The 121896-nt window shown below is 50.9% G+C and overlaps 1 long non-coding RNA gene across 2 annotated transcripts; it reads right to left on the bottom strand.

The window, feature by feature from the left end:
• Positions 1-496: 496 nt before the first annotated feature.
• On the bottom strand, positions 497-70216 carry LOC135982461 (uncharacterized). 2 transcript variants are annotated; one of them, XR_010599836.1, is made up of 3 exons: positions 69799-70216; positions 68693-68860; positions 497-5134 (listed from the first exon to the last, which is right to left on the bottom strand). It is a non-coding gene; the product is annotated as an uncharacterized LOC135982461 (long non-coding RNA). The 2 variants fall into 2 exon arrangements; XR_010599835.1 differs by lacking the exon at positions 497-5134 and adding an exon at positions 23312-29112.
• Positions 70217-121896: the final 51680 nt, after the last annotated feature.

The raw sequence follows: 121896 nt of genomic DNA, 5'->3' as shown, positions 1-121896 counted from the left end.
ACAGGTCTCAGCTAAAGCTGACGCCCACCTCACAGGCCTGAGTGACAGGCATGATGGTGGTGCTGCCCACAGCAATCAAGAAAGGAGAGATCGGGAGGGGGAACTGAGAACTGTGTTTTACACACGTTGAGCTTGAGCTGATGGCTAGACATCCATGAGGAGATATCGAAGGGACAGGTCAAGATTTTAGCATGGACAGAAGGAGACATCTTTGGAGCAGAGGTAGATCTGAGAGTCGTCAGCAGGGAGCCGGCAGTTGAATTTGTGTTTGCAGATGAGATTACCCAGAGCTGAACAAGGAGCTCAGAGTGGTGTTATTTTGATCCCCTTTGTATGCTGCAGCCCTGCCAATGAGAGACAGCCATCCTGCCCCCAAACTGCAGCATCCCCATGCCACCAGTGCCAGGGAAGGGACGGGGCATGCCAGTCACTGCTGGCTCTGCCACTGGAGGCTGGGTTCTCTGGGGAGTGGTATTACAGCTCCAGGCAACTGAGATCTGTTCCTGGAAGCTTTCTTCTGCCTTTTTGGTGGCAGTGGTCGGAGGCTAAATCATGGGGTGGCACCAACTTCCCCAAGCAACCCAGCAGCCTTGCCCCCACTCCACATCCCTCCCTGAACCCCCTCTCCATGATTCCAATCCCTATCTGCACCACACTGTCACTGTTCTCTTCTTGGGTGCCCCAGGCATACAGCGCTCCTGGCCTCTCAGAAGCACAGAGCACGTTGCAGCTGGTAATCTGCATGTGCCGATAGGCCTGGAACTGCCAACCCTTGTAGTTTTACCTTTGTCCGATTGTTTTTTCATTCGCCCTGTTCAACCTTGGATGATGCTAAATAAATGAGCAAGACATTTGCAGAGAAACAAGTCCCACGGTGCTTTGGAAATTGCATTTTAACAGGACCCAATTTACGCTCCACAGTAATAGCCAGGAGATGGTGGTTAGCAGCAGGAAGCTGATAGCACCAATACACTCAGCAGCCCTGAGATGAGAGCAAGGGCCTTTGAGTGCCGCTGAGTTCCCCTTGAAGGGCGTGCAGTGAGTCGGCACCCAGCCATCAGAGTGGAAATGTGCCACAGCCAGTCCATCACCTTGTTTCTGTGCAATGGGATTCTGGGGGCCGTGAATGACAACTCAATGCCTGGCAGTGTTGCTTTAACCCAGCAGCAGCCAAGCGTGGCCCCAACGCCATATCTGGCCTCTGGAGGTATAGGGCAACCCTGAGCTGCCGTCCTCTTTAACTCAGCCGTGGGGCCTGCAGAAACCATGTTCCTGTAGGCCGTGTGCTCCGGCTGCTCAGGAAGGTAGCACGTTGGGAACCGTCGTCTCTGTGGGCCGTACCTCCATGCAAGAGCAGCAGCAATCTGCTCTGTTTCCGTCCAGTTAGGTGTGGCCCCTGAGGATCCCAGTACTTAGCAACGGAACCCTGGGTTGGGCGTAATCTGAAAGTGAACCCTGCTTTAACCTTTGGGTCCCTCCTAAACTGGGATGTTACATCCCTCCAGCTCTGATGGGCTGCAGCGTGGCAGGAAGTCAGAGCTCCCCCGTCCTCACTCCCTGAGGCTGAAGGCAGCCTGAGCATGCAGGTGCCTTTTCAGCAGAGATCCTTTATAGAAAAGAAGAGAAGCCAGAGAGGAAGAGCAGTTTAGCCAGCCGAGGGATTGCTTACCAGCCTTGCCGCAGGCTGTGTGGCTGAGTGAGCTTGCAACCACATACAGCGCGTGTTGTGCTCTGCGTTCATTTGGTGTGGGACCCCCATGTCAGGAAAGCTCTCCCTCTCACTCGCCTCCTAGCCCTGCCTTAGCCTGTTTTGGCCTGAGGGTGTCATTTAAACTACCTAATGATTGAGGATGGGGCTGGTGGCCAGGAACATCTCCGTTCAAATCTTGACCCCTGCTGTGGCCTTGGCCTAGTCACTTAATGGCTTGGTGCTTCAGTTTCCCCACTGGTAAAAGGGGGGATTGTAGCTGCCCCCATGGGTGTGCCCAGAGGAGGGAACATTGGTAAGGTGCTTTGTAATGGTGAAGCTCTAAGATTAGAGAGGCAATGGACAGCAAGGAAATCTGAACTTCCCAGCTGGCCCCCTCTCAGTAACATGGGCCAGCCCAAACTCCCAATTCCAAACTCCGCATCCTTGCAGGAGCTCTGAGCAAAGTCTGCAGCTCAGACCTAGCTGTTAAGTGCTAAGCTGGCTGCCAATCAAATCGCAGGCCTCACTTCAGTGAGTAGCAAGTGGGGCCCCGTGCCACCCATCTAGTCACACTCCCGGGGGTGGCAGTGCGCAGGAGGGAGCAGGGGATTATCTGCTGGATAAGCCACCCACTCCCTCCTCGAGCCCCACTCAGCCGGGTAGCGAGCCATGCAGCGTTTCCTTTGCAAGCGTGTGGCGCCAGCGTACTGCCTGTACAGACTAGTCCTCGGGGAAGGCTGTGCGACTGCAGAGGGAATTAGAGCTGAGCTCCCAGGCACAGGCGTGCTCTCGCTAACCCTGCTTCCTTTCATGGTGGGGATTTTGTGTGTGGGGGACAGAAGAGCGAGAGTCAGGGTCTGGCCAGGGCTGTTCGGAATGGAGAGCCTGGCAAAGATGGGGGGTTGGCTCTGAGGGAGAGCTGTGAAGGCCTAGGGCTTAGCCAGTTCTGCTAGGTTTGGGCTGGCTAAGGAGCCGCTTGCTCCCATGGGAGGAGGTGGAACCTCATTTCACCATAAGTTCTAGTCATAGGATAGAAGATTTCTCCCTGACAGCCAATGTACAGAATGATCCTTCCCCTAGGATGGCTGAGACACAGCATGGCCCATAGAAGGTAGCACAGGACAGGGAACTGGCCTGCAGCCCTTCGTATCATTTGCTTTAGCCGGCTGTGGCAACTGCCAGCTCTTTGGCTTAAGCAATGAGCAGAGGGCAGGGCTGCATCAGCTGTGGTTGTGTGTGTGTGAGATGTTACTCTCTCATGGCTGGGCCTTCCGAGAAGATAAAGGACCTCCTACTGCCGCCAGGAGTTCTGTAATTGACGGAACTGGGTTCTAGTCTGGCTCCCAGCTCCGGCTGTGATTGTGGCTGTTATTTGCAGAACAGTGATGTGTTACAGCGCTAGGTGATACACAAGGGAGTTTTCTGTAGGTGTCAGGAACTTAGAGCCCGGGACTCTTGCCATGGGGCTCAGCAAAGCTAGGGGACGCCCTTATCTTCTGTCCCTGTCTGGACACTTAGGGTGAGGGGTGCCTTCTGTGCTCTCAGAGGAAAAGATGAATGTCTAGTCAGGCTGACCAACCAGGTTTCAAAGGAGCCAGGAACAGCCCCTCTGCCACTTTCCTGTCCTGCATCTCAAACACTGCTCACCTTGATCAATCCTGGCTGGTTTTCTCTTGGGAACCCAGGCAGTGTCATACCTGCTGGATGCAGGTATTGCCATTGCCTCTGCTGGATGGGTAAAGGGATGGAAGAGTTGTTAACAGCCTGCGAGGACGTCAGGGTTGGGAACTGCCTGAGTGTGTCTCCGCATTCCTGGAGACAGCTGCTGCTAACACTGCACTGGGGAGGGACTGCAGGCAGGGGATTGAAAGGATGCATCCGAAGGCAGCATTGTCAGCAGCTATTCAGGGCCCCTGTGCCAATTTACCAGACAAGACTGCGTCTGAGGGCACTTAATACGTTGCATGACTGGGCACTAGGGTAGGGAACCAGTCACAGAAACCTGCCCTACCAACACTGGCACGTAGAGCGGTGGCAGGAAACCTCTATAGTGCCATGTCTGTTTGATATATACTGAGTACACTGAGACGCTACTCACTCACTAAACCAGGCGGTGCTGCGGAGTATTCTCGTCAGACTGTGCACACATTTTAGTGGGAGAGCACGATCAATTTCCGTATCTTTTAAACGCCGTGAACACGGGCCAGCTGTCATATCGTAAATCTTCTGCATACACCACCAAGGCGGAGATGATCAGAAAGCCAGAGATTTCCCTTGGGACATTCAGCTGCTGGAGTTAGAAGGACTTTCATGCCGGGGGAAATGTTCATACAGCAGGGAGTCCCAAAACCTTCTCATGCATTTTTGTGATTGTCCTTATGGGTACTTTGTTTGTTACTGAGCGGAGTAGTAGGAATCTCCAAACAATCACTGGGGATAATCCTGCCCCCCCCCACACCCAAACCTGGATGTTTTTTCTTACATCTCCTGGGTGTATCCTTATAGGTGGAACCGTAGCAACGCTGATATTAAGGTTGCCTAGCAGAAATGCTTTCAATTAGATTAGCTCGACCTATATTCCCTGCTCTTGGAACCCCTGGGGTTTGCAAAACCAAGGCGGAGCTCTCCCCAGTACATACTCGCACTCTCTCATGCCATTTGCAGTGCAGACTAGAAACGCTGCAGGAACGTGGCCTTTTTGTATGGTGAGTCCCGACCACACCCTAGCACGGCAGCAGCAGCAGCCAAAATGGAAAATGATCCTTAGACAACTTTAACCACCTGCTTTTGAATCTGAGAAATGTCTCCACTCAGGTGGGGAAGATCGGCCCTGTGGGGTTAGTTTTGTTTTTCCAGTCAGAACCGCCTTGCCCGTTTACCAAACACACCGAGCAGGGTGCATCGGAGAGCCGTCACCCCAACAAGCGATTGTCCCACGGGGAACTGACTGTGGCGGGGGTATGTTCCAGCCAGCGTTCCACATTCCTTCCTCCTGAATTTGTGTCACTAGCCCTTTCATTTCCAGTCCGGAGAGATCTGCTGCATCCCACAAAGGGGATCACACCAAAATCCTGTCCTCAACTGCAGGAGTGACGGACAGAATCAGCTCAGGCCAAACTGTGAGCCGCTTCAGTGGGATTCGGAGCAGGGAGACTCTGCCGCCCCCGCCCTTCTGCTTCAAGGTCATCATGGCCAGTAGAAAGAACACGTTGACCTGACCGAAGCATTAGAAACCCGTGACGATGCCACAAACAGACTCTGTGTATTTGGGGGTTTCCGTGGGCACCAGGGAGGTTCTTTGATGCCTGTTGTTTTTCCCATTGGCGTCCTGGGTGGATCCCAGGAAAACGGCCCCCTTCGCCGCCATTCGTCTCCTACCACATCAGACCATGCTCCTACTCTGCTCCTCGTGGGGTGGTGTCATGCAGAGCCTGTCGCCAGCACCTACCGCAACATCAAAGGTCACAATTCTAAAAGCACAAACTACAAAGGGACCAAAGGAGGAACCTTTGAAACAGGGTGAGATGTTTTATAAACAATCCCCCGCCCGCCCCCGCCCTTCTTCCCCTCCATGTAACCGATAGATTCTCAGCGTGGATTGTTTCATTCAAATAAAGCTGCAGTATTCAAATGAATGAGCATGTGTGTCAGTCTGTGCTGGGTGCGCGTGGAGGTTAATACCTCCAAACACATGGGAGCACTTGGCTCGGGGGACACAAAGGTTTGGGGGGAAGGGGGATTCTTAGCTCCGGGCCCACATTGCAATGTGTGGGGGTGTAGCTAATGGGGGATTGCTTAGCTCTGAGTCACCCCATTGAAATTTGGGGGGGGAGGGGCTCTGTTGTGCCCCATGCAGAGGCCTTTTCTTCACATCATTGACACTTTCGTCAGACACGGTGCTGACAGGATTTCTTTTCCAAAGCCCCACCTCCTGCCCCAGCTGCCCAGCCAGAGGCTGCGGAGGTTGCTGCTGTTGCTAAGCAGTAGCAGGTCTCTTTCTTTCTCGCACACAGACCTCTCCCACCAGGGACTGGGCAGCAGCTTGAAAACAATTCTAGTCTGTGAAATAAGCATGGGGCTGTCTGACTTTATAGCAGCGCTATCCTCAGCAGGGATGTTCCGCCAAGGGACCAGTTCACATATGCACTGGGCCTTGTTCTACCTGTATGGAACTGGTGCGACGCCCCCCCCATGGTCCAAGCACCCAAGAGGGATTCTCAGGGGAAGATGACTGTTCCCTGCCCAGGAAAAGTACAGGGCTATTCCAGCCTGTCTCTGTGTGCGTTGCTTTATTATGGCACTGTGGGCAGAGCTCCACTTTGCCACCCAAGAGACCTGGGCTTGATGCTTGTGCTCAGGTTCTCACGCCCTGGACTAGTGGGAGCTGGAAGCACTGGCCCAGGGCTTAGTAGATGGCAAAGCCCTAGCTGCTAATTGCAATGTGCCCACGCACAAGACTAATGGCAAACAATAGGGGCATCTCTGCTCCAATTGGGGACCAGCAGACTATTTAAGCAATAGCCATGCTGACTACCTTTGCTATTATTGATGCATTAACTCAATGCCAGCTAGGATGTTGCTCTAGTACACACCACAGCTACTGGCACCGATCGAGCTCAGACTCTCCTGCTTCAAAAGCACAGCCCCACTAGCACGTGTGCTATAGGAAAATCTTCATTAGCTCTTATCAGTACAGGACACATGATATGCAATTGAGCAGTTCTAATTCCATCCAGCAGAGGGCAGCAGGGTGTGTGTGCACATGCACACACAGACACACGCCAACTACTTACATCTTTAGAGGTGAAGCCGGTCACGAATCCTATAGTTAAGGTTGTCTAACACTTTCCATTTTTAGGCCCTGTTTTCAGTTGGCTATAACGTTACTAAATGTTAACTGTGCAGGCTGAAATTTCTTATGCGGGGTGTCTGCTTCGGGCAGACTTTTTTTTTAAGTTTCAACTCAAACAGTTCAGCTGTTTCTGAGACTGAAGCAAGGGGGTCGAAAAAAACATTGTTTTGTCCAGGTTAAAAATTCTTACAGCTGCTTAGTTGAGAAGCTCTAGTCCTTCCATGCTCCGGCATAGGGAGTTGAAATCTTTAATTACATGATCACATACTATTTTTTTCCCAGAGGACCACTTCTGCCTCATTCAGCGCACGGGCTGGACCTGCTCTGGGGATGAATCAGGGGTGGATAATGAAGGAAACAGTTGTAAGTAGGACCCCCCTTGCCTCCTTCACTGCAGCAGTTGGAAGTTGCGTAGTGAATGAGGCAGGGGATTGTAAGAAGAGAAAGGACGGTCTGATGGTGAAGGCAGTTGAATGCTGCCCTTGCAAACTGGATTCTCTACCTCTGCCACAGAGTTCCTCTGTGTTGCTGGTCAAGTCACTTAAACCAAAATTTTCACAGGTAGCCACTAATTGTTTGCTCCTCATTTGGTAGGCATCCAATTTGAGACACCTGGAACTCAATTTGCAGAAGTGCTGAGCCACCTGCAACCGAAGTCAGTGGGAGCTGTGCTTTGAACAGCTAACGTGCAATATAATGCTAAGAATTCCGAAACAGTAGGTCCAAGGCGTCTCATGTTGGGCATCTCACATTGACAGTTTTGGCCTTAATCTCGCTGTGCCGCAGGTCTGCGTGTGTAAAATGGAGGTGATACTAATAATATCACTTCCCCAGAACAGCTGCTGTGACGTTAATTTCATCAAAGTTTGTGAACAGTGTGAATGCACCAGAGAAGTGTCCATGATGATATTACTAAGCCTGTATTCCGGGCAGGGATTGGATGGTGTCTGTAAATAAAGCCTGGGGCCAGACACTGAACGATGAGGATAAAAAGAAATATTGACTAACTAGACATTAATTGAGTAACATCCATGCTGTGCACTGAATGAGAATGGAGGGGGTCCAGTAGAAAAAACATAGTAGGTGATTGTGTAATTACAGATTGTATCATAATGCATATGCACGCAGGGGCTGCTTTAAGGTTGGCCAGGCCCCCTTAATTCAGGCATGTCCTAACTTTCGAGTGCTTGATTTTGCCACTTTAATATAGCTTTGTTTGGCTGCAAGGGAGAGCTCCAGTGTCACAGATGCCCAGAGCACTTCTCAATAGGTAAAACAAGCTTTGGCCCCCACAGAATGGTGACTGAGTCCATTTCTGCAAAGCCAAGCCCAGCCCTGCAACCCCAGCTCCCCGAATCAGAGGAACGACCCATTCTTATTTGTAAGCAGCTTGGCATGTGCCTCTTTTACATCGGGGCCCCTCACACTCCCTGAATCTCTTCCCCAGAAAAGAGGGCCCCACTGGCAATGGAGAGGGTTGCAGGCAATGGTTGTCACACCAGCAACCAGGTGGGATGTTTCGAGAGGCCTCGTTCCTTCTGGGACATGAAATGCAGGAGGCTGCAGCGGGAGGCGAGTGGCAGACAAACCAGTTATAGGCATCAAATGGCGTGGCCAGCAAACAGGCCTGGCCCACAGAGGGTGCAGGTGCCGCAGGATGGGCACAGATTTTACAATGCTGCCACCCTGCTCAGCCAGCCTCACTCGAGCTCCGTGTGCCTGAGCCCTGATATAGGTGGAAGGAAAGTTGTGTGTGTGGGGGGGTGGAATTTAGGGTTACCATTCGTCCGGATTTACCCGGACATGTCCTCCTTTTTGTACTAAAAATAGCGTCCAGGGGGAATTTGTAAAGCACTCACAATGTCCGGGATTTCCCCCCCAGGCAGAGCAGACCGAGCGGCTGGGAGGGCTACAGGGAAGTCCCGGGCTGGACTCCGGAGCAGCTGTAGAGGAGCCGGATCCGCCCTGCATTCTGAGCAAGTGTATCAGCACAAAGTGCAGCCCTCCCCTTTTGCAACTGGGAGTGGTTTCTGCCATGCAGCGTAGCAAAACGGGAGCGAGAGCACTTTGTGCTGATACAAGGACAGCTCTCCCCTGCAGTCCGGTCCGGGCCAGGGACCGGGTTTTGTTGTGCAGGGCCAGGGACCCGGTTTTGTTGTGCTGGGGAGCTCAGCCACGTGTCCGGCTCGCACAGAGCCCAACACCCTGTTCTGAGCAGCAGGGTAAGGGGGCCAGGGGGAAGGAAGGTTCTGGAGGTGGCAGTCAAGAAACGGGGGGGGGCTTTTTGGGGGGAGTGGAGAAAGTTTTGGGCAGTCAGGGTACAGGTAGGGGGTAGGGTCCTGGGGGGCAGTTGGGGGGGTCTTAGGAGGGGGCAGTTAGGGGACAAGGAACAGGGAATCTTAGGTAGGGGGTGGGGTTCTGGAGGGCAGTTAGGAGCAGGGGTCCCAGGAGGGGGCAGTCAGGGGACAAGGAGCGGGGTGGGGGGCTGAGAGTTCTGGGTGGGAGCTGTCAGGGGGCAGGAGTGGGGAGAGGGATCGGAGCAGTCAGGGGACAGGGAGCAGAGGGGTTTAGATGGGTTGGGAGTTCTGGGGGGGGCTATCAGGGGGCAGGAGTGCGGAGAGGGATCGGAGCAGTCGGGACAGGGAGCAGAGGGGTTTAGATGGGTTGGGAGTTCTGGGGGGGGGCTGTCAGGGGGTGGGGAGTGGTTGGATGGGGCGTGGGAGTCCCAGGGGTCTGTCTGGGGGTGGGGGTGTGGATAAGGGTTGGGGCAGTCAGGGGACAAGAGGCAGGGAGGCTTAGATAGGGAGTGGAGTCCTGGGGGGCAGTTAGGGGCAGGGGTCCCAGGAGGGGGCAGTCAGGGGACAAGGAACGGGGGGAGGGTTGGGGGTTCTGGGGGGGCGGGAAGTGGGAGGGGCAGGGGCGGGGCTAGGGCGGGGCTCCTCCCGTCCTCTTTTTTGCTTGCTGAAATATGGTAACCCTAGTGGAATTCACCAGAGAAAATATCTCCAGCTGCTTCAAGCAAATCACTGCTGGATGCTGGCGGGGGAGGTATGGCATGTGCCTCACCTCTCACCCCTACAGTTGCCAGGTGTCTGGTTTTCAACTGAAACACCCGCTTGAAAAGGGACTTGGCGGCACCAGTCAGCATCGCTGACCGAGCCATTAAAATTCCGGTTGGCGCAGAGCTGGCAGGCTCCCGACCCAGCTCCGCGTGGCTCCGGGAAGCGGCTGGCCTGTCCCTCCAGCTCCTAGGTATAGGGGCAGGGCCGGCTTTAGGCCGATTCAACCGATTCGGCTGAAGTGGGCCCCGCACCACAGCTCACCACCCTACCCCCAGCTCACTTCCCCCTCCTCCCCTCCCCTGAACGCTCCGCACCCTGCTCCTCCCACGCCCCTGCGTCCCGCGAATCAGAGGTTTGCGGGAAGTCTGAAAAGAAGCAGGGGCGGGCAGGCAGCACCAGGTAAGCTGGGGTGGCGGGGGGAGCGAGAAGGGCTCTGGGGAGGCACGGCCCAGTCCGGCCCTGGTTCTGGCCAAGCGTGCCGGCCCCAGCGGCTACGGCCCAGCTCGGCTCCGGCCCGGCCCCCACGGCACGGCTTGGGTCCGGGCCGGCCCGGCCCGGCCCCCTCGGCTCGGGTCCGGGCCGGCCCAGCCCCCGCGGCGCAGCTCCGGCCCCCCCCAGCACGGCGTGGCTCCGGCTGCCGAACGGCTCCGGGCCGGACCCAAGCCCGGCGACCCCGGCCGGAGCGCGGCTTGATTCCTGGGGGCGGGGCTTGCCACAAGCCCCACCCCCAGGAATCGGGCCCCGCTCTTTCTAAAGCCAACCCTGCATAGGGGCAGCCATGGGGACACTGAGCATTGCCCCTGCCCTGAGCACCAGCTCTGCAGCTCCGGAGGGAAATGCCAGCCGCTTCCTGGGAGCCACCTGAGGTAAGTGCTGGCCAGACTGTGCACCCCAAACCTCCTCCTGCACCCCAAACCCCTCATCTCTGGCCCCACCCCAAAGCCCGCACCCCCAGCCAGACCCCTCACCCACTCCTGCACCTTAACCTAGAGCCCCACACACACACCTTGAACCCCTAATTTCTGGCTCCACCCCAGAGCCTGCACCACAAGCTGGAATCCTCACCCCCTCCTGCACCCCAACTCCCTGCCCCAGCCCAGAGCCCCCTCCTGCACCCCAACCCCCTGCCCCAGCCCAGAGCCCTCTCCTGCACCCCAAACCCCTCATCCCCAGAGCCTGCACACGCACCCCAGCCGGAACCCTCCCACACCCCAAACCTCTGCCCCAGCCCAGTGAAAATGAGCGAGTAAGAGAGGGTGGGGGAAAGCGAGCGATGGCGGGAAGGGGTAATGGAGAGAGCAGGGGCAGAGCCTCAGAAAAGGGACGGGGCAGAGGGCAGGGCAAGGGTGTTCCATTTTCTGCCATCAGAAAATTGGCAACCCTACTCCCCCTCCCCCCCTTCAGGTGCCCTGCCTTCCTCGGGTGGTGCATTGGACTAGAAGGGGTGGGGACTGAGCACAGGAGTAGAAACCAGGACACCTGGGTTCTCTACTCCAGACTCTGCCACCCATTCACTGCACGCCCTTAAGGGCAAGTCCCTGCCCCTCCCTGTGCCTCAGCTGTAACATGGGGATAATGCACGGGGGGGCTGCATCAGCTACTCTTAGTGCCTTGAAGCTGGACCATACAAGAGAAATACTGATTCTCTGCCAGGCTAGCAGGACCAGGCAGCAGCATCCCCCCACAGCAGCCAGACTTGGGTATGTGCCTATGGGGCCTGCAAGCTGCCACAGCAGAGACGCAGGTCAGGGCCCTGGTGGTGCAGAGACAACTTCTCTACTTGGGAGTTTCCCCAGGCAAAGCCTGTAGGTCTCAGGCAGGAGTCACTGTCATACAATGGGACCATGCTAGGTTTGGGGATAGGTGAGGACCTTGGGACTGGGAATGGGGGAGAGAAAGCAAGACACCAGCAGGGGCAGGGAGGAGCATGGGCAAGTGTACATTACAGAGGCTATGAGCTGTGACAGCCGACCGCCAGGGAGGACTGGTTCCTGAGCTCAAGCTAGAGCAGCTGTCACTTTTTTGGTCGGCAGGTCCCTGGTTCAGTCGCCGGTGTGAGGGCACGAGGGTGGTGGTCACACAGTCCCAGTGTGGAACAAACAGTGGGAGCAAAGAGTGCTCAGCCTGGTGATAAACAGATTCTTGCCTAACCTTATTTGCCTTGGGAAGCACAACAAAGGGCTCACCCAACCTCCTTCACATGCCTGGGGCTGAACGCCACAACCTCTGCTCCAGGTACACCCACACTGAAGCCATGTGCCCAAAGGAGCAGGGCACAGAAACTTAAGGGAGATTCATGTGTCCCACTCCAAGGCGCTGAGCCCAGCCAAGGGCAGCAGCATCTCATCTGATTGCAAGTGAGGCATGACAAGCTGGGCTGTGCCATGGGACACCAATGCACAGCCGCTGTGAGGGGGAATGGAGCGGTCTGTGTCCTCAGGCAGTGGGGCCAATCCGCGGTGCAGCAGGGGTTAGAGAGATTCCTGGCAGGGACTGTGCTGCCCAGGAGGGCTGTGCAGGTGCAGACTGGGGCTTCCTGTCCCTGCTCCAGGGGAACTCCCTGCCAGAGAGGACTTGGCTCCTTGCACTGACAAAGATCTATTAAGCCTCATCCATGAGCAAGCACCTGTGTGCAGTAATATCCTACACAGGGCAATGCCAATTCCAATCAGAGCGAGAAATTCACGCATCCTGGGTACACCCCGATCAGGCGATCTGCTATGTCTCACACAGCCGCTGGTAATACTTATGTTACCTCTGCGGCTCAACAGCAAATCCTGGCAGGTGGGCCACGGGGTGGGGAGAACATTAGCAAAAGCAAAAGCATCTGGCAATCCAGCATCTTAGAGTACTGGCAAGTTCAAAGGCTCCCACAGTGCTTCCTAGACTGATATGCAGATCCCTCAGTCCACCACTGCAATGCAGCCACGTCTGAGGCGGAGCATGCTGTAGAAGATTTGAAGGGGGCATAGCGATCCCACGTAACAGTAAGTAAAACAGCCTATTGTTTCGAATTGGAGCTATGGGATGCATTTAGCAATGCACTGTAATTTACCCAGGGCTAACTCCTTGACTCTTACAAAAGTCACCATGGAATCATTACTGATGACCCACCCACAGCTTTGGCTAGTCAAGGTTTAGTTGTTGCAAGCCATGGGGCTTCCACCACTTCCTTGGGGAGTGGATCCTAATGCAACTCATGGTTTCCTTTGCTCGGTTTCGTCCCATTCGTCTCAGCCTACGCCAGCCACTGCCTCTCCCTTCTTGGTGTCCATGCTTACTCACAAATACTCATACAAGATCATCCCACATCCTTATAGTCACTGGTTTGCCACACAGCAGAGCCTCTCTCTGCAGTACAATGCAGGGAATAACTGCATCCCTGAGCTCCAGCCGCATGCCCAGCCCCGGAGAGCTAGCAGGGGCACATAGCGCCATGAGTGCAACACTCCAGCGGTAGGACATGTTTTGCCTTGCTCTCTGGCGCTGGTTTCAGACTCCCAGCTGTGGCAAGCATGGGGCATCGGGGATAAGGCACCTGGCCAGCTGATTGTAGGACAGAAACCGGGTCCAATACACCCAGCCAGGAGACCAAAATTATGGCACCACCTTCCTTCCTTCTCACATATTCACTATCCTACACTTACACAGGTGCCTATGGATTATCAGAAAATGACCAGCACCACCTAAAACAGAGGGAGTTAGGTTAGTCCCCTAGTGTCTGAAAAGAGAACTGCCGGCCCTAGCTACACATGCCACTCTGCTCCAACTCTGTCCTTTCACCTACAGCCAGTGTGTTCCTCTGAATTTTAGGATGCAAAAGACACTCGCTTCTAAGGTGGACATATCCATCTATCACCCCCCTGTATGTTCTCTGCAGCCACACCTCTCCCTGCCTCCAAGGGGCCATGGCTGCCTTTGAAGAGAATAAAAAGGAGGAGGGAAACCATTCTCTCTGGCCTATTTTCAATCAGGCACTACAACTAACAGATGCAGCATCAGGAAAAGGAGCTGGCAAACTGCAGCTCCCCTAGGTTAGCTCCATCCTAAGGGGTGTGCACTGTTGTAACTGATTGGATCCAAACGCTCTTCCTCCATGCTGGGCCCAAAAGGGTTAAATTGCAATCTCAGGATGAACAGGAATGAGTCCCCATGAGCAGGACCCTAGCGTGCAGACAAGGGAGCAACAGAACGAGAGAGCTGCCAGAGTTCATGCTGCAAATCCAGTTCAGGTTCTTCGCCTGCTGGGTGCACAGTCTGCCCTCAAAGCCCAGGTGCGGAGTGTGACTCCCTTGCCAGTTGTTGCCTTTAGACAGTGCTAGTGGCCCCTGGCTGAGAGCGCTCTGCTGCCTCATGCATTACAGCAGGGGTCATTAGCACCCATGGTAGGTACCAATGGGGTGGTGCTGGGTGTGGTTCCCCTAGCGGGGCCTAAGCTCATTCCAGAGACCCAGGAAATATCAGACCAGCCATTACCCTCATACACAGGAGGAAAGAAGAGGATACACATGCCTGCAGTCCCAGGCAAGGAGTCCCATTTACCTCCCTGCAGCGTAGGGTCACTTCCCTGCCCTGCCCTGCTCTGCTCTGGCCTATGCCCTCATGCTGCGAGCCACCTCCCACCGAGGGAGAGAGTCTTCACGCCGCGGGCACTTATCTCAGAGTCAGAACACAGTGAACTACTGTGCCCTGCGCGGCCACACGGGGCACCAGACGGGGGCAGGGGGCAGGAGCAGCTGCCAGGGCCTCTCAGTCAGAGGCAGGCTTGAAGTGACAGCAAGCAAACCAAAACAGCTGGCCTCTGTCTGCTCGGAGTTCCCCATGACTCTCATCCAGCCCCTAGCCAGCAGCATTTCAGAGAGACACTGGCGTGTGATCGGACAGGGCTGCACAGGAGGCTCTAGCAGCCAGAATTGGGCAAGGATTGCCCCGTTTTTAGCCTCCACAGATTCAGATCCTCTGGGCTGCGCTCTTAATATCCATCTTTTCTTTGTTCTGTCAGTGAAAACTGCCTCTTGCTTTTGGGAACAATAACAAACACACACCAAAAAAAAAAAAAAAAAAAGCCTGAAAAGAGCAATTCCTATTATCAGCACTCCCCAGCTTTGCCAATACCCCAACTTCAACTCACAGACCCACCCCTGCTATTCCAGTGCCACACACACAGCTCTGCCAGTGCCCCACACCCCTGACCTGCAGCCCCCCCCTGCTATCCCAGCCCTGGGCTCCCCACACACAGCTCTGCCAGTGCCCCTCACCCCTGACCTGCAGCCCCCCTGCTATCCCAGCCCTGGGCTCCCCACACACAGCTCTGCCAGTGCCCCTCACCCCTGACCTGCAGCCCCCCTGCTATCCCAGCCCTGGGCTCCCCACACACAGCTCTGCCAGTGCCCCTCACCCCTGACCTGCAGCCCCCCTGCTATTCCAGCCCTGGGCTCCCCTCACAGCTCTACCAGTACCCCTCACCCCTGACCTGCAGCCCCCCTGCTATCCCAGTTCCACCCCAACCCCACCAGTTCGGCTAATGTCTCTCAATCTTCATCAAGATCTCTCAGCTAGGAATTCATGCCTTGGCCGTTAGGAAATCAAAGAGCCTGAAACCATTTGGTCCTGTTTTTCGAAGGAGCTGACAGCAAAGCCGTAAAAATGAAAGATTCTTAAAATAACATGCAGTACGGAGAAGTCATGCAACTCCAGTGCCCACCACCTCTCCCTCCCGATGTTCCTAGATGCCTGCACCAGCCTCATCAGCCTTCTTCATGACTGTCTCCATGATTTATGGTGTTAATAACCAAGCCTGAATCCAGCTGCACCCCCGGGGCTCAGAGCCAGCCACTCAAACACATCACATTGCGTGCTCCAGTGCAGCATAGACCATTGCTTCAGAATGACCCCGGCATTACTCCTCTGCCCAGGAGTGCTCACTGGACATACCGTCCCTCTTGCTGGGCTTGGACGATGGATCTTCCATGTCCTTCCTTGGTGGGAGTGGGCTTCTGCATCTTTCCTGGGGGCACCCATCATGGGCCCATGAGACACCAGCCACACCCTTCCCTCCATCCTCCCACAGGAGATCTCCGGGGTCCAGAAGAAGGTCCGCTGTCTCTTATGAGTCAGTCATGGACTCTCCTTACAGACACTGGGCGGGTACACTGTGTGTATGGGCAGGGGGAAGTGAGGAGCAGCTGAAGGGACCCAGGACCACCAGGCTCAGCTTGAGTTTGGGGGTTAATTTGACTACTGGCCCATCTGACTAGGTGACCCTTTGCTGTCAGAAGGGCCTTTAGGATGAGGAGAGAGTGGAAGCCAGGCAGACGGGGTCAGGAGGGGGTTTCAGGCATAAGGGGACCGGTGTGGAAGAAGTGAATGCGAGGAGCAGCCAGGCTCATGGCTTGGGTGGAGATGAGGGGGAGGGCCCTGAAACTGGAAGTGGAAGGTGCAGGGTTAGTCTGAGCCAATGAGTCCTTGCCCAGACTGCGACCTCTAGTTTGGAACCGCTTCGTGGCCTGGCTGACTGAATACATGGCTTCTCATCACACACCACCATGTATTTCTGGGTTGGCAACAAGTAGATAACACCAGATCCCTCACCAGCGGCCCAGGCTGGCGCATGGCTGGCAGGGTCTAAGGTTCCATATGTGCCCAGGCTGCCCCCAACACCATGCTCAGCAGGAAACAACCTACCACTGGCCTTTCCCCAGTAATGCAGAAATGGGGTATGGAAGGGAGGCTTTTGTCAGCAGTCTCCCTTCTCCTGTCCCTCCCCCACACCCGCTGCTCCTGTGTGCCCCTAAGCCCCAGCTGGCTCCCCACCTCCCTCGTGCCTCAGGCTTAGCCCCTCTGCTCCCATCTGCACTGTGAAGCAAGTCGCTTAGAAGCTGCAGCGAGGAGGTGACGGGCTCCAGTTAGTCTCTGAAGAGCCTGGCTGCTGCTTTCCGAGCTCTGCTCCTCAGCACAGAGGCAGAGCACTTTGCATGCTTGCCAGGGAAATGAGACGGTCAGCAGCTCCACACTAAGCGACTCCCTTTGCTGTCTATGACACGCCAGCCATCCCCACGCTGCAGCCCCAGGGCCCCATCTCAACTCCACTGCCACTTGACATCCTGGTCCTACGCGAGTCTCACCTTGTGCTGCCAGGAGCCCAAGGTGGATTGCAGGCCTTCGCTGAGCCCAGCAGGGGAGCGCAGGGGGGCTGGAACAATTTGTATAGTGTGGGTGCTGAGAGCCATTGAACCAAACTGTGAACCCTGTATAGAATGGAAACCATTTCAAGTCAGGGGGTGCTGCAGCCCCCCAGGACCCCTGGTTCCAGCACCCATGGGGCAGTGGGGAGGAAAGGAAACAGAGGGGAATGGGAAAGTCCCACAGGACCCTGTCCAGTCCCTGAGGAACAGGAGCTCATGAGCTGTTCGACTGGGGCCATTTGCTTTGCTTTGCTTTTAATGCCCTTTATTAGCTTCAACAAGGAGCCAAGGCCTTGGGAAGGGATCCCAGTGCCCGGGAAGGCAGCATCAGTGGGGTTAATGGTATGTGTGGGCAGGTTCCCCTACTCCCCTCCCCATCCCCATGGGGTTTGATGGAAGCAAGGATTATGTCTGGTCTGAGTGGGCCCAACTTTGAGCACCTTCAGCTGGACCTCAGCTGGACTTCTGGATCCTCAGTATCTTTGCCAATGAGACCTGTTCCTGTGCTGGGAGGTGCTGGGCCCCACCCGCCAGTGACGCCCAGGGCATCTTGGTGGAGGAAGCAGAAGCCTGGAACTGCCTCTCCATGCTGCCAAAAAAGGATTCAAGTGTGGAGGTGAAGCAGGCATCTGCCTAGTGCCGAGAGGGGACAAAACCCCACCTACCCTGTCACAACATCACTGGGCCTGCTGAGCCAGGTGCCTTTGGGGGTGGGGCTGGAACAACGGCTAGATGTGTAGTCTCCTGCCTGCCTGGCAATCAATGTGCACTCTCCACCCCCGCAGAGAAAGTGTTCCGCGGACACAGCCCAGCCCACGTGCATAAGTGCATCACAAGCACCAACTCAGACATGCCTGCAAGAGCAATGGGCAAACCTCCAAAGGCTGGGGTCTGAGTCCAGCTGAGAGCAGCACCCCAAGATGCAGCAGTTTACCTGCCCTCCCTGCTGCCATGAAGCTGGAACTGCTCCCGCGCAGACCTGCCCCGTGCCATTCCCAGAGGACCTTGCTCTCAGCTGGGCCTCACTCACGGGCACTGTTTGGGCATTCCCTCTTCAGGAGGGCCCAGGCTGGCACTCCTGGAGCGAGCACAAGCCAGGTGAGTGAGCCAGCAAACAACCCAGCAGGCTGTAAGCAGTTAACAGCTTGACTCAGTAACAGCATCAGCGGCGCTTTCATGATGAATGAGCCCTGCCCCGTGGAAATGTCACTGTCTGAACAGCGTGTGATCTCATTCTCCTTTGCCTCTGATCCCAACACAGCAGCCACGCCAGGCCGAGCAGCCGCCTACCCTTGCTGAGCTGGGGTGACGGGGGCAGCCCCAGCCTGGCATCCCTCCCCACATCGCCCCACGGTAGCGTGAAGATGCCCAGGCATTCCTGCAGAGGTGCTGGAAGATTTCGTTAACACAGCCTACCCGCTTCAGCCCTGCTAGTTAATGAGACAGGGGCTCCCCCTCCCCTGCCGGAGAGGGGGAAAGTCTAAGGATGAAGGATGGTTTAGTTGAGGATTCAACCTTGTTATCTAATTCAAAACGCGGGCAAATGAGATAATTACGGTGAGATATCGATTCGCAGCAACATGCCCCACGAATGCCAAAGCAATAACTCCCAGCGCAGTCGCAACAGCTGCCCCAGCTCCTCCCCCAGCCAGAGGAAGGAAGCGCAGGCTTCATTTTTTTAGCATGGATATAAGGTGCTGGATGGAGAGCCCTGGAGACTGAGCTACACTGAACAGGTACAGCCTAGGCCGGGGCAGAGCAAGCTTCCACCAGCACCGTTTCCTCTCCCCGCCCTCCCCCCGGTGTGCCTCCAAACCTTCTCCTAAAGGCAACACCTCTGGGTGCTCAGATGTCATGCTCAGGGCTCACAGCTGGGAGAAGAGAGATGGTCTTGTTGAGGCACTGGACTAGGACCCAGAAGATCTGGGTTCAATTCCCCGTTCTGCCATGGACTTCCTCGGTGGCCTAGGGGAAGTCATGAATTAGGTGCTGTCCGCTTAGGGCCTGCTCCCACTGAAATATAAATATGTGTCTCTTCTGCCTCAGTTCTCCAGCCGTACAATGGGGATAATATTCCTCACCAGTGTGTTGTGGGGACAACGCCATTAATCAATGTCTGGGAGGTGCTCAGATACTCTGGTGATGGGAGCCGTGACCCTTCAGTCCACGAACATGTCCGGTTCTTCAAAGGCTCCTAACTTCCATGGAAATTAATGAAAGTCAGGAGTCTAAATACTGCCAAGGATCTGGGCGTTAGTGCACAATGAGATGGGCGACGATAGCAATAGGGATATTGGACTGAGGCCCAAACAACTCATTTCACACTGGTCATTGAGCAGCCATCAGATTGAAGCGGTCACCACCAGTCTGGGTCAGATGTGAACCTGTGGCCTGGGGCAACTGGCCAGGCCAGTCCTTCTGGAGTACCATGGTAAAGGAAATAGAGTTTGCCATGTTCTCCCACAGCCTGCCCCCTCAGGCAGAAGCATGGTTGTACATTTGGACTGGCCAGCACTGGAGGAGGGTAATCCAGCCACCTGCTTTTCCTTGGCAGATTGATTGATAGTGATTTGTGCCTGAAAGGACTTCTCAGATCCCAGTTAAGCTTGACAGTGTGTTCTTAAAGGGCTCCTGCCCTATGGGCCCTTCACGAGAGGGTTTGAAATAGTGGCACCAAAGACATTGCTCTGTTTAATGGCTGATGAGTTTCACACAGAGAAGAGGTTAGGACACTTGTGAATATATGTCACAGCATAGAAAGAGCTACCAACCACCATGAATAGGTGCATGCCCTATTTAAACAGCATGCGATTTACAAAGATATAAGATGACAGATCCCCTTCCCCAGAGAACTTACAATCCAAAGGCACCTGTCTTGTAAGGTGCTGAACACCCTTCACCTTCCAGGACAGTGATGCAGTCAGGAAGTTGATGCTGTATAAGGAGAGGAGGGAAGGCTGTTCCCAGAACTGGGAGTCAGGAGATCTGGGATTTAGTCTGAGGTCTGTCACTTAACCTCAGTTTCTCCATCTGTAAAATGGGTGGCCATTATACTTCCCTACCTCCCCAGGGGTGTGGTGGTAACCCTTAATGTAGTCATGTCTTTAAAGTGCTTTGAGATCCTTGGCTAGAGAATGCTATAGAAATGCAAAGGTTTATTATTATGATTATCAGTGGCATCTACTCACTCTTATCGTCTGCTCCTAGTGTAACTTCAAGTCATATGATGATAATTTCCTGGACACATGAGACTTCACAGACAACTTATGACCTTTTGTTCTAAAAACACAAGCACCTGCTGCTCATGCTAAAGGAGACACTACCTTCTTCATAGACATTGCCTTAGGTTTCTCTCCTCCAGCTCCAGCTTGGATCCCGTCTGTCCTCTCCACTCCACCAAAACTGCTCTCACCAAGGTTTCTAATCATCTTTCTGGCCAGCTGTAAAGGCCTCTACTCCATCCTCATCCTCCCTGATTTCTCCATGGCATTTGACGCTCAGTCACATCCTCCTTCTCAACATATGGTGCTCCCTGGGCTGTCACAATGTCCTTTCTGGGTCTCTTGGCTTCTCTGGTCAGTCCTTCAGTATCTCTTTTGGCAGTTCCTCCTCTTTCCCCCTCCCTTCCCCTCTCTCTGTGGTGATCCCACAGGGCTCTGTCCTTGGCCCCCTCCTTTCCTCCTTCTACACCCTTTCTTTGGGCAATCTCACCTGCTCATACACCGTCGATCACAAGTATCAGACTTTACGTCTCATAAGTCTGCCTGTCCAGTCCCTTGCATCCAATCATGCCACTTGACCTTGTTGACATCTCTGCTTGAATGTCTCATTGTCAGCTGGACCTCAACCTGGCTGAAACTGAACAACCGATCTTTGCTACCAACCCTCCCCACTCCTCCCGTTCTCTCCTCCCTGTCACTCACTCAGACCTGTAACCTGGGAGTCACCTTTGACTCTTCAATCTCCCACAACACTCACACCCAGGCTGTGTCCAAATCCCGCCACTACTCCTGACTTCCTCCTCTCTAAGGCCTGGTCTACACTATGCGTTTAATTCGAATTTAGCAGCGTTAAAATCGAATTAACCCTGCACCCATCCACACAACAAAGCCATTTATTTCGAAATAAAGGGCTCTTAAAATTGATTTCTGTACTCCTCCCCGACGAGCGGAGTAGCGCCGAAATCGATATTGTCATTTTGAATTAGGGTTAGTGTAGCCGCAATTCGATGGTATTGGCCTCCAGGAGCTATTCCACAGTGCACCATTGTGACCGCTCTGGACAGCAATCTGAACTCGGATGCACTGGCCAGGTAGACAGGAAAAGCCCCGCGAACATTTGAATTTCATTTCCTGTTTGCCCAGCACAGGAGAGCACAGGTGACCACAGAGAGCTCATTAGCACAGGTAACCATGCAGGCCGATAATCGAAAAAGAGCACCAGCATGGACCCTAAGGGAGGTACTGGATCTGATCACTATATGGGGAGAGGATTCAGTGCTAGCAGAACTTCGTTCGAAAAGACGAAATGCCAAAACTTTTGAAAAAATATCCAAGGGCATGATGGAGAGAGGCCACAATAGGGACTCAGAGCAGTGCCGCGTGAAAGTCAAGGAGCTCAGACGAGCCTATCAGAAAACAAAGGAGGCAAACGGTCGCTCCGGGTCAGAGCCGCAGACATGCCGCTTCTACGCTGAGCTGCATGCAATTCTAGGGGGGGCCGCCACCACTACCCCACCACTGACCGTGGATTCCGAGGTGGGGGTAATCTCATCAGCCACACCTGAGGATTCTGCGGACGGGGAAGAGGAGGAGGAGGAGGACGAGCTTGTGGAGAGCACACAGCACTCCGTTCTCCCCAACAGCCAGGATCTTTTCTCAGCCTGACTGAAGTACCCTCCCAAGCCAGTACCCAAGACCATGACCCCATGGAAGGCACCTCAGGTGAATTTACCTTTTAAAATATAAAACATGGTTTAAAAGCAAGCGTTTTTTAATGATTAATTTGCCCTGAGGACTTGGGATGCATTCGCGGCCAGTACAGCTACTGGAAAAGTCTGTTAACGTGTCTGGGGATGGAGTGGAAATCCTCCAGGGACATCTCCATGAAGCTCTCCTCGAGGTACTCCAAAAGCCTTTGCAGAAGGTTTCTGGGCAGTGCAGCCTTATTCCGTCCTCCATGGTAGGACACTTGACCATGCCATGCTAGTAGCAAGTAATCTGGTATCATTGCATGACAAAGCCTGGCAGCGTATGGTCCCGGTGTTCGCTGGCATTCAAGCAACATCCGTTCTTTATCTCGCTGTGTAATCCTCAGGAGAGTGATATCGCTCATGGTAACCTGGTTGAAATACAGGAATTTAATTAAGGGGACAGAGGTGGCCCTTCCTACTGGGCTGTTTGCCTGTGGCTGAAAAGAAATCCTTCCCTGTAGTAAGCCAAGCGCCGGGGTGGGGGGATTGGCGCTGAGCTTTTCACGTGTGGCTAGTAGGGATCTTCCCTGATATCAGCCACGCGGTTGGGGGAGGGATAAAGCGATCATCCCAGAGAATTGGATGGGAGGGGCGGGGTTAGTTTGTTTTCTGCTGCTGAAGGTTAATAGGAAAACCGCAGCACTCAACGGGCTTTGCTTGGTATGTGGGAAAGGAGGATGCAGAAGCCGAAAGACAATGGCTTATCATGGCCGCATGCAAGCCGAATTCTGTTGCCCAGACCTGCGTCTGTGATCTCTAGCAGCAAAGCCACAGGCACTCAATATTAAGAGGCAAAATGCGACCTTGCACAGAAATCACATGTGCTATGTAATGTGAATAGTGTTGTTCACCATGAAAGAGTATAAGCATTGTTCTGTAAAATGTATCTTTTTAAAAAATTCTCTCCTTTTTTCCCTCCCTCCAGCAGCTGCAAATTTTTCAAGTCTCTCTCCTCCGTCCCGAAGGCTATCTCAGATAAGGCATCGGAAAAAGAGGACACAAGACGAGATGTTCGCGGAAATCATGGAATCCACCCGCAATGAAAGAGCTCATCTAAATGAGTGGAAGGACATGGTTTCAAAGTATAGGAAAGATGTCAGTGAACGTGAGGACATGAGGGACCAACATGAGGACAGAAGGGACCAATGTGAGGAGAGGAAAGACGCTCGAGATGAGAGGTAGCGGGATGCAACGCTGGGGCTGCTGCGTGAGCAAACAGACATGCTCTGGCATCTGGTGGAGCTTCAGGAACGGCATCAGGATCACAGACTGGCGCTACAGCCCCTGTATAACCCTCCTCCCCCCTCACCATGTTCCATAGCCTCCTCACCCAGACATGTAAGAACACGGGGGTGGGAGGCTCCGTGCACCCTCCCATTCCACCCCAGTGGACAGCCCAAGCAAAAGGCTGTCATTATTTTAACCTTTTTTTAGTGGGCTTTTCCTTCCCTTCGATCCTCCTCCCAAACCCCACCTGGGTTACCTTGTCAGTTCTCTCCCTATGTTTATAATCAATTAATAAAGAATACATGATTTTTAAACGACAGTGACTTTATTGCCTTTGAAAGCAAGCTGTGATCGAAGGGGGAGGGTGGGTTGCCTACAGAGAATGAGTCAATAAAGGGGGCAGGTTTTCATTAAGGAGAAACAAACAGAACTTTCAGACGATAGCCTGGCCAGTCATGAAACTGGTTTTCAAAGCTTCTCTGATGTGCCGCGCTTCCTGGTGTGCTCTTCTAATTGCCCTGGTGTCTGGCTGCGCATAATCAGCAGCCAGGTGATTTGCCTCAGCCTCCCACCCCGCCATAAAGGTCTCCTCCTTACTCTCACAGAGATTGTGGAGCACACAGCAAGCAGCAATAACAATGGTGATATTGGTTTGGCTGAGGTCTGAGCGAGTCAGTAAAGTGCACCAGCGACCTTTTAAATGGCCAAATGTACATTCCACCACCATTCTACACTTGCTCAGCCTGTAGTTGAACAGCTCCTGACTCCTGTCCAGGCTGCCTGTGTATGGTTTCATGAGCCATGGCATTAAGGGGTAGGCTGGGTCCCCAAGGATAACTATAGGCATTTCAACATCCCCAACGGTTATTTTCTGGTCCGGGAAGTAAGTCCCTTGCTGCAGCCATTTAAACAGAGTAGTGTTCCTGAAGACGCGAGCGTCATGAACCCTTCCCGGCCAGCCCATGTTGATGTTGGTGAAACATCCCCTGTGATCCACCAGTGCTTGCAGCACCACTGAAAAGTAACCCTTGCGGTTTATGTACTGGGTACCCTGGTGCTCCGGTGCCAAGATAGGGACATGGGTTCCATCTATCGCCCCACCACAGTTAGGGAATCCCATTGCAGCAAAGCCATCCACTATGGCCTGCACATTTCCCAGAGTCACTACCTTTCGTAGCAGCAGCTCAATGATTGCTTTGGCTACTTGCATGACAGCAGCCCACAGTAGATTTGCCCACTCCAAATTGATTCCCGACTGACTGGCATTGCAAGCTTCCACAGGGCTATCGCCACTCAACTGTGAGGGCTGCTCTCATCCTGGTATTCTGACGCTTCAGGGCAGGGGAAAGCAAGTCACAAAGTTCCATGAAAGTGCCCTTACGCATGCGAAAGTTTCGCAGCCACTGGGAATCGTCCCACACCTGCAACACTATGTGGTCCCACCAGTCTGTGCTTGTTTCCCGGGCCCAGAATTGGTGTTCCACGGATAGAACCTGCCCCATCAACAACATGATCTCCAAAGCGCCGGAACCCACGGTTTGAGAGAATTCTGTGTCCATGTCCATGTCCTCATCACTCTCGTCACCGCACTGCCGTCGCCGCCTCCTCCTTGCCTCGTTTTTCTGGTCCTGGTTCAGCATAAACTGCACGATAATGCGTGAGGTGTTTACAATGTTCATGACTGCTGTATTGAGCTGAGTGGGCTCCATGCTTGCTGTGGTATGGCATCTGCTGTGTTCACCCAGGAAAAAAAGGCACGAAACGGTTGTCTGCCATTGCTTTCATGGAGGGAGGGGTGAGGCTGTACCCAGAACCACCTGCGACAATGTTTTTTGCCCCATCAGGCACTGGAATCTCAACCCAGAAGTCCAATGGGCGGGGGAGACTGCGGGAACTATGGGATAGCTATGGGATAACTACCCACAGTGCAACGCTCCGGAAATCGACGCTAGCCCCGGTACATGGACGCACACTGCCAAATTAATGTGCTTAGTGTGGCCGCATACTTTCGACTTTATACAATCTGTTTCCAAAATTCGAATTCTGTAAATTCGGATTAATCCCGTAGTGTAGACATACCCTAAGAGGTGACCTCCTCTCTCTGTCCAGACAGCAAGAATTCTAATCTGGGCCCTCACCTCTCATCTCCCAGCCTCTGCAGCCTCCCCTTCACTGGGAGATGACCTTCTATGCTGACAGCTCAGAAATCGACCTCGTGCTGCTTCTCTGTGCAGGGGCAAATTTCACCTGTGGAGAACACAGCTGGATTTTCACATCCTAGGAGAAGTTTACCTGCTGTGTACTTGAGCTTGGTCCTGTTCCCATTGAAATCAATGGGAGTTTTCCAATAAAGACTGCAAAATAGCCTCACCCTCTAGCACAGTGGTTCCCAAACTTTAACAACCTGTGAACCCCTTTCACTAAAATGTCAAGTCTCACGAACCCCCTCCTAAAAATGCATATTTCCAGGGATTTTCTCCTTTACCTGAGTATAAATTATAAAAAGAAGTGATCTTGGAAATATAAAATGTGTTTTTATGACATGCTTATTACACACTATTTATTATTAATTATTATTTATCATTACAGTATTTTTATTACATTATGAAAACGGCAACATTCTTCCAAGATCTCACTTTTGTAGCTTGTATCACTTTGAATAAGCCTGTTATAAGACAAGGCTCCTATGTTTCATCAAGGAGTATCAGATGTGAAACAGCATGAAGGTATTTAAGAAGCCAACTCGAAGAGTTCCTCCTACACAAGCATTCAGGTCTTGAACAGTCCAGGAAAACAACACACATTACAACAAAGCTCATACTAGTTCTTCATAATAATTTTAAAAACAATACTAGCTGCTTATTTATTTTAAAAACAGCAAAAAAAAATCCACCTCCCTTTCCATTTCTTATAAGGAGTTTTGAAGTTTAAATTTCCTCAGTGTGATCGATATGCTTGCTTTGAGCTGCTTAGCTCTTGGAAGTCTAGAGGCTCCGGACTGTTTGCACTGTGCTGCTTGGGGTCCCTATGGACAGCTCTGTCCGCCATTAGGGAATTTTTTCCCAAGAACCCCCTGTAACACTTCATGAACCCCCAGGGGTTCACGAACCCCAGTTTGGGAACCACTGCTCTAGCACTAAAACATGCTTTACCAAGGAGTGAGGGGGGTGGACAGATTTCCTCCTTAGTACCCCACTAATGCCCTTAGGAGGGTGGTTTTTATTTTCAAATCTGTTTGATCCTAATAATTCCCAGGTACTTAATAGGCTACACTGAAATCATTCATCAACTCCTTCAGGACACTGGCTGATGATTGTTATTTGAAATTTAACGCCCCCAAACACTGATTAAAAACTATCCACTGATGGAGAAAATATTTGTTTAGTTTACTCCAAGTTTATTAGATGTTAGACCTAATTAAAAGTTCTAATGCGTGGTAAATGCTTCTTTAATTACAGAGAGAGGAGGAACATTAGAATTGTGTCTTTGTAGAGAAAGTACATCTAATTAGGCGGGTATATTTAGGGCATTATTTCTATCTGTGTGAAATACTCTGCACTTTCTAAGTGTTACTTATCCCCGTCAGAGCTTTAAAACAATTTGTTCCAATTTAAAAATATGTTTTTAATTTTTTCCCCAGCACCAAGGAAATTTATCCCGAATGAAAGGTGCTAGAATGACTGTCATAGATTTATCGACTCTAAGGCTGAAAGGGCCCACGGTGATCACCCCGCTAGTCTGACCTCCTGGATAGCACAGGCTAGAGAACTGCCCTAAAACAATTCCTAGAGCAGGTCTTTTAGAAAAACATCCAATTTTGATTTAAAAATTGTCAGTGATGGAGAATCCACCATGACCCTTGGTGCGTTGGCCCAGTGGTTAATTACCTTCCCTGTTAAAAATGTATGCCTAATTTCCCAGGAGAATGAAGTCCCGTTTATCTGCAGAGCTGGTAACAAGCTTTGCATAGATCTCTGGAGGGACCTTCCCCTTTAAGAATGAGAGGAGAGCTCAGTCTCCATAGCCCAATTCAGTCCTTCGTCTTATCACTTAGGCCAGCAATGGTGGTGGATGTTTGTGAAGGGAACACTTGTTCCCTGGGAACTGGATTGAGACCCCCCCACCCAAGTTGATGCCACCAAGCAGGGGCCACTGCTCTGCCACCAGATTTCCTAGGACAATATTGCAAAAGGCACACACGCACCCCCATGTGGAAAGCAAATAGTTGTCATAGGGTGAAACTCCTCCCTTCAGTCAGGGCTTAAGTGGTGCCCAGGCCTGCGGGGGCCGTCTGCACAGGGGGTAACCTTCACCACAAAGAGAAGCATCAACAGAAACTGTACAAAACCAATTCATTTGCTTCCCCCTCACTGACCTAACAGACAGTGTTTTGCAGTTTCCTCTGACTCTCTTGAAACAGACAATATCATCAGCGAGGCAGGCCTGAGACATTTGTTCCAGGAACAAAAGCTTTGCAGGCTCTCTCTGATAAGCCTCTCAAAGTTCAGTTACTCATCCCCAAGCAATCAGGGCATTTGGGGCCTGCAGCTCTGCTGGGAGATCTCCGGGAGGTCCTGTTTCTAGTGATGCTGGAAATACCTTGAGGTCGGCAACCATGCAAAATGGAAAAATGTAGGAAAGGGAAAGATTTACACCCCCTCTCCTCCCGGTCTTTTATAAAACAGTCAACTAGCATTTTCCAAACCTCAGGAAAGCCTGGGGGCCGGGGCTCTGGTTTGGGGCAAGGGTTCAGGACATCTCTTACTTGAGCAGGATTTGTTTGTGCCAGATGGAGACAGCAGTTTTTGTCCCAAGAACCCTGACATTGCAACTATTATTACAGGCCCAGGACAATGGGGGTTGCACCTTGCTCTGCAAGCAGGGGCCCATGCCTAGCTGTCCTGCCTGGAGCCCCTTTGATTCTCATTCCTTGCTCACTGCCACACCAGCTAGGCCTAGCAGGTTACCCACAGGAAACTAGCTAGATACACTTTTCTTCTCCACCCACTAGTTCTAGTCCTAAACTGGACTGACACCCTGGGTCCTTGGTACAGTTGCTCTAGCAAGGGCCTTACTCTGAAGGAAACCAAGAGGACCTTACTGGTGAAGTGACGCATTCTCATTCTGTGCCTGAAAAGGCACTTGGGAATATAAGCATGTATCACATCAGACATGTGCTGATCCAGCCCTCTCCCTCTTTGTGGGGAGAAGGGTATGTGGGGAAGTTGGTAGGAGCAGGTCTCTCAACATACAGCCTAGAGTTATTCCCAGTAAACATTTGCCATCCAGCCCTCTTCTGTGTGTTCGTTTTGGACAGTATCAAATGAGGTTTCACAACTCTCTGCATTCTGATTAGGCCTAACCATGCTACAAGCCTCTCTCTTTTGTTTGCAGTGGAGTTTTATTAACATTTTGTTATCTGTTATAATCCACTCAGCAGTCAGTTCTTTTTGTGAGATGCTGATCTATTTGCAGCACGCAGGGATTCGCACAGGGTGAGCTCTCTGCTACCCTGGCTCACAGCTCTGCATAGGTTTGCTGGGACCCTGAAATCTGGCCCTTGCTGGAGCAGGACATAAAAGTAACAGCTGCCTTTATTAGATGCAAAGCTGACAGGACAGTGAGTAAATTGTAACAGATCCATGCCCACCTAGGACCCAGGATTTTTATCTGTACAGGTATTTATGCCACCCTCTTCTCTATGCTACCGTATCTGTCATGCTGCACACAGGTACTGCGGCCTCTCATGACTCCACAGTGACAATAGAACTAGAGCTCAGCTCCTCCTGCCATGAAAGTATAGGCCCTTAGCGCTTGCCCCAAAGGAGAATCTGTTAGCAGTACAGCCCCTATGACACACAAATGAGTCTCACCCTCCTGACCTCAGTGTAGAATGATTCAGAATGAAAAGGGCCTAGCTGAGCCTGGAGAGTTCCACTAGTGAGAATTGTATTGGCAGCACCACCGCTGGAACACAACCGGCAAGAGCCCTCCATCCTCTGAGTTCCAAGTGTAAGCTGATCAGTGGGTGGGGTCTGGGAGAAGTTTCGCTCCAGGATAAATCATTGCACAGGTGGCCAGATGGATCTTTTTATACTTTTCTCTGCAGCATCAGACACAAGTTCCTGTTGGGGATGAGAGAAGGAGCTAGATGGACATTGGCCTTGTCTGGTACAACACTTCCCTCCCCCCATACCCTTCCTCTACTGCTTGTCTTCATAGACTGTGAGCTTCTAGGGCAGGTGCTGTCTCCCCCTATGTAGCTGTATAAGGCCTAGCACACTATAGGCACTGCTGTAATATCAACACCACCTAACCCCTCCACTGCAGCTCCTGGAACACCAACGGTCTCCCTACATACAAGTGTGGTCCTTTATGCCCCTGCACATGCCAGTGCTGCACCCCCTCCCGGTGACATGCTCCCCCAACTGGCTAATACAGACCCTTACCACCCCTCCTGCATACTGACTCAGGCTTTGTCTTCAGTGCAGAAAAGGTGTTTATTTGCAGTGTGAACCATCATGCGGTTTGGGGCAGCGAAGAGAGAGCCTCAATATCCCCCACATCGAGCCGACATCCTCATTTGTTGTGACGTTTGGCCGTACTGTCTCGAAATCCCTCAACCCTGCCAACTGGTGAGTCGCCTCTGGGCCATGAGCACCACTTTCCCATCCCTGCTCACACCATCCTGCCGAGGACCGAGCTCCGCCTCACCTATCTCCACCTCTTCGCCCCCACACACATTCCCCTGGCACCCCCGGCTAGTGCCTCACCGTAGCAGCTCTCCCGTAAGAGTTATTGTCTAGTAAAAGAGATATACAGAGCAGTGTCCAGAGTTTGCACAGGTCTTAAATACACCATAAAACATTCAGCAGCTTTTGTGGCTGGCTCCCTACTCAGCTGCATTACAGATACAGGGCCTCCAGCAACTCATTTGTGCTCTGCCTCATTCTGTCTCCGTACAGCTCTCTGGCTTGCGGGGCTGGCACAGCAGAGCGTGTGTGGGCTGTTCTAGTGCAGGTTTGGGAGGGGACCTGGACCTGGCGGCATAGGCAGGACATGGGACCCCTACCTGTATTTACCTGGCAGAACGTTACCAGAGACAAAAGACTGGTGAACCTCAAGAGACTCACCTCAGAGAGTCCCTGCTCCTGAGCTGAGGGAATTCTCCCCCCAACCCATCATGTCTCTGGAGCGACGGGCCCTTTTGCACAGGGCACCACCGTACGGCAAGTGCAGCACTGGGGCTATGCCAACTGACTAGCCTGGGATTTCAATCCTACATGGGCTCCACCACCTATCTGAGCCAGTCAGGTCTGTGTCTTGCAGCCAGGGCCCCTCCATTCAAGCTTCTCTCTCTCTGTCTCTCTCTCACACACACCCCTAGTGAAATAGTTACAGGCTGCAGAAAGAGGGAGGAGTGGGAGGAGAGCAAGCTGGTAGGGAAATCCATCTATGAAAGAAAGTGCAGGGGAAAGCAACATGGGGCATGGACAGGCTGCTTTCCCAGATGCTTGATCTACTTGGCTGAAGGATCAAAGGCCCCTACTCAGACCAGAGGGCTGGCATAAAAGGAAGCTTTCAGATAGTAAACTCTGAGCCCAAAGCATGATCCCAGCTGGAGAGAGCAAGACTTACAGCACAACCTGATTCACATGGCGCTTTGGCTCAGCCATGTGGAAGGAACTTTAAGGATCCCATTTCCTTCCCTGGTGCCAAAAGAGGCGAGGTTAATATCCACTGCTCCCCGTGGGATGGGTGAGGCCAACCTTGGTTTGCAGGCACCCAGCCATTTGAAGGAGAGATCTGCGATGCCCCGGTTAAAACAAAACCAGAATCAAAGTCTTCTCAGCCATTCCATGTGTGATCAGCTATAGCGCATCATCTGGGGTTGCAAACGGATTATTAATCATTTGTAATGCATAGTGACTAGACGCCCCAGCTGAGATCAGAGTCCCACTGGTGTTGTACAAACACACAGCCAGAGACGGTCCCTGCTAGAAAGAACTTACATTTTAAGTAGACAAGACAGAAAAGGGGTATGAGGGGAAACAAAGGTGTCCTGGGCAGTGGCAGAGCCAGGACTACAACCCAGCTCTCTTGATTCCCAGCCCAGTGCCCTTGCCAGTAGCCAGCGCCGCCTCTTTGAAAAGCTTCATGGACAGAGTGGTCCCTAGAACTGCAGACATGTCGCTGCAGGGAACGGAACTCCCAGCCCTCACCTCCAAAACACACTGACCTGCGAGGAAAGTCAGCTAGTTCCGCCGCTACGCGGAGTGGAGAGACACTCGAGCAGTTCTGGCGGGATCTACCCAGTAGCGGGCAGTGGGGCACACACCAGACAGCCAATCACAATTCATTGGAGTGCCATGGGGAGGACATATTCCACCCCACGCCTGTGATGACATCTTCTGAGGTTCTCAATAGAATGAAGTGAGGATTATTCGCTCATCTAAACCTAAGGGAACTGGGTAACTGACAAATGTAATCCGTAACTCCTCCGCCTGCTCCCGGAACAGGCTCCCAGAGCACTAGTCAGTTGTGTGCTGGCATAGGAATGTAAGGGCATTTGCACTGAGCTGCTGCTTTCTGTCACTGCTGTGGTTGGAGCTTACTATTTCTGAGTCCAGATACTAACTGGAATAAAAATGTAATTAAACTCCAGGAGCAAGATGGCAGGTGCTCTCTGAGCCAGAGAAACCAGCTCAAAGTACGGCAGAGGGACACTGTGTGACGACACAACCAGCCAACCCCCAGGAAAAAGCTTTACATCAGAAGAACTCTCCTTGACTGCAGATCCAGAGGGCAGAACCCTTGGTAGATGCTGTGACTGCCGAATCTGGAGTCTCCAAAGCCGGGGTGAAGACATCTTGCTCTGGCGCACATATTTCTGCCATTCACCCAGTCCTGCTCAATACCAAATGGCACGTCTGATGTCTGGTGATTCAATCATAAGGTGACCTCATGTCAGCCCTGTACTAACCGGCAGGCAGAGAACCAAAGAGCCTTATCCTGCACTCTCTGCTGAAGTCCTTCTGTCCCGGACACACCCAGCAGAGAGCCTTGAGATGGCATAAGCAGGGGACATTGCAGGTTTTACCCTTTCCTCAGAAGCATCCAGCCTGGACCCCGGCTGGAGACAGGATACCGGACTAGATGGGCCACAGTCATAGAATCAGAGAAGTTAAAGATGGTGCCCGTGGGCCATATTAGAAATGCTGAGGGTTAGGTAAGAGAGACCATCTATTGGGGCATCTGGCCCTTCCACACAGAGAGTGCAGGATTGTTCTCTGCACCTCCGCTCCTAATCCTAGGGGTTGATGAGTTCAGCTGTGGGCTGCTGGTAGTGGTATGTCAATATCAGAAAGCACACAGACTGACCATTACATGAATATTCAGAGGAGATTAAGCTGAGAATCTGACGAGATTAATTTTTCTACGTAATGAAAATGTTGTTTTTAATGTTGGCCACAAACTAAATCTGCTTCAGGATTTAAACATGATAAAAAAAAAAGTCATTTCTTCTTTCCTTGTTTCTGCATTTCTCATTTGGCGTCTTTTTATCTCACATGTCAGTGGGGAAAAATCAACAACAGCACCTGCTTCCATGAACAGAAGGAATATCTGTTGAGGAGTAGAAGGGCTTGGGAAGAGGATGATCAGAAAAGCGAAGCCAACCCCAGCCATTCTGTCAGAGCAGCCCCTTTCCTATCCTCCACTGAGTGGTGTTTGCAATCTGATCAGGCTGGTATCAGAAGCAGCAGCATCCCGAATTGGCAGCTTTGGCAGGATTATGCTAGCAGAAGCTTGCATCACTAATAGCTTTAGCTGCATCCAACTTCCCACAGAATAACGGAATCTGCTAACTGCGTTCCATTAAAAGCCCCTAGCTTTACATTATTTTATGCAATTGTATCAAACTGTGGCCGCACATTCATCATCAGCGGGTATCAAACCTCAGACCTTCGGCACAGGCACCTGCCACTTGAGCTGAAAGAGTAACTCCATTAAATGTGAATCGCTAGCAGGCTGCTATAATCACCGAGGCCAGCCAGCGTCTAGAGAGAGGCACGTGACTGCATGCATTAAGCTAGTGTGTTGCGTGATATTAGCACCAGGGACATCAAATTCTGTGCCTTGTGACTCTCTGGACTGCATCAAATGTACATCTAGATTTACATGATAGAAACATAAAAATCTGGACACTAATCCCTAGCATCCACTGGTACCAGTTGTATCTTCCCTGGTAAATTAATAGAAATTGCTTGGTGCTGGAGCCACTAGCTAGAGGAACCTGCAGCTGTCAGCTTGTGTGTTAGTACAGCCTCGCTTATACAGAATCCTCAGGGTCCGGGGCGGGGGGGGGGGGAGAGGGAAGGGCATTTTATGAACAGTTCCAGTCCCATGAGCTATCACACTGCAAAACTGAAAGGTTGGATCTTTGATGAGCCCATCTCCCCAGTGAAACCCTTAGGGGAACCTCTGCACTCTAAATCACAGAGAGCAATATGGGAAAGAGTGGATTTTGTTGCAGTGCAAGTCTTTTCGCCCTCCTCCATGCCCACAACCCTAAATTGGGACCATCCATAAATCAAGAGGGAGCCATTTCATTTGGCACCAGAGATAAGGTTCCCTCTTTTGGCAGGATTCTAGCATAAGAAAGGTTCAGACCAGTCAGAAAGCGGTTTGGTTCAATATCCCTGAACAAAAAACTGCCTGGTGGATGTTCTGAAGGCATGACAGTCATTCTACAGCTAAGTCTGTAGGTGGTTTCAATTATAAACCAAGATTTGCACACTCTCCCCTCCTGGAACTATCTTGAAAGCTCCTTTCCCTGTGCTCTCTCCTGTCCAGAAGACAGGTGGAGTGTGTGGGTGTCTAGAAAATTTGCGGTTAATGGGACAAGCCATTTTGAGAGCTCATCCAAAACTCCAAAGCAACTGCATAGACGACCTTCCCGTGTGGTTTATGCACTAGCCCTCACTGAGAGCTGCTGCTCAGGGTGATGGTTGACAAATTGAAGAGCAAATGTTTTCCGTTATTAGCAAAGATGGAGCTGACCCAACCCCCCAAACCAGAACCCCACTGAACTTTGGGAACTTTTGGCTCCCGATCTGACCTTTGTGACTTAGCTCTGTCCTTCTCCAATTTCTAGAAATGATCTCCGCATCCACTAATAACGTCTCTGAGAGGTCTGGCAAGTGCTACCAGGCCCATTCCAGCTAATTGACGTTTTTCTTTCAATAAAGCAAGTATCTGGTCCCTATTGTTGCAGAAATCCTGGAGCCTCCAGAATGTTGAGCAAATGCTGGGCTTTTAAGTCTATGTCACAAGGACTCTTCTGATAACTCAAAAAATTATTCAAGGTGAATTTAAAGGGAAAGGGGCCTGATTCAATGTTGTGTTACTCAGACGTAAAACTGGAGCAATGCAGTGGTGAATTAGGCCCAATGAGATTGTCTCACCTAGTCCAAACCTTGTCTGCCACAGCCCCTGCGCTGAGCTCTTATTCCTGGCAACCCGCCTCTCTCTGAAGATACAGAGACTACTTCAGTCTCATCTCCAGGAATAGGGTTGGTGCCAGCTTTGCTCTTATCACTTCTTGTGTTTCTTTTGATCCTAACTTCCTGGCTGGTTTCTGTGGTTATGGAATGAGAGGATGTGTTATGGGTGTGTGAGCCATGCCCATGCTGTGTGGCACCCTGTCTCTCCCTGACAGCGGTTAGGGTATGTCAACACTGCAAAGAAAAACCCGCAGCACCAAGTCTCAGAGCCCAGGTCAATTGATTCAGGCTCATGGGGCTAAAAATAGCAGTGCAGACGTTCCCCCTTGGGTTGGAGCCCAGGCTCTGAAATCTGGCAAGGGGGGAGGGTCCCGGAGCCCAGGCTCCAGCCTGACCAGGAACGTCTACACCCTATTTTTAGCCCCACCGCCCGAGGCCCACAAGCCGAGTCAATTGACCTAGGCTCTGGGACGCAGTGTGGCAGGCTTTCCTCTGCAGTATAGACGTACCCCTAGAGATTGATGAGCTTGCTACAACCTCGGCTGAGAGCTGGGTCTTTTAGCTCAGGCAGGAGAAGCTCTTGCAGTAAGATCCAGAAGTGCCAAGATTGATCCCCACTGCTGACAACCTACCTAGGGGTCATCGGCACTGCAGGGGCGTAATCCTCTTAAACGTATTCAACACCCTCTTGCAAACCCAATCCCCCACCTTCCTAAAAGGATTAGAGCTGGGAAGGGACCATCCCTGTCCCCAGGGCCGGCTCCAGGATTTTGGCCGCCCCAAGCAGCCAAAACCAAAAAAAAAAAAAAAAAAAGCCGCGGCCGCGATCCCGATTTGCGGTGGCAATTCGGCGGGAGGTCCTTCACTCCGAGCCGGAGTGAGGGACCATCCGCCGAATTGCCGCGGAATACCTGGACCTGCCGCCCCTCTCCGGAGCGGCCGCCCCAAGCACCTGCTTGAGAAGCTGGTGCCTAGAGCTGGCCCTGCCTGTCCCAGGGTAATGCACTCCACAGGCTTCAGCTAGTCTCTGATAGGACTCAGTGCTCAGCATCCTCCTCTGGTGAAAGCAGGAGCTGGTGCCTGCGCTGGTAGTGCCTGGGCACTGCCTACAGAAGGATTGGCCTGTACCCCTCAGAGCAAGCACCGTGCTCCAGGGCAGGGAAGCAGCATCAGTAGCAGCTTAATGGTCTCCAATCCCAGAACAGGGAGACTAGGCCTGTGTCATTCCATGCCCGTAGCAGCTCAGCTCACAGACAGCACGGGCCTCTTGGTGACTCCGCTGCCTGCCTCAGTGGGACACTACAGCACGGCAGCCCAGGCTGTGACAAGTACAGCAGCTTTGATTTGTTGCCAGGTGGCTGTTGACACACATTCAGACCAAGCCCTTAAGGGGCTGCACAGTCCAGCTCCTCCTGCCTGTCTTGGAAACTCCGCCAAGGATTTCATTTCTTTCTAGCAAGGTGACGTTACTTCTGCCCTCCCGTCTCCACGGGAATCTCTTCCCTTCCTGCCTGTTGCTAATGTGAGGGGCGAGGGGCATGGGATGGGCCAGGAGACCAAGCAGGCTCAGCCGCTCAATGCCACTAACATCTACAAGTGCTCAAGCCGCTCCAGGCCTTAGTGCCACGTGGGGGATGTTCATTGCCTAACAACACTCGACACCACACGACTGACCGAGCACCACATCGATATTCCCAAATCCATAGGGAGCAAAGTGTCACGGCCCCTTCTGGTGCAGCTCCCTGCAAAGCCCCCAATCTCCTTGCACAGGAATTGGGTAGCACCCTTTTAAATAGTTTGTGACCCCTCTAGTAGCCTTCAGAGCCTTCTGTGTTTGAGATGCCACCAGGACCCTGCCGCAGCAGTGGTGCCTATAGGTAGCTAGGTCTTGCATGTTGTGTATAGTTAGCAGACATGGTTATTTGGGCCCAGATGCTCAAGGTATTCAGGTACCTAACTCCCACTGATTTCAACTGGAGTTTTATTCTTGTATTTATTTATTTATTTAGACTCCACTGTGCCCTCTGGCTCCTTCCTGGGACTTTTGCTGTGCAAAAAGCAAAAGACACAATCCTTGGCGAGGAGGATGAGCTCCTGAGCCAGGAACACAGTGAATTAGACAGTGACGGTTGAAGCCAAGGGGACATGAAGAGGAAACTCTAGTCTGCAGCCTCTGGGACTGTGAGTAACCTGCTCATTTACAGAAAAATAATTTTAAAAAGGACTACAATTATCTGTTTTGGGGAGGGAAATGGCCTTGTTTGATAGCTCAGTAGAGGACTAGCCCAGCTCTATCGAGAGACTAGAACAGTATATAATAGCTAATAGTATAACTGATGAGAAAATGGTGGTGGTTTTACTGAGCGTAATGGGGGCTAAGATTTACAACCCGCCGCGTAGCCTAACAGCTCCTATTAAACCTGCAGACAAAACATTTGCTGAGATTGTTTGCTGGAAATTTTACAAAATCACCTCTCCCCAAAGCCACTGGTGATTGCAGAGCCCTTCTGCTTTTAGAAATGGAATCAATAAGAAAATGAAACAAGTTCTGAATATGTGGCTGGATTAAAGAAATTAACAGAGCATTGCCAGTGTGGAAAGCGTTTAAATGATGCATTAAGGAACCAGCTTGTGCGTGGTATTCAAAATGAAACAACCCAAAACTGTTATTGACTGAGGCTCATTTGACACCCAAACGTGCTCTAAAAATTGCTGTATCAATAGAAACAGCTACTAACGATGCCAGGGAACTGAAACAACATCATGTAATCTGTGCAACAAATTAACTGGGGGGGTCAAGCAGAAAGCACAGCACGGACAACCCTCAAAGACTAAATGCTTTTATTGTGAGGAAGAGTCGCACAATGCAAATAATAGTTGGTTCAAGGACAAGCCCTGTAGAAACTGCAAGAAATCAGGTCACACACAGAAATTTTCACATGCAGGTCACTGCAAAAAGCACAACCACCACCAGGCCACGGAAACATTTACTCTTGGCTACGCATCAACCACCTCTGGTTGCAATTTTTAACCCAAAGACAGTACAAGTAATGGCTGCAGCACAATTATGGGGATGGGCAATATTCCTGGGCACTCGCTGTTAATACTGAGTTCAAAAGCATCAACCAACAAGTGAATGCAGATTGCTCGTTACACTTGCCATTGGAAGCGGCAAGTAAGGCTAAGGAAGTGAAATCAGAGACAGTCACTAAATTCTACATTACGACGCATGGATGGATTTATGCACACAAACAACAGTTTCCAGCTTTCTCTGCCTGAAAAGCACAGTTGAGTATATATCAAGGTGTGACCCAAGCCTGGTTATTCGTATGGAGCTCAGGTCATGTGTACTCCAAGAATTACATGAAGGCCATCTGGGAATTGTAAAAATGAAAGTCTTTGCTAGGAGTTTTGTGTGGTGGCCACAGATTGTTACACAAATAGAGGAAATGACAAAACAATGTTAAGGTCATCAACGAAACACAACACGTGCCCACACATGTTCCTTGGAATCCTTGAGAGCAACCAACTGCTCTGTGCCAGCAAATCCACATAGACTACACTGGACCATTAATAGGACATATAGTTTTGATTGTAGTAGATGCCCATTCTAGATAGTTGAACTCATACTGAATACTTCAGGCTAATTCAGCGCAGACAGTGGAAGTGCTAAGACTATTATTTTCACAGATGGGAGTTCCTGAACAGATTGTAAGTGACAATGAAACTCAGTTCATGTCTGAAGAGTTTCAATTGTTTGTCAAAAGAAATGGTATCAAACGTCAAATCAGCACCTTCCTATCCAGCCACAAATGGATTAGCGGAAAGGTTTATCCACACATTCAAGCCAGCAATTCATGCTCTGGCTTCGGATCAAAGTAGTATACAACACAAGAGTACAGATTTTTATTTCACCTGTAGGAATGCGGCACATGCTACTGCAAATTATACCCCAGTTCTGTTGGTTATGGCTGTAATTTAAGGTCTCACCTGAACTTGTTAAAGGCTGATCTACAAGGGAACATTCACAGAAATAGCCTGATTGAATTGCCACAAATAGTCACATCCGAGAGTGCAGTTTTCATGTTGGAGAAAATGAAGATACTTTAGAGATAATTCATAGAAACCTGGAGCAATTACATCACAGACGAGACCCCTGTCTTAGCAGGTAGAAGTGGCACCAAATATGTCATGCAGAAGACATGCACGCCCTGTTGAATGCGTGCTTACAAGCTGATGTTCTATCCCAGGGAGACCTAGTGAAAATAAGATGATAATACAGCCGTAGCTGGAGCCTTGTGATAGCACCAGTGAGCCTCTGGTCCCTGTTTCTACTAAAAGGGACTCTGATACTACAGAGCAGGAAGACGCTGTTCATACAGCTACACCACAAAGTACAGACATGGCTCCAGAACCTGGTGTGATGCCGAAGAGACGTTTTCCAGAGAGAAGTCATAATCCAGCTCTCAGATTTAAAGTGGAGCACCTTATCTATTTAATGGCAGTAAGGCATTGGTACCTCTTTTTTAAAAATATGCCCTTACACATTAAGGGGGGAGGCACAACAATGGGTAGTACCCTTCAAATAGTTTGTGAGCCCTCAAATGGACCTCATTGTCTTTTATGTTCCAGAAGCCACCAGGACCCTGCCAGAGCAGCAGTGTGTGTATATAGCTAAGCTTTGCATGTTGTGTATAATCAGTAAACACCCCACTGTGCCTATGTTGTTTCTTCCTGTTAGGCAACGAGCAAAAGACACAACAAGAACATGGCTATTATTAGAGAAGGAGAGCTCTGTCAGGCCCTCCAGTCCGCCCATCTTGGTAAGAACAGCATTGCTCTCTTCCTTGCAGGTTTCCACATCCTTCATTGAGGAAGCAGTTACATAGCTCCAGTGTTATATATGATTTGGATAGATGGGGACTCGGGACTGATCATCCCATGTGAAGCATGAATGGAAATGCATGCAACTTTGAGATGGGGGTATGGCAAACTAACCGAGGAGAAGGAAGGGGGGGAACTGTGCTGGAGCCAGTCTCTATCCAGGAGCAGTCTCCTTTTTGGCTCACATAGAGAAGATGCTCAGAGCCAAACCTGACCTGCTATGGGGACTTAGCTGTCCCTTTGGATACTCACTGGAGTTTTCCCTCACTTGTAACGGATGGGTCGCCTGTTCGGGAATCAGCTGAGCATGAGCAATGTCAGACTGAACCATGTGAAACCCCACAACATGGGTGCCCTCCCTACTCCTCTCTGTGGGGGGCACCGAGCCATGCTGACACAGGGATATTGGGATAAGTGTCTTGCTGGTGGGAGTGGGATGGGAAAACCCAAGGGCTGCAGGAAGTAGCATTGTCTATGGTCTTCCTTCAGAATCAGTGCTGTGGGGGGCACTGTGGTGCAGGGAACAGACGTGGATGACTCAGTATCCTTCTGAATCACTATTGACACCAGGGGTCCAGTGCAGCATGAAGGGGTGCTTTGTCGCTGGAGGTGCCGAGCTGCTGTAGTTAGACCCTTGTTTCCTAGGCTCCCATATTACAAGGGTGGCATTTTAAGATGACTAAACATGTGACCCCCCAGTTACTTGGGGGTGGGGCATGCATGCTCCCCCACAGCATCTCTCCAAGATGTGCTGCCTCCCTGTCATCACAACTCTGGCCAGCAAAGGGTGCCAGGGACATCTCCTGGCCGACACCTGTTCAATTTCAGTTGAGTTCCCCCTTCCTTGGCACAATCCCCATCTGTCGTCCCATTCCCTCCCTCCCTCCCCACCCACATGGGGGGGTGGCTGTTAGTGTAGGAATAGATCCAATAAGGCATCACCACAGGCTAGTCAAAGCTCTGGCTCTTTGCACTTCAAACCTGCTGGCTCTGGGAGCATCCTCTCAATTAAAAAAAAATAAGTAAACAAAAGTACTTGAGAGGCGCTGGGGTTTAAGGAGCTGAAAGAAAAACAGAGGGAGAGGGCAGGCAGTTGCTGGCCTGCCTTTGGCATCCAGCCAGCATCAAAGCTTCATTCAATTAAATACATTTTTATTTAATAAAATGCCTCTGCACTCGAGTAGCGGAGTGCAGTGCCAGACATGGTACTGAATAGCTCACATGGGAGAGATGGCAGCCAGTCTCCATGAAACCCCTTCCCGATGTCCCCATCAGGCACTGCTACAGCACCTGCCATCCCAAAGGATTACCAAGTAACACTACCTAGCGCTTCTATGCACATTTCATCAGTGTGTCTCAGAGTGCTTTACAAAAGCCAAGCACCTTACAGGACATGTATACGGAATTACTTCCCCTGCCACGGAAATGCAGCCACCTTTGGGACGGGAGCACATTTACCCAACACACAGCAATGCTACAACCCTCTAGGGGAGGAAATGAAGAATACTGTATTCAGGTGAAATTTCCGGGCACATTTAGATCAACACAACATAGTCACCCACTTTGGAATATGATCAGGACACGAAGGCTAAAAACCGCAACAGGTTCTTTATTGGCCACAAGAGGTCAGAACCTGAGTTTTCGGCTTTAGCGGAAAGATGGTACAATCAGCAACACAGAGCCCCTTGCATCAAACTGAGGAACTGGGGTCAGTGCTGATTCAGAGGAAAGTCAGTCACCAACACCATGTGCTACAGCGCCTGTGGCTTTCCTTTGGGTCTTCCCATCCAAGTAACAATCAGGCAAGACTCTGTTTAGTACGTGAGCTCTGATGAAATCCCAGCTGCAGGGGACAATGGTTGGGGCTGATAGATTTCAGATTATTTTAAGGATCTACTAAACATTTTTAAACGATGACTCCCCCCTTTTTACACTATGACGTAATCCAAGAATAAGGGGACGATGGGTGAAATTGACAGACGACACATACCTCCTCACAAAACAGGTGGAACACTCTGCTGCAGCATACTATGGGACTGAGATTGTAAAGGGGTAGGAAATTGTATGGCCAACAGTAATGTATTTTGTTATGCATTAAAATAGGGAGAATCAGCTCTCATGCTTCAGAGCATCAGATAATCACCCAGAGAGGTCAAGAAGGAATTCCCTCCACCCCTTAATAATTCTCATCACTTTTCCTTCTGTAGATTTGAAAGTGCTTTCCAAAGATTGGTTAGGAATATTCATCCCTCTGACAGATGGGGACACTGAAACAGAGAGGCTAAGCTCCATGTCGCATAGACATGCTATGTCAGAGCTGGGAAAAGAACCCAGGAGTCCTGGCTCCCCACTCTGGTGTCTTTCTTCCAGTAGGCCATGCTGCCTATGTAGCATTGCAGAAGAGGTCAAATGCACTCCAGGTGTTCTTCTGAAGAAGTGAATATTAGCCTCTGGATACTGGGCTTGCTAAACCAGTAGTTTGAGTTGGCACAATCAAGTTGACACTTCCAAAGTTATACACCAAAAGGGTGATTTTTAAACCTTGCTACACAGTCTGAAATATGCTGGGGACTCCAGTGCACCCTGATTTTCAGAGGATCTCTCAGGACTCTGGTCGCCACTTACTTTTCCATCTTGCCTCATCCTCATTCTTTTAAAACCTTCCCGTAACATCAGAAATAAAAGTGCTTTCAAATCTCTTTTCCTGCTGTGGTGTTCCATTGCCTTCCACTCTCCATTGTTCCCTGTTGCCCTTGAAAAATGATTTAAGCCAACTGCGCGCTCCCATCTCTGAGTAGACTTTTTCGTTCCCTTTTAGCATGTCAATTTAAAACGAAAAAGCAAAAACAAACAAACAAAGAAGGCTACAAAGGCTCCATATGCGTCTTGCTACCTGCAAAGTAATTCAATCCATTCCATTTTCTCTAGCATCCTCAACACACAGCATCACAGAGCTCTGCACAGTGAGAGTTAGTCATAAGCTAATGAGAAAGAGAAAGGCTTAAATAATATCTTCCATTCATAGATCACCTTTCATTCTGAAGGGCCCCAATGTGCTGTACAGTTATATAATCTATGCAAGCACCACTGAAATACAGCCAGCTCTGAAGAGGGTGGCAATCAACTTGTTTGTGCGCTGCACAATTACTATGTAAAGTCGTACTCATAACTGGAGTGAAATGCCTTCCTAAGTCCTATGGAGATTGGCTTACAAGCTGGAGCACAAGTTTTTATTATCCTTAGTATTATTCTATCTTATTTAGCTACAAGTATAAGTAAGCATTAAATTATCCAGATCTGTGGTATTTTGCACAATAACTTCCTGTTGCGGGGAGTTCCACAGGTTAAGCACATACTGTGTAAAGCATTATTGCCTTTGATCAGTTCTAAATCAATTATTTAATTCCAGAATTTTTCTTGTTCTCAAGATATTTAGGGACAAGGTGAATGTGAGACACTGATCAGTTTCCTTGTCATATTGAACACCTCAGCTGGGTCCCCTTGAACCTGTCTCCTTTCTAACATTCATACAGCACAGCCAGCAAAGATACAACATGCCCATTAAGTCATCTTCTCTGACTGCCCTCTACATACCTCCAAACTAAAATGTTATTAAAGCTAATGTTAAAAAATTTTATAGTACACAGGTTAAGAAAAGAGTGTTTGTACATCTGAGTATAGTGCTTAGATTATCCACAAATACAAAGTTTGTTTTAAAAGTCATAAGATACATATAGTGAATCATCAGCGATAACCCAAATTAAGGGAATAGATTTAAGAATACAGTTTAGATATTAGCATCCAAATATTTGGGTACATCACTCATGAAAAGTTTATACAGAGAGTTGGTTGTGGAAAGCAAATATAGCAATGAGTGAAGATTGTCCCTCAGTAATTGAGAATTTAGGGTAGGTTGTTGTAACGGAGCGCTTCACTGCTCGTCCCAAAAATCAGTTGGAGACCGTTTAATATGCAAGCACCAGTGCCCTTTTATTCCTTGTGTCAGTTCCCACCACCATTTAGATACAGTCCATTCCAGCCAGCTCCCTGAGGGACAGCTAGCTTCTTCAGCCAGCTGGGAACTACAGCCACAGGCTCCTCCCTTTCCTGTTCCCCCCCCCCCCATGCTTCCTTCCTGCCAGCTTTATATAGCCTCCTGGCTAACAAGGCCCAAGGAGTTTTTCCTTAAGCCCTTTGGCAAGCCACACCCAGCCAGTACCAATTAATACCTCTTAATTGGAGCTGGGCTAACAGAGGCTTGGCCAGAACCTTTTTGGCCAGCACCCTGTTACACGCCTCCCCCCCCTTAAGAAGCAGAAGGTCCGGCCGACCTCAGCCCTTTGGCCCTTTGGCCCCCTAGCCGGGGCAGGCCCTTCCGGGGAAAGCTCCCCGCCCCAGCTGGGCAACCCCCAGCCACCTCTGTTGGTGAGTTCTCCATCCCCCTTCCGCAGAACGTACACTGTTCCGGGAGTGGCTGCCCCCATAGCTCCGCCTCTGCCCGCAGGTTGTCACACCAGTCACACCTGGGCAGGTGTCCGGTCCCCTGTTCCCCCTGCCCCTCGGATAGGGGTCAGGATTCATCCCATCCTCTGGCGGGACCTTCTGCACCTCAGTTTCCCCCGCTCGATTCCGCGGGTCCGGGGCCTTGTCCACAAGGAGCGGTGATATGGGGTGCTCTCCTTCACCCATCCCTTCTTCTGAAGGGCTCAGGCTGGCCAGCTCCCCCATATACCCTTCCCACAGGTCCACCCTCTCTGGGCTCCGTTATCTAAGAGTTTCTTCGCTACTGACGGGACTAGGCCTGTCCTTTCATCTGGGGACCCTCCGGCTTGGTATCTCCGCCCCCCGTCTCGGGGTACCCCACCGCTTCCTTCTAGGCAGCAGGCCCCAGTCCTGGCCTAACACTACCGGGTATGATAGCCCATCCAGCACCCCCACCCGTTTCCACCTAACGTGGCCCCTCACTTCCAGGAGTACCTGGGCCACCGGGCAGGACTTCTTGTCCCCATGGATGCACCCGAGGGCCATCCTTGCCCCTAGGAGCTGCCAGTGCAGCTTTACCAACGTCCTCTGTACTAGTGTACAGCCTGAGGCTGTGTCCACCAGGCCTGTTTGGGGTTTTCTCCCAATCTTCACAGGAATGGTGGACAGATTTGGCCCCTGTTTTTGCCCCTCAACTTGAGTCCATCCACAAAACTCCGCCCACCCGCACTCCATATCCGGGCAGTCCCGTTTCGTGTGACCCGGTTTCCCACACTGCCAACACGTTAGCCGGGCAGGCCTTTCGGGGGCTCCTCGGGGCTCCCCCTTCTTCTCTTGGCCTCTCCCGGGAAAAGGTTCTGTCTGTCTCCTCCCGGTCTTTCTGGGGTCGGTCCTCCCTCCGGGGTCCCTCAGCCTCTATGTACTCCTCTGTCAATCTGACGGCTGCCTCGACAGTGCCTGGCTGGTGACGTCTCACCCATATGCTTATGGTCTCAGGGAGGCTCTGTAGTAATTGCTCGAGGACCAGGGTATTCATGATTTCCCCCATAGTACATGCCTCAGGCCTCAGCCAGCGCGTGACCCAGTCCATCAGACTCTGGTATACGCCCAGGGCTGAACTGCTGACGTCCACAGGGCTGACTGAAACTTCTGTTGGTACCGCTCGGCCGACAGGCCCACCCCATCCAGAATGGCTGCTCTTACTGCCTCATAATCGCGGGCTTGTTCCTCGCTCAACGCCATATAGGTTGCTTGAGCCTCCCCTGTCAAATAGGGAGCGAGTCAGAGGGCCCATGTTGCCCTCTCCCACCCCAGAGCCCATGGTTACCCGCTCAAAGGTCCCCAAGGAAGGCATCCAGATCATCCGCCAGGCTCATCTTACACAGTCCCCAGCCCAGCGGATGGGTGCCCTCCCCTGTCACAGGACCCACCACGCATTGCAGGAGTTGTCCCTGTACGCTGGTTTGTTCCCGGATAAATTCCTGCAGGCTCCTCTGCTGTTCTGCCTGCCAGGCTAGGAAGGCCTGTCTCTCAGCCTGGTGGGACTGCTGGAAGTTTTGCTGGGTCTGCTGTGTCTGTTCCTGCTGCTTTACCAGCCATTACAGGATCTCCTCCATCTCCGAGTTGCCAACCACATTTGCTGGCTTCCAATCCCAGTAAAGCCCCCACATGTAACGGAGCGCTTCACTGCTCTTCCCAAAAATCAGTCGGAGACCGCTTAATATGCAAGCACGAGTGCCCTTTTATTCCTTGTGTCAGTTCCCACCACCATTTAGATACTGTCCATTCCAGCCAGCTCCCTGAGGGATAGCTAGCTTCTTCAGCCAGCTGGGAACTACAGCCACAGGCTCCTCCCTTTCCTGTCCCCCCCCGCTTCCTTCCTGCCAGCTTTATATAGCCTCCTGGCTAACAAGGCCCACAGGAGTTTTTCCTTAAGCCCTTTGGCGAGCCACACCCAGCCAGTACCAATTAATACCCCTTAATTGGAGCTGGGCTAACAGGGGCCTGGCCAGAACCTTTTTGGCCAACACCCTGTTACAGTTGTCCATTTAGAAAATACAATCCATGAGGAAAGTATTACAGTTACTTTCCCCAGTGCGCTTCTCATTGGCACTCCAGCTTATCCTTCCTGGTATTGCCGATGTCCAGTGATGTGTTCTGTGTAGCTACAGCCTCTGCTAATCTCATCAGCTAGCCAATATTTCCATTCACATCCGCAAAGCACCATTAGAGATTTAGGAACCAGTGGATTCTGACATGACTATTGCCCTTTAATCAAGTACAGCTGGCTCATTCATGATGCTGTGACAGGCAAAATCCCCTGTGCTAACCTTAGGAATAAATATTATTATGACAAGCCCTAAGAGAAACTAGACATATGGATTGAGAGTGCCTAGGAATTCTGGGGAACACCATCTGCAAAAGTGTCTTGAAATTCCTCTTTTCTAGAGGAGGGAGAAGTAGAGGCCACGCTTCGCCCATAACGCACTGGAAACCACCTATTCCTAAAGAGAAGGCATAGAAACCCAAGCCCAAAGAATGGGGTGATTGTGGTATGTTGACTTCTCTGTAGACCAGAGTTCTACCCACTAGGCCACACTGCCTTTCCTCTACAATATGAGAGGCCCTTCTCCCCAGACCAGGCCGGAAAAAAGTCCAGGTACATAAATATCCTTTCAGCACGGCCAGCCTGAGAATGTTTTGTCTCAGGCCTGGTCTACACTAGGAGGTTATGTCGAATTTAGCAGCGATAAATTGAATTAACCCTGCACCCATCCACACAACGAAGCTATTTAGTTCGACATAGAGGTCTCTTTAAATTGATTTCTGTACTCCTCCCCAACGAGGGGAGAAGCGCTAAATTCGACATGGCCATGTCGAATTAGGGTAGGTGTGGATAGAATTCGACGCTAATAGCTCCAGGAACTATCCCACAGTGCACCACTCTGTTGACGCTCTGGACAGCAGTCCGAGCTCGGATGCTCTGACCAGCCACACAGGAAAAGCCCCGGGAAAATTTGAATTCCTTTTCCTGTCTGGGCAGTTTGAATCTCATTTCCTGTTTGGACATCGTGGCGAGCTCAGCAGCACTGGCAACGATGCAGAGCTCTCCAGCAGAGGTGACCATGCAATCGCAGAATAGAAAGAGGGCCCCAGCATGGACTGATCAGGAAGTCTTGGATCTGATCGCTGTGCGGGGCGATGAGTCCGTGCTTTCGGAGCTGCGATCAAAAAAACGGAAGGCGAAGATCTACGAGAAGATCTCCAAAGCCATGACGGAGAGAGGATACAGCCGGGATGCAATGCAGTGCCACGTGAAAATCAAGGACCTGAGACAAGGCTACCAGAAGACCAAAGCGGCAAACGGACACTCCAGATCCCAGCCCCAGACATGCCGTTTCTACGAGGTACTGCATTCCATTCTAGGTGCGGCCGCCACCACTACCCCACCAGTGACCGTGGACTCTGACGATGGGGTATTGTCGATGGCCACTTCCTTGGAGCTGTTCGCGGACGAGGAAGATGAGGAAGGAGATGAGGAGGATGAGGCAGTCGACAGCGCATACAATGCTGATTTCCCCGACAGCCAGGATCTCTTCATCAGCCTCACAGAGATCCCTTACCAACCCTCCCAAGGCGTTAACCCTGACCCTGAATCAGGGGAAACATCAGTCGGTAAGTGTTTTAAACATGTAAACATTGATTTTGATCAGAACAGGAATGGAATATTAACAATGGGTTTTTCATGATTACTTTGCCCTAGGTGCTTTACTTTTTAGTCCTTGCCAGTGCAACTACTTCAAAAGTATCTCAAAATGTCCGGTTTTGCATGATTTCTTTGCCCTAGGCGCTCTACTTTTTAGTCCTTGCCAGTGCAGCTACTGGAAAATTCTGTCAATATGTCCGGGGATAGAGCAGAAATCCTCCTGGGACATCTCCACGAAGCTCTCCTGGAGGTAATTTGAAAGCCTTTGCATTAGGTTCCTGGGGAGAGCGGCCTTATTGCGTCCTCCATGGTAGGAAACTTTTCTGCACCAGGCTAGCAGCAAGTACTCCGGGATCAGTGCCTCACATAGCATGGCCGCATACGGCCCTGGTTTTTGCTGGCATTCACGCAGCATGCGGTCTTTCTCTGTGTCCGAAATCCTCATCAGAGTGATATCACTCATGGTGACCTGCTTTAAATTAGGGGAATGTTAGTATTGGGACTGATTGCCTGTTCTGTTACATAACTGTAACCGGCGTTTTACAGCCACGCGGTGGAGGCGGGACAGGGGCAGCATACAGGGATCTTTCCCGGGGACAGCCGCGAGGGGGGTGGGACAGGGGCAGAATTCATGCTGGCCAGATTGCCGGCAGCAGGAACTGGCCAACGCTAGGGGCATTGCTTTGAACGTGAAAGGAGGGCACTGCTGTAAATTAAGCTTTCAGCAGCCAAAAGTCTACGGCTTACCATGTCCACCTGCTACCTGAATTCCGCTGTCCTGCCCCGCTTGTGTGATCTGTACTCCAAGACCCCAGGCACTGAATGGGAAGGCCGAAAATTTGACCTTGTCCTTAGTGTGCATGGTCTTGTTCACAGAGAAAGACTATGTTCATTGTTCACAAAAATGTATCTTTGTGAGGAATTCACTCCCTTTTTCCCATCCCACAGCTGTGAGTGTCTCCCGACCTACCCCGGCATCCCCCTCCCAGAGGCTGGCACAGATTAGGCACCGAAAGAGAAGGACATGGGACGAGATGTTCTCCGAACTTATGGGCTGCTCCTGAGCCAAGGCGGCACAGCAGACCCAGTGGAGGGAGAACATGTCGCAATACCAGCGATCACACAGCGAACGGGAGGACAGGTGGCAGCAGGATGACCAGCAGGTGATTCAAACGCTGCTTGGACTAATGAGGGAGCAAACGAACATGCTCCGGCGCCTTGTAGATGTTCTGCAGGACCGGGGGCAGGAGGACAGAGCCCCGCTGCAGTATATCTCTAACCGCCCTCCCCCGCCACAAAGTCCCATCCCCCCCTCACCCAAAATCCCAAGAAGGAGGGGCGGCAGGGGCCATGAAAACAGTCACTCCACCCCTGCAGACTGCTCAAGTACCAGACGGCTCTCATTCCCAAAGTTTTGATAAGTCCTTTCCTTCACTCCAAAAGCACCTCACCCAAGCCCCTGTCCCAGTGTCATCCCCTAACCGTGTAGTTAATAAAAAATACGTTTCTGTTAATTACTGTTTCCGTCAGGTTCTTTTAGAGGAGAGTGTGTTTGAAGGGGGGGGAAGGGGGTTGGTAATTGTAGAGGACAGTCACCTTTACCAGGGTACAGACACGGGGCAGGTTCAGCAGCAGGTCACACACACATTGCAGTCACTAGGCACCCTGGTCAGTCTGGCAGGTGGTTTTCATGTTCTGTGTGGGGGGGCTATGTGAGTTTGTGGTGTGGGAGGGCGGTTACAGATCTTATGCAGCGGTCCTTAGCCTGGATGACAGAGCCATGCAGCAGGGGATCTGTAACCGTCCTCCCCCGCCACAAAGTCACATAGCCCCTACACACAGAGTCCCGAAAAGGAGGGGTGGCAGGCTCCGTTGAAACAACCAGTCCACCACTGTGGACCGCTCTAGGAGCAGGAACCTGTCATTCCTCGAGTTTAGAAACATCCTTTCCATCACTACACCCGCTCCCCACCACAGTCTGCGTCCCAGTTTCAACCCTTTACCACGAAACCCTTAATAAAGAAAATGGTGTTAATGAACAAAGTTCCATTTATTTTATTTTTAAAGGTGTGTTGGAAGGGGGGCAATGGGGTGAGGGGGGTATGTAACTGGAGAGGATAGTCAACACTAAGTGGGTAAAGAAACGGGGGCAGGTTCAGCTTCTCTTTAAACAAACTTAATAGTCACAGGTTGCCCTGCTCACTGTGGAACCTAGCTTTCAAAGCCTCCCGGATGCACAGCGCGTCCCGCTGGGCTCTTCTAATCGCCCGGCTGTCTGGCTGGGCGTAATCAGCAGCCAGGCGATGTGCCTCAACCTCCCACGCTGCCATAAACGTCTACCCCTTGCTCTCACAGAGATTGTGGAGCACACAGCAAGCTGCAATAACAATGGGGATATTGGTTTCGCTGAGATCAGAGCGAGTCAGTAAGCTTCTCCATCTCCCCTTGAGACGTTCAAAAGCACACTCCACCACCATTCTGCACTTGCTCAGCCGGTAGTTGAAGAGTTCTTTTTCACTGTCCAGGGCGCCAGTATAGGGCTTCATGAGCCAGGGCATTAGTGGGTAGGCTGGGTCCCCGAGGATCACTATAGGCATCTCCACATCCCCAACAGTTATTTTGTGGTCCGGGAAGTAAATACCTTCCTGCAGCCGTCTAAACAGACCAGAGTTCCTGAAAACACGAGCGTCATGAACCTTGCCTGGCCATCCAACATTGATGTTGGTAAAACGTCCCCTATGGTCCACCAGTGCTTACAGCACCATTGAAAAGTAGCCCTTTCTGTTAATGTACTGGCTGGCCTGGTGCTCCAGTCCCAGGATAGGGATGTGAGTTCCATCTATAGCCCCACCGCAGTTTGGGAATCCCATCGCGGTGAAGCCATCTATGATGACCTGCATGTTTCCCAGGGTCACTACCTTTGACAGCAGTAGCTCAACGATTGCGTTGGCTACTTGCATCACAGCAACCCCCGCGGTAGATTTGCCCACGCCAAAGTGATTCGTGACTGACCGGTAGCTGTCTGGCGTTGCAAGCTTCCAGAGGGCGATGGCCACTCGCTTCTGGACAGTCAGGGCTGCTCACATTCAGGTGTCCTTGCGCTTCAGGGCAGGGGACAGCAACTCACAAAGGTCCAGGAAAGTTCCCTTACACATGCGAAAGTTTCGCAGCCACTGTGATTCATCCCAGACCTGCAGCACTATGCAGTCCCACCAGTCCGTGCTTGTTTCCCGGGCCCAGAATCGCCGTTCCACAGCATCAACATGACCCATTGCTGCCATGATGTCCACGGCGCGGGGTCCCGTGCTTTGAGAGAGGTCTGTGCCCCTCTCAGACTTAATGTCCTCACCGCGCTGCCGTAGCCTCCTCGCCCAATTTCTCAGCATCTGCCTCTGAAAAAGGTGGATGATAAGGTGCGAGGTGTTGACAACGGCCATAACTGCAGCGATGGTCGCAGCGGGCTCCATGCTCGCAGTGCTGTGGCGTCCGCGCTGTCACTCACCAGAAAAGTGCGCGAACTGATTGCCCGCCAGTGCTTTCAGAGAGGGAGGGCGAGAGTGACGGTTGAATGACGACAGTTACCCAAAACCACCCTTGACACATTTTTTTCCCCAGCAGGCATTGGGGGCTCGACCCAGAATTCCAATGGGCAGCGGGGACTGCGGGAACTGTGGGATAGCTGCCCACAGTGCACCGCTTCCAATGTCGACGCTTGCCCCGTTAGTGTGGACTCACAAAGTCGAATTACTGTTCTTAGTGTGGATACACACGTTCGACTTTGTAATATCGGTTCCACTAATTCGCTTTAAGTAAAATCGAACTACTCTCGTAGTGTAGACATACCCTCAGTGATTTGGTTTGTAAATCTCCTTTCTGGGGAAGAGCAAGCTCTCGGTGTAACCATCCCAGTGCAACAGGCATCTTCCTTACAGTGTGTAGAAATGATATCATCTTTCCTCATTATCCTGCTGAGTGCCACCTGTAGACCATGTCCATCCCTCCCCATTACGGCAGCCCCTGGGGATTCAGGCTCTCTCTCTGCTTAATGGCAAAGTGGTATTAATATTTCAATATCCACATGATATATAATGGGCCATGTTAAAAATCAATCAATAGGCCTTCCCTCATTTCCCCATGTCTGCCGGCTTAATGGAGGAAATTGCTATTGCCCAAGACCTTGAATTCCGTTGGTTATTTTTTCCCCTCCGTGGATGCGTTTAACCTATCGTTTAAAAAAAAAAATGTTGAGAAGCCCATGGCTTTTTCTTGATGTACGTGAGGGGGCAGAGGAAGAGTTTGGTTCAGCTACTGGAGGTGGGAGGCAGAGCCTTTCAGTTCCTAGATCAGGAGCTCTGTGGGGCCCGGGGCAGCAAAGACAAAGGTGGGCCTGATTTTCCAGTGTGTGGGGGTGAGGCAGGCTCTGCAGGGAATGAGACAGGAAGGGCTCAGCTCCATTCCTAGTGTTTCACAAAACCCCACTGGAAGTGACACACACCCTCGCTGGAAGCCTCGGAAGAGAAGCCAAAGATCGCATGAGCCATGGAGACCCAACTCCCTTCTGCAGGGGGCAGGGTGTTGCTCCAGGGTAGGGCAGAGGCATTTTGCGGAGGGGAGGGAGATTGGAGGAGAAGAGAAGCTTGCCCTGTTGCTGCCCATGCAGCATCTGTTAGGTGAAGAAATGGGACTTCAGGCTCCAGGACTGCCAGCTAGATATCTTTCACCCACACCAACATTCTTCTTCTCCAAAAGAGGAACTGAAATGTACGAGCAGCTACTGCTGCCTGAGCAGGGGTTACAGCAGCAGTGGTCCAGCTGGGGAGGAATCATACGTGGGGAGTGCTGTGGTCAGGCTCCACCTACTCCATCTCGGACTAGCTGGACGATGAGCAGCGTAACAGCGATCGCTAGTCATCAGAGGTTGTGCCCCACTCAGATAAAGTGGGAAAGCTATGCCACACAGGGTTACTGTCTCAGGGTGCTGGTCTGCAAACTCAGGCTGACAGCATGATATCAGGGCATAGTTTGAAGGTTTCCTCTGCAGCCATAAAGGCTGGAAACTTCCTTTGTATAATGGAAGCTTAGATTATCCAGAGATCGCTGGGTCATTCGAGAGGTACAGGTACAGCAAACTGTTCCAGTGACTCACAACAGCTTGGCTTGCCACAGCTAATCTCAGCCAGGTGACTACACAGTAGGCCTCATTCCTTTTCTCCTGCAGCATTTCGGGGACAGGTTCACAGCCCAGTCCTGTCACCTTCAGGTTTCTCATCCCTCATGTCGCGTCTGCTAAGAACACAACTGGGACCCCACACACCGACACAACTCGTTTCACATGAGCCACCAAACTGGGGAGGGAGAGGACGAGAGAACAAACACCTGACAGATTTTAGTCACCGCAGGAAGGTGCTCAGAAACTACAGTGATGCACTTATAAGAGCTTATATAGAAGAGAACAGCTGTCAGATCAGGGACCACAGCTGAGTTGCCAAATACTGTGGAAGTTCAGAGGAGACTCAGAATTCCAATGATTAGACAAATTTCCTGAGCTGTTCAGTCAGGCAAAACTGGGCTGGTTATTTCAGAGTCCCCTCTTCCAGACGGGACCCACCAGCTCAAAAACAGCCTGGAAACCTAAAGAAGTTAATGTTTTTTCTCCAGCATCAGCAAGAGGGGAGGGGAGCAATTCGTGTTTCAGTAGGGCAACCACTGGTGTTGGAGGGAAATAAGGGAAAGCCATATGAAAAATGAAGGACATATTTTAAGGGACATTTTAGGGAAATACCAGTTCCCTTAGCATATCAAGTATACTTTTCTACTGCCCTCAAATATACAATGCAATTACCACAAGCTTCAATTTAATGTTTAAAATAGTCAAAGGATGTCCCTTAAAATAAGGGACGGGTTGTCACCCTATAGTTCAGCCACCTCTGTGTCATTGGGTTATAACTTTTCATCACTAGCCATTACTGATCTGGGACTGGATTGGAACCAGTGACTAAGGGGGGAAGTCTCCATTTCCCATGCAGCCAGTCTCTGCTAAGGTGCAGTGTTTTGCTTCCACTCCAGCCACTGGCCCCTTTTCTGTCATGTCTGTTCAGGAGCCATTCTGGCCCCACCTCAGGTTCAAGGGAATCTTCAAGTGATCCCATTAAGGGGGGGTATATCAGGTGCGGGGGGGGGAGGAGGAAGAGGGCTGAGGGTAGCAGGAGGTGAACTCCGTGTTCCAGAGTCCTGGAGGAGATGCAAAAAAATGCTGCTGAGAAAGAATAGAACAGAGAGGGGAGGGGAAAAAAACATGCTCCCGCCTATTGCAAAGGCACCAGACCCAAACATGTGCTGGAGCTGTGTCCACCAACGTCCCCAGAGCTCTGCACTCCTACTGTCTCTTTCCTGCCTGCCCCCACTGTCCTGCAGCACCAGTGATGAATCCCAGAAAGCATTGCTCCAGCCAGTCAAAACCTGTAAAGCGCACAAAGCCTGCTGGGGCCGGCATCCATACTGCAGCGGTGAATAGGATCAAGGGAACACCTGCTGGAGCTCCACACTCAGAGACTCCAAAGGGAACAGACCGCCTTGGCTAGCCAGTCCCTCTCACTGGTTACCAATAACCCCTTGAATGACATAGGGGGAATGTCTGACCTCCCAGAACATTCGCCCAGCACCTGCAGCCACACCATTCTGCCTCCACACTTCTTAGCCAACCCACCACAGGAGCAAACCCTTTCACAGGCACTTTTCAGGGCCAACTGATGCACAAGGTCAACGAGCGATCCCGCCTCTTTGTTCATATCATACATGCAGTTCATCCTGTTTCCTTTCGTTTCCCCCCCACACACCTCCTGCTTTCCATGAACAGAGGTAACTTAGAAGCAGTGTAGCCGCTTCACCAGATTGTTTACTACAGAGAGTCTCTGAAGTCAGAGAAACTGCAGCTCCACTGTCAATTTCCATTTTAACTATACAATAAGTATCAGCCTATTATCCTAATAAGGAGATTAAGCTGTGCACCACTCAGCACTTTTACTCCTGGCTGGGAACTTCGCTGCTGTCTTTGCTAGACCCCGAGGTTCTGCAGGGAGGTACTTTGCTTTGCTGATCCTTTTCCTCTGAGCTCCCCAGCGTGGCAGCTGGTTGGCAGGTCACGTTCCACAGGAGGTGCTGGCAGTGCATCCCATACATCCACAGCTCCAGCAGCCTAGTCTTTCACAGGGCCCAAACCACTGCAGGGCTCCCAAGAAAGGCATCTGGGCCAAAGCCGCCTTCCTCCCTTGCTCTCCCAAGGGGCTCTGCTGTTCTTTGACAGAACGGGTTGCAAACTTCATGCTTCCAAGTTCGGTTTGTGGCTTCAAAAATTCTGACCCAGCCCTATGGCCAAGGTGAGCGTTAAGTCTTTTGTATGTGATGCTAGTAGCCAGCTGCCTCTCGCTGCAGGGCTTGGTGCTCAACCACGTCAAATGCAGAGGGTGTGACTGTCCTCTCGCCACCTCCACTGAGGCCGGGTCTACACTATAAACTTACATTGGTAGAACTACATCACTCAGGGGTGTAAAAAACCCACAGCCCTGAGCAACAAAGTTACACTGACCTAACCCCCAGTGTGAACAGTACTATGTCAACAGGAGAGCTCCTCCTACCGCTATAACTACTGCCACTCGGGAGGTGGATTAATGACACCAGCTCTCCAGTCGGCTTAGTAGCCTCTTCACTGAAGCACTGGTGCAGTGTTTTAAGTGTAGCCTTGCCTTAAGTTCAGTGCAGATACTCCGGGTTTATACCAGAATAAGTGAGACAACAGTCAGGCCCATGCATTTTAAGAGCTCTTGCTAGACTTTTCCTGGTTTTTCTCTTGGTAATCTGTTCTGTTATGATTTTCTGGGACCACACAATGCACAGTCAATCTGTGGAACTCCTTGCCAGAGGATGTTGTGAAGGCCAAGACTATAACAGGGTTCAAAAAAGACCTAGATAAATTCATGGAAGAGATGTCCATCAATGGCTATTAGCCAGGATAGGCAGGGGTGGCGTCCTTAGCCTCGGTTTTGCCAGAAGCTGGGAATGGGCGACCGAGGATGGATCAGTTGACGATTACCTGTTCTGTTCATTCTCTCTGGGGCACCTGGCATTGGCCACTGTTGGAAGACAGGATACTGGGCTAGATGGACCTTTGATCTGACACAGTATAGCCGTTCTTATGTTCACACTGGGAATCATCTCACCCATCCAGACCAATCATAGCTGGATCCTAGCCCAGTCCAATCCTTGTCACCAATCTTCCCCTGTTGTGGGTTGTAGAATCACAAAGCGCCCACCTGGATTTTCTTAACAAAACACACTTCTTTCTATTTAATTCAGAACGAGACATCCAAGGAACTTTTAGAAAGCAATGGACGTGCTCAGATACTATAGAGGTGAGAGAGAGGCAGATAACAGAGCTCTCACTGATCCTTGCAGCCAGCACTGCTTCAAGCCACTCTCAAGCTGCTCTTTTTCACAGACATCCAGACATCATTCATTAAGCACAGGTGCAGACCGGAGCATTGGCTGCAACAGTGACTCACCTGTCACTATTCCTAAGTACGTTTAGGCAAAAGGAGAACAGCAACTTGTGGGCTCCAAATTAGTTCACATGGGTTCACTGTGAAACACTTTGTCCTTTGAATTAACAGCTAACATTGTGCAAAGCAACAGCTAACAATGCTCCTGCTCAGATTTTATGTCTATAAAACAGCTTTCAGCCTGAAGGATCCCAAAGCACGTCAGAAGCTGTATACACACAGCTCCAGGGGAATGCAGCCATCTCTAACATGAAGCACTCAGCATACCATGCAGCAGGGAGGGGGAAGAGGACATTTAAGCTAAGGCAACACTACTAGCCTTCCCATAAATGCCGTGGGATCTTTGACATGGGCTCAGAGCGACCATGACTTTGAATTGTAAGATCTCATCTAAAAGACCCACCCGGTACCCAATTTATCACCCCTCCAGGAGGAAAGACAGTGCTGCCCCTGGCAGGATTTGAACCTAGGGCTCTAGGAATTTTATGTGTTTAAAACCTGACAGGCCATTAAACTGTCCCATTTAGCTAGGGACAGAGATGCACTGGAGGAAGGTGGACCCCAATGGGCCACATTCATCCCTAATGCAATGTCACTGAGTCACACCAGGGATGATTGTGGCCTAATCTCCAGGCAGGAGCCAAAGACAAGGTTAAGGATGGAGGGGTGGGTAGCTCTCCTGCTTGGCTGCCAGCAGAGCCAGTCAGCCCACCTGGGCCACTACACCAACATGGGCAAGCAAGGGGAACTGCCACCAGAGGCTCCGCAACCCACACCAAAAGCACAACTGGTCCAGGAGCGCCCTGGCCCTGCCCCCTTTGACCACAGAAGCAGGTGAGTGTGAACATATACCTGGGGAATGTGTGTGGGGTGGGGAGGCAGGTACCCCCCCCCGAGTGTCTAGGGGCGATTTTAGGACTCCTGGCTATTCTAGCCGACCCCCACCCCTCAGAGCAGTGACTGCTGTTAACCACGCTAAATGATGCCAGATCACGTGGTAGTTTTGTGATGTGGACAAGTACCCACTGTGGTTTAAACTGAGTCCCTCCCAAACTCATTTCACTTGTGGCCTAGGGGGACGGTGGGGGGTTATCTTGCAGACCCAGACAACTGTAACTATAGCAAGAGGAATGGTATTGTTAGGATACAAGGAAACGGGCTCTCAGCATTTACCTCATGCATTTTCTTCCCTGTGGCCCGGGAACATTTTTGTGAGCTGATGAGAGGGGAGAAAGGCGGACAATTGTACTGGGGCTACCATCTTAAGCAGGCCCCCAAAACATCTGTAACTGGGATGAAATGGGAGGGAGTGGGGCCCCAGTGAACATGATGTACTGGGGGCCCAATTTCTCTCGACGGGTCTGCCGTACAGCTGTTAGAGACATGAGAAGGGCGACTCTCTCTGTGAGAGCTCATGACCTTGGAGAGTCTGGGTCAGACTAGTGCCTGGATGGGAGATTCATGAAAACCCAGGTGCCACAGGAAGCAGTGTTGGTTACGCATTAGGGAGCGCTCTTGCCTCTGAGTCAGCACAGGGGGCACTGTGCTTCTGGTTTCAGTCAGACACAACCCCAAAGCTCTAACTGCTTGTGATCATTACATGTCCTATGGTGCTTTCATAAGAGTTGGGTTGTTACCCCCAGTGTCCTAACCAAATTCCAGCCTGTGTAATTCCCTTCTACCTCCCTATGGGCCCTACCCAGTGCTCCATTTGTGCCAGGGCTGTGCCCCAGCACGTCTGGGCTTCTCAGTTCATAGCCCTGGCACCTCTGGGTTTGCTGCATCAGTTAGGAGTGTAAAAAAATTGCTTGAGCCCCGGCAACTCTTTCATTACAAATTAAGTACCGGTCCTACCTCCCCTCTGCAGTATCAGTTGCACACAGCATTTCTCTTCACTTCCTGTCCTAAACCTCTGTGTGCTATTTAATCAACTGCCATGTTCCAACTGAAAGTCAGCTGCATCTCAAGAGTTAAAAAAGGGATCCTTTTATACACACACACTATTTTGTGATGTACTCATCTAAAGACTCCTAGTATAGGTTGGCAGCAGAGTTTGAACCCAGGACTTTTATCATTACCAGACACATCTCTCCCAGTTGAGCTAAAGGAATAACTCCAACAGTGGCCAGCAGTAGTAGGTTATCATGCTGTAAGTGCACCAAAAACACTAGTGAGGACATTAGTGTCATATTTCCAAAAAACACTGTACTTAGTGAGGCAGTGTGGTTCAGTCAACGGGACAATGGCTAGGAATCAACTGGTTTCTATTCGTGGCTCTGCTACAGACCTGCTGTGTGAGCATGGGCTTTGTCATGTTACTCTGTGCCTCAGTTTCCCTTCCCCACCCTTGGTCTGTCTTGTCTATCTCAATGATAAGCTCTTTGGGCCCGCGATTGTCTTTCGCTCCGCATGCGTATGTACAGCACCTTGGGCAAAGATCTCAATGGGGGCCTTTGGACACTACTGTAATACAAATAGTAATTGAAAATAAAACCCAAACCAAAGGGAAATTCAAACAGAAAACCCCAGTTTTTGCTGGAGACAGACAATGGGGCCTGATCCTGCACAGTTCTGTGGTCAATGAGACCTCACAGGATCAGGCTCTGCATGTGTGTTAGATGTTTATTGCTTCATGCATCGTTGAGAGAAAGCGATTCCTTTCAACAGGTCTCAGGGAGGGAAAGAGCCCCGTGACATCCCTGAAGAAAGCAACATCTGCTGTGTGTTCCTTTCAGTCTGGATTAACTGCCATCTCGTCCCTGCCCCGCCTGTCGCAGCTTCAGATCTGGTGGGTTTCCGTTTGCTGTTTGCTATTTTTTTCCTACTTTACCTCTCTAGTTAAGACATCAGAAGTGAGATTTGTCACTTAACCATCTGGAATAGGCAACCACTGGAGGCTGCAGCTTCTCTGCCTGACACACTCTTAAACAGTGCTAATATAATTCAGATGTTTTACAAACCAGCAACAACAACCAGGCATGAAATTAAAATGTTTGTGGAGCTTGCCGAGTGGAAAATCACGGCTGGGCTAGGGAAAGGCAGGTGCTGGGATGAATTCTGGGGCAGGAAAAGGCAGCCCGGGGGTGCTTGGCTTCCCGACAGCGAATGGAGCTGATACGTTGGCTTTGCTTTCACAAAGAAGCAGTAGTGTACACGTCTCCACCGACTCGAGAGGAAACGCCGGAGGGAGAGACGACATTGACTTGGCAGGAACACGGAAAGTGAATAAGATTTACCCCTCTTTCCCCCGCCCCTTTGACATGTCTTATGTTTAACCAGTACAGCCTCAAGCCATTAGTCCTTTGCCCCTCCCCACCCCACCCCACCTCGGCACAGACTCAACTCAGCTCCAAAGTGCCCACTCACACTCCCCCACTCTGCCCCTTTGGCCTCCTCCCCTGAACACCCAGAGTCTGCCCTTTCCTAGCTTACTGCATTCACTAGTGATCTGCAAAACAGGCCACTATTGCCTGCTCCAGGGAGGGCAAGCGGGTGGCTGCCTCCTCACGCGTGGTAATCTCAGAGCCGGCTGCTCGGGGAGCCGGTGGGGGTAACAGTCAGACAGATGGGTGAGCAGGCTTCCAAGGAGGGTAGCAGGGTTGTTTCTAGCAGTGGAGGTGGGTTGTTGGCTCTCCCCACATCTGCTTCCCCTTTCCCTGAAGGGCAAGCAGGCCTCAAAACCTGGCTGGGTGTCCCCTGGACTCCTGCTTTCCCCAGCCTGCGCAGAGGCTGCCGAGCTGGATTTCTGCTCTGCACTCCAGCCCAGGCAGTGCTGGGCTGTGATCCTAGGCCGCAATGCCTGCTGTACGCACATGCCTGTGCTCACAGGACAAGTTGGTCCCAGTGCGTGCCTGTCACCCCTTCGAATGGGAGGCAGGCGTACGATGGCTGGGCACCCATCCATGTGACCCTGCCGCAAGGCTGAGTGTCAGTGAGGAGCCCAGGCTGTTCATTTTTGTCTGCCATGGGCCAGGCAGCCATTGACACAGGCATGCGCCTTACCCCAAGTTGCTTAGAACCCAGCTCAGACCCAGAAACCTCCCCCAGCCACCTCCTCCCATGAGAGCTGGACCCACTGCTGTTTCCCAACCGATCCAAAACAGATAACAGTGAATGGGGCTGGTATGGGGACTGGATACCAGGGAGCGGGAGGGCTTCAAGCAGCAAAGAGTTGGGGGGGTAGGGGAGGGCCACACGGGGTGCACGTATCTGGGGGGAACAGGAGCAATACTGGCAGCCAGGAGGTAGGGCCACCCAGCACCTCCACACTAAACCACTACCCAGCACCCCTGCACTAAACCCAGCAACCAAAAGGAGACCCAAGTATTACAGCCCGCAGGAAGTGCATGTCCCAGAGAGGAGAGGGTTGTGACAGCAGGGCGAAGGGAGGAAAGGGAATCATTCTAGCCAAGAATCCTGTCCTGCCCTCCTGTTCCCAGCAGCCCTCCCCGGTTCCACCCCCGTCCCCAAATTCAGCCAGCCTCTCAACCCTACAAACATCTTGTTTTCAGCTGCCACCTGTTTGGCTTGAAGGGTTAAACTATGAATGGCAGGGTGACCAGAAGTGCAAAGAAGAGACCCCCACCAAAACAGGGGCAGCTCCAGGCACCAGCGCAGCAAGCGTGTGCCTGGGGCGGCAAGCCGCGGGGGCGGCGTGCTGGTCGCTGTGAGGGTGGCAGTCAGGCTGCCTTTGGCGGCATGCCTGCGGGAGGTCCGCCGGTCCTGCGGCTCCAGCAGCAATTCAACGGCAGGTACGCCGAAGCCGCGGGACCGGCAGATCACCCACAGAAACACCGCCGAATCCGCGTGACCGCGGACCACCCCAGCCCGCCTGACTGCCATGCTTGGGGCGGCAAAAAACATAGAGCTGCCCCTGCACCAAAAATGCTGTCGATTTGGGGTAACCTCCTCACTCCTCCAGACTCTGGAGAAGTCTATTGTTCCAGGCTATACAGCATCCTAAAAGAGTCAGAGAGAAGAACATGGACTCGATGCAAAGGGAGAGGGATACTCTGTGTATATAGAACAAGGCGCTGAAGATGGCTATTGTCTATTTCCTACTACAGGGTGTTTTTATCAGCAGGGAGTGGAGTGGGGGCGGGTTCAAATGTTTTCTAATTAAGGAACAAGCCTGCCCAGGAGAGCAATTAAGCTGAAAACTTTCCTCATTTGATAAGGTTCACGTTACAAGCTCTGGAAACCTTTCCGAGTTCCAGCAATTAAACCACATTTTTCACCCAGTTACAGACATTTCCTTTCATCTTTGCTCTTATCCAGTCTCCCAAGCACCCCCTAGTGCAAGAAGTGATTAGGACAAGGATGAAATGCCAGCCAAGGGGTGAGAACGAGAGTAGGGTGTCTGAGGAAGGGACAGGAGACAGTCATGGAAATAGTATCTTGTATTTCTACAGCACCAGAATGATCCACAGATTCAACTGACTCATTACAAACCACAGACAAGGGTCTCTGCACCAACCACTGAAATGCAGCCACTTCCGGGGTGGAACATGAGAGCCATTTAACAGCCACACAGCAATTTAGGATGAGAAGGGAATACTGTATCTAGCTGAAAAACAGCAACAGGGAATTTAGATTGGAAGAATGTAACTACCCAAATCAGACTTCGTCACAACACCCAGGCTAGCACGACCAACTCTTTGATCACAAGTGGTTCTATCTCAACAAAGAACAACACACCCTAGCAACATGCTTAGGCACTGGTTTAGAGAGAGAAGAGCCAGGCCTACTGCTGACCAGCACCACTGACCAGGCCCCACCCTGCTGAGCTAGTGAGACCTGAGTGAACCACTGGGCACGAGGCAAAACTACAGTGGGCAGGTCACCTCCTGTCTTCCCAATTTGTGGCTGTAGATTTGATAGCACTCCTGCCCCAGTGCAGGGGATTGAACTCGATGCCCTTTGGTGGTCCCTCCCAGGCCTGAATTTCTATGATTCTATGTTCCATGTATCTCCGAGATACATGGGTGATTTCCCACCCACGTGCCAGCACTTCATTTAGCTGGCAGGCTATGAAGATCTTGTCACTATCAAAGAGGAATGGTCAAAATTAAAATGGCAGATATTAAATTGATTAAACACTGGCTAACTGATGAGATCTCAAAATGTAATTGTAAACAGGGAATCGTCTTCAAGCGAGTGCGTTTCCAGTGGGGTCCCACAGGATCGGTTCTTGGCCTTACACTATTTAACATTATTATCAGTGACTTAGAGGAGAACATAAAATCATCACTGATAAAGTTTGCAGATGATTGGTAAATTGGGGGAGTGGTAAATAATGAAGAGGACAGGTCACTGATACAGAGCAATCTGGATCAATTGGCAAACTGTGCACAAGCAAACAATATATGCTTTAATACTGCTAAATGTAAACATATGCATTAGTAACAAAGAATATATCTACAGGATGAGGGACTCTATCCAGGGAAGCAGGGACTCAAACAGATTTGGGGGTCATGATGGATAATCAGCTGAAGATGAGCTCCCAATGCTGTGGCCAAAAGAGCTAAAATGATCCTAGGATATATAAACAAGGGAATCTCTAATAGGAGGAGAGAGGTTATTTTACTGCTGTATTTGGCACTGGTGTGACCCTGCTGGAATAGTGTGTCCAATTCTTGTGCTCACAATTCAAAGAAGGATGTTGATAAATTGGAGAGGGATCAGAGAAGAACCATGAGAATGATTAAAGGATTAAAACATGCCTTATAGAGATAAACTAAACAGATTGAGCTCCTTGAGTCTAAGAAAGAGAAGGGTTGGGGGTGACGATCACTCTGAAAGTATCTACAAGGGGACCAAACATTTAATAATGGGCTCTTCGAGCTAGCGGAGAAAGGTACAACACAATCCAATGGCTGGAAGTCAAAGCGAGGCAAGTTCAGACTGGAAATAAGGTGCAAATTTTTTGACAGCGAGAGTAATTAACCATTGGACCAATTTACCAAGGGCCATGGTGGATTCTCCATCACTGGCAATAGATGTTTTTCTGAAAGATCTGCTTTTTATATTATTCTGGAGCAGTTCTCTGGCCTGTGCTATATGTGGGGGGGAGGGGAGGTGTCACACCAGATGATCACAATGGTCCCTTCTGGCCTGGGAATCTATGAAGTGATTAAGACAGTGGCCTGGCTTCAGTTCCCAGCTCTGCTGTAGGTTCGCTGTGTGACCTGGTGCAAATCACTTAATCTTTCGCCTCAGTCTCTGCTTCTGTAAAAGAGACATAATAGTACTTCCTTTCTCCTGCGCTTTGCCTATGTCATCCATTTAGATTGTTAGTAGAGTTGGCCAAGAGACAGTAATCATTTTTTTTTGCTGAAAACTGCAAAAAGAAATGCATTTTCTTCCAAATTTTCTCTGTAAACTTTTCAGTTTTTCAACAAAGAGAGAAAGCAAAATATTTCTCAGTCTTTCCCTGTCTCTCCTTTATTCCCCCTTCCATAAGAAAATAGAAAATGGGGGCAGAGGGAGGGAAGACAAGAAGAAAAAAAGAGAGGACTAAAAATGTTTGGGTTTTTTTTTTCCATCAAAACCCAGAAAATTTGACTGAAATGAAAATTTTCTGCAAGGCTTTTGCTTTGGGGGGGAAAAAGGCCATTTTTCATCCCAAAAAAATGTTTTCAAACAAAAAATTTCAACTGCTTCCAATTATAAGAACTTCAGGGAAAAATCTGAACAACAAAGAAAATAACAGAACACCACTAGCTGTCACCTTCAGCCCCCAACTAAAACCTCTCCAGCGCATCATCAGAGATCTACAACCTATCCTGAAAGATGATCCCTCACTCTCACAGATCTTGGGAGACAGACCTGTCCTCGCTTACAGACAACCCCCCAACCTAAAGCAAATACTCACCAGCAACCACACATCACTGAACAAAAACACTGACCCAGGAACCTATCTTTGTAACAAAGCCCAATGCCAACTCTGTCCACATATCTATTCAAGTGACATCATCATAGGACTTAATCACATCAGCCATACCATCAGGGGCTCGTTCACCTGCACATCTACCAATGTGATATTTGCCATCATGTGCCAGCAATGCCCCTCTGTCATGTACATTGGCCAAACCGGACAGTCTCTACGCAAAAGAATGAATGGACACAAAGCTGACATCAGGAATCATAATACTCAAAAACCAGTGGGAGAACACTTTAACCTGTCTGGCCATTCAATGACAGACCTGCGGGTGGCTATCTTACAACAGAAAAACTTCAAAAACAGACTCCAACGAGAGACCGCTGAGCTGGAATTGATATGCAAACTAGATGCAATCAACTCAGGATTGAATAAGGACTGGGAATGGCTGAGCCATTACAAACATTGAATCTATCTCCCCTTCTAAATATTCTCACACTTCTTATCAAACTGTCTGTACTGGGCTATCATGATTATCACTTCAAAAGTTTTTTTCTCTTACTTAATTGGCCTCTCTGAGTTGGTAAGACAACTCCCACCAGTTCATGCTCTCTGTATGTGTGTATATATATCTCCTCAATATATGTTCCACTCTATATGCATCCGAAGAAGTGGGCTGTAGCCCACGAAAGCTTATGCTCTAATAAATTTGTTAGTCTCTAAGGTGCCACAAGTCCTCCTGTTCTTTTTGCGGATACAGACTAACAAGGCTGCTACTCTGAAACAGGGAAAAATCTGTTTCTTACTATGTGAACGTGCAGTCCCTAGCACAATTATTAGCATTATTATTATTATTTAACCTTTATATTGCAGTAGTGCCTAAAGGCCAAAGTAAGTTGGGACCCAGTGTACTAGGTGCTGTACAAACACATAATAAATTTCAGACCCTGTCCCAAAGAGCTAATGGTGCTGTGATCTACAATATAAATAATTACAACTCCCTTCGCGCATTTGCAAGAGGAGGGTGTTAGCCTTGAATCCTGGCTATTCTAGTTTGGGTCATTTCGCTATTAAACAGCTTCCACACTCTACCCCAGAATTAGCTGCACATTGGTGAAGTCAACGAAAGAGTTTCGATGTAGTTAGTACACAAATCAAGAGGAAGTAGGGGACCGATACACTCCCGGCCCAAGGCAAGACAGCAAACTAATGCTATCCGCCCTGGGAGCAATGTTGGTGCTGGAATTTGCAAGGAATATGTGAATGACTCAATTTATCGTGGGAGAGTCCTTCACAGCCTGGGTCTCCATACTCCGAATCCCCAGGGCTGGTTCTACCTAAGCATGACTTCTCTCTTGCTATCCCCTTCTCTTCTCCCCATCCCCCTCTCCCTGCTCCTTGGAAAGCTGTCAGCTCCCCTCCCTTGGCCTGAGGAGAGGGAAGCAGACTGAAGGTAAGAATGGCTGAGGGTGAGGAGTTTAAGTGCACAAAGGAGAGGGCTCCAGCCAGCCCAGGAAGCCAGCTGCCGAGGGAGAAGAAGAAGGGGCAGTGACTTGCCTGCTTGGGGAAAGTTCAGCTGCTCAACTGAGCTAAACATAAGGGCAGCGGCTTTGAGACAAGAGCAGGCCTGACCCTGAGCAGAGCTGAGTACCCACAACTTCCCCTGGAGTCAATGGGATTCTCAGGATGAGGCCAAGAGCACATGACAACAAGATCACAACCCAGAATGGTCTTTGCTACCAGGGGTCCTGTTGCACCCACTGGACAAGCCCACACACAGCTCTGTTAACTGCTGTGGGGTTCATGTATGCACAGGACAGGGCCCCGGGTGATTTGGGCTACTGATTCCCAGACCACACACTCCCTGGATCTGCAGTGCAGGGCTTAAGGCTGAATCTAATGAGAACAGGGGGAAATAGAGACACCCAATCAGTATGGATAGGGAGAGATAGAGAGCAACATGCACACACAGCAAGAGTGACAGTAATGCAAGAGAGACACACAGAGACAAAGCAAGGAGATAAAAACCTGAGCAGGAGAGCAAGGAGAAAGAGAGAAAGGGACAGAGGGGAGCAGAAAAGAAAGAGAGGAGGGAGGCAGAGAGAAGCGAGTAGAGGAAAAGAAGGTGGCAGGTAGGGGAGGCTGATCTGCTGCTGGCAACGAGGTCAAAATTGAAATAAAACACATGTCAAACGGTGCATTTGGCAGCTAAGCTGGTTTAGCCGAGACAGCGGTGGGCGATAGCACTGCGGGGGTGGGGTGGGCACAGACTCCTTCCTGCTGCTGCACCACTCCTAAGGGAAGCTGGCTTCCTTCTGCTGATGGGAAAGGACATTCATCTTATTGCACAAGTTGAACAATGGTCTGATGCTGCCTAAGCCCTCTGCCACAGAGAGAGAGACAAAGATGGAAGGGGCTGGTGGAGAGAGAGACAGACACACACAGTCTTTAGAGTCCTGGTGCACTAGAATCCCCCCTGCAGAAAGGAACACTAAACCATTTCAGCAATGTTCTCTGCTATTTCATCTAATCCGCGCAGGATCTTTTCGCTAATCCCCCTAATCTGCTGACATTTCCATTGGCAGCAGCTGTACCTGTATCGTCTGGCTCTGGGACACCCCTCAGAAGCAGTCTCTGGGTTTGGACACAAATCAGTGGTGTCATGAGGGGTCTGAATGTTTACTCTGAAGCAGCACAGGGAGCATGGGGGCGAGCTGTGGAACTCACCGCCACAGGAGGCTGGAGAGTCAGTGGCTGTGGAGCTGGGTATGGCGAAAGGGCTGAACAGGGTTGTGCACTAAGGTGGGGTCATCAAACCTCATGGTTCAGGGCACAAACTGATTTCCCCCAGGGGGCAGGGAGGAGTCCCTTCTCTCCACCCTGCATCAGACCACTGCACACTGGCCAGCTGCACTATGGGAGGGATTCCTCCCACTGGGGAAATGAGTTACTGGCCTCTGCAAGAGACAGGATACCAGATCCAGGCCCAAACCAGAACCTCAACCTCATGCACTGGGGGACAAATCTGAGTCTCTGAATCAGAACCCCCCCTCTCCCAACAATGGGTTCCAAACTGGAAAGGAGAATCTCTTCCAGGTAAGGGAAAGCTCAGGAGAGCAGCTGGCTTTGGGAGATCCTCACCATTCCGTCATGTCTTGCATGAACAGCTCAAGAGGTTTCAGTGCCCTAATATCCCAGCTTGTGAACAGAGGGTCCTGAGCCTCTCGACTTGAGGGGCCAATGCTCTGCCCTCTGCAACCTGGGCATCTTGCTGCCACATTAATTTGTCTTGCTGCAGTAACAGAGACTCACAAGAAAATCGGAGTCCCCTTGCTATTCTTAGCAGGGGGGCAGGCTGAGGGGCAGGCAAAAGAGCCCACAATAGGAGCTGGCGGGGAGCCGGCCTGAGGCAGGAGCCCATGATGACTTCCCTAGGATGGCAGGATGGCTGCAGAATGCACAGGCAGCACACACTGGTCCCTAGGGTGGGGAGGTGGAACCATGCGCCCAGCAAAGACCCCCGCTCCCACCCCGTCACATCCTCCATCTCCTCTCTCACACTTCCCTCTCTCATCTTCTTTCCCTCACCCATTTCCACTCTATTCCGGTCTTTCGCTGGCTCCTTCCCTCACTCCCCTTTTCTTCGCACTCTCCTTCACTTCACTCCCCTCCCCTCTTGCTCTCTCTCTCTCTCTCTCTCTCCCCCCCTCCCCCACATCTCTTCTCCCCAAGGAGCTTTCTAATGACTTAAATGAAACGCCAGCCCTCTTTCTATTCAATCGCCCACCCTGCTGGAGCCCCAGAAGAACCCAGCCGCGCACAGCAATTAGAAAGCCAGTGCCTGGGGCGGCTGCAGTTGCAGTAGCGCTGCAGAGATCCTATCTGCCCTCTCAGAGTGAGGGAAGGACTTTCCAGAAAGTCAGGAGCACCACCGGATCCTCCAAGCAAGGCCCCTGGGTTAACAAAGACCCTCTCCTATGGAATAGCTGCCGTTCCTCAACCTGGAGGCAGCTAACTCAGAACAGGGGGGATTGTTCTATATAAGTAAAGCAAGCTGGTACCAGGGACACAGACTAAGCAGGGCCCAGCCTCCAGCAACTCCTTCATCCTTGAAAGGCCTGGCCCCTGTTACGGATAGCGAGGGAGCTTCCAGGCAGTTGTGGCGAGGCCTTCGACAGCGATTCAGAGAGCAATTGGGGCACAGCCAATTACATTAACAAAGCCGGGGTAATTAAGAACAAAGCAGGAGAGATGAAGGAGATAGGAGCGGATGCAAATCAGGCTGCGTGGAGCTCCCCCATCACAGTCATTACAGGGAATTAAGGTTCATTGACATTCCTCCAGAAGTCTGTTCAAAGCCAGCCTGTGTCCCAGCAGACAGAGCACCCCAGCGGGCCCTCTCCCTCCCTGATCACACTCCCTCTCCTGCCTCCGCTCCTCTTGGCACCCCTTGACATCAATGAGAGTTAGGCACCTCGGTGCTTTTTGAAAACCCCACTAGGCGCCCATCTGCATCTTTACGTGCCTACAGTTTAAATAACTTTGAAAATCTGGCCCCAAGTGGCTACAGTGGGAGGAGGGCGAGGGAAACTGATGGATTTCCCAGCATGCACTTCACCACAGGAGGCTCATGGGACAAGGCAGGGTTTGTTACTAGGGCTGGCTGAACCAGTTTGGAAAAAAATAAAGACTGACCTGAATCTCGACCCAAAACTTGAACCAGCACCGTCAGAACCATCTATGTATCCAAGCACTGAGCGAGGCTCTGGGCTTCTCTCATTGTGTTGGAGTGATACAGGGCAACTCACAACCCTCAAGCTCCGTGGGACTGCACCCCCTTAGGACAGGTTTACACCAGGGAACCTGTTTGTAGGGCATTAAAATATTACAATAATAAATTAAAACATAAAACCGCTTTGTTGCCTTTTGAATTTGCATATACGCCCCCTCCCACCACCTCCACCCAGCAAATCTGTCTGAGGAGTGGGCGGCTACCCGTTATTTAGCTCTTTTAATCTCCTCTTTTAAACTGGGTCCCTCCAGCCCCCTGACAGCGTTTCCTCCATTTTGTCAATATCTTTGTGGGGCCCAGAGCTGAGCATGGGATCCCAGGCAGAGGCTTCAGAGCTGTATAGACGGGGTCTCTCCTGTCCCTGCTCCTAGGATATGAAGTCATTGAGATTGAGGTGCCCAGAGCTGAGCTCTGTATCCCAGGTGGGATCTCCTCAGAGTCATAGAGATGGCCCATCTCCTCTCTCTTTTGGGACTGGGGGGCCCAGTTTCCCTCCTTGCTGATCCCCTTGTGTTTCCCTCCCTTCAGTCTGTGGGGATGTTTCTCTCCCATCATGTCACAGCTGCAGGCTGACATGCTCAGATTTGCCCTGATCCCAGTACTCTTTACTGCCAAGCTTAGGGTTACCACCAATAACCGTGGATCAGTATCCACAGAGCTGCCCCAAATGACACAGCTTCAGTGGAGCCAAGGAGCATTAGATCCTCAGTGTTAATTAATGTCTCAGTAGCTCATCCCCGCATGATCCAGTCTGCTGTTGGAGTCTCCAAATTCTTAACCCCTTAGCAACCTTGTTCCCCACAGCAGAGTACTGCACTTTCCTTTGTCAGTTGCTTTGCCCTGGTCTCATGAAAGAGCCTCTGGAGAAACTGTTTCCATTGCAAGCAATTCTGTTTCTCTGACATTTTCTGCCTCTCCCTTCCCCTTTGTCTGTGTTCCCCAGGAGCGTTTGCATGAAAACAGACACATGGCCTGTTCAGTCACCCCCAGCCTAGGGCTTATTCCCCACCTGTGCTCAGGATTCTCCATTCTGGGAGTTTGTGGTCACTTGCAGTGGAGATGAGTAGGCTGTTGCAAACAGGGAGACAAGTACTTCCTGAGAGAATAAACAGCCTATCAGGTTATCTCTAAAGTTTCCTTGGCTTTCTGGCTGCTTCACTGTAGCCCTTCTGCCTACAACCTTGCCCAACTCCCCTGTTGCATGGCTTCCTGCTACACAGTTAAAGAAACAGGACACGTAATTTCACTGCCAAGGAGCAAATGTCACAGAGTGACAAACTACATGGGACCAGGCCAAAAAATCAGGCAGTCTCTGAGGTAGCTCTATTTGGGGGTGGGGTCGAAGCTGTTCTCTAGTGATTAGCGCAGGAGATGGGGAATTGCATTCCTAGGTTCCTTACCCAGCTGTGGAAGAGAGTGTGGTTAGTCTAGTGGGTTGAAGCAGGTGACGTGGGTTCCAGACTCCTAAATTCTATTCCCATTCTGCCACTGACTCTCAGTATAATTTTAGGCTGTTACTTAATCGCTGTCTGCCTCAGTTTCCCCATCTGTAAAATAGGGAGATAATGAGCCTATCTCACTAGGTTCATTAAAGTGCATATCTCATTGGGGGGTAAATACCAAAGACAGAGAAGCGCTATTTAAGCTATTTAAGCTAAAAAACAATGTTGGCACAAGAACAAATGGGTATAAACTGGCCATCAGCAAATTCAGGCTGGAGATTAGAAAAAGGTTTCTAACCCTCAGAGGGGTGAGGTTCCAGAAAAGCCTTCCAACAGGAGTTGGGGGGTGGGGACAATTAATTTTAAGAGAGTGCTGGACAAATGTATGCATGAGACTGTATGACGGGGTTGCTTGTGATGGCAGGGAGCAGGGCTCAGCAGCTCTGGGGCTCACGTCTGGTTTATGTCTTATTTTGACTCTAGCAACAGAGGTAGAAAGGTTTCCACAAGCATCTAATCTAATCTATCTATCTATTTGTATTATGGCAGTGCCTAGGAGACCTAGTCATGACCTAGGCCCTCACTCTGATAGATGCTGTGCAAACAAGCTCTTTCTTCCTTAGGGGTCATTTCTGATGGATTTAAGTCACAGTATGTCCTCCCTAAACTGTTTAACATTGGATGGATGGATGGATGGATGGATGGATGATAATTAATCAAACTGCTGTGAAAAAGACTGGCATCAGCAACGTTCCCTAAGGCCTTTTGGATTGTTTCTTCCTAGGGCTTCTTATCCTGACCCAAATCTCTAGAAACAAATCCTTGGCTCCTCCAAGAGGCTTTGGGCAGCTCTCTTTCCCCTTTTTTCCCTTCACTTCACCTCCTTTCAGCATCCCAGCCAAGTTCCCAGGCCGCCGACTGCGGCTCAGATGTGCTTGAAGCACAGCAAGGCGACTGCCCCTTCTCCGCTTCAGCTCAGAGCGGCTGCCACCCCGCTGGGCCTCAGAGGAACCTGTTAGACACAGTGTCACTGCTGCCAGGTGTCACTCACGGGGCCCTTCATCAGCAATTTTCCTAGGCTGGCATTTGGCTGCTCTGGAACGTCAGCTCTAATACATGCCGAAAGAGGAAGACAAAATAAAGGTGGGGAGAATGAAAACCAGCCGGCACTGGCTTCTGCCAGGGAAGGGCAGAAAAAAAAACCCATCCTCATTTCAGAATCTCATTGCAGTGTAATTATCAAACGGCGACAGTAGGCTGCAATGCTTGCTAATTAGGCCACATTCCTTCTGACTAGTTATTCTAAGATGCCGTTTGACAGACTAAAGGTGGGGGGAGCGTGCACACGACGTTGTTTTCTAATTACATTTGGTATGCTAATTTCTGATATAAAATAAATATTTACCGGGAGCAATATTTCTTCATTTCACGCTGGCTGCACTGGGGCATTTATCGAGGGTTCCAAACAGGCTGCTATCACTTGGCCCTCCCCACCAGCACCTGCCCCTCCTACAACTTTTGGGAGCGTGTGACACACTCCTCGAGAGATCGGGGTGCAGTGCAATGTATCAGGGAAGGACAGACCCAGCTGTGAACTGGAAAGGAAAAAGCAAGGTGGAAGGAAGCGGTCCTGCTCTCAGCTCTCTTTCCCTGCCCATGGTTGCCTCTTCCGATCTTCTTTCTCCCAGTGTGCTTTCTTCCCAGCAAACGGCATCTGAGGCAGTGGGAAAGCTCTGCCCGGCTCAGCCTCTCATGGAGGCTACGTCCCCGGATCCTGCCTCAGCGCTCGTTAGAGGAGCTGGAAAAGAATTGTCTCACCACGTCAGGGGCTGACTCCTCTACAGTGACCGTGCCATATTGACTGCCCTGGAGACTACAGTCTTCTAGTCACAGAGCAAGTCTACAGTGCGTGGCCAGCAGCAGGGCACAGGGTTTCCCCTCACGGGCCTCAACCCGGACTCAGAGGGGCTGCTGTAACCTACTGGTCAGTATTAGAGTGACCAAACATCCCGTGTTGGCCGGGACAGTCCGTTTATTAGGCCGTATCCTGGCTGTTACAAATTTTTTGATGTGTCCTATTTGCTTTTGCCAATTGATCATCAGTTGGCAAGAGCAAACTGGACAGATGCACAGTTTTGCCAGAAAGGTGGGGTGAGACCCCTAGTGGGATGCGGAGGAACATGCGGGGCAGTGGGGTGTGCTGGAGAGAGGGCTGGGGAGAGCAACTCACGCCGGCAGGCTCACCCTGCTTGCAGAGGAGAGAGGAGGGACTCGGGTAGCCCCACATGTGGAGGGGAGAGGGGGGTGCTTGGGCCAGCACCACGGGCAGGTTGGTGGCGGGAAGGCTCAAAGGACCAGCCCCACACATGGGGTGGAAGGGGGCTATGAGGGGAAGGGGGGGTTGTGGGCAGGTGGCAGGAGGGCTCAGGCTGGCCCCGCACACTGGGGAGCAGTGGGGCAGCTTGGGCTAGCCCCAGGCTCTGGGGTGGGGGTGGGAGAGGGCCTTAGGCTGGCCCAGGGGTGTTCTGTCTTCCATTTGGGAAACTATGGTCACCCTAGTCAGTGTGCGTGCTGGGTCCCCGATCCACGGAAGATGTAAGTCTGCTCCAACTGCCACCTACAGAGTGTAACTAGTTCAAGCGCTAACGATTCCTGGTTTTCACTCAGAAAGTCCCTGGTCTGGTCCTGGATGGCAGCTGCCACGCTACTGCTGCAGGGGAATAAAGGGAGTTCGGCCTGCCCGGCCCAGTCAATCCTAGCACTCTCTACTGAGACAGCCACCAAGGAGGCCAGTCAATGCCAGCTCCAAGGGGCATCTTGTGATGTGGACACCTCTAAGCTGTCCCACTGGATTAAGAGTCATTTAACACGGGTCACCAGGCAGCCATGACTTTCCATCACTACCAAGCTAGGGTTAGTTAGGGACCGGTAACCGACAGATGAAAGGTTCTGTATTCCTCTACCATTTTCTGAGCCAGCCATTCCACCCCCCCCCCCCACACACACACACACCCATCCCCGAGATTAGTTGTGATAATGAGGCAGGCTGTATAGCAGTAATGATGGGCACACAGCTCCTCTGGTCTGGGGGGCTGTTGGAAGTGGGGGTTGAATCTACATGGCAGGCACATCAATATCGCAAAATCAGAGACTTGGTGACTGGGAGTGCGAGCAGCCAAGGGTGTAATAACAACTTCCATGTCCTCCATAAGCAGATGGTACCCAAGTGGGAGTGCATCCCATTACCCCATCTGGGCCTTGCTCCAGGAGACAATACGTTCTGAGACTCTGGATTTATATTTAAAGAGGAGGGCAAGATTCCCCATTCCCCTCAGTCCCACTGCCCCTGGTACTCCCACTGAACATTCCCTGGCATCTGGGAACTGATCGGACGAGGCACTCAAAAGTTATCGCACTAGATGGACAGACAAATGCCATTGAGCTGAGTGTGAAACCTCGGCTGCTCGCAGCCACAAAAAATGCAGAGCCGCCTTGGACCCTGTCACACGCCCCCACCCCCCCACCCCCGGCAACATGACCATGAGCTTCCCAACAGTGTCCTCCACTTGACTGGAGGGGGAGATTCTGTTTTTAAAATAATATTATGCTCAGTAATGCCCAAAGAGCTAACTATCAGTGGCTGTTTGATGCTAGGCATGATGGCTAGGAGTGGCGGGCTTCAGTCCGCTTGATTCCCTTCCCTCCTCTCCATTCAACAGCAGCTTCCCAGAATGCAGCTCAGGCTCCTCGCTGCTCTCTCTGCTAACACTACCCTCCCTAAAGAAGCCTGCTCTCCCTTTTCTCCCCCCAGCAGGCCTCTCGGGCCAATATTGCAGAACTATGAACCTTAGAGATGGAGAGGGGCCATCTGATCCCAGCTGGTCCATCCCTGGGAGCCACGGCACCACTGTTCCTTACAGTCTATTCCTCAGGGCTCTCTCCAGGCTAGTTCTAAACATCCCCAGAGATGGGACCCCAACCTCTGCCCTGGGTGGGGGAGGGGGAAGAATGATTCCAGAGTTTAATAAATGACAGGGTTAGCAAGTTATTTTCAATTGCTTGGTTTCACCCCCGTCACTTCTAGTCCTCCCTCCTTTGCTCTCTCTTTCCTGGGTGAGCTGCACAGTGTTGGGTAACACGTCTCACTTAGCCAGGTGCCATCACACCCCAACGGTGCTGCACGTTCCCCACAACAATCGGAACCACCACTGGCTACTCCACCTGCGGGCCCAGCCCCTTGACCTCGCTCCAGCCCCACGGTTTGGTTTGGCTGTACGATGCAGCGCCTCTAAGCGCAGTGGTTGCCTGGGAAAGCAGAGCTCTTTGTGTCTGCGAGTGGCGTTGACAGGGCCCCAATTTTATAAATCAGAAGGTAAATAGAAAAATTAGCAGCTGCCATGTGAGCACGAAGCAATCGCCTCTCGAGCGGAAAGAGGAATTTGATACTCCTATTTGCTATTGATTTTGAGCTCTGTTGCTCCATGCAAGTTCCCCATTGGCATGCAGAAGGGAGCAGCTGCCCCAGCCTTGGAAGGGATGATTTCCATTTGCTCCAGGAGGAATAACTGCTCCTGGGTCTGTGATCCTTGCTGGGCGAGCTGTGCACCAGGGGCTACAAACTACTTAGGTTTCAGAGCACTCTCTGATGCAAACAGCTGGGCTGGGCAATTACACAGCCTGTGCCCCAGAACAGATTGTCATTGCGAAGGCTGTGCACAAACACAAGCAGCCGCAGGCGTGCACACATACAGGAGTCACTCTGACGTGACATGCGCGAGGCAGAGCGCAGGTAGCAAGCCGTAGGTGGGCTCAGAGGAAGCCGTGTACAGGAGTACTCAGGCTGGACTTACATGCGGATGGGGGTGCCGATGCTGTGCACACAGCTCACCACTACTGCTAGTAGGAACCACAAGCTGAACTCATTGCAAAAGTAATAATTCATCTCCAAAATATATTACCCTGGGGAGCCTTGGAGGCAGAATGGGCTGTGGTTAAAGCCAGTGGGATCCAGGGCTGGCGTTCAGATGCCTATGCTAAGGACTCCCACTTTCCTTTCATTTAACCTGGGTCATGAAAGGGACCGAGGCACTTTCCAAAACACCCAAGGCTCTTTGTAACTTACCATGCTCACCCCACAGCTGTCAGCTGGGCTGGGGGATCTCCAACATCAGCCCCTATTGCTTGGGCTAAAAGCATAGCTCTATTCACTGTAAGTAGCAAGCTTTTATCCTCCCTGTGGCTGGACACTAGGGGGCACTATAACTCCATGCACTAAGCTAATTAATTATAATAGGAGAGGTAGTGGGAGCGTCTTCTAAGTTGCCAGTGCTCAGCCCATCATGAGTCTAACAACATCAGTATTACAAGATCATTACAGCCAGTAAAACTACATTCAAAGAACATTATTAAGGTTGCAAAATCAAGCACTCACAAGTTAGTAAATGCCAGAATTACGGCTGCACTGGCACTTCAATTCACCCCCTTGTGCGTATGCGTTACGACACAGTCTTTAATTAATGATCACACACTATTTTTTCCCCCCAGGACTTCTCTGGCCTCATTCAAGTATGTAGGATGGACAACGCTCTGGGGATGAATCAGGGTTTTGTAGTAAAGGAGCTGTTGTCTGTAGGATTCCTTTGTTGCAGAAGTTGGAAGGTGCGTAGTTAATGAGGCAGGGGATTGCAGGAAGAGAAAGGCTGGTTTCATGGTTACAGCAATTGAATGCTGCCCTGGAGAACTGGATTCTATCCCTGCCTCAGCCAGAGAATTCTGGTGTGATGCTGGTTAATTTCTTGTAGGCCTAATAAAAAGAGTGGCTACTGGTTCAGAGTATGGAGAGGGTTAGTGGGGCCGCCCTGTGGTAGGCATGGAAGATAGTACAGAGATGCTTATGGGAGAGAGCAGGCTTTGAGGCTGGCATCGCTGGCAGAGCAAAGGGAGGGAAGAGGCAGGGCCGGCTCCAGGCACCAGCTTGTCAAGCAGGTGCTTGGGGCGGCTAGTCCGGAGAGGGGCGGCACGTCCAGCTATTCGGCGGGAGACGGTCCCTCACTTCAGCTCGGAGCGAAGGACCTCCCGCCGAATTGCCGCCACAGATCGTGATAGCAGCTTTTTTTTTTTTTTTTGCTTGGGGCGGCCAAAACCCTGGAGCCGGCCCTGGGAAAAGGGGATGGATGCAATAAGAGACAAGCTCAGATAAGCAGGGAAGGAAGAGCACTGCAGGGTCTTGGAGATAAGGACAAGAAACTTGAACTTGATGCAGCAGGAAAGGTGGAGCCGGTGGATAGATTTAAAGAAAGGGTGGCATGGTCAGAGTGATGGCTGAGGGAAGATAATCCTGGTGGCTGTATTGTAAGGCCACAGTGAGGGCCACATGGGTGTCAGGAAGGCCAGGGGGAGGAGCGTACATCAAAGCAGGAGATGCCGTGTTGCAGCAATCAGCTCCGCAGTTAGTGTTCATGGAATCTAGCGATGCAAAAGAACTATTAGGTCATACACTCCCTGTCCCAGGACCAGGGCAGCATTGATCCCTATTGCACATTTACTAGTATTTGCACTGGTCTAATTTTAACTGTCTTCCATCATGAGATGACTCATAAGCCTGATAAATCTTGCTGTCAGGAAGATTTTCCTGCTCTTCCATTTCTAATTTCATCCCATTACTCCTAGTTATACTCTTTTCACAAGGCCTCTGCTCCGAAGGTAGTTAATCTGCTATATTCTTTTTAAGGCTCCCCTGGAGCATTACCTTCCAGCCGCAAGTCTCTAGGGTACTACCCCCTCTGAAGGGTTAAACCTTCCCCTGCGATATTTGAAGCTCAGCGCAGTGAAACTCTAGGTCAGTGGCTCTCAACCTTTCCAGACTACTGGACCCCTTGTAGGAGGCTGATTTGTCTTGCGTACCCCAAGTTCCACCTCATTTAAAAACTACTTGCTTATGGAATCACACATAAAAATACAAAAGTGTCACAGTACACTGGTACTGAAAAATCGCTTACTTTCTCATTTTTACCATATAATTACAAAATAAATCAATTGGAATATAAATATTGTACTTACATTTCAGGGTACAGTATATAGCGCAGTATAAACAAATCATTGTCTCTATAAAATTTTAGTTTTTACTGACTTCGCCAGTGTTTTTTATGTAGCCTGTTGTAAAACTAGGCAAATATCTAGATGAGCTGATGTACCTCCTGGAAGATCTCTGCGTACCCCACTGGGGTATGCTACCACTGGTTGAGAACCACTGCTCTAGGTCAGTGCTTGGGAACCAGAAGGTGAAACTGACAAGGCTAGTTTCATTGTCCCAGGTGAGCGAAATGCAAAAAGCAAAACAGGTGACACAGAGGGGGAGATGTATATTTGATTGGTAAAAATCTTTCCTCTTTAACAGCCTCAGGTGGGTTCAGACTCCCAGGATCACATTCTTTATCAAATGTATTTGGTAACACAGGAGCATCTGGGTTTTGGTTTGAGGGTTTTTTTTAACTAAAACCCTCTTTCCCAAGCTGGTGCTGAAATTATTGACAATGCTGGGACGCAAACAGGAAATAAATGGAGTGGAGCCATGCTAGCTTTTCACTCCCCCTGCACCTCTATTAAAAACCCAGCAGAGCAGAGGTGAGAACCAGTCAGAAAAAGGACAAATATGTGATGGGAAGCAAGAGTATTTTCCATCTCCTAAGAGGATATTACAGAGGCAAAAAAAGAAATACATAGATTCATAGATTCTAGGACTGGAAGGGACCTCGAGAGGTCATTGAGTCCAGTCCCCTGCCCGCATGGCAGGACCAAATACTGTCTAGACCGTCCCTGATAGACATTTATCTAACCTACTCTTAAATATCTCCAGAGATGGAGATTCCACAACCTCCCTAGGCAATTTATTCCAGTGTTTAACCACCCTGACAGTTAGGAACTTTTTCCTAATGTCCAACCTAGACCTCCCTTGCTGCAGTTTAAGCCCATTGCTTCTTGTTCTATCCTTAGAGGCTAAGGTGAACAAGTTTTCTCCCTCCTCCTTATGACACCCTTTTAGATACCTGAAAACTGCTATCATGTCCCCTCTCAGTCTTCTCTTTTCCAAACTAAACAAACCCAGTTCTTTCAGCCTTCCTTCATAGGTCATGTTCTCAAAACCTTTAATCATTCTTGTTGCTCTTCTCTGGACCCTTTCCAATTTCTCCACATCTTTCTTGAAATGCGGTGCCCAGAACTGGACACAATACTCCAGCTGAGGCCTAACCAGAGCAGAGTAGAAGAATGACTTCACATGTCTTGCTCACAACACACCTGTTAATACATCCCAGAATCATGTTTGCTTTTTTTGCAACAGCATCACACTGTTGACTCACATTTAGCTTGTGGTCCACTATAACCCCTAGATCCCTTTCTGCCGTACTCCTTCCTAGACAGTCTCTTCCCATTCTGTATGTGTGAAACTGATTTTTTCTTCCTAAGTGGAGTACTTTGCATTTGTCTTTGTTAAACTTCATCCTGTTTACCTCAGACCATTTCTCCAATTTGTCCAGATCATTTTGAATTATGACCCTGTCCTCCAAAGCAATTGCAATCCCTCCCAGTTTGGTATCATCCGCAAACTTAATAAGCGTACTTGGGAATGTTACCAAGAGGGCCCGATCCTAATCTCGTCAAAATCAGTGGGAAAACTGTCACTGATTTCCGTGGTGCAGGATCAGGCCCCAAGTGCTTGCCTGGAACAAAGTCAGATCCAAACAACGGCATCAGGGGCCCCCCTGTGTGTGGTCACACCAGGCAGCTTGCAATAAGTGGGTAGCGAGTGACTCCTGCGAACGCAGGCACAAGCCATGGCCACTGGCTCCCTGCTGAACTGGAACATCAAGGACCATGGTGGGAGTGGGCACAGACCCCCTCATAGCGCCTTGAGATGTGCTGTGAGACTTGCCACCTGCTTTGGGAGCTGGAAGCGGATGAGAGGAGCACACGCACGTCTAATAACGTAAACGGCTTTCTCATTACTCCAAAAATGATCTGTGTTGCTTTGAGGTTCCCTCCCACCCCACACTCCAGCCCTGCCAAATCACACTCCGGTCGGTGCCATTTTAAAGCCACTTTTGAAAGCCTCTCGCGAACGGTTTTGTAGTGTGTTCCACCAGGAGCCGTTTAGAAACCTCCCTTCTTTATTATCCCAGCTGGAGAGTGCTCTGTTTCAGTGCTCTATAAAATGAATGCGTCTCATGCCCCGAGGGTCTGTGTTGTGCGTTACAGCTCAGGGAAGGTAGGGTATCAGTTACAGTTCATCCACCAGAGAACCCCCTCAGCTTTGCACTTCAGTCTGCAGGTCACTACATGGCCCCGTGTAATAGGTATAAAAGGGATCCTTGGGGCACCAAATGATGCACCATAGACACTGTGTACCAGGAGAGCTATGACGTGCTCATCCCTCACTCACCTGGTGCATCATTGCTCCAAGGGTATTACAGACAGGCCGGAAAACCAGCTACCAGGGCCAAAGCTCCCAATAAGCTCCTGCAGGGGATGTGAAGAGGGATCGTGCCAGTGTGTCCAGCTAGGGCAATTTATAATGGCTACCCTAGAGCCCCTTCTATCAGGGATCTCAAAGAGCTTTACAGACACAAACTAAATAAACCTAAAAGCCTGGGAGGGTGGCAAGTGTCATCTTCCCATTGTTACAGACCACAGAAACCAGAGATGGAAACGATGTACGAGAGCATTGAATCTCTGCAAACACAGGATTGTTCCCTAGAGTACAAATTGGGAAACTGAGGCACAGCAAGGGCTCACGGCAAATCCACAGCTGGGTACAGAATCTAGGAGTCCTGATTCCCACCAGAACACACTCCACTCTGGAGATGGGAACAGAACCCAGGAGGTTCCAATCCCCATTACCTTGCTGGGACTCCACCCAATTTGAAGCTTTCCCCTGTTTTTTGCCCCTTTGTGTCGACATGGACTGGTGACTGGTTAATGGATCGGGCTCCAATGTCCCCTGCAGCCATCTGACTAAGGGAAACAGACGTGAGGATGCAACTCACATGGCTAATCCTCTACCTGTCATGTGAACAAAAAGCTCCGTCAACAACACTCAAACAAAAGGAAAAATAAAAGGATTGTTTATATTTAGCTAGCAGCATGGAATGTCGGTGCTGCGTGCCAATTAGCTGGGGGAAGTAATGTGCTGAATGAGAGGCATGGGAGAAATGCGGGGGGTGGGAGGGTAGATCTAAACATGAAGATTTGATACTAACTGTTCAGATTGCAGAAAATTATTTCTGCTGGGGTGTTTGTTTGCTTGTTTTTTATGGGGAAAATGAGAAGAGACTTGACTGGATAGTGGCAGCATGGTAAACACCAGTCTCTGGGGAGCTCAATTCTCCAGTTTGGGATTGTCCTTGCTTTGTGTTTAGAGTACTAAGGTCATGAATTGGTGCTTCTGGCTGTGATTCAGAAGTCTCAAGATTAGGGTCCATTAAAATTAGTCATTCTCCTCTACCAGAGAGGACGGGAGGTCACCAAGCTAGCTGGCTCCATTCAAGATCAGTGTACGTTGCTGACAGACGTTATCCAACAGGACAGGAAATTGGCATTTTGGCCCATGGCCCTTCCCAAAATGTCACTCAAGTTCCAGTATTTAGTTTTCTCTTCACAGCTTGAGCCTATAAATTGTTTCCCCAATGCATGGCTGATCTTCATCACTCCCTCCTCAGCCTCCCCCAGAGGATGATCTTCACTGGTCCTTCCTCCTCTTCAGCCTCCCCTGACACATGCCTGGTAGTGCTGTTCTTCCTCTTCCACCCCCTTCGCCCATGAAGCAAGGTCTCTCTCTCTTCTTGTTGGGCCAGCTACCTGAGGGACACATGGTCAACATGCCACCTGGGCCTGTATTACACATGCCTCCTGGAGTTACTGGAGAGCTCAAGGTTGATCAAGAACTGGACAAGGTTTGGGTATCTTTAGATGCCACCTCAAAACATTGTTCTGGCAGGCAAGCTGGACAGTAATTAGGGATGGGTTCCAGTGACTCAGTACTCTTATTTGGGTCTCACATTAGTGGCATTTACCACCTACACAAAATCTCACTTCATCCCACCCCTAGAGCTGCAGCTCTGCAGTGATGAGCTCTCCAAGGACCTGGCTGACCAGGCTGGGGCTTCCCAACTCAACAAGTGGCAGACAAAGAGTCAGGCATGGCATGTGATAGAATCAGAGTGTGGGGATGTATCATCCCTACACCAACCTAATGAAAAGTTCCATGAGGAGGTAAGGGTCACGATGGGACACTTGCAAGGTAATAAATCATGGCCTTATGTAAGGCCCCCTGGTGGTCTAGGATTATATAAGATGATCATGGCCTTATGTAAGGCCCCCTGGTGGTCTAGGATTATATAAAATGAGGTAAACAAATCATGGCCTTATGTAAGGAACGGTTGAACCAATCGGTGTGGGGTTATACATGTGATAAACACATGATTCTCCTTCTTGTCCAATCCGTAGATGTGTTATTATAGCCTAATTGTGTTATGTAATGTTGAGAAAAAACTATAAAAGAAAGCTTGCAATAAACAGAATTCGGATTCAGCTTGCAACCACATTGGTCGTGTGCTTTATCCGCTCCGCATGGAACCCCACAAATGGTGACCCCGACGTGATTCGGCTTGAACATCAAGGCAGCCAGGACTTTGCCCAGAGTGAGCTAGCAGAGATCATACTAGACACAGCCGCCAGTGGAGCAGGGATCAATGTTCTCAGACAGTAGACCCAACAGGTGTTGTCTCAAAAGCTGAGCAAAGAGAAAGCAGATCCAACCAGAAAAAGGATCTGAGTGGTCAGACTCTATGTCATCTCTCATGAAGAAACTGGAACAATTGAATTTAGATATTGAAGAGGCTCTCAGTGCTGGCTCTTCTCCTTCCAGCACTCCTTCTACCAAAAAGCGCAAACAGCCATGCCCTGTTAAGGTGGAGACAGACCTTCTTCACAAAGATCATCAGAGAAAGGGAATCTGTGGGAATAAGAGGGCAGGCTACCAAAATTTAGATGGTTTGCCAAGCTCAGTGTCAACTGGAGCACAGCCGACTGAAGCGTTCGGTGAGAAAAGGCGGAGGTGGCAGCCGCGGCAGGAGGTACCGGAGGATACCGGCTCCTGGTCGTCCGAGAGAGATGTTCGTGAGCTCACAGCCGACTGAAGCGTTTGGTGAGAAAAGGCGGAGGTGGCAGCTGCAGCAGGAGGTACCGGAGGATACCGGCTCCTGGTCGTCCGAGAGAGACGTTCGTGAGCTCACAGCCGACTGAAGCGTTCGGTGAGAAAAGGCGGAGGTGGCAGCCGAGGCAGGAGGTACCGGAGGATACCGGCTCCTGGTCGTCCGAGAGAGACGTTCGTGAGCTCACAGCCGACTGAAGCGTTCGGTGAGAAAAGGCGGAGGTGGCAGCCGCGGCAGGAGGTACCGGAGGATACCGGCTCCTGGTCGTCCGAGAGAGACGTTCGTGAGCTCACAGGTGAGCGGCTGCATTTAATAAAATGGGCTCTGCTTTGTCTGCAGAGGAGGAGACGGTGCATGATTTTTTATTACGCATCGCTAAAAAGCGGGGAGAGAAGCTTCCCTCTGACGCGTTGTCCCGTTTGTTGAAATGGGGGCAGAAACGCGGGAATGTACAAACAGGGCCTTCAGCTACAGGACATGCTGAATCAGTTGTCCCATTTGGCCGGTGAGAGCCATCCCCCGCAGTCCCACACATTGCGAGCCCTAAACCAGCCCGGCTTTCCTGTCACCAATGATGTTTGTACCCCAAAGTTCCGGGCGGAGTTCCCGGGGCAGGGTGAGCAGTTGCGGAATAGGTTGAAAAGAATGGCGGAGCTAGGCTTATCTAACTTTGAAAGGACATATAGGAAAAAACCACCGGATAAGATCCCTCCGGCTGTGGCTCAAGACACAAATTGCTAAAAAGCCCGACGCCGCCACGCAGAAGCCGGAGGACGACCCTGCGGCACCGGACCTGCACTTGTTGTTTGTCACAGCCTAAACACCTAATAACGCTGTACTTCTATTTGTTCGGACTCCTTATTATAGGAGCAGGGGTCTTTGTATGTCCAAACTCTGTACCTTTTGTTAACCCACGACAAAATGTTTGGGTCACCTGGGCAAACCAGACTGGCCAAGAAGCCCCTTTTTGCTTGTCCATGGCCACCCCATCGGATCCCTTTAAAAAAACATGTCTTATTGGCTATCCTTATTTACAACCCAATGGTTTTCAAAAAAGTAGTCAGGTGGCTAGTAATTGTCCTAATGTTAGTTGGACCCTCCTATAGGCCTTATTTAAAAAAAAGGGGGGAGGTGTGGGGATGTATCATCCCTACACCAACTTAATGAAAAGTTCCATGAGGAGGTAAGGGTCACGATGGGACACTTGCAAGGTAATAAATCATGGCCTTATGTAAGGCCCCCTGGTGGTCTAGGATTATATAAGATGATCATGGCCTTATGTAAGACCCCCTGGTGGCCTAGGATTATATAAGATGATCATGGCCTTATGTAAGGCCCCCTGGTGGTCTAGGATTATATAAAATGAGGTAAACAAATCATGGCCTTATGTAAGGAACGGTTGAACCAATCGGTGTGGGGCTATACATGTGATAAACACATGATTCTCCTTCTTGTCCAATCCGTAGATGTGTTATTATAGCCTAATTGTGTTATGTAATGTTGAGAAAAAACTATAAAAGAAAGCTTGCAATAAACAGAATTCGGATTCAGCTTGCAACCACATTGGTCGTGTGCTTTATCCGCTCCGCATGGAACCCCACATCAGAGCATGTCAATAAATAACTGGAATAAATGGAATCAGCGAAGAAACCCCCCCATGTGCCCCCAGCCCTCCCCAGCTTACCTGTTTATCCCCCTGTTCTGTATTGTCATAGTCCTAGGTCGGGAGCCTTCTGGGGCAGGGACTGTCTTTATTATACTTGTTTGTACAGTGCCCTGAACAGTGGGGCCTTGAGCCCGACCTGGAGCCCCTGGGCACTAACACAGAACAAATAATCACAAAACCTGGCCCATCATGTACGGAAGCAACATGGAACAGCGAGAAGGCCCCACCCAAATAGGCACTTCACTGGAGCCCCCCCCCAACTCTGCCCCGCTGGATAGTAAAGGAATGCGGCTCAGCAGACAGCCCCAGTCGGCACAGTGGCAAAAGTCAGGGCTCCGTTGGGACTAGCTAGCTAGGGGTCCTTCCGATACAAAGTGAAGCGAAACAAACGGCAGAGCTTCAGAGCTGTGCTGCTAAACACACGCGGTTTTGGTTTGGTTCAGCTAATTTGTGTGAGGGATTTGGTAACTCATGGCCAAATGCTCATTGCCAAGGTAGCGTTTTTCTCCACATGAAGCCCCACTGAACACACAGCTAGAGACCAGCCTTTTCTAAATGGGCTCAGATCCTTAAGAAAAACCCATTAGGATACACTCAGCTCATGTCAATCAGCCAAGCGAACAGCGGCCTCGGCGCCAGCCTTGGGAACCCGGGCATGGCTATGTTCAAAATGACAATAAGTTCGGCTGCTGCTTTAATCAACAGATTGAACACAGTAGGGAGGCGCTTCCAATTTGCTAGATACTGGCAGCTTTCGCAGCATTTCATCCAGGTGGTGCCAGATGAAATCTAATCCCATCACCCCCTCCTGCCAAATTCATCAGCATGCTCCAGAGGGGGGCCCATGTGGGATTATCTGGTGGGGGAGCAGGGAGAATCACCCTTAGTCCCAAGAGCAGAATTCATTACCCCGGTGGATGCTGCTGATATTCAGAGGGGCTGAGCTCCCCACCCTGATGTTTTTGGGAGCTCACCTCTCCCCCTCCTTACAGGTTCTGGTGTGTTGCCAGGACTGCATCTGGTGCAGCATTAGGTGGGACAAGATGACTTCCTCAGCTCCGATCAGGATGACCTGTACCCAGGTGAGATCTCCACGTGGGGTAAAGAGGTTCATGTTCTATCACTGATCATAAACCTGGGCCAATTTGACCCTAGACACCTCCACCTCATGCTCTAGGGGGGCACTTCCTGAGCTCATGCCTCTCCTTGCTCTGTTACTTCACCTTGCCCCTCCCTCCTCTTGCCATCTGCACCAGGGGTCAGGTAAGCCAGGCACTCCTGGGTCAACCAGCACATGACAGTCTGATGAAGCAAATGCCTCAAAGGTGTTAACCCTCCATCTGCCAGGGCAAACTCGTTATGTCCCAAGTGGACACTCAAACACAGCAGGTTAAGGAATTGGCCCAGCTCTAAATGCTACAAGGCTGTAACAAAGGCAAGGACAACCCGATTCATATCGCACCTACACCCAAGAACTATCTTACTGGCTGCTTCCAATGCCTTCGCCGTTCCAGCTCCTCGGCGGTCAGTCTCGAGGCAATCACTGTGTGCGTGGAATAATCAGATGTGGTTTCCATGGCCGGCGTCAGGGAGGAGCAAAGCAGACAGAGAAAGCTCTGTTATGACAAGAGACTAAATGGCAGTGAAGTGAAAGCTGCACGGACCTGATGCCTCCCCAGATAACAGGGGAGAAAGAAAATGGAAATGAAGGAACACAGGGCGCACAAGCGAAGCAATGGAAAGGAAAGGTTAATGTAGGCAAGATAATGAATTGAATGGATGGAACAGTGAAAACCAGGCAATTATCTAATCCTGGCTGGAAATCCCAGGACAGGGGCATCTCCACAGCGCGGAGATCTGAATAAACCACGGCGCGGTGCAAAGGAGGCTCCTGGGAATTCTGGGTCATGTCTTTTGTCTTAAACACAAAAAAGATGCTTACAAGAAGTGGAAGATCGGACAAATGACCAGGGAGGAGTATAAAAATATTGCTCAGGCATGCAGGAGTGAAATCAGGAAGGCCAAATCACACTTGGAGTTGCAGCTAGAAAGAGATGTTAAGAGTAACAAGAAGGGTTTCTTTAGGTACGTTAGCCAAGGTCAAGGAAAGTGTGGGCCCCTTACAGAATGAGGGAGGCAACCTAGTGACCGAGGATGTGGAAAAAGCTAATGTACTCAATGCTTTTTTTGCCTCTGTCTTCACGAACAAGGTCAGCTCCCAGACTACTGCACTGGGCAGCACAGTATGGGGAGGAGGTGACCAGCCTTCTGTGGAGAAAGATGTGGTTCAGGACTATTTAGAAAAGCTGGACAAGCACAAGTCCATGGGGCCGGATGCTCTGCATCCGAGGGTGCTAAAGGAGTTGGCGGATGTGATTACAGAGCCATTGGCCATTATCTTTGAAAACTCATGGCGATCGGGGGAGGTCCCGGATGACTAATGTAGTGCCCATCTTTAAAAAAGGGAAGAAGGAGGATCCGGGGAACTACAGGCCAGTCAGCCTCACCTCAGTTCCTGGAAAAATCATGGAGCAGGTCCTCAAGGAATCAATTCTGAAGCACTTAGAGGAGAGGAAAGTGATCAGGAACAGTCAGCATGGATTCACCAAAGGCAAGTCATGCCAGACTAACCTAATGGCCTTCTATGACGATATAACTGGCTCTGTGGATGAGGGGAAAGCAGTGGATGTGTTATTCCTTGACTTTAGCAAAGCTTTTGATACGGTCTCCCACAGTACTCTTGCTGGCAAGTTAAAGAAGTATGGGCTGGATGAATGGACTATAAGGTGGATAGAAAGCTGGCTAGATCATCGGGCTCAACGGGTAGTGATCAATGGCTCCATGTCTAGTTGGCAGCTGGTATCAAGTGGGTGCCCCAAGGGTCGGTGCTGGGGCCGGTTTTGTTTAATATCTTCATTAATGATTTGGAGGATGGCATGGACTGCACCCTCAGCAAGTTTGCAGATTACACTAAACTGGGAGAAGTGTTAGATACGCTGGAGGGTAGGGATAGGATACAGAGGGACCTAGACAAATTAGAGGATTGGGCCAAAAGAAATCTGATGAGGTTCAACAAGGACAAGTGCAGAGTCCTGCACTTAGGACGGAAGAATCCCATGCACTGCTACAGACTAGGGACTGAATGGCTAGGCAGCAGTTCTGCAGAAAAGGACCTAGAGGTTACAGTAGATGAGAAGCTGGATATGAGTCGACAGTGTGCCCTTGTTGCCAAGAAGGCTAACGGCATTTTGGCCTGTATAAGTAGGGGGCATTGCTGGCACATCAAGGGACGTGATCATTCCCCTCTATTCGACATTGGTGAGGCCTCATCTGGAGTACTGTGTCCAGTTTTGGGCCCCACACTACAAGAAAGATGTGGAAAAATTGGAAAGAGTCCAGCGGAGGGCAACAAAAATGATTAAGGGCCTGGAGCACATGACTTATGAGGAGAGGCTGAGGGAACTGGGATTGTTTAGTCTGCAGAAGAGAAGAATGAGGGGGGATTTGATAGCTGCTTTCAATTACCTGAAAGGGGGTTCCAAAGAGGATGAATCTAGACTGTTCTCAGTGGTAGCAGATGACAGAACAAGGAGTAATGGTCTCAGTTGCAGTGGGGGAGGTCTAGGTTGGATATTAGGAAAAACTATTTCACTAGGAGGGTGGTTAAGCACTGGAATGGGTTACCTAGGGAGACGGTGGAATCTCCTTCCTCAGAGGTTTTTAAGGTTAGGCTTGACAAAGCCCTGGCTGGGATGATTAGTTGGGGTTGGTTCTGCTTTGAGCAGGGGGTTGGACTAGATGACCTCCTGAGGTCCCTTCCAACCCTGATATTCTATGAGTCTATATTCTATGTGCTGAAAACTGAAGCCAGTCGAGCTGGAACAGGTCAGAGCCTGATGGGAGAATTCACAGCAGGCCCAAGATAAGCATCCCGTTGCTGAGCACCCGATTTAGCCAGATTACACTCCTGTTAGCACCAATATTTTGCCTGGGAAAACAACATCAACCTGATGCTCTGCAGCCGTGGGAAGGGGTTTCTATGCACGGTGAATCTCCAGGGGCCAGGGACAGCGTAAGCCATGAAAACAGACAGGCCTTGGCAAACAGGCCATAGGATGGTGGGCTAATCTTCCCTGCAAGATCACTGAATCCATGCACATCCTCTTGCCAGCCTTACACTGCAGGGCAAGGGCTGGGGTGCAGTGAGGATGGGGCATTTGCAGGTGAAGGAGACAGGAGTATGGAAGAGGTGGGGGTAATTGCAAGCTAAGAGGGGCATATACTGAATCCACAATTTGATAAAGGTGTGGGGGAGTTGTGCAGAGGTGGATCTAGTCATATTAGGGTCGGGGGGTGTAGGGGAGGGGGTGGGGCTGGGATGTTTTCAGGGTACGTAGATAGCCCTCCATTAATGACTGTGAAGTAAGCATCTGATTCTGTTGCCTAGTGCTCATCCCCTGGGGTTCCAGCCAAGGGTGATCCAGAGAGGACTGTCAATATTTACCGGGAAGAATATGGCTGTTCTGAAGAGTGTCCAGCCAAGGAACCCCCATCACCATTCAAACTCGCTCCTGGCTCCTTTCCTGAGCAAATCATTTCTTGAGCAAACACAATCTGCAGGCGGGGGGAGGGGACAGAAAGGAAACCTATTACTGTTCTCTCCGAGCAAAGTGCTCCTTATTACAAGCTCTCTCCATAGCTGGTCAATACCAATTCCCAGGGGGCTGATGGACATTTCAATATTCCTCCCGGTCTCTCCATGTTCCGGGGGGTAACTATTGAACATTCTGCATACGTGACAGAAAGCGTCTTCAGAGCAGAGCAGCAAAGCAGAAAGCAGGGAGATAACATAACGCCCCTGAAATCATCCTCAGCTGGTGTGGCCAGCTCAGTCTGTGGGACCCCAGCTGCTGGCAGCCCCAGGCACAGGGGCGGCTATAGTCTGGATGGGCTGCTGAAGAGCCTCGATTTCATAATAAAAATACCTAGCTCTTCTATAGCGCTTTAAATCAGTAGATCTCAAAGCACTTTATAAAGGAGATTAGTATCATTACCCCCATTTTACAGGTGGGGAAACTGAGGCACAGGGAGGCAAAGTCACTTGCCTACGTTCACCCAGCAGACCCAGGACCAATCAAGAAACAGAGCGTAGGTCTCCTGAGTCCCAGGCCAGCGCTCTATACACTAGACCAGCAGTTTTCAACTGGGGATCCATGACCCCCTGGGGATCCGCGAGTCCTTTCAGGGAGGCTGCAGAGCCCCATGGCTGAAAACGGGTGTCCCAAGCTCCAGCGCTGAAGTTGGGAGCAGCGCGAGGCTGAAGCCAGAGGCCCCCCTCCTGCCCCGAAGCTGGGAGCAGCGCGAGGCTGAAGGTGGTGCCCTTCCCCCCCACCCCCCGGCCCCAAACCGGGAGCGGCGTGGGACTGAAGCTAACGAACCTCCTTCCCCAAGCCAGGAGCAGTGGGGGGCTGAAGCCAGGAGCTCCAGTGCCCCCTCCCCTCCACTGAAGCTGGAAGTTCCACTGGGAGCCCCTAGCTACCCCCTGCCTGCACCCTGAGCTACTCCCCTGCCTGCACACAGCCCCTAGTTACCCCCTGCACCCTGAGCTACTCCCCTCACTTCACAGAGCCTTAGCTACTTCCGCTCTGCACCCTGGAGCCCCTAGCTACCCCTTCCCTGCACCCTCAGCTACTTCCCTGCCTGTCCCCAGCCCCTAGCTACTTCCCTGCCTGCCCCCAGCCCCTAGCTATCCCCTCCCTGCACCCTGAGCAGTTTTCAAACTTTTTAACTGAGTCCCCCGTTTGAGTTATATTATTTTGGTTGCGTCTCCCCACAGCCCAGATAGGCTGGGTGGCCTCCTGAGTGAGTCAAGGGGTGGAGGTGGGGCTCCCTCCCTGGACCCCGCTGTGCAGAGCTGGCTCGAGCCCCACCAGCCCTTGCTCCCCAAACAGAAGTAAAACGATGCCTATGCCCAAGGGTCCCCCGACCTGGAACCCCGAGTCCCCACCCCTGCTGGGCCCTGGCATTTTTATAGCATGTTGGGGTGGGGGCCTCAGCAAGAAAAAGGTTGAGAGCCCCTGCGCTAGACCACACCAGCCTTACTGTGCTGCTCTTTCCCTGAGTGTTTGGGGAGGAATGTGGGGCCTGGCCACCAGAGGGAGCCATAGGTGGGGAGCAAGGGGGCTCTGATTGCTAGATTAAGCATCCCAGCCCTGGATAAGACACTCAGAGGTACGCTGTAGTCAGTGCATTAGAAACCCCAAGACTGGGCCTGACATAAACCCATAGAAAACTTCTGTTCAAACACGTTAACCAGCTGCTCACCAGGATTTTTCCCCAGCTATGTTTCAGTTCAGCTCAGTTACTGTCCCATCGCTGTTCAATGATTCTTTTCTCAGTTGAAGTACCAGGAATACCCCCTTCTGCCGTGTGTTACTCTCCAAGGGGCGGCTGAGCTGAGCTCCCCAGAGCACCAAGCAGGAGCCTGGGACAAGCAAGGGAGAGAAAGCAAGAGAAAAAGGCAAAACCTATGGCTCCACCTGTGCGCCTCTGAGGCCATGTCTACACTAGGGATGCTGCAGCAGGATAGCTACAGGGCCAGGGCTATGCCACTGTAACCCCGTAGTTTAGACGCAGCTTACAGTGACAGAAGGGGGTTTTCTGTCACTGTAGGAACAGCATCACCCCAAGCAATGGCAGCAAGGTCGAGGGAGGGATTGTTCCCTCAGCCTGGCTGCATCTACACCAGGGGTTAGGTCCTCACAGCTACAGTGCTCAGAGGCGAGGATTTTCCACACCCGAGTGCTGTAGCTCTGTCAATCTACATTTAAGTGGAGACTAGACACACACACATGCACGCCTCCTACCCACACTTCCACCACACCCACTGCAAACACACTCCTACACACCCAGTCACATCCACACCCCTATCAGTACCTAACCACCCCATTACACCCACATACACACCCCCTCACACTTCCCCACCACATATCCATGCAGTCATACCCCATGTCCCTGTTACCCCTTTTGGCTTGAGGGGCCAGCCAAAAATTCAGGGTCTAGTAGGTTGTTCCAGTGAAGAGGAGAAATTGGCGATAGGCTGATCTCTCTTTAATGCAGTTTTGTTTATTTGTAAAGAATGTAGAGTCCTGTGTCTGTGAAGGCAAAGGGAACTGAACAGCAGAAAACAGCTTCTTTGGTTCACAGCACCAAGATTAGTCTTTTCACCTGCACCCCGGACCCAAAGACCTCTCCCCAGGTTTCTCCCAGGATTGACCATCTTGCTTTCAGCTTCTCCTTCCACCTGTCTCTCCCAGATTTTTGTCTGTTCTGTCTTCCCCCTCCCCAGACCCTACCTAAAACAATGCTCAGCAAAAGCTCCTGGGCAGGGTTCACATCACCATTATGTTAACTGAAAGGTGGCTTCACACCTATAAATCTCCAGGAGGTTTTAGCTCAACCTATAACAAGGCTTCACCCAGCTCACAACACTACATTCCTGTTGACCAGAGAGCAGTGCACTTGGTCTCTGATCACAGAGAGGAGCAAACCTGTGAATTTCGCTGCAACATCAAGGATTACATAAATAGTTCTTTGCTATAATATACAAAACTGTGTGAACTCTCTGCGGCTTTTGGCAAAGCCCCACTTTACAGATCGAACTAGCCACCCTACTCTTGGCAACAGAGCAGCACAGAGGCAAGGAGAGCTCTAGGGGGCAGCATTCACTCTCTCCACCATCGCTGCTAGATTTGCCCACCCTACCCTACAATCTCCCCAGCCTCTCTTCTGTGACATGCCAACTAGTGCCAAGTGTGGGGCTGCTTTGGGTGATGCAGACACCTGCCCACTGAGACCCTCCAGACTTATTGCCCACTTCACATACACACGCACCTACTGTCCCCTCTTCTCAGCTGCTTGTTGGTTGGCAAGTTCTCTGAATTCCCCACTCCTTCAAGCCCAGCAAAATCACGACACTCGCCTTTGGCCTGAGGCAGACACCCAGGCACACCCAAGCCTCTCGCTGCATGTTTGTTCCTTTGTTTCCGTGGGGATGTCGCTGTTGGGGGTGACATTCCCCCATCCAGGAGAAGGATTCCCTATCCAGCAACACTGGCCTGCCCAGCGTAGGGGGGTATCCAAGGAAACAGACTCCTGTTGTGCTAGCTGCAAATTCTGATGGCTCCCAGAAGGAATGAAAATGGCAACTCTCCTGCTCCAACCACTAAACAATCCTCTCTCGCTGAAAGACAGAGAGAGCAACCACCAGGAGGGGATAAAAGTCTCTCAGGCCTGGAGCCTGTCAGCTCTTTGCAGAATCTGGGAGCCACAGGAGAAGTTGGGGTACCTCTTTTGCTCTCTCTCAGAGAATGAGAAGATTATATTATATACATACATAAGCAAAAGAAGCACTCTATCACACAATGCACAATGGGCCTGTGGAACTCATCGCCACAAGACACCATCGAGCAGGATTCAGAAAAGGTTTATTTGCAGAGTGAGAACTTCCTGTTACATTGGAGATGATTTTAAACCAATTTAGGAGGGAAATAAACCCTCATGTTTCAGGGTGTAAAGCAACCACTACCTGCCATGGGTTAGGAAGGAACTTCAGGTGGGCAATTTATTCCATGCTTATCCACTGCAGGGTCTCTTGCACCTTTCTCTGAAGCATCTGGTGCTGGCCACTGTCAGAGACAGGATACTGGGCTACATGGAATCTGGACTGTCCCTTTAGGATAGTGGTTCTCACCCAGAGTTACACGTACCCCTGGGGGTACGCAGAGGTCTTCCAGGGGGTACGTCAACTCATCTAGATCAGTGTTTCTCAGCCTGGGGACTAGGAGTCACAGGAAGGGTTTGGGGGCGGGGGTCACAAGTGCAGGGCCGGCATTAGGGGGTGCCAAGCAGGGCAATTGCCTTGGGCCCCATGCCATAGGGCCCCCTGCAAAGCTAAGTTACATGCTTCAGCCCCAGACGGCGGGGCTCAGGCTTCAGACTCCTGAAGGAGATACAGTAGTCTGGAAAGGTGGAGAACCACTGCTTTAGGAGACCGTTCCTGAAAACAAGTCTGAGCCATGACAACCTACCTGGGCTCCCAGTTCAGCCCATCTCAAGCCACTCTCCTCATCCAAACACACACCACACAGCAACCGACAGGTTCCAGGCTGACAGCAGAGGCGCACTCTGCCTCAGCAGCTGCCTCAAGGGGCATGTCTCCACTGCAGTTTTCCTATCCAGATGTGAAGAGAAACAAGCTTCTGAACTGACAGCATGAAACTCAAGCAGCGCCTTGCTCACCGAGTTCACGAGGGCTGGTGAGCCATTGGAAAGTGGCCATTTTTAGGTGTTAACTAGTGTGTCAGGAAGGGGGTACTAACTGGGCCGAACAGAAACTGCAGTAGGAGCCATAGGGAGGCTCAGCAGATTCCCCGCAGCCAACCCAGAGATGCCACTTCCCCTCTAGCTCCATGGAGAAACCACACACAAATGTCTTTCTCTGGCTGGGTCCAGGGGGCAGGATTTGACTCACAGCAGGTAGAACCAGAAAAGACCTACTTGTCCACCCATTGAGCAATGGTCCTCCAGCCTGTTCTCCAAGGACCTGCTATAGCCATCCCAATCAATGGGGCACCTACCCCTTCCCTTGGGAGACACCCCCTGTCTCCCCACAGCCCAGGAGATCTTGCTGGCAAGCCCATCTTTCTCGTTTGTTTAATTTCATCCCCAATTGTTTGATCCCTTGTACTTGCCTTTCCACAGCATCAGTTGACATGGGTGTCTCCATTTGTTTTGGGCTCACCCCCATCCAGCCGGTTAATTAGGGAATGGATGCATTACTGTGGCCCTCCTTCTGCTTACTGGGGAGGGGCTTAATTGTTATGGTAGTAACATTAATTGGTGTGACTCGCGTTCATGAGCTGAATGTACAGTGCTTGGTAGAATGGATGATTTGGGACATATGAGTTACAATTACTTCTCCCTCTTGACTCATCCGGGCTTAGATAAGACCCTGTGTGATACTGGGAACCTAATCATATTTAATGGCATGAAGGTATAGTAGCTAATATTTACGTGTCTCCTTAAAGCTTTGGGATATTACAAAGGCCGTGGACTAACACGCTAGGGAGTGAAGTCCTGTCTGTCCATGGGACAAGTGCAGCACAGGCAATATAAGCTAACCCCCAACAACGCCTCAAGCCTGGGTGGCCCACAGCCAGGTCTGTTGCACACATACACCCCCACTTTGGCTTGAGACATAGTCGGAGCAAAGGAACCTAACAGAAAATTCTACTGCCCGTGCATGATAAGAAATTCCTATGCTTAGAACACAGTTCACTGTGTTCCTTCAGACATAGCTTATTCTTGCCTCTGATGTCTCAATAAGATCTACAAAACCAGCCAAATTTGAACAAAAGCTGCCTGGCCATTGTTGAGTTGTGCCTGTGCAAATTTTCTAATTTGAACATACAATATGGGGAAAGTTTCGTTAAAGAGAAACCCACTGCTGTACAGATTTCACTGAAACTCCCCTTCACCTCCTCGCAAAAAAGATCTCCAGGCAGACAACAAACATGGAAAATTTAAGCCCCACAAGAATTTGTATGAGAAAATTATGAGCAATTGAAAAATTGTAGTCCTATTTGAAGGCACATTTCAACTTTACAATACCAGTGGGTGACCCTCTTATTATAATAATTTGATATTCTGAATAGATGAATGGTTGGAACCAAGAGAGTATTTCCAATAGGTTGCTGGACAGCCCATTTTCCCTGGACCTGCACCAAGATTTCAGATTTGTCCTGTAAATTTCAATGATCTCCATAGAAGTGAACAAAAAATGCCCATTTTGGACGGCATGTTTGCCTAGAACTGTATTAAATTTACAATAAACTCGATTAGTAGAACACATTAATTTCAAAAAAATGTACTTATTTACACTGAATAAACACATCAAAGAAGCACCTCTGTGGAAATTATACACACATGCTTGGCAACAGGAATGCACTCCCTGATGCATATGAAATATAGTGAAGGCATATTGAATAACTTTTGTGAAATAATAATTGTTTTGCATTTATAGCAAACATGACATCTGATGATCTCAAAGCACTTTAACAAACCAAGCGTCACACAGCACTGCTTTTCTGTCTATCTTAAGTACTTATTTCTATGACCCCAGTCACCATAGCACCTGAGCACTTTGCAGTCTTTAATGGATTTCTCCTCACAACAGCCCGGTGAAGTAGGGAAGTGCCATTATCCCCACCTAAGAGATGGGGAACTGAAGCACAGAAAAGCTAAGGCCCAGATCCTTAATGATACTTGAACTTGATGAAAATTAGGCACCTAAATACCTCTAAGAATCGGGGCAGAAGTCTATGCCAGGTCTCCCATGGCCCAGGTTAACACCCTAGCCCAGGGCTTCTCAAACTTCATTGAACCATGATCCCCTTCTGACAACAAAAATTACTACGTGACCCCAAGAGGGGAGGCCGAAGCCTGAGCCCACCCGCCACCCCCAATGGGGGGAGGGGGGGGGCAAAGCCCAAACTCAAGCCAGGCAGGGGGGCCAAAGCCCGAGCCCCACAGCCCCAGGCTGGGGGACCAAAGTGAAAGCCCAAGGGCTACAGCCCCAGGTGCGGGGCCTGTAGCCTGAGCCCCGTCATACAGGGCTGAAGCCGAAGCCTGAGTCCTAGGCAGAGGGGCTTAGCCTTCAGTCCTGGGCCCCAGCAAGTCTAATGCCAGCCCTGGTGACCCCATTAAAACAGGGTTGCGACCCACCTTCTTGGGGTCCCGACCTACAGTTCGAGAACCGCTGCCCTAGCCGCAGTACTAAGAACCTTAACCACTGGACCATCCTTCCTCTCTGCTGTGAGGCAGATAAGTGCTGCTATTAGCATACTACCGATAAGGAAGTTGAGTCACAGAGCAGTTATATGCTCAGAGCCACACAATGAGTCACTGACAGAGTTAGGATAGAGTCCTGTTTCCCAGCCTTGTTCGCTGTCCAAGAGACCACACAGTCCTTCACAGAGACAAGGTGAGAATCCAGGAGTCCTGGTTCCCAGCCCCTGCTGTCACTACAAGGAAACCTTCTTCTTGTGAAAGTATTCTAGCTCATTTCCTAACAGCCTGAAGCCTCCAATTCCACAGCCACTGAAGTCACCTTCATCTGCCACTACGGTTTCATCCTCATGCCCCCCCAAACAAGAGCCCTTCTCCAGCCATGCTTGTGCTCTTTGTCTTTTTCAGCACAGCTGTTCCAAAAGGGGGTGAAGGGAATGCGGGGGGGCACAGCTGAGGCTCTGTGAGTTGCTGTCTTCATTAGGAATGTAAATGGGGCTGCTTGAACTTATTTCACAAATGACTGTCTCAGCGTGGCTGATTGATGGGCACTGGGGGGGGGACGTACTGTGCCACGATAAAGAGCTACTTAATATAAATCTGCTCTTCACTCACCGCTGCAGCTCCCTTTGTTTTCAACATCACAGGCCCCTGCTTTGCTTCCAACTAAATGGTTCCTTTGGCAAGTTCCCCTCAGCAAGCTGCTTTAAAGCCTCGGCTAAGAGCTAAGATTAAAGACAAGGGGGAGACAGAGAGAGAGAGACAGAAGGAGAGATGGGCGGAGGGTGGGGGAGACAGACAGACAAGAAGAAAGGAATGGGGTAGAGAAACAGGCAGCCAGAGAAGAGCAAGAAGGGGAAAGGCTGATGGAAAGGTGAGACAAAGGCTATGTTTACAGTGGCAATTGAGCAACAAAACTTTTGTCATTCAAAGGTGCTAAACCCCACGCACACACACCCCGAAAGACAAAAGTTTTGCCGCGGCAAGTGTCAGTGTGAACAGTGCGTTGTCAGCAGGAGCGCTCTCCTGTCGACAACACAAACACTGCTCGTTGGGGGTGGAAGTATTTTGTCAGCAAACAGCGGCTACACTGCCCGACTTTTAGCAACACGACTGTGTCGACCCGGCCGTGTCGCTAAAAGTTGTGTAGTGTAGACACAGCCAAAGTGAAGGAAGGGTTGCAGGGATTATTTTCAGCTCATTAGTCTGCACCAAGTGAATCAGTTTGTGATCCCAATGGCCAGCTCACCAGTGCCATGCTGCTGGGGCACTTCAAAAATCATCAAAGGCTCCCAGTTAGCAGCCTCAGGCCAGGTCTACACCACAAAACATCTGGTTCCCGCCGCCTGCCTCCTCCCCAGGGTGAGCTCAGTGGCAGCCATACAGAGAGGTGTTCCCATTCTCCCCCCCCAGCTGCAGCCCCCAGGCAGCATTGCCAGAAATGAAGGTGCCTTTTTCGCTTGCCTCATGGCTGAGGCCTGGTTTACACTATGCAGTTAGGTTGATGTTAGCTGCCTTGCATCGACCTAGCTGTGGAAGTGCCTTCACTTCAATTTGGCTGCCCCGGATGTAAGTGCCTCTCTACGCTGCTTTAGTAACCCCACCTCCCCGAGCGGCGTAGAGTCATGGTCGATGTAGTTAAGTTGACGGCGTGTCAGTGTAGACACTGCGTTGCTCACGTCAACTGTTACTGGCCTCCAGGAGCCATCCCACAATGCCCCACCCTGACAATACAATCGATACAAGCGCTGCTGGGGGGACAGGCACCGCCGACACAAGGAGCTAAGCGTGCGCGCACAGAAGCGATTTAATAACTGTGCTGCTGTATGCCGATGTAAGTTAGATTGATAGAATTTTGTGGTGTAGACACAAGCATCCACACACGCCCAGTGGCTTTGGAACAATTTGTATAGTGGGGGTGCTGAGAGCCAATGAACCAAACTGTAATCCCTGTATAGAATGGAAACCACTTCAAGTCAGGGGTGCTGCAGCACTCCCAGTATCCCTACTTCCAGCACTCCTGCACCCACCCTTCACACAGACACCCACACCCAAACATGGGTGTCTATGCTCATCCCCATCCACACACGCAGCCCTGCCTGTACACACATCCATGTTTCTCACGCACAACCACACCTGCTCACTCTCTCAGCCACTCAACATAAACCCAAGAAAACTGCCCTGCCAATGGAGGGTTTGTCCAAGGAAGCTTCATTCCGCAGGGAGAGAACGGAACCCCTGGCCTTTCCTCTTCTCCGTCTGCATGTTAATTTGCTCTATCAGGCCCAGCCAGGGCCCAACAAGGACGCCCAGGGTCAGTCTATTTCCACTGATTATTTGGGCGGGCAGCCAGTGGCAGAACTGTTGTTTGTTGCCAAATTAAATTTGATTTGAACTCATTCCTGGATCTGCACCAAACAAGCCATTGCCCCCAGGACTTCCTATACCATGAGAACTTCTCCCGGCCCAGACACTGCCAGCCTGCCCCTTGGAGATTAGCTTAGCCTCTTTGAATAGCCCACAGCAGGAATCTGACCTGGCTGCTGGTCAGAAAGGCAGCTGAGGGTCTCCCTCTCCTCCTGTGGGCAGCAGGAGGCTGGTTGTGCAATATTCACACCTGCTCACACTCATGCACATTCCCTCTTCTGATGCACACACACTCTCAGGCCCTAGCCCTAGAGACATCCAGCTTCCAGAGAGGACTTAGATGCTCTCCCCAGTTTGTTGAACCTGACCACCTTTCACTCTCCCGGGTCCAGGAATGTGGAGGTCTCCTTGCTTCTCCCCATGGGGAAACACAGGCTCAACTGCGAATCCTGGAATGTGGGACTCTTCTGGTGGAAGAGCAGATGCTCCAGGGATGGGCTCCAGGAGTGCGGGAGTCTCCCAGGCAGGCTGCACAGGGAAACTGATGCCAGGAGGTGGAGCCACTGGGCTCTTTGCCCTTGAGGCGTGGGCTCAGGAGTTGCATTTCTTAACCCACTACTTCTCTCCCCTGCTGACCTTCCCCTCCACTAATCAGCCAGTTGTGGCTGCCAGAATACAACACAAGGTGGGTGAGATCATATATTTTATTGGCCAACTTCTGTTGGTGAGAGAGACAACTTTCGAGACACACAGACCTGAAGAAGAGCTCTGGGTGCTCAAAAGCTTGTCTCTCTCACCAGCAGAAGTTGGTCCAGTAAAAGATATTACCTCACCCACCTTGTCTTGCTGATATCCTGGGACCGACACAGCTACAACTACACTGCATCCAGAATACAACACAGGCAGCACACTAAGGCCAGATGCCTGAGTGTGCTTTGACCCTGGTTCACGATGTGCAGGTCAAGCTAGGTAGGCTGGAAAACACCCAGTTTGGGCAAAGCGGGGCACTGATTTCCACTCGGGACAGTTCAGCAAGCCCTGCAGGTGCAGAATGCTCAGGCGGCCTTGCAGCACAGACATAGAATCATAGAATCATAGAAGATTAGGGTTGGAGGAGACCTCAGGAGGTCATCGAGTCCAACCCCCTGCTCAAAGCAGGACCAACCCCAACCAAATCATCCCAGCCAGGGCTTTGTCAAGCCAGGCCTTGGTGCAAATAGCTTCTGATTGAATGCTATTTCCCCTGCTCTGGTACTCAGAGCTCTCACCAGAACCATGTCTGCAAGATTACCGTGTGGGCTGATTGACTGGAGGAAAGGTCCTCTTCCAGGCTCTGGTGCCCAGTGTCAGCAGAGGGGCACCAAGTGCCGTTCAATCTCCGGGGGTGCTGAGAAAATCCAAGATTGCCAAACCAGCCCATTGTGCCTGGCTCAGCCACTGGCAGGGAAAGGATTCAGCTTCTCCAGCTCCCTCCCTGACAGGAGCCATCGCTCCTCCCTCCAGACAGAGAGCTGCACGGGGGTCAGGATTAAAGAACCCCTGACCTAAGCCATCGCTCCCTTCCCCCAGCTCACAGCCCAGCTGCAACAGTTTCAGAAGGCTGAGGAAAAAACCCTCCTCTCTTTTCATTGTTTTAATTCTCATTGTTTCCCCTGCATTTTCTGGTTCTGACGGGATGGGAAGCAACAAAACAGAGAGGGAAGCTGCTCCTCTAAGACCCCAGCCTGGCCGAGAAGAGACCGTACGAGTGCTGGAAAGTCTGACTGATCCCATGCAAAATGGAGCCCCAAGAGATATACACAGACAGACTGTGAGCCTGACACCTTGTAGTAGCACACAGGCTGCACCACCTCGGGCTTCCCCCGTCTTTGTGAGAATGACACCTCTCCCTGCTGGGGGAGAAGAGAGGCTCAGCGTGGAAGCAGGTGACCCCCTCCATAGCAGTGCAGAACCAGCTCAAGGATGGACACACAGCTCCCACCACCATCTCCAGGCAGCAAGAAGCTGCTGCTTACTGTCTCTCAAGGGGTCTTGCTATTGCACCACCTTCCCCTGTTTAAGCTGTCCCCTGGTGGCAACCTCTGTGTATAGCAAGTGAACCCAAAGTAACCAGCTGACAGCCACATTGGCACTGTAGAGAGAGATGGTGGGTGAGGTAGGGACCCACACGGCTACAACTACATGGCATACAGCATCGACTGCTTGTCCAGCAGACAAGAGCTGCACTAAACATGCCTACAACAGACTGACAGCAGCCCCACCTTTCAATCTGGAGATGCAGCCAGTGGCGATTATGGATCCCAGTGTGCAGTGCTCCATCCTGGCACTGGGCTGTAATGTCTATGTGTCAGCCCCTCTGCGGTAAAGATTGGGACAGCCGGAGGCTGCACTGTAGAACTCTGTGGGCTGCCCTTGGCTTACAGCTGTACTGCGCTCACCCCGACCATACAAGGAGGTCAAGCACCATCACCTTGAAGGACTGACTTAAGGAGAAGCACCTGCTCCAGCAGGGAATCCCAGCAATCCCATGCCAGGTAACCAGAGCTGCTGCAGGCTGAAGAAGGTGTTCCCCACTCCAGCAAAGCCCAAACAACAGTTCTGTGGGCACTTGGGATCCAAGGGCCCTTCCTTGCAATGACATTTCCATGCCCTAGTCTGAAGCCTCACAAAGTAAGAGGGAACTGGAGAGCTCCTCATTAAGGAAGAATCAAGGCTGTGTCTATGCTAATGGGAGGATTAGGTGACTGAAGACAGCGTCCCAGACAGGCAGGACTGTCCCTTCCACACAGTCCCTTGGGTCGTCATTATATGCTGGTATTTATGAAGTGGCACAGCCATCTGATCAGGCATCACGGCTCCTCATATTGACAGATCCCCTCCCACGAGAGCCGAGTTAATTTGCTTCCCTTCTATTGATCCCGTGGCGAGTCATCATTAGTTGCAACCCCTCCTTCTCCTCCTCCTCCTCCTCCTCTTCACGGGGGAAGGAAAGCGGGGGAGGTGGGGGGGAAGCAGGCTCATTACAAGAGAGCCGTGCTTACAGTGCCCAGAGATTAAAGGTGCTGAATTGCTCCCTGGTCCCAGCCATTCCATCCCCACCGGCAAGGGGCCCAGTGCTATGTATAAGACTGACAACGTGTCTGTGATTAGCAAATGCTCGCAGCTCCCTCTCCCCACGCTGAGATATCGATTAGCCTTTGTTCACTGCTTTATGAACCCATTTGTTAATGGGCTGGGAGCTTGTAAATGCTCATTGGATTTCCTCTCAAAGCAGCCTGAATGAACCAGCGCGAGCGTGTTTACGAGGAGGAGAGTTAGAGACCTGCTGACACCTGCTAGGAAACTTCGATAAGCACTGGCTCTGCCTAGCGGCCTTGGCCCAGTCCCCTCACACTCTCCATCTCACTCATCCCAGGCCAGGGCCGGCTCCAGCATTTCTGCCGCCCCCAAGCAAAAAAAAAAAAAAAAAAAGCTGTGATCGGCGGCGGCAATTGGGAAAAAAAAACAAAAGCCGCCATCGGCAGTTCAGCGGCAGGTCCTTCGCTCGTAGAGGGAGTGAGGGACCTGCCGCCCCCGAATTGCCGCAGGTGCCGCCCCTCTCCCTTGGCCGCCCCAAGCACCTGCTTGTTAAGCTGGTGCCTGGAGCCGGCCCTGTCCCAGGCTCTCAATTACGGAGCCACATTTGCATGGGAACGGGATCATTGCTCCATGGGAGGCTGAGCAGCTGCTGCGGCTTGTTCCCCCCGCTCTGACCATGAGCTCACGTTGGCAACAGCACAACTGGTTGCTGTGGAAATGATTACAGGGGCCTCGCGGTTTTCTGCTCCTTAAATTGGTAAAGTCTCCTCCTCTGTTTGAAGGCACCCAGCCCCATGGCAGCACCACGCCCCTCACTCTGATGGCTCTGCCCGGAGCTTGGGCAGCTACGCATATTGGCTGTAGCCAGGCTCACACCCATGTTGTGTCTGATGTTTGGAAACAATCATATCAGCCGGGCACTCATACACTATGGTGATGGAGGCTGTATAAATGCCTAGAGGTAGATGAAGCGTTCCTGAAGGGACTATATTGAAAGCAAAATTTCAAAGCTGCCTGCCCAAACATCCCCAGGAAACTGAATGTTAAATTCGCCCACAGGTGTGTCATTAATGGAGGTGCTCGCATGCTCAATGCAATCTGGAACAGGAACGACACCATGCAAACTTTTTGACCAATCACAATGAGCCATCGCAGATCAGCTACTTGCAGATAAGAATTGGTGATCAGTTAAAAAGTATAACTATTCCCACAAATGGTCCATATTGGTTGGAATGGACTCAAAGAAATGGTGAGCTGTCTGCAGATAGTCCCGAGCAGAAAAAGAAGCTGAATTGGTTGTATGTAATGTACAGGGCATATTGTTTGCTCAGGTCTAGATCTATCTGTCTCAGGCCTGATCTACACTGGAAAATTAGGTCAGTTTAACTATGTTGGTCAGGAGTGTGAATGGCATTCTTAAGCCAATCCCTGTGTGGACAGCGCTAGGTTGACAGAAGAATTCTTCCGTCAACCTAGCTATCGCCTCTCAGGGAGATGGATTACCTACGCTGAAGGGCGAACCCCTCCTGTCAGTGTAAGTAGTGTCTACCTAGGATTGTCAGGTGTCCAGTCGAAAAGGGGACTTGGCAGTGTCCAGTCAGTACTGCTGACCTGACACTAAAAGTCCAATTACCAGAGTAACCACAATCAGCCTCCCTGCCAGGAGGGTAGGAAGAGAAGCTTCTGCTGGAGGAACTGCTCAGCTGATAGAGAGAACTGGCTCCCAGACCCGGCTCCAGCCTCCGGCAGAGAGGTAGGTACTGGTACTGCCCGGGGGGATCCTGGCTTCCTGCCGCCGTCCCATGCCCTGATTGCCACCGCTCGGGCCCCTCGCTCCGGGGACTGATTCCCCACTCCGCCCCAGCCCTCAGCATACTGTGCTATTGTGTGGGGGAGGGTCTGAGGGACTCTCCTGGACCCTCGTGGGCCCTTGTACTAATCAAGGGTTTGTCCCTTCCCCAAGAGAAGCGTTGGGTTGTAGCTGAGTGCAGCAGTTATTTCTGGGGTGAATTCCTGCCTCCTCCAGGGCTCTGGGAGGGAGCCAAGGGCCTTGAGCCTAGCGGGAGGTAGGCAGTGTTCTCTAAGGCCTGGGGCTTAGGGCCCACACCACAAGCACTCTGACCCGGGAGCTGCAAAGTAATAGCAGTAGAGAACAGCCTAAGGAACCTCGGCTCTATGCTGGGGACAACATCATGCTGTAAGGACCACTTGAGATCAGACAATGTTTGCAGAGAAGCCAAGCTCCAAACTTGTTGCCTTGCAGCTTAGAAAGCGACTGTTGCACTGAGTTCCTCCAGACAGACTAAGGCTTGTCACCACAAATACAAAATGCAGAGACATCCCTAATGTTACAGCGAGCCTATGCACAAGCCTTCTGGCAGTAACCCTCTGCAGTGCACAAACCAGCGTGTAACAGCTGAGGTCCACGTGGCACAAAAAAGTTATTATGATCCATCAGTATAGCAGCCCTTCCTCAGGGGACCCCCTGGGATTGCTTAGGGACCAATCCCGCTATTAGATCTGTGCAGGTGAATCCTTGAGGCCAGGTGGTGCCCCATTGACTTTAATGGGATTCTGTGCAGATGTAAGGCTGCCCCCAAGCACATCCAGTTGCAGGATCAGGGCTTTATATTATAATCTCTTCAGGGCAGGGATCTGCTGGGTTTGCATTTTTGTGCAGCATGTAGCACAGCTATTGGAGTGTAACTAAGGTTGTCACAGGAGTGCCGGAACCTCTCCTTCCCCACCTCTTCACCCTGAGGACCCGCCCATGCCCCGCCCCTTCCCCCCAGGCCTCACTCCTGCTCTGCCTCTTCCCCCTGAGGCCCCGCCCCATATGCTCTTCTTTCCCCCTTCCCGCGTCACTCACTGCTCTTCCCCTCTCTCCCCCACCTCTTCCTGGATCAGGAGGGACTCACCTACATTTATAAAGTTTGTGGATGATGCCGAACTGAGGGGATTGCAAGTGCTTTGGAGGACAGGATTAGAATTCAAAATTATCACGACAAACTGGAGAAATGGTCTGAAATAAATAGGATGAAATTCAATAAGGACAAATGCAAAGTACTACACCTAGGAAGGAACAAACAATTGCACAAATACAAAATGGGAAATGACTGCCTAGGAAGGCGTACTGCAGAAAAGAATATGGGGATTATAGTGGATCACAAGCTAAATATGAGTCAACAATGTAATGCTGTTGCAAAAAAAAGCGATCATTCTGGAATGTATTAGCAGGAGTGTTGTAAGCAAGATACAAGAAATAATTCTTCCGCTCTACTCTGCGCTGATAAGGTCTCAACTGGAGTACTGTCTCCAGTTCTGGGCACCATGCTTCGGCAAAGATGTGGACAAATTGGACAAAGTCCAGCGGTAAGAGAAACAAAAGTGATCAAAGGTCTAGAAAACATGACCTATGAGGAAAGGTTGAAAAAATTGAGTTTGTTTAGTCTGGAGAAGACTGAGGGAGGCCGTGATAATGGTATACAAGTATGTAAAAGATTGTTATAAAGAAGAGGGTGATAAATGTTTCTCCTTATTCACGGAGGACAGGATAAGAAACAATGGACTTAAATTGCAGCAAGAGAGATTTAGCATAGACATTAGGAAAAACTTCTTCCTGTCAGGGTAGTTAAGCACTGGAACAAATTACTTAGGGCGGCTGTGGAATCTCCATCACTGGAGGTTTTTAAGGATGGTCTAGATAACCTGCCTCAGTGCAGAGGACTGGACTAGATAACGTATCAAGGGCCTTTCCAGTCCTACCTTATTCCTAAAAGTTTTATAGATATGACACCTATCTTAAAGGGCCCACACCCTGTTCCTGAGGGTTACAGGCACAGCCCACTCTCTGTAAGGATACGTCTATACTTACCCGCTGGTTCGGCGGCCAGCAATCGATCTTCTGGGATCGATTTATCGTGTCTTGTCTAGACGCAATAAATCGATCCCGGAAGTGCTCGCCGTCGACGCCGGTAATCCTGCTCTGCAAGAGGAGTAGGCGGAGTCGACGGGGGAGCCTGCCTGCCGTGTGTGGACCCGCGGTAAGTACCTTTAAGTTCGAACTAAGATACTTCGACTTCAGCTACGTTATTCACGTAGCTGAAGTTGCGTATCTTACTTAGAACTGGGGGCTTAGTGTGGACCATGCCTTAGTTCCTTGACCTTTCCCTGATAACAGATGTGGTTTGAGTCAGGCTGCTGCAGTGTTTTTTCAGGGGCAATTTAGACCCCCAAAAGCAGAGGTTGACATTTCAGGTTCAGTTTGTTACAAACTGGCTACATTAGGAGTCTGTTATAGTTGTTGGGACCAGCCACTAGATGCCACATTATTTCTCCCTCCCTCCCTCTCTCTCTCTCTCTCTCTCTCTCACACACACACACACACACACACACACACTAAGCCAGTGAAGAGTCTCACAGAGATCAACAGAAGTGGGGTGAGAATCTGTTCTCATTCTGTGTCATGGACAAAACCCAGACACAAAGCCTAGATCCAGAGCCATTTCACTCTGCTCCCAGAGTAGGTTTTTCCAGCCAGGGACTCATTGGCATATGGAACAGGCAACCTAACAGGGGCTCCCAGTGCTAATGAATTTAAATCTGGGATAGAGAAGGTGCCAGCTGTCAGCAATAGATCTAGTTAAAAGGCCTCTAGGGGTCCTCTGCCAGGAGGACAAAGAGTGGACTTGTGACTCTATCCAGCCAAGTTTGTCTATGTTTCTGTGACCTGATTTGACTCTTGAAGGAACCTGAATTCCCAAAATCTCAGCTGCACTTAAAGAAATGCAGAAGAAAGCCCGGTTTGGCTTTCTGCCTTTGGATGCCTGAGAGAAGTGTAGGATCCAATTGGAAAACGGAAATTCAGAGCCCAAACCCTACTGAGGGGCTCAGAACAGGCATAACCCTTTGAGCCCAAACCCTTTTCCCTCGGACACAGTTCTGCCTCCTGAGAATTTAAAAATGTGTCATATTCCTTGGCTGCTTCCTCAAGGGCAACTCCTTGGCTGACAGCTGCAGCAAAGTGTCTGGAATAGACTGTGCTGAGGAAACATTGTTATTAATCAAAGTCTTCATTCCCGTCAGCAGACAGTCTTGGTGCAGCTTCCCAATCCATCCACCCCCATATCTGGTCACACAGAGGCAGAGGAGAGAAAGATAACACAGGGCTGGGTGACCTCCTGAGCTGACTTTCCAAGAAGACAAGTGGTTTGTTCTTTTTATAAATGTATTTTCCTCCATCCGTCTTAGTTCCTCTTTCTCCTCCTGTGACAAAGCTGTCTGTCTGCAGTACTGAGGTCTATGTACTGCACTCATGGCCAGAGTGTCAGATCCACAGCTGAGATGGCAAGAATGGGGTTAGTGTGCAGGACCTGGTGAGAGCACTGTAGGATCAGAGAATGCCAGGAAAAGCCCGGGATCAGAAATTGGTGATACAAGAGAAAGGGGAGCTGAGCTACAGTTGGGAGTTCTACAAGAAAAATAGCTGAGAAACAGCATTTACTAACTGGGAACCATCACTACTCCTGTTCTCAGAAGTCTCATTCCGAGAGATCCAGGTGTTCCTGTTCAAACCCTTGGAGGAATTCTCAGTGCTCTGCACTCTCTCAAGGTGTGGCTCCAGATTCCAAACTATATCAGGCTTTTCTGGAATGTCCCAGTGTAACCCAGCCACTCCTTCCATTGCCCCAATGAGACAAAGAAGCCACTTGCCCTCACTGTCCAGCCTCCGGCTGAAACCTGGGAGCAGCTTGTCCCGAAGTAAACAACGCATGGCATGTGCATCCTTGTGTGACCATGGAGATGCCATGCAAACTTCTCTTCACCAGCACCTGGCTGGCACTCTTTCTGCCTAATGTACACTGTCAGGGATGGAAATGTGCCAGGGCCAGAATCCTAGAACCTCCAGAGGGAGCCAGAACCGCAGATAAGCAAGAACCATGCTGTCAATGTAGTCACCAGGGTTGGGGTAGCACAATTATACTGTAAACACCATAAAAATAGCACACGTAGACAGAAACAGACAAATAGTAGTGACGGTGTTAGATCCAGAGTTTGGAGCACATAGTCATTATATTTTACAGATATTGATTGATCTATTGGCCCCTTCTGGCCTTAAAACTCTGAATTTGTTACAAGGGTTATAAGAGTCTGTGTTCCTGGGGAATTTACTGTTGTGCAGTGGAAGTTATAACTGTAGTGAATAACTCATATTATTGAGAGCTACAGCAGTTGAAGTACTGGGGATGGTCCAGTTATCAAGGAAATGTCTCCCCTCACTATGGTATTACTGAGGTGTACGTGGGTATGAGTTCATTCTGCAAACTTGCCCCCTGAATATTCTCCAGCAGTGCCATTTTGAGGTGCAGGAAACCCCAGCAAGGCCAATGACTTGTTATTATTGGTGCTATGGTGGCACTTAAAGATTGGGGCCCCACTGTACAGTCACCAGTGAGTTAACTTCTAAACAAACAAGGCAGACAGGCAAATAGACTCACCCAAAGTCACACAGCAGGCCAATGGAAGAGCTGAGAACAGAACTCAGATCTCCTAAATCACTGTCTACTGCCCTAGGCAGTAGGTAACACTGCCATTTTCTAGCTCAGCTGACGGATTTGGTCCATAGGCATGGGACCTGTGAAGGGGAGCTTCCCCTTGCGACAAATGCGCTCATCCAGATGTCAAATTATTGACCAGCATTATACGTCCTCTTTTTGTTCACTAGCTCAGCCCCTACGAAGAAATTATTGTATTTCTCTTCCTCTCTCACTGAAGACGCCTGGAATTTTTTTCCCTTCTGTGTCTGGTCCAATTCATAATGTTAATTAGTGATGAATTAGCAGCGTAAATCCCATCCAAAGCCACAGACCCCCTGTGATGAATTCCTACGAGGAACCTGACAAATCTTATGTTAATATCTTTTTTTTCCTCATCAAGCAATTACTCCTCACATCGTTTGTCAGCAAAGGCCTCAGCCCTGGCGCTGGAATCAGGAGTTCAACTTTGTCAATTAATTATTGAATGGCTTATTTCACACTGTTAGACCATTTCAAAAATACACACGTGAAAGCAGCTCCTTTATTATTCCATTTCAACAGTGCCAAGTTAAAGCTCTGAAAGGGGAGGGCTACACCACCCTTTTCACCCTAAGATTTGGCACCGTTGCTACCAGTGGTTCAGCTTCACTGAGGGGAGCATTCATGGAGCCCAGCCATTGCATTTTAACCACGGCACTGTCTAAACCTGCTCAAAACAGCTCTAGGTAACATGGAGCACCCATGGAAAACAAATAGTGGGTGCTTAGCATTCACCGGCAGCCTCCCTGATCAGCTCCTCTCCCTTCCCGTCCCAGCGCCTCCTGCCCGCCAGTGATCAGCTGTTCAGCCGCATGCAGAAGGCTCTGGGAGGTATGGGGAGGAGCGAGGGCAGGGTGCGCTCGGGGGGGGGGGAGGAATGGGGTGGAAAAAGGCAGGGCGGGAAGAGGCGGGGCAAGGGCTTGGGGAAGGGATGGAGTGGGGGCGGGGCCTGGGGCGGAACGGAGGTCGAGCACCCCCCAGCAACTCAGAAAGACGGCGCCTCTGCACTGAAGTCAACCGAAAGACTTCCATTGTGTGTAATGGGATCTGGATCAGGCCCATTGAGGCTATAAGGCCCACAGTCACAGGTGCCTTATCTATACCAGAGCCACCATCATTGCTATGGTGGGAAGTGTTAGGAAAATAAATCTATTGTAGACAAGACCAAAAGCCCAGTTGCCACTGGAATAATTCATAGATGTTAAGGCCAAAAGGAACCAGGATGATCTCGTCTGACCTGCTGCATATCACAGGCCACAGAATGCCACCTAGTAATCCCTGTGTCAAGGCCAATAACTTGTACCCAGTTGTTTCTTGGTGGCCAATGGCTGTACTTTAACCTCAGTGCTAAATATTGAATAGGTTCCAAACTGGCGAAGGAATATGCTCAGTAAACCTCTACACATGGGGTCTGCACAACAACCCACTTTGCCAATGCAGTCTTCATCCATCAGTGGCGCAGGCTGCCGACCAGTGTCAATTGACAAGATTTCGTGGTGGCCTTAGGACCCTTCGTTCTGCTGATGAAGCTGCTGTCGGGTGGCTCAGCAAGCACTGCAAACACTAGAAGAAGTGCCAAATATTGTTTCCATCTGACTGCTCCAAATGGGGACAACTCTCCCCAAGCTGCCAGAGAGCAGGTTCAGGCCATGAATAACCTTCCACTCCAGTGCTGCTGCTAAAAGGGTGAGGGTCCGATGGTGAGCTGGCAACTCTGCCTCGTGATTCTGCTGCCAGATGGAGACCAGACCTCAGCCTATGGCTTGCTCAGCTTGCAAGAGACGCAGGGCTCCAAGCTGTCACTTGCTTTGCTTGCACTGAATGCCCAGCCTGTGCAGGTGGGAGTTGTGGGCCAGGCTTTGAGTCAGTTTTTAGTGGGTCCAAATCATTTGCCTGTCTTGATAGTCAGAGGTTTCTCCCGAAAGTGCAACAGTGTCTTGAAGCTGCGAACAACTGGCTGCCCCGGAGGCTCAGTGGTGGCCCTCCACGCTGCCCTGCAAGAAGCCTGGGTTTGGTTCTTCCCTCCATATCGCTGGCCTTATCTTGCTACCCCTGGGGCCAGCAGGAAAGAAGGACCAAGTGGAGGTTGCATTTGGTGCTAAGGCGGGGCGCATGCTGCGTCCACCTCCAGTGGCACATGCTCTTTGGCACCTCTCCTCTCCTCCGGACCATGTAGCAAAGGGGAGCACGTGGCCCTATCCCAGGACCCCGCACTGTCATCCTGCCCTGCCCATCTAGCATTGGTATTTCCCACCCCTGTTAGCAGCACCAAGGACTGAACTGAGCCTCACAACAGCAGGGAGCTGTTCTCATCCTGTCCCTTGTTAAGTCGCATCCCAGCTGGTGTGACTGGCTTCTTCACAGCATCCACTTTTAATAGGGAGCCAGGCAATGCAAGCAGGCATGGGATGTAGCCGAGGCCCACCCAGCTAGAATCCCAGTGCAGAAGCAGCGATGGGAAGCTACTATGCACTTAGTCCAAGCTGGGGGAGGTGGGAGTCCCCCATCTGGCTGCTCAACTCAGGAAGTCAGAGAGTTCAATTCAGGAGGAAAGAATTAAGCATGTATTGAGCCTGGTCCTGCTGCCCTTACATTTGTGAGTAGCCCTATTGAAGTCAATGGGCCATTGTACTCAGAGGCCCAATGTGAGCAAAGGCTGCAGGATCAGGCCCAGATGATGAATAAGGAAAGATGGGAACAAGATGCTAATTATCTGTACCCACCGGAAGGAGATGGGAGGATGAAAGACGAAGAGGGATTATCCAGTGGCATCCAAAGTGGGTAGAACTAGGGGGAATGGGATGAATTGGAGCAAAGGAAAATATAGACCTCCCCCCGAGATCAATTACACTCTGGGGTCCTCTCCCCCAGGGAAGGAGTGGGGGCACTGAAAACTAGGCTAGCCAATAGACTGTAGGGAGTAATCCTGGGCCCCGGAGGGTGGACTTGCTAGGCCTTTCCCATCTCTAACTTCTGTTCTGCAACAAAAAAAGAGCCACTCTGTTCTCTGCAGCTGACTTGCGAGCCACAGCCTGGCATGTCAGAGAAAGGTGAACAATTAAAGCGACAGAGTGCTGAAAAATACATAACAAAAGCCCTGCAAATGGGCACCAGGAGCTTCAAGAGCCACGAGGCTGCATGTTAATGATGAACACAGTTTGGTTAATTTTTAATAGCCTGCAGCGAAAGTGATGGATTGGAGATGTGGGGTGGTGTTAGCCGGGGAGCTCTCGCCTCATCTGAGATGACAGCCCACACCCTCCCTACACGCCGGGCTAGGAGTTCATCTCGACAAGCTTTCAAGGGACATACTCCAAATGGAATTCTATGGTTTATGTCACTCCTGATCTGAGCGCCTCGCAGTTAGAAACGCAGCTGAGAAGCCCCAAAGAAACGTTGCCAGAGGACAGGAAGATTCTTTCAGGAACTTCAGTTCTAACTCAAAACACCCGGACCATCTGAATGTAACGGGGACTTCTCAGGCCACTCCGTAACATCTGCATGCCCTGTCTTGTGGATGTGCACTCTCGCCATGCTTTGCTCGGTGGTCACACATACAGCTGTATATGCACACGCAGACTGGCCGCTGCAATCACGCTGCTGGTATGTCTACACTGCAAATGGAGGTGTGATGGTAGCTTGGGTAGGCACAGTCCTGCTCGCTTTAATCTAGCTAGTGCACCTAAAAACAGCAGTGACAGCACAACGGCACCAACCCAGCACACAGGTCTGCCCGGAAAGTCAAGTACTCACGTCTCTAGCCAGTGCCGGGGTGCATGCAGCCACGTCTTCACTGCTATTTTTAGTCCTGCTAGAATAAAGCTACCCAAGCTGTGATCACACTTCTGATCGCACTGTAGATATATTGCCTGGATAAGAGGGTTCAAGTAAGCAAGCCATCACCCATCTCTTCCACCTTGCTGCTCACTGAAATTCATTTGAACGTAGTTTCCTTGAATAGACAGTACAGAGATGTGTATGTGTGATTATGGAGTGGGGCAAGATGAACCCAAACCTGGTCCATAGAAAGGGGCTCATTCCCAGTCAGCCAGAGAAGCCCTCGCCCCCTGGTTATGTTATAGCCTAGGAGCCTGCAGGCTGAGCTCACTTCTCACAGCACTATAGGATCAGTGTGTGCTAACAGTGCTTCGATAAAGCCCAGAGAGAGCTTCACAGTGACCGTGGGGCTGCTGTCACAACAAATAGCTTTGCTGCACACCTCCTCCTCCGCCCTACGATCCTTTGCCTTCAGGATTCACAGCTGCCTGGGAGTCGGATCCCTGCTCTCTCCAGCCCGGATAGCTGAACCGGCAATCCTTTCACAGCAATTCCAGGGAAAACCAAGCTGCCAGCAGTTCCCAGCCTGCTATCCACTGCATTGCATGCACACACGCCACACCCCACCCCCTGTGGATGTCACGCCCTCTCCCTTGCACCCACCCCCTGATACGCCCTTCGAATGCCTGTGTCACCCCCCTACTCAAACCTCCTTCACTGACTTCCTGCTCTTCCTTCAAAATGCTCTGCTCACTCCTCTGCCCTTAGTGCTCCTATTTTTCTCCTGCCCCAGCTCTGCACCTTCTTCTCCCAGCGTCCCCTGCACTGGAACGGCTTCTCTGCCCCATGCACCAAACAGTTCACTGGCCCCTTCAAAGCCCCCCTGAATCTCCTTTCCTTCAGTTCCCCTCCCCACCCCCCGTCGCTTTCCCACTGAAGCCTTGGTGTCTACTCCTGCTCCCTGCCTGACTTTTTAATCTGAAAATTTAACTCACCCAAACTAGACCAACTAAACAAAATGCCCAGGACAAGCTCCCCGGATTTCTCCCTGCTGATGCCCTCCTCTGTTCCCCGCCTCTGTCCCATCTGCTTGAGACTGCACACTCCTTAGGGCAGGGGCCTTGCCAATGGTACTGTATACATAGTCACTTACCCACCCTCCCCGTACCAGAGTTTTGCCTCTTGTGGGGTGAGGGAGGTGCTTACAGTGAGAGTACATGGCATCGGGGGGGAAAGTGGCGGGGTGAACCGCAAAGGGACAAGGATGCTCCAGGGATCCCCTTGAAAGTCAGTTTCCTTAACAAGCAGATTTACTGTATCCAGACAGCATGTCTGGATGCCTACCTGAAACGAACTAACTATAACACCATGGGCATGGGCATACCAACACCACAGCCAAAGGCAGGAAACACAGGCCCTTCAGCACTAGCCTCCTCCCCATGACTTGATCCACAGGACTGAGCTGTGGAGAAGTAGCAGGCTGTCAGAGTTGCTGCAGCCAGCCACTAGGGGGAGACATGCACGAAGAAAGGAAGCACACTAACTAAACACCACCCAACACATGCTGCCCCAGCTTGGACTCTGACTCGTGTCCCACCTGGCACAGATCATTCTCGGAGCAGTTTCTCCTTCCCTAGCGCTGGTCAGGCACAGAGGAGATATTCCTGCGATCCCTTTGGAAATGCCAGTCCTAGATGCGACTGGTTGATGAAGGGGCTGCAGACCCTCCCAGGGGCTTGGAGAAGGAGGCCTGGCACTGGCTAGTAAGATACTCGCACACCCCTAGGACTTAGCTCACTCGCTGGGCCTTTGTCTGTCAGACTCTTTGGAGAAATTAGCAGTTCTGTGAGGCACTGGGCACCCTCTGCTCACATCACAGGCTTTTGGCAGGATCGATCCCACATACAGCCCACGCTGCTCTGCCCTGCCCGAGGAATCTGTCCTGCTCCCGCTATCCCCACCCCGATCGCAGCAGCACGATAAATTGGCAAAAGAAACCCAGGGGGCACGTGGGAGGGGGCGAAATCTCCCAGGAGCTGAAGATTAGAGAGAGACGCCAGTGAGAGGACGGCGGAAAAACTAATTTAAAAAATGTTACGTTTCACTCGATTTCAGGTCTCAACATGTCGCTTTGCAGCAATTTAGTCATTTTTCCCCTTTCCCCAACACTCCGCCTTCTTTCTCTATATATAAAAACATAGAGAAGTTGCAGGCACTTTGATTAACTCCACAGCGAGGGTCCAAGCATCCCTGTCTCAGCCCAGCTCGTTCTCTACGGAATGAGAGTGCCCACAATGCCAGGGGGCCAGCAAAGCCCCTTCCCCTTCCCCCCTGCCTTATTAATGAGCTGACCTCTGCGCGTATGCTTGGATTCCTACAGGACCCAGGTATTTAGCTGGCGTCCTGGGGCGCGCAGGTGAAAGGCACTGAGAAAATCCGACCCTCCCAGGGGCTCCAATTTCGATATAATTATTAGAATTTCTAATCTTTTTTTTAAACTGGACCCCAAGCCATTTTGATACGCAGAACCTGCTGCTGCCATAGTTACAGTTCCCAGCCAGCCAACACCAGCAGCTCAGCTGCAGCCTCCGGAGAGCATTGAGCCCCCGTGAGCCAGCCCACCATGCTGTCCTCCCCATAGCCCAGCATTGGCACAACACAGCTAGCACTGTGCCCAGCAGGGCAGCTCTGGCTCATATCTCTGCTACCATAAAGGGCAAGAGCACTCGGTTCCCCCAAGCTTTTTGGCTTAGAGTCGAATGAGGACATGATGGAGCAATGATCCATCCTGTCCATGTCTGTGTAACGCACCACGGCCACATGCATATGGACATCACTGTCAACGGTAAGGATCAAACCTAGGACCTGTCGCACAAGCGCCTGCTATCTGAGCTGCAGGAGTAACTCCGCTTGTTGTAACAGGCTTTTCGAGTTGCAGGGACTGCTCACTAAAGGGAGACATGAGCCCACACACAAAGCCAGTGTGTTGCAGACGCATATCAGGGCACCAGAGCTGGACAAGTCACCTCTCAGGCTGCTCTTTTGGACTCTCTCACACACAGGTGTCTCTCACCTAGTTATTGCTCCTCCCGAGAGGTAAAAGCCCTGTCGCGCGACACTACTGCTAGTCAATGGAACATGTCCGCATGGAGACTCGGCATCCCAGCACCTGACATTAACGTCGCCCTCTTTCATTGCGTGGGGGAAAGTCACAGCCCTCATACCACGGTCAGTCAGCAGGACAGGCCCCCTCAAGATCCCAGCAGGCTTTCTTGCAGCTCAGCCCTGTGTGCACACCAAGGACAGGCAAGCTGGGCCCCAAGGGAGCTTCAGACCTTGGCTCAACACTGGGCACAACACCCCAAAGCACTGAGGGTTGATAAGCAGGGTTAACGCTGTCAAGTTTGAGCTGAGTCCAGATTTGGGCCAGAAGCAGCAAATTCTCATGGGAGTCCTGACCCAGCCTGAAGGTGCCTGGAGGTACCAGGAATCTCAGGAGAAATCTTGTTCCCACAAGACTCCCTGCCCAAATCCACATTACAGCAGCCTGGCTAAGTTTGGCGCAGGCCGCACCCACCTCGTGAATGCACATGGTGACAGAATTGACTCTCAAAACCCTTGGCGCTTTGCCGATCACATGCAAAATCCTTTGCCCTGCTGGGGTAGAAAACAGGCTGGGTGCTAATGAGGCTTGGCTTCACCTACGTGGCAAGGGGGGACAAGCTGTCTCTCAGGCCTGGTGATGGGAGATTGAGCTTTTCAGCTCTAGGTCACTGGTGTGAATTTGGCTCTCAACAGTAGTGACTAGGTTGTTACCGCCTGATGGCTAGTTAGTGATCTCTGGGAAATAGCTTAGTGGTCTTAATCCAGACCACAGCCACAGCTAAGTCTTTGGCTCCAGACAGGCACTGGGGAATCCCAGGAAGCATAAAGCAAGCATAGCCAATTTATGCTACCCACTCCCCCAACTCTGGCAGGTGGGGTAGATTGGGAGCAGGCCAGTTTTATGGCCCTTAGCCTTCTCTAACTTGTGCCAGGTACTGATTCAGCCCTGACTGGCCCTGGGATTGGAGGAGGTGGCGTAAGTACCTTTGCCTCTCTCAGCTTTGAGGCACAGGGCACCAGGGCTGATGTGCCCCCATGGGGCCACACCTTCATCCAGCACTGCTGGACCCCAGGAGACGACTTCTCTCTCCACACTATGTACACTAGGCCGTTCTTTTGAGCCTGCTTCTTTGCACTGATATTAAGTAACTATGGTAACTGTTTCAGACCTTACCCCAGCTCCATGTTTACCTTTCCTCAGCACTGCTCCCCTTTATCCTCATTGCTTCTAGTGTTGTTCATTCCTCTCTCTCTCTCTCTCTGGGGTGGTGACAGTCTGTTCCAGACCGCTGCAGGCAACATTAGCCGTAGACTAATTGAGATCCAGAGGCCAGGCATTACAAGTCCCTTGTTCAAAGCCTTATCAGCAATTCCCTTCCCTCATCTATGCAGCAAGAGCTTGAGCTGTCACCGGTTAACAGGGTCAGTTAAGCATTGACCTACAAAAAGAGGTGGGGGTTACTGGGACCTGCTTGGAGTGAGTCTGACCTGAGTGTTCAGCCACATGCCATGTGCACCATCGGACCAACAATGCAGCCCACATATTGCTCTGCCACAATCTGGTCCTCTGTTTTTTATCCATATGTTCAAGACTGTAGGTTTGTTATGGCCGTTAATTGCTGCGACAAAATCATTATAGATGATTTCCCTTTAAAAAAATTCCAAGTCTTGGTCATTTCTCCTCTATACAAAGAGGTGTTTAGCCAGGACTGGGGATCTTTGAAACCATGTCATTTCGCATCAGGATGGTCTGGTGAGTAAAACTCAGGCGATCAGTGTTCAGGCCCCCACTCCACTACAGGCTGCCAGAGTGACCCTGGGCAAGACACTTAATCTCTCTGTCTCTGTTTCCCATCTGTCAATTGGTTCTCCTACCCTTTATCTGTCTTGTCTAAATTCCTCAGGGCAAGGACTACTGCTCACTGTGTTTGTACAGTACCAAGCACAATGGTGCCCCAATCTCAGCTGGGTACCCTAGTTGGCTCCCATCATGCAAATAGCATCAAATTTCCAAAAGCATGTAGGGGTATGGGCAATGCTGCAATTGGAGTGGGGATTGCAGTTTGGGCGGCCATACCTACACTAGTTTTAAGCTAGCATAGGTTAACAATAGCAGGGAAGACGCAACGCTCTGATCCAGGCTAGCAACAGGAGTGTGTACCCAGGGTTCCAGGCGGGCTTGTCCACCCCGCTGAAGTGTGCACCACTGTGTCTTCCCTGCTATTTTTAGCTGTGCTAGCTAGATTGAAGCTAGGGTGGGACTGTGTGACAGAGTGCAGGAGTTAACAGGTGAGCCTGCGCCCTGAGCACTTTGCCACCAATTAGTTCCCAAGACTGACCGGTGGAGAACTGAAGTTACTTATCTAATCAGATAGGGGAATGTGGGAGCTAAAGAGCCAATTAGCCCATCAACTCAAGACTGGTAAGAAGGTGCACAGCAAGGCTATGAGGGAGAGGGAGGAGCAGGGCTAGCTGAATCCAGAGTTGGAGAGAACTCCAGGAAGGGAGATCTTTTCTCCTCTTGGGCCCTGGGAGAAGGGCTGAAGAAACAAGGGATATTAGCAAATAATATTGCTGCATCAAACTGTGAAGGTGTTGGTGGAGGGAACCTCACTAAACAGCACAGTACGGAGATCCAACCAGTGGAGTCTGAGCAGGTTTCTGTGGTGCAAGAAGACAGGCTACCCAAGCTGCAATCACACCTCTAACTAGGGTGACCAGATGTCCCGATTTTATAGGGACAGTCCTGATATTTGGGGCTTTTTCTTATATAGGCTCCTATTACCCCCCACCCTCTGTCCCAATTTTTCACACTTGCTATCTGGTCACCCTACCTCTAACTGCAGTATAGACAGACCCTTAATGATTCAGGAGCCTAAATCCCATTTTCAAAAGTGTCACTTAGATGCTTTTGAAAATGTTACCCATAATAATTTAGGAAAGTCTAGCATGCCCAGTCACTGCTTTATGAACAATGTTAAATAGAATCTCTGTGGCTTGGGGTGCTCTGCTGTCTTGCCACACATTTTAGCTAATAATGACAGCTATTCCATATGCTGCCAGTGAAAAACACTTCATATCGGGTGCTGTGATTTTTTTCCTTTTATTTTAAAATTAAAATGGTGATTTCCTTCCTCCTCCACCCCCCTTTTTTTTCTGCTGATAAATGAATAGCCTGACGCCAGATGAAAACATCTGTAATGGTTGCGATAGGCAGAGAGCCAGCTGCCTTTTCAGATTTGCTCAGACTGCAAGATCTATATCAATTGTGAGTGCCTCTCCTCACTAATAATCTAGGATCTGAATAAGTAATTCATAGTGGCTCAGACCTGGTGAAGGTGTTTCTGTCCCACCTGTGTTTGCTGGCGTTGATTTACATTGCTCTCTATTGCTTGGTGCTAATGCTCATTCTTTTATTCAATCCTTTCTTCTCTCTCTCTCTCTTTTTTAAAGCTATTCAATCACAGTTGGCTGTGGGGGTTTGCAGCTGCCCTTTTCACCCTGTAACACCGGAGTGAGAGGAAACCTGAAAAGCAACAGTGAAAACATTGTCTAAATATGTTCATGATCAAATCTCTCCCCCTCTGGAACGTGATTGGTAAGGGATGGAGAGCAAAGCACCACAAACAGGGAGCGCCTTTCACTCCCTGAAACAAGCCAACCTGACCCCTGGGTTGAGGTTAGAGTGACCAGATGTCCTGATTTTATAGGGACAGTCCCAATTTTGGGGTCTTTTTCTTATGTAGCCTCCTATTACCCCCGACCCCCTGGCCCGATTTTTCACATTTGCTGTCTGGTCACCCTAGTTGAAGTGCCCTAGCTCTGTTGGAAATGCACTTCTCGGGCACTGTAATATTATTATTTCTGGTAACATAGGTGTATGGAGATGGGTAGATGCAGTGTCCATGGTGGCAGAGGATTATTTAATGAGGGTGCTGGACACGGACAGCCTCTGAGGTTCCCTGGCTTTCTAGCTCAATTAATCATAGTTTATCATGACGGGGTCCCACTTCTGAGCTGCAGAGGGGCAGCTCAGCAACAGGGAGGAGCAAAGGTGGGGGCACACTGGCTCCCCAGTGCCTGGATGGGTAGCCAGGGATCGGAAAGGTCCACAGTGCTGCTCTAATTTATGTTCTGTTCAACAATCCCTATGGGCCATTATACCAGCCCAGAATAACCAGAGCGAAATGCACTTTAGCCATACCACTCTTGTCCTCAACACACACCCCTCTCACTCCCAGATTATCCCTAGGCTGGGGGATGCAAGGAGAATGGTGTAGGGCCATTCCACCAGCCCCACACCAACAGGGAATTTCCCTTATGCTTGGACATCTCCCAGTGGGCAGACCTGCCCTAGGCTGCAGTGTACAGGGTCTAAGGTGGAACCCACAACTGGGGCCAAGGGGCTGGATCAGGAGTTGTCTGGGATGAGGAATATGGAGAAAGGGATGTGGAGAGAGAATGGGGAAGAAGATCAGTTGAAGAAGTTGCCTAGGCGCACAGAGGAAGGATCCAGGATTGGAGGGAGGGCCAAGCGAGTGGAAGGCAGGGAGAGGCCAGGTGGGCTTGGTGGTGGGGAGATGCCTCTTCCAGCCCTGAGAAGGACCCTGGCTCCTCCTCCTGGGCACCATCTGAACTGACCCTGTGTGGCTCATTCAACACTCTGAGCAACATGAAGACGACCACAGCTGATCCTAGGAGTAACCACGCCCAGATGGTTCAAACTGAGGGTCAGAGGGACTCAGGCTCTGAGCACAAACCCCTTGTAGGGAGATGGGGGATGGCTAATTTTTCTGACCATCAAACCTGCTTTGCAGGGAAGGGGGAGCGTGTGATCCTTTGCAGGGTATTGTGAGAGAACTTGTCTGTCCTTCCCAGGTCCCTGAGTGGAAGTGGTCTTAGCCCACCGAGTCAGTAAAGCATGCCACCTCTGGCCTGGACCACTCTAGATTTCTGTCTGCAGCCTGTTTCAGCCAGTGGCAAGGCCTGTGTCCAGCTCAGGATAATGACCTGTTGCAGGTGTTGGCATTAATGCAGCAGAACGTTAGGAACCGGGACGTAGGCGGTCTGGCCTGGGGGGCAGAGCAGGAGTTCAGGTCAGGGAACGGAAACAGGGGACAGAGCCAGAGACAGTTGCCAAATACCAGAGCCAGGGGCTTGAGCAGAGTCAGGACCAGGAATCAAAGCTTAAGACCAGAATTGGGGTAAGATACCAAATGCCAGAACCAAGAGTTGAGCCAGAGTCAGAAGTCAGAGCCAGGGGTCAGAGCCAGAATTGGTAGCCAATGGTCAGGAGCAAGGTGAAAGGGCAGGAACCAGAGAGAGGCAAGCAGGGCCGGCTCAAGGCACCAGCATTCCAAGCAGGTGCTTGGGGCGGCAATCTGCAAGGGGCGGCAGTCCGTGGGTTTTTGCCACCCCAAGCAGCATGCCGAATTGCCACCATGGACGGCGGAGGCAGTCCGTGTGCCCTTAGGGCGGCACGCGCGTTTCCGTGGCGGCGGCAATTCAGTGGCAGCTTTTATGTTCAGCTGCCCGCGGCAGCAATTCCGTGGCTTCTGTCTTCCGGCTGAAGACAGAAGCTGCCACCAAATTGCCGCCGCCGCTGCAGAAACGCGCGTGCCGCCCTAACGGCACACGGACTGCCCCCGCCTTCCGCAGCAGCAGTCTGGCACGCTGCTTGGGGCGGCAAAAACAGTAGAGCCGGCCCTGGAGGCAAGGATCAGACCTGGAGCAGGAGCAAGGCGGGAGCTAGGAGTGAGGAACAGCTCAGGAGTGGAACAGGAATCAGGGAACAGAGTTGGAGAAGGATTGCAGGAGGCAGGCAAGAGCAGGGTCCAATGTGGCAGCAGCAGGAAGTCTACACAGTTGCTCAGATGCCCCATCCAGCTCACATTCTGACTTATGTAGTGGGCATGAGCCAATCAGGTGGCCACAGGCCATGGATGCTCTGATAGAATCCTGTGGGGCCTGATCTTCCAGGTTTTGTGAGATGGTGCTTTGCCCATCTCCCTTGGTTGTGACATGGGAGTGTCAGAGACCCACAGCCCTCACCAGCCCAGGTTCTGGACCTGCTCCCTTAGATCCATACAGGGAGAACTTTGGCCCAGAATGGGTCCCTGACTGTGCTGGTTTACAGGTCTCTGACAGCTGGGGCCAGCTCCAGAAGAGCAAGGGAAAGGAAGCCTTGTATGCCACATCCTTGCTTTGGGGGGGAGGAGGGGAAGATAATGTGAGCACCATATTAATGTGCTGTATCAGTTCACCTGTGAGACAAACAGTTTTATGTGGTGTTAATTTGAGACTTCATTAAAACCTTTGCTTTGACATTCCTGTCTCGCTCTGTTGTTTCCCCAGCACTCACACACTGAGGGATCGAACAGCAGAATAACTTATTAAAAGTCAGCAGCACAGAGAGTCCAGCTGCCACAGACTAAAGAAGGGGATGCCCTGGTTCCAGGGCTCCCGGTGTCTGCTCCAGTTCCTCTGCACCCCGGCAAGCGTCCAAAGCTCGTCCGGCATGAAAACAGGTGTTGTGCTCGGGGCGGTGCTGAGCACCAATCCAGCTCATCGTGTTACAGGCTCATTGTCGGTGAGTTGCTGGACTGTTGAGTATTGATCTTTGCTCTTCCTGTACATGTTCTGGAGGGATTTGATTTGCTCGCCACACTGAGATCCAGTGAATCCCCTTCACTGCCAGCTCCTTGGAGGCGGCCTTGTAAAACTGCAGATTTGGGGCAGCCTCTCCAAATCATGGCTCTTAATGACCTCACACCAGAGGTCAGGGTCAGCCTCTGGCCAGCTGGCAGCATGCTGGGGAGATGACTTCCCAGATGCCATCTCTTCTGTTCGGGTGCTGGGAAAGCACAGTGGCGATGTTGCCAGTACAGCAGGCTGCGTGCAGTGCGGGTTAAAGGCTGACTCGGTGACGTATAAACTGCTAGGTGACTTCCAGTACAGAAGTAGCCTGTAGGCAGATGGCAAGAACATGCAGCCCAAGGGGAATTGTGGGAAGGCATTGGATTACTAGCAACATCTACACTGTGG

This window comes from Chrysemys picta, chromosome 3 (assembly GCF_011386835.1).
Source record: "Chrysemys picta bellii isolate R12L10 chromosome 3, ASM1138683v2, whole genome shotgun sequence".
Classification (NCBI taxonomy): domain Eukaryota; kingdom Metazoa; phylum Chordata; order Testudines; family Emydidae; genus Chrysemys; species Chrysemys picta.
This window is presented reverse-complemented; position numbering and strand designations above follow the sequence as displayed.